Source organism: Anomaloglossus baeobatrachus, chromosome 9 (genome assembly GCF_048569485.1).
Source record: "Anomaloglossus baeobatrachus isolate aAnoBae1 chromosome 9, aAnoBae1.hap1, whole genome shotgun sequence".
Taxonomy (NCBI): domain Eukaryota; kingdom Metazoa; phylum Chordata; class Amphibia; order Anura; family Aromobatidae; genus Anomaloglossus; species Anomaloglossus baeobatrachus.
Window position 1 is genome coordinate 110,958,689 of NC_134361.1, and position 144,179 is coordinate 111,102,867.

Consider the following 144,179-nt stretch of genomic DNA (forward strand, 5'->3'; position numbering starts at 1 on the left):
TAACGAAGGTAAATATCGGGTAACCAAGGAAAGGGCTTCTTGGTTACCCAATATTTACACTGGTTACCAGCGTCCGCAGAAGCCGGCTCCTGATCACTGCACATTGTTTGTCGCTCTCTCGCTGTCACACACAGCGATCTGTGCTTCACAGCGGGAGAGCAACAACTAAAAAATGGCCCAGGACATTCAGCAACAACCAACGACCTCACAGCAGGGGCCAGGTTGTTGCTGGATGTCATACACAGCGACAGCGCTAGCAACATCGCTATTGCGTCACAAAAGTCGTGTCTCAGCAGCGATGTTGCTAGCGATGTTGCTTAGTGAGACGTGGCCTTTAGATTTCTGATTCCAGGAAATGAACATCTTGAGCGTGCTGTTCTCGTCTGTCTGCTCCAGATGAAAGTTTCCTGATTACTTGTGATGGTATTACAGGAATACCAGGAAAAGGCTTCTTACTCCTGGATTTCAGCACTGTGGTATGTAAACTACAAGAATGCACCAGTTGTGTAACACAAACATTGCATACTCCGGTGATAAAGTGTTCTAACAAGTAAAGCATCTGTTCTGATACAATATACAGTATTCTGCTTTACATTTTTTAGGTACGATATAGGTTTTTATTAAATAATAAAGGTCTTAGATTAATCCTGGTGACAGATTCTCAGTCGGGGGTCCCCAAAGGGTGGGCACACTTGGGGCCTCGAAGATTTCTTGCTTAGAATGTGACTCGCAAACATCTATTAGAGACGAATGTGGCTCTCAATGCAAGAGGTTAATGATCCCTACTCAATGTTACGCTATGTGCATATAGAGTTTTCATTTTATGGAAGGGGGTGGGTTGGAGTGTATCCTCAGAAATAAATTGCTTAAACCCCCCCCCCCCCCACAAAAAAAAAACAAAAACCATGACTATTCCTATTTATTTTATTGCTATTCATCTTTGCTATTCAGGAGTCTTTTGACCAGTCAGGAAAGCAGAAGAGAAAAATAAAAAAAAAAAAAAAAAGGACACCTTTTCCACAAGCTTCAAGAACCTTTCCTGAGCAGTTTACACTTTAAAAAACTTAAAATTTTGGACCGCTTTAATACCTGCTGTTTGCAATTAGGCCACTAGGTTCACATGTTTAATTAGATCTTCGGCAAAATACTTCTCAAAACTTCTTCCTATTCACTTCTATGTGAAATCCACATTTTTGTTCAAACTAAGATTTTTTTTTCTGTTTCCCCCTCTCCCTTCACTCAAATTTTGAAAATCATTTTTTTTATTTTTTCTTTAAAGTGCATGGCACTTCTTTGAAGCAGATGATAAAAGACATCCCTCTAATGTAGGAAAAGTGAAATCCAAAGGCTGGAAAAACGGCTTCAGTAAAAGACTTTCAAAACTCAATTTTTTTTTACATTTTTTTTTAAAAGAAAGGAGAAATTCCACCAAAAAGGGAATGTATTTTCTGGAGCAATTTCCATTTAAAAACTTTGGATTTGTGCAACTAAAGATCTGAGTGAACAATAATGAACCATGACATGATGCATGTACACACAGTAACACACCTGTATTTTCCCGAAAATACGATAAGGTCTTCCATTATTTTTTTGCGCTAAAAGATGCATTAGGGCTTATTTTCAGGGGATGTCTTATATTTTCCCATGAGCAACAATCCACATTTATTCTTGATGAAAAATCAACATTTATTCAAATAGTCATGTCATCACATTCTGGAACATCAGCATTTTGTGGTAATTCTATTACTGGTTCACATACACATTTTCTTAACTGATCTGCTATTCTCATGGTGCAGAACCAGTCCTATAGTGGAGGGTACATACTATTTTTACAAAGTTTTAAATTACTTGCTTAAATTGTATTAAATCTTTATGTACTGCCAAGTTTATAACCAAAAGAAAGCAGACACTTCCTAAAAGAATCACACTTCCTAGACTCTAAACAGAGTTGGCAAGTGAATGGTCTCTCACATAAAAATCTGCGTCGCTGTTAGGTCCCCTGCCTTCTACAGCGGTTGGCTCCCCGTGGTGATTGGAAGCATCACTAGCGTGGAGCGTTACTGGTACCCGATGTTTTTGTGAGAGTTGTAGTGCAATGCAGCTGGAACGGCAAGGGGCCTGACAGTGATACAGATCTCTGTGTGAGAGCCCATCTACCACTTGCCAATTGTGATTGTTTGGGGTTTAGTGAGTGATTTTTTGTTCTGGGGGGGGGGGGCAGAGGTGCAGGGAGGGTCTGCTTTCCTTGAGAGCTGCAGTGTTCTTTAACTTTTCCAGCTGCTTGGACACTTCCAAAAATAAGTCATAGCTGCGGTTCAATATGGAGTAGGACTTATATTTTAAGCATACTCAAAAAAGCACTAAAAATCCTACTAGGACTTAATTTCAGGGTAGGTCTTATTTTTGGAGAAACCGTGTATCAGTGTTGGTGCATATAATAATAAAAGACACAACACACTTTTGTTTTGTAACCAAAAGGTAACACTTTATTCATCCTTGCTTTAAACCATAATTTCTCGCCTGTCCTCAATGGAGGTAATAATCCTGAGACAGAATAGAATACAGGCTATACAATGAAGACACACAAAGGCAATTCTGTTATAAATTAGTTCATACAAAAAAAAAAAAAAAAAAAAAAAAAAATTGTACATATATATATCTATCAAAAAACACACAACCAATAAACATATTCAAACCTTATATATGCATTAATGACTGGCTCACGGCTGTTCTACAAGAACCATCTGAAGCTGGAAAGTGACAGCAATAAATTAACACATAATAAAAGACAACTATATTGATATGTTCAAAAAAGTACACAACCATACAAGCCTACAGATTAAAGTGGTCCCTTTTGTGGCAGTGATCAAATACAGTTCCCTCATTAGCAGAATATGGTCTGGCTGTTTTTCATGCAAAGCCATGGAAGCGGTGGCTTTCTCCAAGTGCTGCACTACAACATGGCTCGTTAAGGCTGGATCAATATGAGAAGAGGACAGTACAGAGGTTGTCCACTAATTATACATTGATGGTCTATCCTTAGACCCTGGCCAATCAGAAATTGATGCCCTATCCTGACACCCAGCACCCCCGCCAATCAGCTGTTCTCTGTGCCAGCGGCAGCAGCAGTTGGCCACAAATGACCAGTTCCGGAGCTGCGGTGTCTTCTGATAGCAGCCAGCTACTTCACATATGCCTATGGATTTGAATGAGAGGTGGATGTGCAGTATCCAGTCGTGGCCACTATCGGTTGACCATGCAGCTTAGGAACTAGGCATTTCCAGCTGCCACCGAGAACAGCTGATCGGCGGGGGTGCCAGGTGTCAGATCCCAGACAGACATTGATGACCTATCCCAAGTATAGGCCATGTAAAAGTAGTGGACAACCCCTTTCAAAAGGTAAAAGCATGAGAAATCCTATATACTCATTACTTTAGTCACCCAACTGGCAACTTCATTATAGAGGGTGTAGATGTTTTGCAGTGTGATCCTTGTAACCAGGTCCTCTCCAGTGATGACAAAATGGAAAAAGCAATTTTAACGATCACTTTTAGGACTAGTTTTTAGCGGCATGACTTAATATTGGAGCTGCTAGGGAAGGAGGGTTTATGTTTGTACATTTGTTTTTTTTACACTAGCCAATTTCGGTTACAATTCTCAGGATGCAGTATATTTGGTTATCCACCACTGTGTGATTTAGTCACCAGATGTGGCAGACACGTGGCTCTCTTACCACTACTCCTCTGAAGCAGGTTCTGCAGTCCTACTGCCACAAAGATGGTCAGACCTGCCCATAGCTTCAATATGAAATACAGCCAAAATATTCCAGCTAAGTACTGGCTATAGAAGACAGCAAAACATATGTAAATTTCACCCAAAAAACTGAAAAAAGGTATACAAAAAGTTTCTACAACCCCGTAATTTCATACAGTGACAATACAAGACTTGTGGTCATCATATACACAGCATTAAATAAGCTTCAAAATAGACTCTTCCTAATAAATAGTGTAAGATCTTAAAAAGGTCCATGTTCTGCGGCTGGCCGACAACTGTACAAAGCAATTCACCACCATTGACAATGCATTGTAAGAAAAAGTGCAAGGTACATTGAATCAAGAGTTGTCACTTTTGTCTTAGCAGAACAAGTCTAGCCGAGACCGACCCAGCCACCGACAAGAGCACGCTGGAGATTGCAGCTCTCAGATAGCCTAGCCCTGCTTACAATATATATTTTGCATGTAAACCACAAAATACAGATAAAGTTACATAGGAAACAGAGTAAAAAATAAAAAAAAAATCCAGAGAGAAATCCTAGGGAGAATTGTTGGCTTATAGCCAGCAGTGCAGCAGCCCCTAATAACCGTGGATTATCTCACTGTACAATACACGTCGAGTTTCCAGTCTATATACAGAAGAAAAGATCAACAATCAAGAGATTCAATTTTTTTCATTTTTTTTTCTGCGCAACACCCGTAGCAGTCACTCTGCACTCCTATCTTTGGGATATTTTGCTTTTTATCTAGAAATCACTCCACTTCAGATGGATTGAAGTACATGATATAAAGTAACAGAACACAAACAAGGGCGGCCCTGATATATAGAGGCGACAATGCACACATATGGGAATCTATACATCCTACAAATCATCTTCAACGAGGGATTAGGTTTTATTTCATTGCTTTGGAGCCAACAAGTAACTTATTTATAGTATTTAGGAGAACTCTATAAAACAAGCGTTTTGTTTTTATTTACTCACTTGGGGCCAAATTAAAAAATAAATCCAGTCTTGTGCAATTACCCTTTGCAACCAACATCTTGGCCAGTCTTGCTCAGAACCGTTCTCCAAATACAGCTGAAGGGGTCATTTCTATTTTAGTAGTCTGGATCACTGTGGTGTTTTGGTTTGGTTTTTTTTCTTCTTCTTTCTCCATTAAAAGTCTTCTGATGTCTTACAATTCAATACCATGTGGTGTGTTTGGAGCGGTGTCTCTATTTTGTTTTTAAAGGGAACCGGTCATGTACAAAAAAAAAAAAAAATAGGATATTAAAAAGGTGCAGATATACTTTGACATTGATGGGTGATCCTTAGGATAGGTCATCAGTATCTGGTCGGTCGGGGTCTGACATGCCGCACCCCGCCAATCAGCTGTTCTTGGTCCTGATGGCGGCAGCAGGAAATGCCAAGTTCCAGCACCACGCCATCTTCTGATAGCAGTCATGGCCGGGAAATGCCCATCCGCCTCCCATTCTAATCAAGAGAAAATGGATGTGCAATGCCCACTGAGGCCACTATCAGAAGACTGAGCAGCTCCGGAACGGAACATTTCTGGCCAACGCTGGGTCCAAGAACAACTGATCCGCAGGGGTGCGGTGTGTCGGACCCCAGCCATTAAGACATTGATGGCCTATCCTAAGGCTAGGTCATCAATGTCAAAGTAAGAGACAACCCCTTTAACTTTATTCCTCCCAGCACCCCCAGGCTGTCAGTCAGGGGTGCGCCTTCAGTCACTGCTCAGTGAATAGTGAGCGGCGGCTGTAATCGAGCCCCCAGTAATGACGGACATCCGGCTCAGTGCCGATTCACTGCCGAGACAGCTGTCATTAATTTTCTATGATGTATTCTATTAAACTTATTTTTAGGGTTTCCACTTAATGTCTAAAATCAAAAAAACGGGAACATTTATCAAAGACTACACTAATACACTACACTAAGTCAGGCAATTTTTTCTAGGAGGACTACAATATCTATGCAGAGTGAAGTAAAAGCCAGCTCACCGGTCCTGCAAATCACTCCTGATCCAGGTGCACGGTAACATGAGCTTGTGGGTCATAACCAAAAAAGAAAGGAAGATATCCAGCGCTCTGAGAATGGACTTGGAAAAAACTCGTATATTTTATTTCAGGAACATACACGTGAACATATATAATAAAGGCAGAGTCAGTTCAGCAAAAACCAACGCATTTCAACCGTAAAGGTTTTTCACGTGTATTCTCAGGGTGCTGATATATTCCTTTTTTGCTTATTATCCAAAAATGGGTCTATAAAATATGAGTTCACAATGTAAAGGTGGTGCCAGCTGCATGTCCACGTTTTGTTCTAATAAATATCCTTTCTGAGTTTATGTGCATCAGTGGTTTTTACATTTGAGTGCAACTAAAGAAAAAGAAAAATATATATAAATAAATTGCATGTTTCTTCAATTGCAACTGCACAAACATGCATAGTCATAATATCTCATAGATTCTCCCATTATCCAGTCTGTAGAAAGGTGTCTTCGTCTGGTAAGGGGGGAAAAAAAAAACAAAAAAAAACCCACCAAAAAACAGCAACTCAACCGAAAAGTCCAAATGTAACCGTGATTCCTACTTCCCTCCATACATGCGCTCAATGTCATTTAAATAATGGTTCTTTAGCTCTTTTCTTTTCAGCTTGAAGGCATCTGTAACGAGACCTGTCTCCGGAGTCCAGGGATCCGGGCTGAGCCGTACTTTGATGGGAATTTCAAATCGCTCCAATTTCACTGTGGAAACAACAAAAAAAAACTGTTGTGATACAAGAAACCAACCTGCTTCAGTTTAAAAGTTAACTGAAAAGATGGTAATAAATAGCAAGCTTTCCAGACTACTCCAGTCTCTTCATCAGGCTCAGTATAACAAACTCTGAAGAGTCACACATTTATACACAACAGGACATAGAATGGGGCAGTAAATAAAACAAGTTATGTGAAGCAGAACGATCAGTATGGGAAGGGGACAATCAGTTGTGGCAGTAAATATTGAAGCATTTCATAGATAAGCAGTGTGAAAATTTTATTGTCCTCTAATTGGGGTCTGGTCCAGAGCTGGGATGCCCCCAGATGCTCTGAGGAGCACATTTCTTAGGTGATGTAAAAAGACAAAGATCAATTAAAGACATTTTACATCACCTAAGAAATGTGCTCCTCAGAGCATCTGGGGGCTTCCCAGCTCTGGACCAGACCCTAATTAGAGGACCATAAAATTTTCACACTGCTTATCTATGAACTGCTTCAATATTTACTGCCACAACTGATTGTCCCCTTTCCATACTGATTGTTCTGCTTCACATAACTTGTTTTATTTACTGCCCCATTCTATGTCCTGTTGTGTATAAATATGTGACTCTTCAGATTATGTGTTATACCATGCCTGATTAAGAGACCTGAGTAGTCTGGAAAGCTTGCTATTATTACCATCTTTTCAGTTAGCCATTAAAAAGGCATCAACCTCTGAGGACTCAGTTCTTTTAAACAATTTTTTATCTCTACTGGCCAAGACGGTACAGAGATATATTTCACTTGTATCAGTTTACAAGGGAATAACAAATGTTTCATGTTTCTATCTTCCTCCGTTCTCCAGATAGCTGTGTTTAGCATGTGTGCGGGTGGCTCCAATCTGGGCCATCTCACACCATCTGCATTGCACTTCCAATACGGCAAAAATTAGGAAAGCGGCCTCATATTGCAACATCAGGGGAGAGTACAGTTCAGGCGGAGGCACCAGCATGCTGCTAGCCTGAACCGCTACTCAAATAGGAGTGCCTACTTACCCACTTAACAGGATCAGTAGGCTGGGGAGCGGTGTGCTCCTGCATAAGATGAGAACCACCCCAAAGAAACGAAGGGGGTCTCATTAAAATTCCATGGTAGGCAAACAAAACCAAACCAAAAAGTGGTGTACACTCCTAAAGTCACACAGTGATCTACATCGTATAATATACTAGGAGAGTAAATTTAGAGCTTTGCCTTAAAGAGGTTCTCCACTTTTGGGGACAATTTATTTTCTTACTTAAATCCATGCAATTGGGGATACATCTTAACCCCTTAACGACCCATGACGTACTATGTACGTCATGGATCGTGTGCCGGTAAGCCCCGCCCCCTGCCGCCGGCAGGCGGCGGCGAGTCGCGCACATATCAGCTGTTATCAACAGCTGATATGTGTGCCTGCTAGCCGTAGGTGGAATCGCTTCCACCCACGGCCATTAACCCCTTACATTTCGCTGCCAAAGTCTTGGCAGCGATATGTATATGGGCGCCGCCATGACAGTGACTTACCCCGCCCCCACCGGAAGTCACGTGACATGATCACGTGACTTTCGGCGGTTGCCATGGTAGCACAGGGTCATGTGATGACGCCTGTAGCTAACATGAGTCACTTCCTCTCAATGCCGGAATACAGCCGGCATTGAAAGTGAAGCAGCAAATCTGCAGTTCTCAGCTCTGTAGCTGAGATCTGCAGATAGAGCGATCGGAATGCTGATCGCAATAGCCCCCTAGGGGGACTAGTAAAATAAAAAAAAAAAAAGTAAAAAAAAAGTTTTAAAAAATTAAAAAAAAAAAATAAAAAAAACCTAAAAGTTCAAATCACCCCCCTTTCACCCCATTGAAAATTAAAGGGTTAAAAAAATAAAAAATACACACATTTGGTATCGCCACGTTCAGAAATGCCCGATCTATCAAAATATAAAAATCAATGAATCTGATCAGTAAACGGCGTAGCGGCAAAAAAATTCCAAACGCCAAAATTACGTTTTGGTCGCCGCAAATTTTGCGCAAAATGCAATAACAGGCGATCAAAACGTAGCATCTGCGCAAAAATGGTACCGTTAAGAACGTCAGGTCGAGACGCAAAAAATAAGCCATCACTGAGCCTCAGATCCTGAAAAATGAGAACGCTGCGGGTTTTGGAAAATGGCGCAAAACGTGCGCCACGTTTTTTGGACAAGCTTGTGAATTTTTTTTAACCCCTTAGATACAAGTAAACCTATACATGTTTGGTGTCTACAAACTCGCACCGACCTGAGGCATCATACCCACACATCAGTTTTACCATATAGTGAACACGGTGAATAAAATATCCCAAAAACTATTGTACAATCCCACTTTTTTTGCAATTTTTCCGCACTTGGAATTTTTTTGCCGTTTTCCAGTACACTATATGGTAAAACTTATGGTTTCATTTAAAAGTACAACTCGTCCTGCAAAAAACAAGCCCTCATATGGCAAGATTGATGGAAAAATAAAAAAGTTACGCCTCTCGGAAGAAGGGGAGCAAAAAACAAAAAACGCAAAAACGGAAAGTGCCCGGGGGCTGAAGGGGTTAAATACACATCCTAATATATACAAACTAAACAGATTTAGCAGACAGATTCTTGTATATCATACTTCAGAATCTGAAAATAACTTTAAAAGACAACTTGAAGCTTTACCACTAGATGGCAGCAGTGCCTTGGTCTGCCCTTAATATACAGCGTTAATGTGATTAAGTTGTTCACATCTTTTCTGACTAGGTCTCAAGTCTACATCAGAATTACCCCTCATGTAAACCTGTGAGGTATCTCAGTGCATAGACACATGTTGGCTATTAACCCATAATTAAACAAAACAAAAACAAACTTAGTACGCCCCTCTGCAAAGTAAAGCGTAGCAGACAGTTTCCCTATACTGTGTCAAAATTATATTTATTTATAATATATATATATATACACACACACACACACACACACACACACACACACGTATGTATATATAGTTAGTGTGTGTGTGTGTGTGTGTTTGATATTTACTTCATTTTTATAGATTTTGTTGTAGGGCACTTTATTATATATATTGCAGCACGAGATGTTTCGGTAGGACTTAATCCTACTGGTAGCAGTTGTAATGGGCTTACGGCTATAGCTACAGCAGTGAAAGCTGAATATGTTATGATGGTTCAGATACAGTATAGTTACAGAATGCTGTGGAGCCCGGGGCAGGACATAACCAGCTAAAGATATTACAAGGCAGAAAAAAACAAGATATCACTTACTTGATGATGCTACCTCCTTAATCTCCTTTAATACCTCTGCTTCCATTGTGGGATTGTTACAGATTTCCTCCCAAGTTCCTTCGATTCCGTTCTGCAGTGCTAAACTGGTCAGCTTCTTCTGATTAGGAACAACAAAGCTGATCACGTAAGACTGGAGACTGAAACAAGATACAAGGACGCTTAGAGGCGGTCACCAAGGGCACAGATGAACTTTAAGAACACAGAGGATTTGATGAAAACACAAACAAATGCGAATGGATACCGTAATTCATAAAGCCAGGTTGTTAAATTGGTTAGTTAAAAAGGGGAACCTGTCACATGCATATATGCTAATAACCTGCAGATATGGGGTTAATCTGCAAGGCAATAGCATTCTGCGCCTGTCTGGTGCCTGCACATTGAAACTCGCTGCTGGAAGTAACTGGATGCTTCCGGGTGGATTAAAGTTTGTCATGGAGGTGGTGCCAGTGCAGGTTTAGTCACCGCTCTTCATATTGAGAGCAGTGGCTGTGATTGTACCCGCCCCGCACTGACTGACAGCCACTCTGCATTAGGCCTCCTTCACACGTCCATGTCTCCGGTACGTGTTTGACACATTATCACTAACGGGCAGGTAATAGATCAATGGAGACAAATAGAGCAGCAGCACTAGAGAGGTGCAGGGATTTAACATGTGACTAACTTTATTGAATTTCCTGCATTTTGGAACCTTTGTAAATATCTTTGCCAACCCCTTAAAACTAATAGTTCAGATTTTAAAGGGAATGTCACCCCTTTGACCTTTTTAAACTGTTAATATAGGCATACAGGTTATAGAATGCTGACAATAGTCTGACCTTTATGTCTCATCAGACGCCTTGATGTGGAAATATCATTTATCACTTTATGTAAATGAGGTCTTCCAGGCTATGGGGCGGATGCTGCCTGGAATATAACTCCGCCTCTAAAGATTATTTTAAAAAGGGGCATTACCAGTGTGAGACAAGTAACTGACACAGAACAGGAGAAATGACATTTGTCTTCTTTTAACCCCTTCACCCCCGGCCACTAAAACACCCTAATGACCATGCCATTTTTTGCAATTCTGACCAGTGTCACTTTGACAGGTTATAACTCTGGAACGCTTCAACGGATCCTGGCGATTCTGAGATTGTTTTTTCGTGACATATTGTACTTCATGTCAGTGGTAAATTTAGGCCGATATTTTTTGCGTTTGTGAAAATTTAGGAAATTTGGCGAAAATTTCGCAATTTTCAAACTTTGAAAATTTATGCCCATAAATCTGAGAGATATGTCACAAAATAGTTACTAAATAACATTTCCCACTTGTCAACTTTACATCAGCGCAATTTTCGAAACAAATTTTTTTTCCGTTAGGAAGTTAGAAGGGGTCAAAGGTCATCAGCAAATTCTCATTTTTCCAACAAAATTTACAAAATAATTTTTTTTAGGGACCACATCACATTTGAGGTGACTTTGAGAGGCCTAGGTGACAGAAAATACCCAAAAGTGACCCCATTCTAAAAACTACACCCCTCACACTGCTCAAAACCACATCCAATAAGTTTATTAACCCTTTAGGTGCTTCACAGGAACCAAAGCAATGTGGAAGGAAAAAATGAAAATTTTACTTTTTAACACAAAAATGTTACTTTAGCCATAAAATTTTCATTTTTACAAGGGAGAAAAGAGAAAGTACACAATACAATTTATTGTGCATGTTCTCCTGAGTACGCTGATACCCCATATGTGGTAAAAATCAATTGTTTGGGCGCACGGCAGAGCTCGGAAGGGAAGGAGCGCCATTTGAATTTTTGAACGCAAAATTAGCTGAACTCATTAGCGGACGCCATGTCGGGTTTGAAGACCCCCTGAGGTGCCTAAACAATGGAGCTCCCCCACAAGTGACCCCATTTTGGAAACTAGAGCCCTCAAATAATTTTTCTAGATGTTTGGTGAGCACTTTGAACCCCTGGGGGCTTCACAGAAGTTTATAGCGTTGAGCCGTGAAAAGAAAAAACATTTTTTTTTACCACAAAACGGTTGCTTCAACTAGGTAGCTTTTTTTTTTCACAAGGGTAACCGGAAAAAATGCACCATAAAATGTATTGTGCATTTTCTCCTGAGTACGCAGATACCTCATATGTGGTGGAAATCAAATGTTTGGACACACAGCAGTGCTCGGAAGGCAAGGAGCGCCATTTGAATTTTTGAGTGCAAAATTAGCTGCACCTGTTAGCGGACGCCATGTCGGGTTTGAAGACCCCCTGAGGTGCCTAAACAATGTAGCTCCCCTACAAGTGACCCCATTTTGGAAACTAGAGCCCTCAAATAATTGTTCTAGATGTTTGGTGAGCACTTTGAACACCTGGGGGCTTCACAGAAGTTTATAGCGTTGAGCCGTGAAAAGAAAAAAAAAATTTTTTACCACAAAAAACGGTTGCTTCAACTAGGTAGCTTTTTTTTTCACAAGGCTATCAGGAAAAAATGCACCATAAAATGTATTGTGCATTTTCTCCTGAGTACGCAGATACCTCATATGTGGTGGAAAGTAATTGTTTGGGCGCATGGCGGGGCTCAGAAGAGAAGGAGCGCCATTTGACAGCAAAATTGGTTGGAATCATTAGCGGACGCCATGTCACGTTTGGAGACCCCTTATGGTACCTAAACAGTGGAGCTCCCCCACAAGTGACACCATTTTGGAAACTAGAGCCCTCAAATAATTGTTCTAGATGTTTGGTGAGCACTTTGAACACCTGGGGGCTTCACAGAAGTTTATAGCGTTGAGCCGTGAAAAGAAAATTTTTTTTTTTACCACAAAACGGTTGCTTCAACTAGGTAGCTTTTTTTTTTCACAAGGGTAACAGGAAAAAATGCACCATAAAACGTATTGTGCAATTTCTCCTGAGTACGCAGATACCTCACATGTAGTGGAAAGTAATTGTTTGAGCGCATGGCGGGGCTCAGAAGAGAACGAACGCCATTTGAATTTTCAAACGCACAGACGCAGTGCACTGATCGGCCGCTGCAGGACGCACGGTCGGATGCGATAAAAAAAGCGTCGGGGATACGTAAAAAAAAAAAAAAAAAAAAAAAGAGTCACGCCAAAAATTGACCATGGATGCAGATATGTTATGTGCATCCCTGATCAGCGCTTGGCGGGATGCACGGACGGATGCGATACAAAAAGCGTCGCAAATACGGAAAAAAGTCACCCCAAAAATTGAGCAGGGATGCCGATCCGTTATCTGCATCCCTAATCAGCGCTCGGCGGGACGCACGGACGGATGTGATACAAAAAGCGTTGTGAATACGGAAAAAAGTCACACCAAAAACTGACCACGGATGCAGATCAGTTATCTGCATCCCTGATCAGCGCTCGGCGGGACGCACGGACGGATGCGATACAAAAAGCGTCGTGAATACGGAAAAAAGTCACGCCAAAAATTGACCATGGATGCCGATCCGTTATGTGCATCCCTGATCAGCGCTTGGCGGGACGCACGGATGGATGCGATACAAAAAGCGTCGGGGATACGGAAAAAAAAGTCACGCCAAAAATTGAGCAGGGATACCGATCCGTTATCTGCATCCCTGATCAGCGCTTGGCGGGACGCACGGACGGATGCGATACAAAAAGCGTCGGGGATACGGAAAAAAAAGTCACGCCAAAAATTGAGCAGGGATGCCGATCCGTTATCTGCATTCCTGATCAGCGCTTGGCGGGACGCACGGACGGATGAGGTGTAAAAATGTAGAGGGGATACGGAAAAAAAAAAAAAAAAGTTATACTCACAGTACCCAGAGGACTAGCAGGAGGATCACTGACCAGAAGAGCTGCAGAGGAACAGATGGCAGAGAGATGGACAGCTTTACAGGAGCAGCAGGCAGATCAGCAGAATGCCCAGGAAGGACCCAGCGATGGACGCAGATGTGATCAGGCCGGTGAAGACAGGTAAGAGGACGTCGGGGGAGAGCAGAGGGGGAGAGGGGGGGGTGAGAGCAGAGGGGGGGTTGAGAGCAGAGGGGGGGTTGAGAGCAGAGGGGGAGGGGGGGAGAGCAGAGGGGGAGGGGGGAGAGCAGAGGGGGAGGGGGGAGAGCAGAGGGGGAGGGGGGAGAGCAGAGGGGGAGGGGGGAGAGCAGAGGGGGAGGGGGGAGAGCAGAGGGGGAGGGGGGAGAGCAGAGGGGGAGGGGGGAGAGCAGAGGGGGAGGGGGGAGAGCAGAGGGGGAGGGGGGAGAGCAGAGGGGGAGACCGGAGAGGGAGCTGCAGAAGCAGAATAGAGATAATGGGGGAGGCAGTCAGATCGCGGGGGGAGCAGATCGGGATTGGGGGGGGGGGGGGGTTGGGGGTTGGGGGGAGCAGATCGCGGGGGGGGCACGGCAGGGGCTATCACGGCAGCGCGCAGGGGCACCACGGGAGCGCGCAGGGGCACCACGGGAGCGCGCACGGCTGCAAAGTGAGCACAGTACTCACGTGCAGCAGCGGTGACCCCAGTTACGGCGGCGGCAGCAGCAGCGGTGGCGTGGTACTACAAGTACCAGCCACTGCACGCTGCAGACATGTTGGGGGAGGGCTCGCAGGCCAGCACAGGCCTGGGGAGGGTGGCCACCGGCAGATCAGACCACCCCACTGCACACGGATTGGAGCGATTGCGCGTCATAGCACGATCGCTCCAATCAGTGCTGCAGGGGCTGGGGGCGGCATGTTTGAGGTCCACCTATGATATGCTGCAGCAGCTGCGGCATCTCATAGCTGGATCTCACAGGATCGCACTAATTCGGGCATTATTTTTGCCGAAATTAGTGCGATCGATGTGGTTGGCGGTTCAGATTTGAACAGCCAATCACATCGATCGTCGATAGGGGGTGGCGATGCCGCCCCCCCCCTGGGGTCAAGCAAAGGTCCCCTGCTGTAAGAAACAGCAGGGGACATCATTTGAAAGCCGTTGCTATGGCCACGGCAATCAAATGAAGTTTAGGCAGTAAAATTACGTCCCTGGTCGTTAAGTCACGTTAAAATAGGACGTAATTTTACTGCCCGCGGTCGTGAAGGGGTTAAAACACATGTTTTGCAGCTCTCTGAGCTCTGCTGCATTGCAGCAATGTAGCAGCACTGTCTGCCTGTGAGATGGAGGCTGAAGCTGAGAGGACCCTGCTGAAGTGTCAGTTATAATCACACACAGCTCTGCAGTGACAGCAGAGAGCGGCCATCACACATCACTCTGGTAACGCCTCTTTTATTTAAAATAATCTCTGGAGGCGGAATTATATTCCAGGCAGCATCCGCCCCATAGCCTGGAAGAGCTCATTTACATAAAGTGATAAAAGATGATATTTCCACATCAAGGCATCTGATCTGAGACATACATGTATGGCTTTTTTGAGCAGTCTATAACCTGTATCCCCATATTAACAGTTTAAAAAGGTCAAAGTGGTTATAGATTCCCTTTAACAGTAAAACAACATGAAACAATGTGGTCCACAATGCAGACAGCTGTGTATTAGGCCATGAAGGGTGCATTCACAATGCCTGAGACAGTAGTCAACAGAAATCCAAGGTTCTCTATTCATAGGCTAAAAAGGGATTTATTGAGATACACTGTCACAAAACCCCATGCCTCAAGGTGCAATTTTGCCATAACTTCAATAAATGGGTCTTAAGATTACATTTAAAGTATAGTTTTGTAGAAATTTGCTTCACTATATCATCACAATGCTCGGCCATGAATACAGCAATAATTATGTAATGGATTACAAGCCAAGGGCGGCTTGTGAGGCCAGTACCTGTTGGCATAGGCACAGATGTTGTCAATGAGAGAACAGTTTTTTAAAGCAGCTTCCACTTTGCCCAATGACACATACTCTCCGGCCTGCAACTTTACCAAATCCTTCTTCCTATCTGTAAAGAAAACAAGAAAAAAAAAAAACAAAAACCACAAGTATGGGTTTAGGTTTTGACAATGAATAGATCTGTCCCAGTTGTATAGTAGCGCTAGCATCGTGACTTACCAATTATTTGCAAGCAGCCATCAGGGTGGAACTCCCCAATGTCCCCAGTGCAGAACCACCTCTGACCATTGTCATCTACATAGAAATCCTCTAAACTTTTTTCGTCATTCTTGAAGTAACCCATTGAAACATTTTGACCTCCGATAACAATCTCTCCCCTCGGGTGAGGCTGGTCCTCATTTGTATAGCCTCCTGGAAGAGAAAAAAAAAAAAAATACTATTGTTATACTTAGATTTCCAATACTTTACACTTATCATAAAACAGGTAAAAAGCTAAATTTAAAAAAGGAACCTGACATATCCAAAAACACTATGTACTATAGATATAGGATTAATCTGCAGGAATGTGGCATGTAAATCCTGCCAGACTATTACCGGAAGAGCGGCTACAGGGAGAAAAGTAAGTTCTATCCTCCCTGCAGCCGGTTGCTTCCAATCATTGAGGCAATGCAGGGAGAGACTACAGTCACTGTTCACTATTTGTGAGCGTGGTTGTAATCACTCCCCGGCACATTTTATTGACAGCCAGCTGTGCAACGTAGGCAGTCCATGCGCTGGGGAGCGATTACAGCTGTGTTCATTGAGAGTGGCTAACTGCTCCTTTCACCGCCCCGATGACTGGAAGGGAGTAGCCACAGGGAAGTATAGAAGTTTATTTTCTCTCTGTAGCTTTTCTCCCAGTAAGGCAGCCTGTCTATTAACTTGAAGATAAAATGGAACCTGTCACTTGAAAAATACGCTAAAACCTGCAGACGTGGAGTTATTTTGCAGGTTAGTAGTGTTCTGTAGCTGCCCGACACCCTCACAGAGCAACACTGCAGGGAAGAAATTAATTTTATTCCTCCCAGCAGCCTGAGGCTTTCAGTTATATGGGTGGGCTGGCGCGGGTTCACTAACCACTCTGTGCACAGTATTGGTGGCTGTAATCACGCTCCTTGCACTGCTGACAGCCGGCTCAATATTAGAACTAGTTGTCAGTCATTGCAGGCGCTGCAGTTACAGCTCACTTTGTACTGCGTGGTGACTGAAACCGCCCCGGCCCATCCCTATAACTGAAAGTCTGCAGCTGCTGATAGGAATCAAGTTAATTTTCTCCAGGCAGCGAGGCTCTATGTACAGGAGCTGGGAACTTCAGAACGCTATTAACCTGCAGTTTAAGGGTGCATGCCCACAATCCGTGTATGCTGCGTTTTGGATGCAGTGTGCTTCAGCTGCGTCCAAAATGCAGCATTGTACAGTACAAGCACAGCGGATGGGATTTCTAGAAATGCCGTGCCCACTGTGCTTGTTTTTTATGCAGCAAACACGAACCTGCGATGTGTCTTTACAAGCCGCAGCATATCAATTGTTTGCTGTGGAATCGCATGCGTCCTCCGTAGGGAGAACACAGTGAGGAGACCGCAGCGCACTGAACCCTGATCGTGGGTACAAGCAGCTGCGGTCTCCTGCCTTCCCCTGTGGAGGAGACTCACGGATCCACAGGTCAGGACCCGCTGCGTTCAGGATGCAATGAGTCCTGATCGTGGGCACATACCCTAATAGTGTTTTTTTTCATGACCGATTCCTTTCACCAAATATCTGCAGGTAAATGGCATTTTTAATCACAGCAGGTTCACTTTAAGATAGCAACCCAATACTCCTGATCTCATCACAATTTTAAAGTGTGACTACAGTTCTTCAAACATTTGCAGTCTCCGGTTAATGATTACACATCCAGATCATACTCAATAGTTCATTATATGGTCACTGATTATACAAAGTTTGGTGAAAAAAAAAACCCAGACAAAAAAGTACAGGCGAATATTAGAAGCTTTGTATATATCTCAGAGATCGGTTTCTTAACATCTGAGCCACTTTATTTTTACATTTCTTTATGCCTCCCAGACTTAAAAAAAAAAAAAAAAAAAAAATTAAAATTAAAAAAAAAAAAAATTAACAGAAAAATAAGTTGCTTAAATCAAAAGGGACTGCCAGCTTACTGATGTGGACTACAGTTGTCTACTGAAGTCTACGAATAGGCGAGGAGCAGCGTGACATAGTAAGGCACAGACTACGCTGGATTCACAGCTACACGGCTTAGTACTGCGGTTTAACACTAGAAGTCCCAGAGAGGGGTCATTTAACATTTCTACCTTTGGAACCCAGAGACAGGTCGAATGACCTGAAGGATTTTAGCTAACATCCTATAATCACAGTCTTTTGTTCTGAAATTAAGGCCATTACTGTCGCACCACAGGAGGTTGTTGTTTTCCATTGAGTTTAGCCATTTAGTTTCTAGTTAGTTCTATTCAGTTTATTGTATGTCATTTGACCCTCTTTCGGGACTTCAGGGAGGAGCTCGAAATTTCTGTGACTTCTAGTCATAATGTCCTCTACATTGCAGCATCTGAACAAGTTTCATAGTTTCATAGTTTTTAAGGTTGAAGGGAGACTCTAAGTCCATCTAGTTCAACCCGTAGCCTAACATGTTGATCCAGAGGAAGGCAAAAAAACCCCAATGTGTCAAATAAGCTCCAATGGGGAAAAAAATTCCTTCTGATACGGCAATCAGACTAGTTCCCTGGATCAACACCCTGTCATAAAATCTAATATACATAACTGGTAATATTATATTTTTCAAGAAAGGCGTCCAGGCTCTGCTTAAATGTTAGTAGTGAATCACTCATTACAACACCATGCGGCAGAGAGTTCCATAGTCTCACTGCTCGTACAGTAAAGAATCCTCGTCTGTGGTTATGATTAAACCTTCTTTCCTTGAGACGTAGCGGATGCTCCCGTGTTCCAGTCGCAGGCCTAGGTGTAAAGAGATCTTTGGAAAGGTCTCTGTACTGTCCCTTCATATGTTTATACATTGTGATTAGATCCCTCCAAGCCTTTGTTTTTCCAAACTAAATAACCCCAAATTTAATAACCTGTCTTGGTGTTGCAGCCCACCCATTCCTCTAATAATCTTGGTCGCTCTTCTATCTACCTGTAAGATTATGCTATTTATAACCTTCTATACGTTTACTATCAAGAAAAGCATCCATTCCTCTCTTAAATTCATTCAGTGAGTTGGCCATCACCACTTCCTCAGGAAGAGAGTTCCAGAGCCTCACTGCTCTTACCGTGAAGAACCCTCTTCTATGCTGATGTAGGAATTTTCTTTCCTCCAGTCGTAGAGAATGCCCCCTTGTTCTTGTCATAGTCCTTGGTACAAACAGATCATGGGAGAGATCTCTATATGGCCCTCTGATATATTTGTACATATTTATTAGGTCTCCCCTAAGTCTTCTCTTTTCTAGAGTAAATAGACCTAATTTTGATAACCTTTCCGTGTATTGTAATGCACCCACTCCATTATTTTAGTAGCCCGCCTCTGAACCCTTTCAAGTTCAGTAATGTCTTTCTTGAGCACCGGCGCCCAAAATTGCACACAATACTCCAGTGTGGTCAAGTGCAGAACAGATGTCAGAATCACTCATGTCTGCATGTGCTAAGCACGGGAGACATAGCAGCTTTTGTCACCCAACTCCGACAATTGAAAATTAAAGATTGCGTGTCCAAAAATAATAATGTAGCACACAAGTCAAAAGGTCAGAAACAAAAAAAAAAAAACTGCCTCATAAGACATAAGATGGCTTGAAATGACAAGTACACTTTAATTATACATAATCAGATGCAAGAACCGCAGAGACTGCAGATCGATGTCACCCGGTAGAAATACCGGTCCTCCTCCTCTCCCCATTACTTCTAATAAACTCTTACATCTCAGGTAAGCCAGCGAGTGAACAGAACATTTCCTTATTAGCATTTTATAAAACGCGAACCTGAAGCAACAATACAAAAATACAAATCTATTCTTCCACTGAAACGCTAAGGACTAAAATTGGCCTACAATAAAGGTCATAATACAAAAGGCCCATTCTAAGTGTGGCTCTAAACACTTCCACTGTCTGAGCTGAATGGAGCCATTACACTCACCTTGCCCGGGGACCAGTATCGGTAACATGGAGGGAGAATGAATAGAGCGTGCACACAATGGGTGTATTTTGTAACCATTACCTTGCACATAAGTGGATCATTACCTAATGCTGGAAACAGTCTGCCCTGCAGTACCCAGCACTACCAGCCGTCACAAGGAGGAACCAGACACCGACCTGACCCCCACCGCAGCCCTGTGCCAGAAAAGCACTTGGGTAAAGCAGATGTGAGAGCTGCTGATCCTGCCGTTCACCTAGTTTACATACACACAAGCGCTGTAATCCCTAAAAGCTGCATTGTCCCTTAAAACTGGCTCAGCACCTGCTCACCGGTACATGGGAGGCGTAGATCGGATTCAGAGATGCGCTAAATTGACTGCCATCAGTGCCAAGTCTCCTATACCTACATTGGATTCTGCGGACTCTAAACTATTTTCATACATTGGGGAGGGGGGGGGGAATGACAAGTTACATACTGTATCTGGGGTACAAACCCATATTGTTTAACCCTAGATCGCATACCTGGGGCCTCGCAGGCCTGCTAGGTTACTTGTTTTCTATGGCAGATTTCTATAGTTGTACGTTCTAGAATTAATGTCTTTCCTTTATGTACACCGTAAATTATTATATGGTTTTATATAGAGCACTTTGCCTTAAAATATAGCATCTTATCAGTTGCAAGGAAAGTTACAAAAGTTTGCCCATGAAGATACTGAGGACATATCCTTCAGATAGTGATGGCCTATCAAACTGGTATGTGATGCTCATCACCCATACCAACCACTATGCAGTGTGATGGAGAGGAGATTTCTGCCCCATACACTTCTTACATGGTAACAGAGTCAATAGTCAACTGGGGGTGAGCGGTGTCGGACCTCTGCCAATCAAATATTAAATCTTTGTGTATGATAGATGTGGCCAAATACTTTATACACATCAGATTTCTCTATGAATATCAGCCAGCTTTATACATATGCCATCCGTAATTATATAACAGTCAATAATACCAATAGCATTACAGTAAAATTAGCGAAGAGAGAACGAAGTCTTATCATTCAAACCCATCTTAAGCCCCCAATACACATTAGATTATCAGGAGAACCCACCAGTGTCGACATTCAGCCAACAATCTAATGTTTATAGAAGCCCCAGACAGATGATTTTCGGAGGATTAAAGGGATTTATCGGACACACTCACACACTCACACGTCAGCCGGGAACGAATGTCAAGTAGTCACGTGTGCCATATGCAGACTCCCGCCAGAATCTGACTAGCCTGTTTCCAGCACGATCAATGAATGTGTATTGTGCTAAGACGGAGACAGTCTAGTTGGATTCTACATATCTTATACTCATGGCCACCTAACCACCATTCCCAGCGCTGACACCTGAAAATCCGCATAATGCATGGATTCACAAGCCAAGCAACACACGACTTCTTGTAGTTTAAGCCCGGATAACCCCTTCTTAAGATCTGGGAAGTTCGATGTCTGCAGATCCTGTTGTGCTCTCCAAAATAAGCTGCCAGAGACGTCTGGCAGAGGCTCTTTCAGAGAATGCAGAAGCACTCGGCAGAGGAAGCACTCCTATATATGGGGGAGACGAGCTAGAAAGCTGCCGGGAAAATGATTGGAATGATCGTTCGGCTGACGGCCATGTAAGCTGTATTTAGGGATGTAAATTCCCAGGGGAAGAATTGCCAAAAGGAGCAGAGGTGCAGACAATACAGCCACTCAGGCTCTAGCTTTCACTGTTTAAGGCCATTTGGAAAATGCAAACAATGCCTGCAGTGTGAAACGTATGTAGCCAAACTAATATGCAACTAAAATGGTTTACAAATTAAACGCTTGCAGATCGTTAATCTCGATTGTGTAGTACAAGGTGAAAAAAATATATATTATATAGCTACCTTGTTTTTCCAAAAATAAGACAGACAGTCTTATATTTTTTTTGCCCACCAAAAAAGTGCTAGGGCTTATTTTTGGAGGAGGTCTTATTCTTTGAGAAACACGGTTGGGGGTAAGTTTACCCCCCAAAAAAGCAGACCCCCCACTTCCCAGGAGACTAATACTCACCAGACCAGGACGTCTGCGTGGTTCCCAGGTCCTCCTGTGATCTCCGGTCGGTGCTGCACGCCGTCCTACCCTGCTGCTAGCTTACACACAGCCGATCGCAGACACACACACAGCCGATCGCAGACACACACACAGCCGATCGCAGACACACACACAGCCGATCGCAGACACACACACAGCCGATCGCAGACACACACACAGCCGATCGCAGACACACACACAGCCGATCGCAGACACACACACAGCCGATCGCAGACACACACACAGCCGATCGCAGACACACACACAGCCGATCGCAGACACACACACAGCCGATCGCAGACACACACACAGCCGATCGCAGACACACACACAGCCGATCGCAGACACACACACAGCCGATCGCAGACACACACACACACACACACACACACACACACACACACATCACGCACTTACGGCAGCAGAGAATGAGAGCAAGTCACGTGTCCGGCCGCAGGTCCTGTTCGTCGCGCTGCACCGCACTGCCTCTTAGGATTCTCCCGGCGAGAAGAGATCGGTGTCACTGGATGAGGTGAGTGTGTATGCGATCCGATGTGTGTGCGATCCGATGTGTGCGTGATTTGTTGTTTGCGTGTGAGCCGATGTTTGTGTGTAAGATCTGGTGTGTGTGTGAGATCTGAGTGTGTGTGTGAGATCTGAGTGTGTGTGTGTGTGTGAGATCTGAGTGTGTGTGTGTGAGATCTGAGTGTGTGTGTGTGTGTGTGTGAGATCTGAGTGTGTGTGTGTGTGTGTGTGTGTGTGTGTGTGTGTGAGATCTGAGTGTGTGTGTGTGTGTGTGTGTGTGTGTGTGTGAGATCTGAGTGTGTGTGTGTGTGTGTGTGTGTGTGTGTGTGTGTGTGTGTGTGTGTGTGATCTGAGTTTGTGTGTGTGTGATCACTGCAGGGCCTCTACTCGGTGTCTGGTGAGTGTAATTGCCGGGTGCCGCTGTGTATAATGAAGTGTCCTGCAGTATCTGTATCTTTCTTTAGCTGCACGGACACTTCATTATTGATCCAGGACTAGGGCTTATATTTAAGCCTTTCTCCGAAAATGCTGAAAATCCCTGCTAGGGCTTATTTTTGGGGGAGGTCTTATTTTTGGAAAAACACGGTAACAATGAGCCAAATTTGAGCCACAGTCAATGAAGAAAGATAGGAAAGATTTAGGGTGGGCATTCACTTGGAATTTCTATAGCGGTTGAAGCATTGATGAATACTAATGAGCGTCATGGTCCCTGCACAGACAGATTTCAGAGAGGACATGGGATTAAAGGGCGTTCACGGCAGACCATAAGCCACCCTACAGTTCCATTGATAATAGATCTCTGTACTCCTCCCCACCTTGTGGCAGCCATGGTTGCATTAGGTTACAACATACAGACTAATTTTCTTACCTTCCAACCAGTCACGTAGTTTAATTTCGCAGCAGGTAAGAGGAGCGCCCACTCGACCAGTGCTGTAGTCAGACACTGAAAATCAGAAGAAAGCCATTAACTGCATAATGTGTCAAACCGGCGGTGACAAGCAGACTAGGACGCAAGAAATGTGAAAATCTCTTAACTGGATAAGTAACAATAAATGTTGAGATTACAGCTCCAAATACACGGTCCTCTTATTCAGGGTATACGGATGGGGACACACACACACACACACACACTTCCGGCCAGCAGGGAAAGATGGAACGCGTGGGTGTGCGATCTGATTGGGCGTGGGTGTGCGATCTGATTGGGCGTGGGATCCGCCGCAGGTCCTCCTGTTTAGCATCTGGTGAGTATGATTGCAGCGTCTTCTCTCTTTTCGGGGTGTCTACTTTCTATAAGTGTCCTGCTGTATTAACTGTTTTTAGCTGCATGCACACTATGGTTTATTTTCGGGGTAGGGCTTATATTTTAGCCTTGCTCCGAAAAGGCCGAAAAATTCCTGCTAGAGCTTATTTTTGGGGGAAGGGTTTATTACTGGAAAAACAGTAGTATAAAATCATAACCTCCACAACCTGAAGGAGACCTGTATAGCCCCTAATGGTGTATGTAATACAAAGGACAATTCTTGGTAAAATGATACAAGCCGACACCATCATGATGTGGCATAATTACACCCCATATAGTCACCACCGTCTGCAATGTATTTCTAGCCGCAGGAAGTGATACACTATCGTTCTATATTTTTACATAACCAAATTTAGATCTAGGAAATGGTTACTCATCATGCCAGGCATTTACTGTAAGTCTACACTTCTGCCTACCTTCAGTAATGGTACCGGCCCCGCAGGTTTCTGTTAGTCCATAACCTTGACCAACTGGACAGCAGAAACAGATATTCATAAACCTCTGGGTCTGCGGAGATAAAGGCGCCCCGCCGCACAGCATCATACGGACGTTGCCTCCTAATAAAGCTTTCACCTTTTTGAAGAGCACCCTGTAAAAGAGAAAAAGGGAACATGCAATGAATGGGGAAGTAAAGGACAGTTCACTGAGCTCCAGATGTATGCAACATTACTGGAAAACAAAAGCCGTAAGACAACCACAATTGTAAAAAATATAAAGCCAAATAGTTTATAAAACCACTTAGTACTGGGAAAGACACAAATACATCGCTGATATCGGGGAAATCCAGTCTGCAGATGGGAATCCGCAATACATTATGTAAAAGTTGACCATATCGTTGCAGAATGTGGCCCTTTCTTCTGTAGGATTTCCATCACTATAGAGCATAGTGCATTACTAGCACACCCCTCGTCTGGCCGTACTTACACGTTACATAAGGGAGCATCGTATCCCTTCTTTATCTGCTCCAGCTTGTAGTCATAGCCCAGCTTGAACAGGGTTCTCTGGATCACATTCATTTCTTGTACTTTGCTCATGACGTTTTTGTAGATGCGATCCATGATTTCCTGTAAGAATCATTGGGCTAGTTAGTATTCCTACAGAAAACGGATGCTGCAATACTAAGGAAAGCCTAAAAAATGTGATCTGTTGGGGGCCTTGAAGGACTGGAGCTTGAGAACCAGTGATCTAGAAGATATTCAGACTTGAGTGATTTCCTGTGGCACTGATCTTAAGTAAGGAGAAATATTGTGGATTGAGATAATTGGGTAGATTCAACAATTTATTTTGCAAGTTCCCTGGAAAAAATATGCAAAAAAAAAATTTAAAAATTTAAAAAAAAAGGTTATTCCCAAAATAGTATTTGTCTATAGAAAGTGTAGATATTTTCACTCCTTGGCGTACGGTAGAGTTCACACAGGCTCAAAGGATCTTTGTCTAACCCAGCAGATTTATTAAAAGGTCATAAATGATCACAAAAAACAAAAATGTTCAGCCTCCTGGCATAAAGCAGAAACAAAAAAAAAGTCCGTACAGCAATTTGGCGCCACCGTTCCAATTACAGAACATTTAGTCCGACTCTGGTCAGGACTGGCCCTCGCCACCGGTCCACCCTCCGCCTGGGGCCCCCGCCACCGGTCCCCCCCCTCCGCCTGGCAACAAAGTCCCTTCTGAGGCAGCCAAGATGACGTTTAAATAAGCTGCAGAGCCTGGATAGGAGGTATGAAGGCAACAGTCCCATCAAGTTCTTCTGGTCGTTCCTAAAACCTGGAATCAAAATCCAGGTCGATTAAAAACCCCTTAGCACTATACGTGCTTAAGCCTGCTTCTCTGAGTCCTACATCACTGAGGCTTGCCACTTAGGTGAAATCTACTCCCTCTCCAGGGCCTGTACCCCCTGCCCCCTTCCTAAAGGATAAAGGTAGATAACTTTCTAATCTAGGAGTTCCAGCGATCCTGAGAACAGTCTTGAATAAGTTGTACATGCTCGACCTCCATCCCATTCATTGTGTATGGGACTGCTGAAAATAGCCAAACAGTAGTCTGCCTTCTCAGACAGTACCAGACAATGAATGGCGCCAAGGTAGAGCATGAGCATCTCCAATTTATTGAAGAGTTTTGTTGACAGGATCACTGGGGGTCTCAGCGAATAGAATCCCAGTATTCAGCGCGTTATTCCCTTACTGGCACAATAGGAAATTTGCTATTTTGGGGAATAACCCTTTATAGAAAGGCATAATTGTAAAGTCCTTTTACCAAGCAACATTCCAAATGACTTTCTTAAAATTTCACACGCTTTTAAACAATTACCTTCTTACTTTGTTTACAGCTCATTGCCTAGGTCAGAGGTTCCCAACTCCAGTCCTCAAGGCACACCAACAGTGCATGTTTTCAGGATTTCTTTAGCATTGCATGGGTGTTGGATTCAGCACCTTTGCAGGTGATTAAATTATCACCTGTGCAATACTAAGGAAATCCTGAAAACATGCAGTGTTGGTGGGCCTTGAGGACTGGAGTTGGGAACCTCTGGCCTAGGTTACTGACCACCACAGTAGCCTAGGAGTTGTAGCCAGCCATGTGCAGTGCATACAAACTCTTCTATTGAGCTTGTAAGCAATGGACTGAAGCTAGCAGGAGTTGCACGGTTAGGCGATCGGACCTCAGCTGCGGGGGGCGGGCCGTCACTCAGGAGAGGAGGGCTGGCTCTGAGGAGGGGCGGGCCAGTGCTGAGGGGAGGGACAGATTTATCTCCCTCTCTCCTCCGTAGCCGGCTATTGCCATTCTAGCCCTGCAATCGTGGTACACCGGTGTACTGCGAGTGCAGTGCAATTTTTCTCTCGCCCCATAGACTTGAATGGGTGTGAGAAAGAAACCCGCATTACAGTCGCAGCATGCTGCGATTGTTTTCTCGGTCCAATTGGGGCTGAGAAAAAAATCTCTGATGGGTGCTGACACACAGGCTAATAATGGAATGCAATGTTTTATCGCATTCCACTCTGTCCGATTTTCATGTCGTGTGTCTTAGGCCTTAAAGACACACGGCATGAAAATCGGAGCGAGTGCAATGCGATAAAACATTGCATTCCACTCGGACCCATATTACTCTATGTGCCAGCACCCATGAGCTATTAATTTTCTCAGCCCTAATCGGACCGAGAAAACAATCGCAGCATGCTGTGACTAACGCGATCCCGTTTTCTCTCGCACCCATTCAAGTCTATGGGGCGAGAGAAAAATCGCCCTGCACTCAGTACACCGGTGTACCACGATTGCAGGGCGAGAATGGCAATAGCCGGCTACGGAGGAGAGAGGGAGATAAATCCCTTCCGCCTCTCAGCGCTGGCCCACCCCTCAGAGAGAGCCCTCCCCTCCTGAGTGCCGACCCGCACCCCGCAGCTGAGGTCCGATTGCATGATCGGACCTCAGTTGCAGTGACACTCACATGACACTCTGCTCTGCTGTGCTGCCAGCGTGAGCCGAGTGTCATGCGAGGATCACATTAGTCCCCCGTGTGGCCCCGGCCTTAGGTTCGGATTCTGGCCAGCCCCCATGCCACTGTGTTTCCAAAGCTGCAGAGAGGCAAAGTCACCTTATATAGCAGCACTTGGAATACAGGTTGGGCAAATAGTTCAGACCAGCGGCATGGTCGCACTATCATTCAGAAGCGCCCGCCCCCAGCAATTAGGTGTGTTGGCTGGGGAGCAGTGTGCTCCTGAAATAAAAGGATGACAAAATACATAAAATGAGACCTTTCCTCCCACTTGTACAGAAGCGTTTTGGTTTTCCTCTTAACAGGTAATCCCTCATCAGTGAGCATATTCCCCAATATTAACAGTAAATAATCTTACCAGAGACTCCACTATAACCATTATACACGTATAATGTATTTATAAAGTATTTCCTTGCACAAGTGCAGAATTACAGCCTATACTGCAGAGCTGAATTCACAATGATGCAGACTTCAGTGTGTTTCTTAAACTTGTAAACGATTTTAAATGACAACTGGCAGAATTGTGAATGCAGCTCTGCACATTAATACAGGCAATCCGGACAGCATTTAAACTTCCCAATTCAGACGCTCCGCACCTTGCCTATAGAAACCAATACTTACAGGCACAGCCGCCATCAGTGTGGGCCTCAATACACTGCAGTCGCCTTTACTTCCCTTTTTAATTTTACTGGACTGTAAAGACAAAAACCAAGAGATAAGCAATAGATTAGAACTCTATTTATGCAGTGCATAGCATTAAAGGGAATCAACAGGTTTTTGCTCCCCCATCTGAGAGCAGCATAATGTAGGGGCAGAGACCCTGAATCCAGTGTCGTCACTGAGCGGTTTGCTGTCATTTTGATAAAATCAGTGTTTTTTCTGCTGCAGATCTAGCAGTTATACAGAGCTCATGAATATGCTGGACTACTTAGCAGCAAGCCAAGTAGTCCTATAAAGATAATGTACTGATTTATCACTGATTTTATCAAAACTACACTAAAGCAGCCCAGTAAGTGAGACATCACTGGAATCAGGATCTCTGCCCCTATATTCTACTGCTCTCAGATTAGGTGGCAAAAACCTGGTGACAATTTCCCTTTAAAGACAATGGTATACATCTGAAAACGGCAGACCGTGCAGATCCCTAACCAATTAACGTGACTGCTTTGAAGTTGGAGCCAGACTGACCAGACTTTTCATAAAAGCCATGGCAGATTTATGTAGTGAATCTGCACAGCCCCTTTAGCATAGTGTTTACATATTCTATTACCATCTCATTTCTTGGCTGGCTGTAAAGGAGGGAAGACCGTTCTGTCAGCTATTTGCAACAATAAACTCCTGGAATTTTGATTGTGTAAGAATTCCTTAACCAGAGAATAAATTCTACAAGTCTCGGCCTATTCATGCAGAATAAGGAGGCCATGGTTGGCTCAGTCACCAGCGTAATCCGGCACGGGCTGCAGCTTATTATACACCCGCTGACATTTTCTAGTGGTCCATTAGCATTTTATCAAGTGTAAGCGCTAATGTGTAGCCGTACGATTACATGACAAGTGCCGCCATTACAGCAGAATACACGGCTCGTGTGCTGCCGCCAGTTGGATTCCTCGTTCCTGCGGCATACCGTGCTTTTTATAGGCAGAGATAGGAGACAAACAGCTCAGTGGCAGAGGTTAGCGGGCACATTGTAGCTCTACCTCCCATTTCATCTCTGTTTAGGATGCAATGCAGCTTCAAACCAAAGAGGATTTATTTAATTTTTTAACTTAGTCTCCTTGTATACCACATACCTACATTTTGCTCCAAAAACAAGAATTTTGCCCTGAATATACTAAGCATAGATAGTACACCGAGAAGACAGCCACCCCGGTTTGGTCCTCTTCTGTGCTTGATGGCACTGGTGTAGAAGAGGATATAGCCAGGGAAGCAGTCACATTATTTAAAGGGAACTGGTCAGGTCCAATATACAGCCAGAAGCACGAGCAGTGCTGGGCGCATATTTCTAATCCCTGCATCTAGTAGCATAGATAAAGGGATCTTTTATCATATGCTAATGAGCGCTGGGACTAGACGGAAGGGAATTAGTTCCTGCGCTCAATCCACCCTCTTAGCATGTTAGCTCACCCACAGAGGCGTACTAACTGCTATTGGGCGGCACAGTGGCTCAGTGGTTAGCACTACAGTCTTGCAGCGCTGGGGTCCTGGGTTCAAATCCCACCAAGGACACCATCTGCAAGGAGTTTGTAGGTTCTCCCCGTGTTTGCGTGGGTTTCCTCCGGGTTCTCCGGTTTCCTCCCACACTCCAAAGACATACAGATAGGGACTCTAGATTGTGAGCCCCAATGGGGACAGTATTGCCAATGTATGTAAAGCTCTGTGGAATTAATAGCGCTATATAAATGAATAAAATTAAATTAATTATTCAATGCAGCATCACCAGTAGTGTCACGCGTACCTGTGTCCGCTGATCAGAAGTCCCATCACTTCTGGGCATGCGCACTATGAAGACGAGTGTACACGTCCAGCTTCAGAGAGATCTACAGGGCATGACCGGAAGTGCCGGGACTTCAGATCAGCAGTAACAGTGGTCACTGCTGGTGATGCTACATTTAATAGCATGTTAGTACGTCCCTGTGGGCATACTAACATGCTAAGTTGGTGGAATGAGGGTAGGAACTAACGCCCTTCCGACTAGTCCCCACTCATTAGCATTTGATAAAAGATCTTTAGAAATACTTTTTCTAAAGATTTCTTAATCTATGCTAGTGTATACAGGGACGGTTAGGCAGGGATTAGCAATATGCACCCAGAACTGCCCGTGGCTTCCACTAATGTCTACAGGTTACGGGCTGCATCCTTGGGAAGCACGAGGCTTAGGGCAAGGTGCTGCTGTAGGAAGTGAGGGTTACAGGGACCAGGACACACCAGGTTAGGTTAAAGATTATGATCAGCAAGTGGCTATCTCCTACAAAGAGGACCTGTCACCAAGTCAAAAGCAGACAGTTTTTGCCCATATTTCATTTCTACTTCCCAAAATATTCAGGGTTGAGTTTTTTTTTTGGTTTTTTTTGTAAAGCTTCCATACAATTCTGGGGGATATGGGCCTTTTTAACTCCATCCTAATCTGAATTTTCAGAGCTCACATTGTAATAACGTAGAGCAGCCTAATGCTCTGAACCCAGAGAGTCCTGTGAGCCATGCCGCCTTGTAAGGAACATAAAAATTTACATTAAATAAAAAGGCCCAAATCTCTGGGACCATATGGTGGGTTCGTAAAAACGAAAACTCAGGGTAGCATCGGGAATAACTAGTCCGAACACCAAGCAGCATGAATCAGATCCTGGCTGCACAACCAGGTATGATTTTCTTGGAAACACCTTTACTATATACTTTAAGGCGGCTTTCCAGCACAGCTGCAGGCGATAGGTCTCTCCCTGTCAGTCACGTCTTGAAGTGCTGGGAGAAGCTGGCCGGGGCGGAAGCAGAGTAGTCTGGTCTCCGTCTGTCTTCTCCCAGCGACACTGATTGTCAGGTCTCTCCCTTTGAACACATAAGGAATAGATCTGTGAAATGTCCTAGGAAGAGACAGACAGGAGCTCTTTTGAAGGGTTTCAGAGAAATCTATATATACCTGGTCATATTCATGTATCCAGGATCTGGTTTATGTGAAACAGAGAACTGGTTCCCTTTAATTGAAAAATGCCCTTTGTAGTGGTGGTGTAGGAGAGTTGATTGCACACTAATGTTTTCCCGTGCAGATTACAGCAGGTTCCTAGAGCAGACTACCTGGTGATCAGCTCATCATTGGATTCATTTTTGTTAGGCTCAGAAAACCTGCTTAACGAGAACACACAATATACAAACTGCAATCAATACACCATGAGCAGCCGTAACGCCCACATTATACTGGAGTATCGGCGAGCCCCTCCGGAATCTCCCGCCACGTTCTGCGTGTCACTCAGATAAACACCCAAGAGCCAGATTATCGTTTTCAATAATTTATGTCCTCCTTGGCTGGCAGAGCCTGTTGTATGCTTCATGCTTAACTCTCACAGCTAATTGTAGAGCGGCCCACATTACGGGCAAGACACAAAGCCTTTTATTCCACATGCTAGTCAATGAGTAAAGACTTTATGCTGGGTAAACCTGGCACTGTGCCTCGAGTCGGAGACGGTTGGCAAAGTCTAGGTCAATGTACGACAACAATAATCCACTTCACGACAGGCAGAACACTTGGTGTTTAGTTCAGGAAACTCGTCAACTTTCTCCTACGCAACACACTAAAGCAAGCGTAAAAAGGGACACCGAGGTCACAAGAAACACAAACATTTGATGGCAAAAAAATAAAAATATCATGTAATAAAGGTATGGCTACCGCGCTAACTGGCAGGGGTTAGTTGAATGCAGTAGGTAGATGAATTTACGCAAATTGATATACTGGGGATCAAGTATAAAATAAAGGTAGAACAATGTGAAATTGTTTAAAATAAATGTTTATTTCATATACATAAAATGGAGTAAAAAGGGTTAAAAAGGGTCAGGAAATTCTGATGGGATCCTGGTATCCCGAATGATGATTATGATTGGATCAATATAGGACCTGAGGAATGAGAGAAAAAAGGGGGAGAATGTGTATATTAGAATATGGGCCCCCCTTTTTTCTCTCATGAGGAGCCGAACTGCAAGTGAAGGAAGAGTCCTCAGACTCCTCGCAGAGGCCGCAGCTAAGAGTCACCTCTACAAACAGATTTCTAAATACCAATTTAAGGGTGTAATCAGACGGCTGTATAAAATCGGTCTAAGGGGCACTTTGCACACCAAGACATCGCAGGTGTGATGTAGGTGGGGTCAAATTGAAAGTGACGCACATCCGGCGTCGCAGGCGATAACGTAGTGTGTAAAGCCTTTTTGATCTGATTAACGAGCGCAAAATCGTATCGTAATCGTACCATCGGTGTAGCGTCTGTCATTTCCATAATTTGAAAATGACCGATGTTACAATGTTGTTCCTCGTTCCAGCGGCATCACACATCGCTGTGTGTGAAGGCGCAGGAACGAGGAACATCTCCTGAGTACTGCGGCTCACGCCAGCTATGCGGAAGGAAGGTGGTGGGCGGGATGTTTACGTCCCGCTCATCTCCACCCCTCCGCTTCTATTGGCCGCCTGCCGTGTGACGTCGCTATGATGCCGCACGACCCGCCCCCTTAATAAGGAGGCAGTTTGCCGGCCAGAGCGACGTCGCAGGGCAGGTGAGTGCATGTGAAGCTGGCGTAGCGATAATGTTCGCTACAGCAGCTATCACCAAGATATCGCAGCTGCGACGGGGGCGGGGACTATCGCGCTCGGCATCGCAAGCATCAGCTTGCGATGTCTTAGTGTGCAAAGTGCCCCTTTGATTGGATCACACAGACTGGCCGATGGGACTCGCTCTTCCTATATTTCTATGACGCGGTTACGCTCTTCTCTGGAGACCGGCCAGTCTGTGCATTGTGGTTTGATCTGAGACAGCTATCTGAATGCACTCTAAGGCTTCTTATAGGACAATCACTGGAAACTAAATGGACCCCTTCAGAGATTTTTTTTTTTTCTTCAAAAAAAGAAAAAAAAATTAAAAAATTGTATGCCAATTGGCCTTTCTAGCTTATATAGCTGTCTGCAGAATGAGCTAAATGAATACTGTCCACACAAAATGACTAATCAAAGCAAGCACGTTAGGATTCCTGCAGCAAGAAGGTCCGTGCATAGAATACCATGCCAGCCCTACCAGCTTTTATATCAGAAACCTGACGTGGAGCAATGACATCTGAACTCATGAAATTCAGCACTCAGAAGGCAGGAAACCACCTGACCTTACACAATTAGAAGTTTTTCATAATCATCCATTTTTGGGATATTTGTTTACCTGGTCTGATAGTGTTAGAGGAGAAGAGTAACCAATCCTACAGCCATAGGTAATGCACGATATCTCTGCAGTCATCTCCAGTACATGTGCTAAAGGCAAGTAACCAATATAGGTATCTTTGGGTCTGAAGAAAAAAAAAATACATGTCTTTGTAATATCAAAATCACACTAACATTAACTAGTGTTGTGCTAACTCAATTCTCAGAAATATAGCAGTAGACAACTGGGTGTAAATATGTGTACGATCAATGGGCAGTCACTCTACATATTCGGGTAGGCTCTGTAGAGATCCATGGAATTAAAAAAAATAGAATACCCAGATTTCAATATATTCACACACTTCCAGGAAAAAAAAAATAAAAAAAAAAAAGCGGCACAAGCCCTTTAAAAGTTTTTTTTTTTTTTTTTTAATTTTAAAAAGACGTTGTCCATTACTTTTACACTGATAGGATAGGTCATCAATGTTTGATGGGCCGGAGTCTGACACCCGGCACACCCGCTGATCAGCTGTGCTCGGTTCCGGCAGCTGGAAGTGCCCAGTCACAGAGCTGGTCCAACTTCTGATAGCGGCCGAGCACTGTACATCCGCCTTCCATTGAGTTGTATGGGAGGTATCAATTAACAGGGCAGCTCTGGAACGGAGCATAATGGGCCGCCTGACACACACAGAACAGCTGATCGGCGGGGGCGTCGAGTCCCAACTGATCAGACACCGATGACTTATACTAAGGATAGGCCAATAATGTTAAAGTAGTGGGCAACTTCTTTACCGTTTAGTATAAGCAGTTGTAGTTTGCACCTATAAACATTAAAATTATTACCAAGACTGCCTGAACCAAATATGGGGCCAAGAAAACAGGCCAAGCACCAGAGGTTGCCACACCTCATGGTATAGACCCTGAGATGCAAGCCCAGTAGTTAATATAACAATATCAGACAATATAATTTTCTGGAATATTTTATATATAGAATACTCATTAATACGATCAGACTTATTGGGATGGTCTTTGGACGTGTTAACTGATTATGACGAAATATTTAATAATAAATTATGTAGAGCATAAAACGTACCCAAGTCCAGGTATCCGTTCACACTGTCCACACATGCCAGCTATTAAATTGCCGTGTACCATCATCACACCTTTCGGTATGCCTGTTGAGCCGCTGGTGTACATCACAACCGCTAGGTCTGTGGGTGAAGGTCGGCAGGGAGGGTTCTGCACTGTAAATATAAAGGTTACGTTCAGAAATCTAAACCTGTCAGCCACATCGGATATGCACTACCCTAAAATTGAGGTTGTGGTTTATTGTGCCCCATCACTTACAGGACCAGAAACACTAGACAATGAGAAGTAATGTGTCATGTTCACCAGTGCAGGCCCTCATACACCGGAGTCTCAATGTACCCACGTGTTACATGGCAGGTCCACGTGCCAGTCACTAATTGTAGTAGCTACTGAATACTGCTCAGCGTTAAAGGAGGTGTGAGGTTACCTAATCCCACCACACCCAATACTGAAGGGAACGATGGGAGTTCGGAAAGCATTGCATACTACAGAAGGACAAAAGACTGATCTTATTACATAATCGCTTAATTGGGTTCTCCAGTATCTAGATCTAAGAAGTCCTGATACAAGAGGCTCGGAATATGTAATACAGGTACTGTATTCATTTGGTTCCCAAATACAGAGTTTCTCACTCAATCCACATATACTCTGGGCCATGAGAGGCCAAAACCAAACATCACCCATGACCCAGAGCGTCTGAAACCAAACGTCGTCTACAGACCTGAACATCTGAAATGTTGCTTTAGTAGTAGCTAGATTTCACTTGACTGCATTAAAGCTTCATAGATTAGGTCTTTTGAGCCCACTGACAATATTCTTGGCGTTAACCACCAAATTAACACTAGAAGTCCCAGAGAGGGGTCATTTAACATTTCTACCATTAAAACCCTATGGAGCTCAAAATTCCTGGGACTTCTAGTATTAATCCACCATCACCTATAGTCAGTGGAAGGGTACAGGTCTGCAGAACACCAATGCACAGCGCAGGACATCTGTCCATGAGCATGCTGGACAAAAACGTGTTCTGTATTCACATACTGCCTGTCACTGAGAAACTTAAGAGTGTAATTCTTGGGCTGGGGCCACACGAGCGTATAGCATCCAATGCAAGCGCATCAGATGTGATCTGCTAATGACCCCCGGCTCCAGATGTGCTGCGAGCGTCAGCCGAGTGCCATAGTGTGATCCAATCCTGCGTTCGAATCACAGCGGAGGAGGGGGTGGGATTAATCCCCCCCCCCCATCTCCTCCATTATCAGCTGATGCGATTATCACACTGCACTCCGGTGTCATCCGAGTGCACTGCGAGGTTTCACTTGCACCCATAGACTTGTATGGGTGCAAGTAAATATGGATATGATTCTACCCACAGCATGCTGCGACTGTTTTCTCAGTCAGATTAGGGCTGAGAATAAAATCGCAGATTGGAACGGCCCCATAGAGTAACATGGGTCTAAGTGGAATGCAATTTTTTTTATTGCAATCCACTTGGGCCATTTTACTCTCGTTTCCTAGCCCTTCGTGTATTACCACGTAGCCACACTTACAGTTCTCAGGCTTGGCTCCCAGATCCTCTACCTCTTCTATGTTATGAACTTCTAGATTTGCAGGATATTCGGACTTGTTGATGTTCTTCTTCCCGACATGGATAATGTGCTTGATGTTGGTGACTTGTGATAACACACTCTGTGAACGCAAAAAAAATGCATAAGATCCAGACCATACAGGTATAAAAAAAAAAAAAAAAAAAAAAGTCTAGGACTGGTGAAGGCAACACATGTAGAGGATTTGTAACGCGCACCTTCAGCTTTGTTTCTAGGAGCTCAGAACTGGTGATTAGGTGAGTGGCTCCAGACTCGTTCAGCCCATAGGCAACAGCTTCTTCTCCAAGAGTAGCGTACAACGTGACCACTGCAGAAAGAGCGAGATAGTAACAACTTCGTCTAGAATTGTGGAACAATGTACAATGGTGTCTTACAAAACAAATAGGACAAAGGGAAGACGTCAGAAAACCTCTGTAAATCCACTTTATTATGACATATGGACATTAGTACTGGAAGATCCCCCACTTAGAACCCCTTTATGAATGGCCGTCTCCTCTTGTGCTGGTGGACTTCGGCCATCCCTGTATTACATGGTCGGCTATTTATCTGCTTATCACTGTATACCACCATTATAAACACTATAGACACTGCTGCAGATGAATTGCCAAGCAACCACAGCCTTCTTGGATGTTCTTTAAGTGTCAGGAGAGTCCTAGAACCGACGGTCCGATGAGCGCAGCTAAAGCCTCATTCACACCTCAGTATTTCTGCATCTGTGTTTTTATGCCAAAGCCAGGAGAGGAACTTGCAGAGAATTACTATAATTGGAAGACTGACACCTGCTCTGTGTTTTGGAGTAACTCCTGGTTTTGGCAAATACTGATGAAATCGTGATAAAAAATACTGGTGTGAATGAGGCCTAAAGAGGTTTCTCTGGTGAGAGCCCCATTAGGGCACGTTCACTTATGATCTGGAGACTGAAATCATGTCAGATGCAATAGGAAGGAGAGCGCTGCATGCTTGTATGAGCCATCACAGACCCAGAGACCGTATGATGTAAGGAGGATATGGGTGTGTTTTCATGGTACACTGTGTCTCCTGCTTTAGCCAAGAGATGAGGATTCTCTACAGAGCAACCCAAATAGTGGAGATAAAAGTTGGTTTGATAAATTAAATAACTAAAAGTTCTTTAGTTTGAGAGTCCGAGTGGTTTCATCACTGCATTACCCACAATTTTGTCCCTTATAGGGACACATTAAGGTCATTCACGTCTTGGTAAAAAGCTTGAGTATGAGGAGGGGTAAATCACAGCTAGACACCTCTGGTGGTGGCTTACCTTCCAACAGTCAAAGGGATCAGACAGCTTAAGCCACCAGGTCTGATCACCATTCCCCCTTGGCTTTCTGCAACTGGAGGCCCCCCATAAGGGGATTAAGCAGTCTGGCAGAAATAGCTAGATGTATGTATGTGTGTAAATTTATTATTATTATAGCGCCATTTATTCCATGGCGCTTTACAAGTGAAAAAGGGTACACGTACAACAATCATCAACAGTACAAAACAGACTGGTATAGGAGGAGAGAGCACCCTGCCCGCGATGGTACAATAGGTGAGGACAGAGCTGGTTGCGCAGTGGTGTAAATAATATATTATATTATATATATAATTTTTTTTTTTCTTAAAGAAGCTCTCCTATAAAGTTAGTTTCATTAAATCTGTGCATAAGTGCATGTGGTGTAGCGAGCGTTAATATACGCTCTAACCTCCGCATTCTCCGGGATCCAGCGCTGTTCTGCTCCTCTTCTCAGTGAGGTCACTGCTCTTCAGACTCTTCGTCACACTACTCTGCATGGCCGGAAGAGGCTATTACAATGTAAGTGTATGGTGCATCAGAACCAGGCTACACAGGCTTACATTGTAAGAGACTTCCAGCTCACACAAAGTATAGAATAAGCGGAGAGTCAGAGTCTAAAGAGCAGTGATGTCACCAAGAAGAGGAGCAGAACAGCGCTGGTTGGAGAGTATATTAACACTCACATTAGATTACATGAACATATGCTCTGATTTAATGATAAAAAAAATCTTCGTGGGAGGCTTCATAAGCTAGCCATACACCAACACTCCAGGAAGAATCCTGGTATTGATACCAAAGAGTATGGAGAAGTTGGGAACCATGAATCAATACAATATATAGCCTGTCTGCCAAGGTTATAAGTACGACAGCATATATTGCCATTTCATTAAACACTGCAAATGGCTACACTAACCATGTACTGTACACAAGCAGCACGGTGTCTCACTGATCAGGACTGTATAGACATCCTCCGTAAGTTATCTACAGATCTTGCTTAGTGGACTTTTTAATATTTGACAGGAAACTTTCCAGTTGGAATAACCGAACACTTAGAAAAACAATTTCTATTTCTAATTTTCCTATGATTTGTCATGTAAGACGCTCCATTTAGAAGTGAAAATCAACTTATTTAAAAAGGTGTTTCCCACTACTGCCAGGAAATGCCATCATCGCTAGACCGCTGGAGGCTTAAGGCTATGTGCCCACGCTACAGGATTTATCGCGGATTTGACGCGGATTTTGACGCGGATTTAGCGCGGATTTGCCGAAAATCTGCAGCACAGCTACTCCCCAGCCATTTCAATGGCATTTTGGAAATGCTGTGCCCATGCTGCGGATTTTTCCGCTGCGGATTTTGCCGCGGATTTTGATGCGGAACAAACTGCAGCATGTCAATTGTTTGGTGCAGTTTTGGTGCGGATTTTCTGTTTTGAATGGGGGAAAAAAAAAAAAATGAAATCCGCATCAAAATCCGCGGCAAATCCGCGGTAAATCCGCGGTAAATCCGCGGGTGCGGATTTGCCGCGAATGTTGCGGATTTTCAGGCAAAAAAATCCGCATGGACATTCTAGCGTGGGCACATAGCCTAAAGGGTTATTCACATCTCCAACATCCTATTCAAATATGTAGCAGATATATTATTATTAATAATATTATTATTAACAACAAATACCTCCAATTAGAAATGTAGCATAGTTCTGCTGATTAGCCATGTCTCTTACCTCATGTGCAGAGCATTGCAGTTTAGGTATCCATGGTTACAACCATGAGTAACTGACACTATATGAATGGACGTAACCATGGACACCTAAGCTGCAATGCCCTGCACATGAGGTAAGAGACACTGCTATATAAAGGAAAAAACTATACTACATTTCTAATTGGAGATATTATTATTATTATTATTATTAATTATCTCCAATTAGAAATGTAGCATAGTTCTGCTGATTAGCTATGTCTCTTACCTCATGTGCAGAGCATTGCAGTTTAGGTATCCATGGTTACAACCATGAGTAACTGACACTATATGAATGGACGTAACCATGGACACCTAAGCTGCAATGCCCTGCACATGAGGTAAGAGACACTGCTATATAAAGGAAAAAACTATACTACATTTCTAATTGGAGATAATTATTAATAATAATAATAATAATAATAATTAATAATAATAAGCGCCCGGCAGCCGGCATGTGAGAGCTCTCAGCTGAGCGACCAGACCCCGGGGTGATCAGCTGATCGTTCACAATACTCTGCTGCCGGTAAAACTGTAAAGAGAAAAAAAAAAAAAAAAGCTTTAGGGTATGTGCGCACGTTGCTTTTTACCTGCTTTTTACCTGCTTTTTTGCTGCTTTTTCTTCTGCGCTGTTTAATGCCAAAATGGATGTGTTCTTCTATTCAAGCAAAGTCTATGGGAATTTGGGTTTCTTGTTCACACTATGTTGTTCAAAATGCTGCCTTTTTGTGGCAGAACTTTGGTCAAAAACTCAGCTTTTCAAAGAAGCAACATGTCAATTGTTTTTGCCATTTGGGTTTTGCACTGCAAAGCTGAGTTTTTGACCAAAGTTCTGCCACAAAAAGGCAGCATTTTGAACAACATAGTGTGAACAAGAAACCCAAATTCCCATAGACTTTGCTTGAATAGAAGAACACATCCATTTTGGCATTAAACAGCGCAGAAGAAAAAGCAGCAAAAAAGCAGGTAAAAAGCAGGTAAAAAGCAACGTGCGCACATACCCTTACGTTGTTTTGTACGATCCGTTGCGCCATTATATGCAACACATCGGTTGCATCCGTCACACAACGCAATGCTACAGATGCCGTTCAACGCAAGTGTGAAACTAGCCTTACATATAGGGATAGGGACTTGGAGATTGAAACACCCCTTTAATCCTGCTCTCTCATCTACTGTGTGTAGGACCCTGGTCACCTGCACGGAGAGAAGATCCTACGGATACTGGGCATTTATAAGGTGGTCCGATATCCAGAATCAGCAAGGACCCCAGAGGTCATACCAATTAGTTGTAACCAAGACACATGCTAGAATTATAAAAGGGAATCCCCTTTAAGAGCATGGCAGATCAATATGTAGTAGTAAAAGAAAAACTCTAAAAAAGGAATTGAAAATGGAGCAAGTCATTTTCATTTGCGGAATAATGAGGAAGTTGCCAAAATGTATGGTTGTTGTAGCAGAGAGAAGTTATGTCAGCCACAGACGGGGTTCTCACAGACAGCAGCAGTGGCCCTGTACTGAGCACGTGGGAGCGGTCACAGACATGTATACAGCAGTGTGGCGATGTTAGGGTCTGGAGCGCGGATATTACATGACCTTTCATTGCTGTATTTTTAGTCTCCCTCGAAGCTTTATAGAGCTGCAGTGAGAGGATCTGTCCCCGCTCCGGTAAACTCTTGTATTCACCATTATATAACAATTGGAGAATCTTTCCTAAAAGCTCTTGGGAATAGAGTAATAAGCTGACACTGTGTAACATGCACAGTGAGACCATTTTCAATGCATTGATCCTCTGTTTTCAGGAAAAATAGGATAAAACACAAATGTCAGGACTATATAAAATGAATGTATTTTCATCTAGTAGAAGGGAGAAAGTCACTGCCAGATTACAACAGCGTCTTTCCCAGGCAAATGCAGCCCAGTGATATGGGGGAGGGGGGGGGGGGGGAGGCAAACCCCCAAACACAGATGGTCTGATGATCTCACTTCAACAAGTTTTGATAACTTCAATCTAAAGCATGTAGGCTCTAAAGAGGAAACTAGTCATGTGAAAATGGTCTGATCTGCAGGGAGTGTGTTATAGAGCAAGAGGAGCAGATTGAGAGACATTCTGGGAACAAATTCAGTAAATATTGCATTTTATTCATTAAAATCCCTGCTGTTTGTATGCAGGAGTCCAGTGGGCAGTGCTACTAGTGATTGACAGTCTTCCTTGTATGAGTGTATGCAGAGATAGCTGTCAATCACTGAGTGGGGCCGCCCATTGGACTCATTTAAAAATAGCATGGATTTTAATGGCTAGAATACAAGTTATACTGTTATTTTATTCATTGAAATCTCTGCTATTTGTAGACATGCGTCCAGTGGGCGGTCCTGCTAGTGATTGACAGCTATCTCTGCATACACTTATACAAAAAAGACTGTGGCTCACTAGTAGGACCGCCCACTGGACTCACTGTATTCATTGAAATCCCTGCTATTTGTATAAAATGAGTCCACTAGCGAACGACAGTCTTCCTTGTATGAGTGCATGCAGAGAGCTTTCAATCACTGAATAGGACCGCCCACTGGACTCATGTGTACAGATAGAGATTTTAATGAATAAAATACAAGTTATACTGAATCATTTCTGACAAATCTCTATCAGTGTTTGCCACACTCCAGTCCAGTGGCCCCTACAGATCACATTTTCAGGATTTTTTTTTAGACACTGGCCACGTTTTGTCTTTCCACAGTGTACAGAACTGGCTTTGTGCCCTTAGCCAGCCTTCATCTTTTACTACACCATGTGAGATAAAACCACAATAAAAATTAAGAGCTCAGATATTATTTCAGCAATCATTAAAGTGATATCTTATCTCTAACCTTAATGAGTGGCAACTACTTACAGGGAAAGTTGTACTTGAAGCATGCTTGTGCTGTGATCATCCACTCCGCCCTGGTCTCACAGAATATGGCAACTGTGCTCTTCGGCTTCAGGTCCAAGGCAGCCAGCCCACTTCCAAGATGGTTCACTCGGGTGTTCACTTCTTCATAATTTAACCACTTATATTCCCCTAAAATTAACTGATGGAAAAGAGTTAAAATTAAAAACGTGTGTCACAAAAATTGGTTTTACAAATAAAAAAAAACAAGCAAAAAGCCAGTATGGTTCTCTAATAAAAAGAATGTAGAATGGACCATGTAGAAGGCGCATCCACGCCGAAACACGTAGTCCGGGAGACTACTACCCCTATCCGACACTTGTTCTTTCCCTAATGTGTGGATTGATTTTTAACTATTTTCAAATAAAATTAAAAAATTTCCTTTTTGTAAAGTAAACGAACAACCATTGAGTCCTGGTATTTGTCCGCTGAAATTTGGATTATTATTATTATAGCATTGGACTTTTGTGGCTGGCTCCTGCCCTGCTTTCCTTGCGAACCCCATCTCCAGACCATACTAAAGATCCACACATCAGGGGAGTACCGGTAAGCTGGCTGGGGGAATTTTTTTGTGTTATTTATTACTTTTTTTGCTATTAAAAATACCAAAATTGTACAATACAAGTATAAGCGGAGTGTGAGGGATTTCAAAAGCTGCAAGATGGTAACGTTTCAGGCTTATCCTCCGATATAACTTATGAACATTTTCACAAAAACAATTACTGATTGTTAAAATGGCCAAAGTGGCTTACTAGAAGAGTCAGCAAATTATATGTATATATACATTGCACGTGTGGCATATACTCCTGGAGTTTCTACCCAAGAATATTATAGAAGAAAAAAAGAAAACCACTAGCTATCTTTATGGTTATGTGAGAAGAGTCAGTTTTGATTAACACAACTAAACATACTGAAAAGCAGAAGAAAAAAAAATTCAAAGTGGGGTGAAATAAGTGAAAAAATAAAAATGAAATTCTGATTTTTTTTGGTCGTGTTCTTACGGCACTCAGATTCTTCAAGTCAGTACGATTAGAGCAACACAACTTATATAGATATGTATTCTTTAAGTTGTGAAAAAAAAACAAAAAAAAAAACCAAATACTGATATTTGAAAAATAAAAATTTGCTTGGTATTGCCATTTCCAGAGACCCAAAATGATTTTTTTTTTTAAATTAAATAGGAATATTTGTGGGTACATTTAGCATTTTAATCACCTGTGGCTCAATGTTAACATTTCTGCTTTTAAACGGAATCAATCAGTTGCCTAACCCATCTATATGGGCAAAAGAAGAATAAAATAATGCCTGATATTTGTGATCCAATGTTTTATTCCACATTTTTTTTTCTAAATATGTAAAACAGCTGTTAAGATCTAAGGGCCAGACATAGATCTCTCTGAGATTCTGCTTCCACAGATTAGACATGAAAGCTGCGTAACCAGTGTGAGACATGTAATGACTGACAGCCTGCTATCCTGATACACATGTCTAGTAACACCAGATTGGGATCTCTTAACAGCTCATTTACATTTAAGAAAAAAGTGGATTTCCGTGGAATAAAGGCCCAGTCACACACAACGACTTACCAGCGATCCCGTAAACGATGCGACCTGATAGGGATCGCAGGTAGGTCGCTGGGAGGTCGCAGGTGAGATGTCACACAGTCAGATCTTACCAGTGATGCAGGAACAATACAGGTCGCAGTAGCGACCTGTATAATGATCTCAGCAGTCACTGTGACCCTGTCACACAGTGTCAAACACAGCGATGTGTCCTGCCCAGCAGGACATCACCTTTCAAGAAAATGGCCTGGACCATTCTGCAACAACTAGAGATCTCACAGCAGGGGCCTGATCGCTGGTAGATGTCACACATAACAAGATCGCTAACGGGATCACTACTGCAGAAACCGTGACTCAGCTGCGATCTCGCTAGCGATCTCATGTGTGACGACGGTACCTTAAGACATCAGATCACAGATATCAAGGTGTTATTTTATTCAGCTTCCTACGACTTACATGTCCATAGAGATGGCTTAGGAGGACTGATCCTACTGACATATTCCCTTTAACGTGAACCTGTCAGGTGCAATATGCAGTCAGAATCACAAGCAGTTCTGGGTGCATATGGCTAATTCCTGCATAACCGTCCCTGTATACACTAGCATAGGTAAAGATCTTTACAAAAAGTATTTCTAAAGATCTTTTACCGTATGCTAATGAGCGAGAGGACTAGTCCCCTGGGCGTTAGTTCCCATTGCCAGTCAGCTCCATTAGCATGTTAGTATGCCCCTGTGGGTGTGCGATCATGCTAATGAATGTGCAGCGTCACAGGATGATCTCACTCACCTCTCCACTGCCATTGCTGGATTTCGGCTCAGTGCGCATGACCCTGGAGTTTGGGTCATGCGCAATACTTCAGTTTGAAGCCAAGACGTGTATACCCGGCTTCATAGTGTGCATGACCCAAACTCCGGCGTCATGTGCACTGAGCCAAAATCCCCCCTTGGACGCGATGGCGGCAGAGAGGTGATTGAGATCATCCTGTGACTCTGCATTTTCATTAGCATGATAGCATACCCACAGGGGCATACTAACCTGGTAATGAGGGGCGATTGGCCGGGGAACTAACACCCAGGGGACTAGTGCCCTCGCTCATTAGCATACACCAAGTCATCTTAATAAACACTTTTTCTAAAGATCTCTTTATCTATGCTAGTGTATACAGGGACAATTAAGCAGGGATTACTAATATGCACCCAGAACTGCTTGAGGTTCTGACTGCATATTGGACCCGACAGGTTTACTTTAATGCCAGACGTGCCGAGGTTGAATCCCCTGTAGGGCATTGTAGAGGAAAATTAAATATTTAGAGGCCCCAGGTGCCGAGGAGGGCCCCACACGCTCATATATATGCAGATGGAAGAATTTACACAAGTAGATGATTAATACCGTAGTGTACAGTGTGGTTACACAGGATGTGTACTGCGATTGCTAAGTATCTGGCTCACGTCAGACTCGTGCTCCCACCTCCTCCAAGGGCCCCTGTGTAGCTGAAAGCAGATAGTGTTCACCCCCGGTTTTTCCACTAACTGTGAATGTTGGGAAATAATCCCCATTCATCATATTTTTGAGAAGATTTTTTTTACATGACAAAATCAGCTGTGACTCGATGCTGCGATCCTCGCTTACATATGGGCTCTACTAATGACTACAGGAGTTTAGAGATTACTAGTGAAGCGATTAGCTAATTAGTCTAAAGAGACCACGTTTAATCTCAAAATCTGCTGGTTTATCATGAATTGGAAACTCCGCTGACCCCTCTTTATTCCCAGCAGCCAAGGAGAGCACTAAACCCATTAAACACAGACACACCGGGAACCCTTACCTTCTTGAAAACTTTGCCGTTTGGTTGCTTCTCGTTTTCCTCGCTCAGGACCTCCCTTGTACCGAGACAATCCTTCTGGCTAAATTTTGCCACGGCTTGTTGAAAGAGTTTATCCAAAGTGTCAGCTCCTGGAATGTCTATGGTGGCCAGGGTGTCAAAGTGGCTCACGGCCCTGTAGGGGCTTCCGATTTTCTCCGACACAGGCTTTGCCTTTATCCTTTTAGCCATTGCCTTTCTTTTCTTCGCATTGGTGAGAAAATACCACGGTAAAAACGTAAGAGTGCTGTACACAAACATTAAAAGGTAGACAGGCAGCAATACAAAAGTGCACACTTCTGCTTTAAGCTTCATGATGCTGGTGTATTATGAGGTCCCGTCTCCAATTAATATTCTTTGGGTTCTTAAGGCAAATTTAGAAAAGCAGCGGCGGTGATTGTTTACCCAAGGCAGCAGCGCGACAGCCCAAGCATTACTTATCACCGAGCAGCAATACTACTGTTAGTCTTTGGAAGCCAACACTTGTGAGATCTGTGCAGCCAGCCAGAAAGCAGAAAAGAAGAGAGGAGACGTTAGTAACATTGTAAGAGAAACCTCTGTGCCCATTAAACATTAAAGACACCGTGAAGGATGCCAACATAACCAGGCTGTCAGTCAGGGCCAGACACCAGGAGCGGGGGTCGTCTTCTGGGTCAAAGCCTTCAAACTTGCTCCGTCTCTTGTGGAGAAGGCAAAAGGACGCGACCAGAAGTGTAGACACATCTTAGCAATAAAGGTTAATATTCAGGAAGTTAAATATTTATTCTCATTGCAAAACATGTGTCGAAATTGGAAAAAAGTGCTTATCCCATCTGGTGCTATGCGCCCGTGACTCATCTGTCCACAGAGGAATTTAGCCATTTGGTGTTAAATCCTACAGCCTTCTGACATCTCGCAGATGTCAGAATTTTATGGTTTAGTCTTTCTCCGTGATAAATGCTAAGGATATCATCTATAGCCATGGGTTTTATTCCTAGCGTACGAGCGGTGAGCCACATGCAATCTTCTCCCACCAGGGAAAGAAGGAGTTAATGGGTGTTCTGGCAATGGGACTAATCCTAAACAGGACGGCAGATGTATTTCCACCCCACGTCATATAAACACGCTCTGCCTCTGTAGATAAAGTCTCGCTATTCATGTGCACATCTGTAAGCGTAGCCACATAGATTTAGGGCGCGTGCCCACGATCAGGGTTCACAGCGTTTTGGATGCAGAGTGTTTTGCTGCGTCCAAAACGCTGCGTTGTACAGCCCAAGCACAGTGGATGGGATTTCTAGAAATCACATGCCTAGTGTGCGTGTGTGGCCAGCAGTGTAAACTGACCTGCAGTGCGGCTTTCCGAGCCACAGCATGTCAATTCTTTGCTGCAGAGGGAGAACACAAGCGAGACACTGCAGCGCCCTGAACCCTGACCGTGGGCACGAGCAGCTGTCTCCTCCTGCGGAGGGGACTTGTGGCCCAGTAGGTCAGGACGCACGTGGTCCAGATCATGGGTACGTACCCTTACTCTCTGGGAGGGTTGAATTAAGTGTTTGAGAGAGATAAAAAAAAAATAATAATTTATTGTGAGCCCTCAGTCTTACCGTATTTTGCATAAAACGGACAACATCAATAGCGCCATATTGTCAGTTTCTAAAGTGGTCTAAATATCTTGACACCTTACTTTAAGGGAGCACAACATTACAACATTTAAGTACTTAAAGGGGATGTCCAGGACACTTCTTGACCCATCCATGGAATAGGTATTCAATATCAGACTCCTGGCACCCCTATGCCCCTCCAAAAAAACCTGCCGTTTCCAGCTCCTGTGGCCGCCAAAAGTCCATACCCCAGAGCTCCATACTGCCTATAGTGGCCGCTCTCCAGTACTGCAGCTCAGCTCCTATTAAAGTGACACCAAGGATTTCTACTGTATCTTATCCCTGGACAAGATTACATTACGGACTTAAAATTTAGCCACTTTTTTGGCACAAATTGTGTTGAATTGGTTGGGCTTGTTGACGCCTTTTTTTCCACTTTTTAAAGAGAGGACATAAATCTGGTGTAAAACTGGAGGCCAAGTCATTACATTTAGTAACTGAGGCTTGTGCTACGGTCAGTCTATACAGTCCTGGTTATGTTGGTTATCCCGGTACACAAAATAGATAAGAAAATACAAGTAACACTGAAAATGAACAAAGCATGTCAAACGTTTTCAAGCACAACCGAGTGTAACGTACTTTGTGCGTAACAAAGCCCAAATCCCACCATAAGAGGAGCCGGCACGGACAGACGGCGCATTAGTGCATCAGACAGTGCAAGCTTCAACCACACGCACAACGGGATTCTGCCCAGTTTTTCCCCTTTATTTGCCGACACTGAGATCACAGCCAGTAGACAAGTATATAGATAGGAAAGATGATAGAATCTAACCAGACACCAGTGCAAAAACCAAGCGGACAGAGCCAATGTGCGAGAAAGCCCTATAGTATGTGCCTAAAAGCAAGTGATTATCAGGGGAGGCGATAGCCGCAGTCACATTTAATGCATCGTATTCGGTATCTTATTACATTCACAGGTCACAGACCACCGATATGCCAATATTGTGACATGGGAACACCGCGTTTTGCACACAGAACATTCTGGTCGTGTTCTTCATCCCCGGGTTATTTTCATTTTATAGGGAACGTGTCAATAATACGAAACTTGCCTGCAGTCACATTTTGCCATTAGGTTTCAAGTCTACGCAGTGCCCAAAAAGTAAAGAAACCTTGTTTTATCAAGTCTCTTTTTTGATACAAAAATACAGGGAACAAAGGGCTACAAAGTGGGAGACGAACACACCAACATGCCTTACTATACCTGTAATTTGGGTATATAGACCCCGCAGGTACGGGGCTTTACTTCTACTCTTATATTGAAGCCCTGGACATAGACATACTGACCGCTGCTCCCGTTCGGGTCAGCACAAGTCTGTAGACACCTTCTATTAAGCCTCCAAAATAGATTTTATGGCATATGCTTTTATAGAGAGGAGCGGGCAGCTGCCTGGCATGATATCAGGAGTGGAAGAGGCGGGCAGGGGACTCACTGCTTCTACTCCACCGATGGTGCCAGCGTAGTAAACTTACAGTGTCACCAGTTAACCCAGTAAATGTTTTATCCACACATGAAGGCGCACGTGCAGGACGGAGCCCATCCATAACAATGACAAAAACAAGAAAATCCTGCCGAGCCGCTCAGAACTACAAAGCAAGAAGATTTCACTTGCTCGACATCTTAAAAATGATTTACTCAAGAAATAACCTGCTCTGACGACAAAGTCTATCACGGCTATGTAACACGATATCTAGAACACGACGAGAAGCGCACAAACAACGGCCCGAGCATGCAGAGGAGCGTGGCGTGTGCATACTTACAGACGGGTCTGCTCGGGATAGTGTTTTCTGCAATCTGCAAAAAGAAAGAAAAAAGTTTGATTTCAGACATTTTACAGACGACGTGCAAATATTTGGTTCAATATTAACTAGGTGAGGATTGATAAAGTAATAATTACACCGTCCAGCCAAACAGTCCTGACAAAGCTATCCAAACACCGCGTATCAAAAAGGTAAACTGCGCTATCGGGTGACATTAACCCTTGGCTGCAGGGCATGAGCAGGTCAGTAGCTTCTTGCATGATGCAAGCTTACTCCCCCGATAACCAGTGTCATACACTGGGACAGAGAAACCGTGCATGATATGAGCCATGTGCTGCACAGCGCGCTTCCCAGACAGGCTGAGGCTGTGAGACCACGTTACATTTTATATGTGCAAAAAATATGCACATAAAAATGCATGTTTTGGCAGGTAAAGCAGTGGAAAAAAAAAAACACATTGCGTTTGTACGTTTTTCCACATACTTTTACCCATGCTTCTTTTTGTACGTCTTTTATTTTACTCATGGCGACCATGGGTGTTTTTGCACTGTACCCCCATGGTCGCCACCAGGTCACCAGCTGATCTTACAGCCGGGACACTGCTCTCACTGCCAGGACCGGTGCCTGCGCTGCTCCCGGCAGTTTAGCCCCCTGATTGCTGCGAGAAGTGCAATCGTAGCATTCAGGAGGCAGGGAGAGGGACTGCTTACCTCTCCCTGGTGATCGGGTCCCTGTAATGCGATCACAGGTACCCGATTGCTGCCATGGTAATCCTGGGTCGTCACCATGACGACCCTGGGTTACTGAGGTATTGATCGCCTCACAGACAGGGCACCAATGTCACCAGAGTTCCCTCCAGCAAGGTCCTGTGGTAAAGACTGTGAATCCTAGGTGCAGGGAACCCCAGTGACGTCACAAGGTGAACAGAAATCATGCCGGCGGATCTGCAAGCAACCCCGGTGATCCGCAGGCATGAACTGCATTCACCTTATGACATCACCAGGGTTCCCTGCACCTATGCCTCGCAGTCTTTACCGCGGGACCTTGCTGGAGTGAACTCCCGTGACATAGGTGCCCTGGTGGCAGAGATAGGAGAACAGAGTTCATGCTGACGGATCACCAGGAAACCACGGTGATTCACAGGCATGATCTCGATTCACCTTGCGATGTCACCGGAGTTCCCTGCAGTAGGACCCGCGGTAAAGACTGCGAGATAAGGCTACAGGGAACCCCAATGACCAAAAAAGCACATAAAAAACCGCACACAAAAACAACAAAAGAAAAACACATGGGCATTACACATGCGATTTTTTCTTGAGTTTTTCCATCAATTCCATTGAAGTAAATTGGTGAAAAAAGTAGGAAAGAAAAAACACAGAATGACAGGTTACTTTTTCAGCAACAAAAACTGAAAACTTGCTTTTATTGATTAAAAGCAGCAAGGAAAAAAAAGCATGAAAAAAGCAACATGGGCACCAGGCCTGAGGCCGGCAGGTACAATATTGTGACATCTGTTGTACGACCTGCTATCAGCAATTATGTGGCAGATGTCGCCATAAGTGGCATCACAAAAACAAAACCACATTAAAGAACAACGCTCTTCATACTCTACCACCAAAATGCATGTTTAGAGGACGACCATTGCAGAAACGTTGTGTTCTAACGGCACAAGATGGAAAGTGATCCATCAGAAAACATGACAGAACGCCACTCCTCCTCTACTCAACCCGGTGATGGCGTCCACTCCTACACCATCAGGCCATCATGTATACAGATTACGACTCTGTGGATCTATTAAAGGGCTACACTAAAGGTGGTCTCACACATAGCGATGACGACAACGACGTCGCTGCTAAGTCACCATTTTCTGCGACGTAGCAGCGACGTCCCGTCGCTGTCGCTGTGTGTGACATCCAGCAACGACCTGGCCCCTGCTGTGAGGTCGCCGGTCGTTGCTGAATGTCCTGCTTCATTTTTTGCTCGTCGCTCTCCCGCTGTGAAGCACACATAGCTGTGTGTGACAGCGAGAGCGACGAAATGAAGCGAGCAGGGAGCAGGAGCCGGCATCTGGCCGCTGCGGTAAGCTGTATCAACGGTAAACATCGGGTAACCAAGAAGCCCTTTCCTTGGTTACCCGATATTTACCTTAGTTACTAGCGTCCGCCGCTCATGCTGCCAGTGCCGGCTCCCTGCACATGTAGCTGGAGTACACATCGGGTAATTAACCCAATGTGTACTCTGGCTAGGAGTGCAGGGAACAGGGAGCCGGCACTGGCAGCGTGAGAGCGGTGGACGTTAGTAACTAAGGTAAATATCGGGGAACCAAGAGAAGTGCTTTCCTTGGTTACCCGATATTTACCTTAGTTACGCTTCCACGCGTCGCTGCTGGCTGGAGGCTGGTCACTGGTGAGATCTGCCTGTGTACAGCTCACCAGCGACCATGTAACGACGCAGCAGCGATCCTGATAAGGTCAGATCACTGGTCGTGATCGCTGCTGCGTCACTATGTGTGACACCACCTTAAATCTAAGCACAGAAATCACATCATACACGGACTGGGGACTAGAAGTGGTGCGCACACCATGAAGGACAGGCAATGACAGATGACTGGCATCAGATAAGAATCAAGGCTCGGTTCAATGCCAGGCCAACAGCAGTGATGAATAATGCGAGCCAAGAGGTCAAGTATCTCCTGAGCGGAGTCATTTGGCACCCGACCTGGAGTAGACCGTTTTTAAATGATTAACCTTGGACACATGGAACAAAGCCAAAACATCCAGACCAAACTGTTTAGATGAGAAGTTTCCATCTTAAAAAGGATGGAGCTATGAATGTGCGGTTTAAGTAAAACAAGGAAATGCTACACAGTGTGCAAGCCTGGGAGACATCAGAACCTGTATACCACCAGGACCACTATAAACCTGGAGTATATAAACTAGTAAGACTATATAATGGATCTAACTGGGAAGATTTCTCTAGGTGTTGGCTGCCAGATTGTTTTACAGGGAATCTGTCAGCAGGTTTTTGCTATGTAATCAGAAGACAGCATGCTGCAAGGGTTAAAACATTGAATTCAGGCCTGCCTGTCTTGCCCAGGACCGATCTGTTATTTGCTAGGATTGTAAAACCAGCAGGACTTATTACTGGGACTATAAAGTCACACATGGCAGTCCAGCTCACCCCTTCCACTGACTGACACCCCACTGTCTACACTCAATCTATACATAGAGCATGCTGTCGGTGGGACAGCTCTCAGCTCTGCTACATGGCCAAATCTGCATGTCATTCTTATCCCACCAAAGCCCATGAGAAATCAGAAATGCTGTGCACACGTTGCTTTTTCCTTGCACTTTTGGGTGCACAAAAAAAAATTCTGCAGAATGTAAAATTGTTGGTCTGTTTTTATCCCTTTTTGGCCCTTCCAGGCATTGGATGGTTAAAAAAAAAAAAAAAAAAAAAAAACACCAAACATGCATTTTTTGGTGCATTTTTTGTCCACAAGGTGTGGTTTTTGGTGCAGAAAATGTCTGCAGCATGCTCATACCCTAGCAGTCATTCATACCATGCTGCGATCTGTAACAATGCCAGCCCTCGCAGGCCGCTGGGCCATTTATAACGCTATATTTAGCACACAAATAACACTTCATCGGATCCCTATTCAGAAAGGGCAAGACTGTTCTGTACTAAAAATCATCATGCACCTCGCACAGGACAGCAGATCAGCACATTACAGCAGTACCGGAAATATGGGGTAGTCTGGGACTGCTGTCACATGCCCAATATCTACACACACACACACACACACACACACACACACAATACTGTCCCTTATAATTGGATAACATTGCACATTGATTTTGTGCGGTTATAGGCGGCTTTGTTAATATTTGCATTTATAATGCGATTGTTCGGCTGTCTGTTATAGTAGTATGGGCGGACCACTTTTTGCCATGCTGGACAATTTGTGAAGGTACAATGCAGAACAGAAGTAAATGGAGCCTGAACGCAACATTGATATGCCATGTGGGGTTATGCCATGCACTCATAAAAAAGGAGAAAAGGAGAATTGGAACTGCAATTTCAACAAAAAAAATAAAGGAAAGTCCCCACACCCCACCTCTGCAAATAAACCACACATGTAAGCAACATTTCACTAGCAGGCTATAACATGTAGCACCACAAATGCCGGTATATTACATGGAAGCCCCTTAGGCCCTTTTCACGCATCAGTTTTTTGCTATCAGGTCACAATCCGTCGAAATTTGAGAAAAAAAATGGATCCGGCGACTGATGCCGCTGGATCCGTTTTTTCTTATCGACTTGAATTAGCGACGGATGGCCTCACGTTTCATCCGTCGTTCGACCGATCTGTCAAAAAAATGTTTATCCCTTGGATGGAGACAACAGCCAAAGTAACTTTTTCGTGTACGTCGAAAAAACAGATAGCGACGGATCCATCACAGTCAGTCATTTGGTAGAATGGAAGCTTATGGGCGCAGCATCCGTCGTAATCTGTCAAAATGACTGAATCTGGAGGCAGATTCCATTTTTTTTTTAACCGAGCATGCTCCAATTTGTTAGCCCCCAGGTAGTCGGATTCGTCGAAAAAACGGATCAGTCGCATCAGTTTAACCATAATCTGCAATGGATCGATCAACAAAACGGATTGTGTCTGATGGAAAAAAACTTGTGTAAAAAGGGGCCTTAGAGCGAACCTGCCACCAAATAAAAGTGGACAGTTCTTTTATGCCCGCTGCTCCCATTAGTATTCATTTTATGTATTAATCCGCCATACGGTTCCACAGACATGGGCCTTTTTCGTAGTAATTTTTATGGCCTTTACAAGGGGGTGGTGCTCACAGCATAACTAAACAACTGAAAAGGCTGTTATCTCTAAAGCCATATGGTGGATTTGCAAAAAATAAAATAAATAAATAAAAATACTCAGGAGACCAGCAGGAATAATATAAAAGCAGGGGCAGACATAACATTAGTGCAACCTGTGCAGCTGCACCAGGTCCAAGAGGTAAGGGGACCACATATACCTCCAAAGAACGTGAAATTTTGCATTTTATGGGGTGCAAAGGGTGCATATATTGTTGTCGCACAGGGGCCCTTTTGTCTGTGTCCGACAGTGTATGAAAGAAAAATGATCGTGATTAACCCTGGTGACAGCGGTCTCAATACTTCCTGCATAATTTTACATATTCAGACGTCACCAAATTGCACAGAAAAGCAGAAGCTCTAAAACGACTACTTCGTCCACACTAGAGTCCGATAACTAAACCTGACATCTGGACCACCAGACGGATTTCACTGGGTCCAACTTTCATGCAGAAAAGTTGGATAATTATTCTCCGCAGATGTTCCCCTCCTGCTGGAGAGCAGATGAGAGGGGGCCACGTTGGATCCCAGCCGACAGCGTGACAAGCCAGAGGTGCGTTCTGGAGTACCCCACTGATCAGGCCATAGGGGAGAGGATACAGATCTGGTCAGGGTCGGTCTGGCCCGCCGGGGTACGGGAGAATCCCACGGTAGGCATGGGGCCCTCAGTAGGCCCCTGTGCCTTAATTAGTGCGGAGCTGTGTAGAGCGCCGCGGGGCCGCCGGTTTTTCAGGGCCGGCGTTATGTGCGGCAGACTGGGCAGGGCCCCCACGCTCTGATGCCCCCCTCCTATGCTCTGAGGGCCCCCAGACTTTCAATCACAAACTGCAGCGATAGCACAAGTTCTGTACTCTAGCTGCAGTTTTTGCAGGTGCAGAAGGACCTGCGGTGACATCACAGACAGTCATGTGACTCACCGTAGGTCCTGCACTGCAGAAGTCTCAGGCCAGTACATATCCGGTGTACAGGCCTGGAGACCGCGCACTATTCAAGTGTACGTGCATCCTTCAGACACGCGTACATGTGAACAGTGCGGCCAGTGTCAGGGCTGAGGTAGAGGAGCTGCTCAGCCCCGCACCGACACAGCGGCCATCATCACACTGCCGCCGGAGCAGCAGAGGAGAGGACGCGCAGGGATGCAGGTAAGCACTCAGAAGGAGCCGAAGAAAGGAAAAAAAAAAAAAATCATTCTCACCTGTTCTCCTCTGTTCCCGCAGTGCTCCAGACCGCAAGACACAGACCCCCTCAGTGACCTGTCCGATGCACGGAGCCGCCGCTGCAGGCTAACTTCATTGCTTTACTGCAGTTAAATGCTTTACGGCGCCGCAAAGCATTTAACTGCAGTAAAGCCATAATGGCATCCTGCGGCAGCAGCTCCGTGCACCGGCGAGATCATGGAGGGGTCCATGAGCCTGCGGACTGGTAAGGTAAGGACAGCGCAGGAATGGAGGACAGGTGAGAATAACGTACGTGTGTGCAAACAACAACAAAGTAGGGGACAAGGGGGGCCCCATTGCTACAGTACACAAGGCTGGGGGGCCCATTGCTACAGTACACAAGGCTGGGGGGGCCCATTGCTACAGTACACAAGGCTGGGGGGCCCATTGCTACAGTACACAAGGCTGGGGGGGCCCATTGCTACAGTACACAAGGCTGGGGGGGCCCATTGCTACAGTACACAAGGCTGGAGGGCCCATTGCTACAGTACACAAGGCTGGAGGGCCCATTGCTACAGTACACAAGGCTGGAGGGCCCATTGCTACAGTACACAAGGCTGGAGGGCCCATTGCTACAGTACACAAGGCTGGAGGGCCCATTGCTACAGTACACAAGGCTGGGGGGGCCCATTGCTACAGTACACAAGGCTGGAGGGCCCATTGCTACAGTACACAAGGCTGGAGGGCCCATTGCTACAGTACACAAGGCTGGAGGGCCCATTGCTACAGTACACAAGGCTGGAGGGCCCATTGCTACAGTACACAAGGCTGGAGGGCCCATTGCTACAGTACACAAGGCTGGAGGGCCCATTGCTACAGTACACAAGGCTGGGGGGCCCATTGCTACAGTACACAAGGCTGGGGGGCCCATTGCTACAGTACACAAGGCTGGGGGGCCCATTGCTACCCCCAGTGTCAGTGTCATTATCCTGTACCCCCCCCCAGTGTCATTATCCTGTACCCCCCCCCCCCCCAGTGTCATTATCCTGTACCCCCCAAGTGTCATTATCCTGTACCCCCCCCCCCTAGTGTCGTTATTATCCTGTACCCCCAGTATCAGTGTTATTATCTTAGGATATATGCAATTACTCTTCAGGGGGTCTCTATATGTGATGATCGTACAGGAGGAGCTTCAGTATAAATACTGTATATGTAAAAAAAGAAAAAATAAGCCTGATCTGCCTATAGAGCAGTGTTGTCAGAATACACAGGACTAGTGAAGGGTTTATCCAACATGTAAAACTAGTTTAGAAACTATAGAGAAGACAAATATTCACCAGTCTCCAAATGGAAAAGTGTATTAGGTGGTAATGCTTCACACCAACACATACTGACTTCTTAGGGTATGTGCCCACGATCAGGACTCCCTGCAGCGGTTCCTGACCTGCGGGGCCGCATGTCTCCTCTGCAGGAGACCGCAGCTGTCAGTACCCACAATCAGGCTTCAGTGCGCTGCGGTCTTTCACTTGTGTTCTCCCTACAGAGGAGCATGCGATTACGCAACAAACACTTGACATGCTGCGGTCTGGAAAGACGCTCCGCAGGTCAGTGTTTGCTGCAGAAAAAAGAAATCACATTGGGCACAGGATTTCTGGAAATCCATCCACTGCTTGCAGCTGAACCATGCTACAGCCAACATGCTGCAAACACTGATCGTGGACGGCAGGGCACGCAGTCTAATAGGGGATTTCCCTGTATGGTGGATAGATGGCGGCATCGGTGAATTAACCTTAGTAAATGTTTCCATATGAAGATGCTGGATAACATTTTGCTTCTCTTTGAATATTGTTTTCCTGATGGACTCAGTGGCTTTCCTAGGACAAGGAATGTCCGTGTGTAAGAAAAACTGCGACTGATTGTAAATAACAGATTCCATTATTAACTACAATAAATAAGATAACAAGAAGATTGGAAGGGCACCACCCGTCGGGATCTCCTGGTATATGGAAGATCAGAAGAAAAAAGAGAGAAAAGATATACCAAAAAATGGGATCACCGAATCCAATGTTGTGATTATGAAAAAATATATTTTATTATACAAACAAAGTGGGAGGAGCAAGGTAACAAGGGCACATACACAATTGATTAAAAACAATTAAAAAGCCAAAATTGGCATGATTCCCCACCACGCCAGCCTCCAATATATAAATATATAAATATAATAGAGGGTACCCCTTACAAATACAGTAAATTTCCAAACAATGAATGGTAACTGCCCGGTACAAGTATAGAGCCACCGATGTATAGAACAATGGTTTCACACATACATGAGTATAATAATGGAGAAAATCTCTAGCATATATATATAAACACAGATAGTAGAAGGTGATGACTTAGCATGGGTAAAAACCACTGATATACGAATGACCGACTTCAACATATGGGGTAGTGAGGGGTATACATAAGTTCAGGTCAAAATGCAAAGATACAAAAATAGTGAGTAGACCTTACACAATACCCCTGTCAAATACCCAGATAGTTAAATCACAGTGAAATAGGCATCCACAGTCTATATACCACACATACAGTACCCTGCGGGCACCGGTCAAAGGAAATCAGATTGGCAACATATGCCTGTGTTCACCAGAATAGGTGTAAGGATAAATAGTGTGTACCTATGTTATTTAGGGTAAGTATAGATTATACAGGACATGGTCATCCAGTCCAGAGCATCGGCCTACCCATGGTCATGCCCTGGAAAAACGTAAGGCTGGAATAATCAACCCCAGGCACAAGAAGCAGGATAATTCCAACACCAAGCCAGTGGGTATATACCTAGACTAGAATTTGCTGAGTCTGCAAGATAGCATACTCACACCTGATGGCACAGTGGGTACCAGGGGGGGAGGAGAAGGGGTACAACAGGGGGAGGCAGGAGGCGTGTGACCCCACGCGTATCGCCACCCGTCGTGTGGCTTCCTCAGGGGAAGCCACACGACGGGTGGCGATACGCGTGGGGTCACACGCCTCCTGCCTCCCCCTGTTGTACCCCTTCTCCTCCCCCCCTGGTACCCACTGTGCCATCAGGTGTGAGTATGCTATCTTGCAGACTCAGCAAATTCTAGTCTAGGTATATACCCACTGGCTTGGTGTTGGAATTATCCTGCTTCTTGTGCCTGGGGTTGATTATTCCAGCCTTACGTTTTTCCAGGGCATGACCATGGGTAGGCCGATGCTCTGGACTGGATGACCATGTCCTGTATAATCTATACTTACCCTAAATAACATAGGTACACACTATTTATCCTTACACCTATTCTGGTGAACACAGGCATATGTTGCCAATCTGATTTCCTTTGACCGGTGCCCGCAGGGTACTGTATGTGTGGTATATAGACTGTGGATGCCTATTTCACTGTGATTTAACTATCTGGGTATTTGACAGGGGTATTGTGTAAGGTCTACTCACTATTTTTGTATCTTTGCATTTTGACCTGAACTTATGTATACCCCTCACTACCCCATATGTTGAAGTCGGTCATTCGTATATCAGTGGTTTTTACCCATGCTAAGTCATCACCTTCTACTATCTGTGTTTATATATATATGCTAGAGATTTTCTCCATTATTATACTCATGTATGTGTGAAACCATTGTTCTATACATCGGTGGCTCTATACTTGTACCGGGCAGTTACCATTCATTGTTTGGAAATTTACTGTATTTGTAAGGGGTACCCTCTATTATATTTATATATTTATATATTGGAGGCTGGCGTGGTGGGGAATCATGCCAATTTTGGCTTTTTAATTGTTTTTAATCAATTGTGTATGTGCCCTTGTTACCTTGCTCCTCCCACTTTGTTTGTATAATAAAATATATTTTTTCATAATCACAACATTGGATTCGGTGATCCCATTTTTTGGTATATCTTTTCTCTCTTTTTTCTTACAATAAATAAGATGCTACAAGAAATCCTGTGATATCTGCAGGGACAGGGCTCTACTGCGCTATCTGCAGGCACAGGACAGGGCTCTTCTGTGCACTGTAGAGTTTGCTAATAGGCGCACGTTATACTTCGAGAAGCCGGAAATGATCAAGTAATAAAACCGTTTATGGTAGCCACAGTGCGGGCCCCTAGAGGCAATTTCCCTGGTAGGCCCCTCACACCCCAGTCCGCCCTGGTGACCCCTTACAGGAGGTGCAGGGATGGAGGGATCCACTTTGGGATGATCCGTCAGGGTAAAACTTTGTAGCAAAGCATGAAGTTACTAAAAGATACACCGTGAAATCCTTATTGTATCCATGAACATCCAGGACACATCTCTGCCCCAGAGGAAAAGGAAAGCGACAAACACTAAAGAGTCCAACACAAATCCCAAAAAGCTGTAAAGTAGAGAACAAGGTACTCACACTGCCTTGTATGTGACGGCTCAGCCCGAAAGTGCTCAGACTCGGCCATGAACAGACTTATAAGGAATGGAGGGCCGCCCACAACACAGTGACTTCAGGGAAAATCTTTAAAGAAACACAACCCCAACTAGGTGAAAGGCCAAGAACGGGAAAGTGCGATGAAGTAAAGCGCTGTCTGTCAGTGAGTCACTTCCTTCACTGTGACGTCAAACAGTTCAGAAGAACAAGGATGACCGGTTACAAAATGTGTACGACCCTTCTGAGAAGCCCGGGCTACGCCTCCACTAACACTGTCTATATGGCACAACTTCACGAGACAACACAACACCGCTTCCTTTCTGTATATTAGGAACTGCTAACAATAGAGGAAAGGTGATGAAGGAAAGCCATGGGATGTCACCTCACACCCCGGAGGGCTCTACGTAATGCCGAGGCACCGGGGACCACCAAGATAAATATACAAGTCGCTTTCGTTCCTAAGGAACATGGGAGCTGCTTATAAATAAAAGAAAAAAAAAAGGGTTATATCCTGAAATCTGGCGAATCACAAAAAATATTAATGAGATGGCAGATACTGACTTCAGCTAATCAAAGTTTAATCTGTACATATTGAGGTGGTCACTGACCAGCGCCTGGACAGGTATGTGTGGGTGTATCATTGGGACGGCTCACCTCCATATACAATAGAGTGGCGCGGGTCATCCATGCTAAATACAGCTTTATTTGTCCATTTAGTCTGTATGATAGCATGGTAATGTATGATCATACTGACGATCAGCCGTGCTCTGGCTGACTGGATATCTTAACAAAATTTTATATTTAGAAAACGAATATAAGGATGTGATGGGGCTAAAGCAGTGGTTCCTAACCTTTAAGAGCCACTTTCAGCTCAAAGAAAGTCGTAAGCCACATCGATCATAATGACCCCCAGTACCCACTCCACCATTAATGGTATAACAGCAGTCACAGGATCAGCCAGAAATCACAGAGGGCCTGGACCTTGTGCCACCCCCCTCTTACAGGTAGTATATACCCAGGGGCTCCCACTCCGCCCAGCATCATGCACCCCTATAACTGGCAGTATCCTCTCTCTCCACCCAAATGGAAGACGCCAGGGTCTTAAATTTTTTTCCTCCAAAAAAATGCGCTAGGGCTTATTCTCCAGGGATGTGGATTGTTCATGGGGAAATAGACATTTATTCTTAAAAATATCAACATTTATTCAAATATAGTCATATCACATTCTGGAACATCAACATAACTCTCCAAACTGTGTGTAACACGTGGGTGCATCTAGCTATCTCTTATCCATCCACACACCAGCCTGTCTCCTCTTCAGCTTTGGATTCCTGCAATGACCTTTGGTCACATCAGGTCCTTAAGCAGTATTATCAGGATATAAACCCCAGAGGCCCATACAAGAATAGGGGGTCCTCTGAAATGTCCCAGTTTGCTCTCCCTCTTCCCCCTAACGCCCGTCCTGCTTACCAGCCTGTCTCCTGTTCAGTTCTTTTAGGCTCCCGCAATTAAGAGACCTTTGGTCACATGACTGAAGTCATCACAGGTCCTTAATCTAAACCTCAGAATACAACTGCTGGGGTCCTTGAGAGTGGGGTACTGAGAAATTGCAACGTTAGACTCCCCTAACACCAACTGTAACTAAGGCTTATATTTCAAGCATTCTCCAAAAATCCTATGAAATCATGCTAGGGCTTATTTTCGGGGAGACACTGTATATGCAGATCTCATGTGGTGCAATTAAGAAAAGTCACCATCTTGAGACCACATCTGCTAGATCAGGTGCTAATGCACCAAGTAGCCAGACAGCCATGAGCCACGGTTCAGGGGCCCGTGCACTATGGTACTGAGAAGTAGACACGTAATCTGCAGTACTGTGAACACTTCTACAGTCATACATGGGAAGCTACTGGTATAAAAAGGATTCACAGTAGGAATCTCTAAACATGCATTCAGTGCAGCCCACTCAGTACATAATATTAATTAAAATGGGAGAGGGGGTAAGAGAAGGATACCAGTTGGACATACTTGTACCCCGAAGGATCTTCAGTGGAGTCCATGTGGGTACCTATTGCACGAACATAAAAGTTACAGGATCCTGTAGGACAAATGGAGAAAAAAAAAAAAAAAAAGTTTGCATCACCTCAAGGGGCTGTACGGCAAAAAATACCTTACAAATTGGGCCTTAAATTCTTTTTGAGCATTGACACTAAGTGTACACTCACACGAGCGTATGAATCGGACGAGTGCAATGTGAGAAAACCTGTGCTGCACTCAGACCAATGTTATTCAATGAGGGAGAGCAGTTGGTCAGCTTTCTCATTCAGATTCTGGATGAGAGAAAAGTCGCAACAAGCTGCGATTGTCTGCAAAAGCAGTGTCACTTGCCCCCCATACAAGTCTATGGGTGCGAGTGAAACTTCAGACTGCACTTGGATATCAGAGTGCAGTGTGATAATCGCACCAGCTGACAATGGAGATGGGGAGATTAATCCCACCCTCTCCTCCGCAGCTGTGATCTGATCGCCGGATAGGATCACAGTATAAAGACACTGGTCTGAAGCTATGTGCGCACGTGTGCGTATTACATGCAGTTACGCTGCGTTCTGCACCGCAGCGTAACTGCATGCGTCCCCTGCACAATCTATGGAGATTGTGCAGGGGCCGTGCGCACGTGGCATGTTAGACCGCAGCGATTCGGCTGCTTGCCGAATCGCTGCGTTCTAAGAAGTGACATGTCACTTCTTTCGTGCGTTCTGCATGCTGTCTATAGGGAGAGGCAGCATGCAGAGCGCACGAATCTGCCGGCACCATGCGCTTCAGAATGCAGATTTTCAGCTGCGCTCTGAAGCGCACATTTTCGGTGCGGTGCAGAGCGCACACGTGCGCACATAGCCTTACTCTGGCAACACAAAGAGCTGAGGTCCATTAGCATATCACATCTGATGCGCTCACATTCAATGCCATACAATCCTGTGAATCCAGCCTAAACTTAATATGCAGCCCTGGGTTGAAATCAACCAAGAACTTTGGAAAAAACCATCTACAATTCGTATGCTCTCCCCATGTTCGTGTAGGTTTCCTCCGGGTACTCTGGTTTACTCCCAAGCGGAACTGATGGGGATTTGATGGGGACAGTGCTGAAAATATCTGTAAAGTTCTGCAGAATAGGTGATCGCTATATAAGTAAGAGTAATAATAAATAGCAGTGGGAGTCAAGTGTCGGACTGGGGACACCAGCTCTCTGGACCCTGCACTCCAGAGATAGAGATGCAGGAGGGCACCTAAAGTACAGCAATTCAGAAGAGAGGGAAGAAGAGTGTAGAAGGATTGGGGAGAAAGCGGTGAGACACATTGTGCCCCAACAAGAGGAGAGGAACTGGGGAAGAGACAATGAGCAGGCAGCAAGAAGTGCGCCACTCGGGAAATGCACATCCTTGACATTTAGCGGCAGCCATACACCAGAACCGAGCCACCCCTCGTTGTAGCTCACTTAGCTGCAAATCAAATAAGGCTGTACCCATCATGTGTTACCCTATACACCAAACCCATCCATAGGGCTCAGTTCACCCTAGAGGGGCATAGAGAGCATACTTTTGACCACCATCAGGCTGGTATGCGTCAGCACAAACTTTCTATGCCAAAGCACAAAAAAAAAAAATAAATAAAAATTCCTCATGTGAATTAGAATATCTACATTACAACTTGTTCTGTTCCGTACAGTCACAGACCGTCTGCCATAGAACATCTTGTCCAGTCCAGTAATCAACCATGTACTTGTGAAATGATCCGTCGTAGTGTGATGCCCGTGTGTGCTGACAATACTCTTGGGTGGTCTTTAAATACATGGTTGGTAGAGGGGTGTGTCGGCAACTAACAAAGCATTTCTCATAACCACAGATAAGGGCCACACAAGTCAGATTCAGAATTCTTTTGCAGGTTAGTGATCTGGAAATTACATTTGAGATCAATTAAGCCATTAATGAGCATTTAACGTATTTTTCGGATAATAAAAAGACGCACTTTTCCTCCCAAAAATTTGGTAGGAAAAATGGAGGGGGGGGTGGGTGTACGTCTTAAAATCCAAATATAGCGGTACCTGGGGGTCCTGTCTGTGCGGCGATTGGGCAGCCGGGTGCCTGTGGCTGCGTGCAAGCGGCCGGGTGCCTGCGGCTGCGTGCAGGTGGCAGCCGGGTACCTGTGCTTGCGGGCGACAGCCGGGTGCTGTGTGCAGGCGGCAGCCGGCACACACAGGCACCTGGCTGCCGCCCGCACACAGGCACAGGTACCCGGCTGCCGCACGCAAGCACAGGTAACCGGCCGCTTGCACGCAAGGTGGGCGGGCAGCCTACTGGCTGCCATTCTGTGCGTGCAGGGCGGGCAGCTGTGCAACAAGTTACCCAGTTTGTTCGCGGTCCCAGCTTTTCCAGGTGTCAGCGCATGCGCAGATTGAGCCCTTGGATGAGCGCTCAATCTGCGCATGCACCGCTCCAGGCGCCATCATTTGAACCGGGACCACGGACACTGGGACACTCACTGCACCGGCCTGCTGCACGACTCACCCGCCACCGCTACCACGGACCCCGCGGCTCCTGCCACCCCGGATGCCACCGCGCCTGCCACCATGGACGCCACCGCACCTGCCACCACGGACCCCGCTACCACTGACCCGCCGCGCCTGACAGCACAACCTCTGCCTCCTGTGACCCCGCTTCACCACCACCACTGCTGCTGCCCCCCCTCCGGTAAGAGAACACTGGAGTATAAGACAAACCCCATTTTGCTTTTATCTTTTTTTTTATGTCTAAATTTGGGCTGCGTCTTATAAAGCAAAAAATACGGTAATTAAAATATATCTATATCTATCTATATATATATAGCTGGCCGTGCATTAGCGTTTGTGTAGTTTATGGAAAAGTGAACTACTTTTGGTATGCTTTTTTTTTTTTTTTTTTTAAAAAAAGTACCTAAATGACACCAATTTACAATCATGCAGATTGTGTACAAAAGGAGGAAATAAAAGATTGCGCAAAGAGCAAGGCGCATTATAGTTTGCAAAGTTACAATGGAACCCATGGTCATCTCTAAGCAACTAAAGGTCCGTCATATTAGTGATTCCCTCTCCTAGGGAGAAGCATGGCTCAAAATGCAGAATGTTTGGGAACTGTGCCTCAGGTTAGTCACCAAATCTTCGCAAGAAGTTTTCCAAGCCCTAAAATAGCATCTTCTTTTTACCCTTTCCCTTTTTCAGCATCCTTCTCCTTTATTAATATTTGTTACTCACAGTGTGATTGCATTTGGAAGGCAGTTTCACAATAAGTGCATTAAAAATATACGTATGGAGAAAAAAAACAAAACAAAAAACTAGCTAGTTACCTACCGTATTAGCCAGAACACAAGCATTTAAGGAATGGAAACAAATTCCTGTTTGTTAAACTCTAGAAAAAATGAATATTTTTTTTCAAAACTCTATTTCAATCATTTTTTCCCCCTTATGCATAGCATGATAGCGTGTGCGCATTGGCAGAGCTCCAGATGTACAGGACAGATGCAAGTCTTCGGGTACTTTCACATTGCATTCTTCCCCACGTTCATAGGTCCATATACTATAATGATGCAGACGGGGCCACCCTGTGCTCTGTCGTGCACCATTTTCGGCCATGTACGCCTACTAGAGGCAGACACCAAGACATAGTAGATACATCTGGGTGTCCGCCTCTAGTAGCTGTATAAGCCGGAAAGGTGCACGACAGATCAGCAAAATTGTGGCCCTGTCTGCATCATTATAGTCAACTGACCAGTAGGCACATATGGTCCAAACCATTTTAGGGGGGAAAGGGGGGTTGGGACACAAGCTGCAGTGGGACCACTGAACATGGAGAATGGCGCGGTGAGACAGCACCCCTTACAAAGAATGTCATTTTGGTAGCCATCTGGTCAGTATACAAAAAAAAAATATGAAGCATGCAATAGCACAATAAACTACACCAATTCCACTGACACTAGCCTAGGAAAGGATACATAGGAACCTATGGGTGATAGGTGCGAAAAGTGTTTGCCCAACATCAGCATCCATCAGAAATAGGATATATGGACATCCATTTATAGGATGGAAAAGCTGACAGCGTATCATTACTGTACAGCAGGGGTTTCAAACACACAGCCCATGGGCCGCATGCAGGCCCTGAGGCTGCTTCTTGTGGCCCACAGCCCCCTTGATGATCGCTGCCGATGCAGAGGGCCGCCGCACTCAGTGCTTTATTTCAGATGACTGATGATTTCCAGGTGCAGCGCAGAAGTAAGCTCTGTACACAGCTAGTCAAATAGCAGCCGCCGGCCAATCAGTGGCCAGCAGCCGACGTCATACGCATCTAAAAATGTCACTCGGTCCTGCAAAGAATGCGCCCCCCCCCCCCCCCCAAATTATTTTTTTTCTGGGTGCAGCCCATATACCAAGCCAAGGTTGATACCCCTGCTGTACAGCATCTATCAGCTGCTATCCAATGTACAGATTAGGGGTTTCGCCTGGCACATACCTTAGTGCAATGTGAACATAGCCTTAACTCATGGGCTTAATCAGTTTAATTTAGCAATTATAAAAATCATATAAAAGAATTTCTTCAAAGTAGAAAACTGATGAATGTGTTCCTTCATAACTAGGATGCATATATGTAGTTTGTATTGATGAAATGACCGCTGCCTACATCCATGCTCATTAGGAGCCAAAGAGATGAGGTTGGAGTCAGTCTCCTCTTTATAGTTAGAAAGTCTTCTGAAATAGAGAGAAAAAAAAAAAAAATCTGCCGAGACTTCCCTTCAGCCACATCCTATGAGCCATGCAACCACAAGCCGGGTCTACCAATAAAGTTTGGCTAGTTATCAATAAGGAAAACCAAAAAGTCTCCAATCATGTCTCTCCATTTTTTAAGGTGGATTGCCAGGTCATTGGAACTCTTCCAAGGCAGAGTTCCCCAACATTCTGGACTTTATGAACCACATTTCTCTGTCACTAATATGACAGTCCTTTAGTTGCTTAGAGGTGACCATGGGTTTCATTGTGACTGCAGACTATTATGTGCCTTGCTCTTGGCGTGATCTTTGTTAATCAATCCCTGGGAAGAGTAATAACTGTTTTGGATTTCCTCCTTTGGGATTTAACTACTCCTAGCTTACAGTAAAGCTTTTCTTCCAGAAACTGCTCTGTACTGGTATGTGTTTCGGTGTTGTATAGTCCATGTATACACCGCCTATTCGTTTACTTACATTGTGGTAGAAATTGTTTCCTAAATTTTGGCACTGTTGGTGCAGTATTGCACCCCCATTACCAGTAAACCACACAGCTTTCTCAAGAAATCCTCTTGGGGGGCAAACTATTACAATATTAACAAGTGCCAATTACTGTTTGGTGGACCTGGTTATTACCAAGTCAACAGAACCTAATAATAAAATTAGAGAAGCTCTCGGTTATGAAAGGTTTGTCACGTCAAGAAGAACAGGAAATGTTTCAATGCACAAAACCACTGGAAAATAAAAGAACGGATATGATTTTGTCCACGATTTGTGAAATATAAAAGCAGTCTGAGAACATTTGTGGGCCGGGCCCAGGAGGCAATAAATGAAGGCACAATGCCCGGTCACTATATGCACCGTACCCCACAGACACTGTTCCTTGCCAATTAAACTAGAGAGGGGTAACAGTTACATTACAGGCTCCACATAAAATTGCTAATTTAGTAGAAAATGTAAAGATGAGCCTCAGAGCTGTACCCCAACCTCCAAGGATTGCCAAACTAGGAGAAGCGACTGATGAGGGCAGCATTTTCTTTGCTGTGGTGGCGGCACCGTGTATTTGTCAGAGCTGGTTGTTTCACAATCAGCTTGACGTGTCAAAGGGCAGTAGGAGAAAAATTAGGCAATGGGTCACAGCTAGATACATCAACAAACTACAATAACCCTTTGTATTGTCCTCTGTGACATGAGGACATTGATTAATATGCTGATGCTACAAAATGTGAAAACTAATGGTTTGGGATACAAAAAAAAAAAAAAAAAAAAAAAAAAAAAAAAAAGGGAGTATCCTAGTTTCATGCGCCAAGTTTTGTTGTGGTCAAGTATCTGCACTAGAGCAGAGCAATGATTCACAGGCGCCTGGTCCAGCGGACATGTTGGTAGTCTGTGGCCACAAGACCACGGCACTGAGTTTCCAGCCAGCGATGGCTTCCCAGGCACCCCTTCTGAATAGAAGGCCTTTGTGACATACTGTGGAGGGCCAACATACCGAAAGAGGTGCCGGGATGCCAAAGGCAGTGGGAGGCTCAGTACTCAATGACCACCAAAGTGGCTGTTCGATCAGAATCCTAAAAATCTGATTGCATATTAGGTTGGCCAAGCAGGGAAACTTAAACTGGAGACGTGCCCTTTGGTTCTGGGTTATGCCTTCAGCAAAGCCGCTGGCATAGATGACAGAAGAGGTACTGGGTGAGACTCAGCAGTCAGTGTGTAGATGGCCATCTGGAGCCATGGGCAAGGACTTGTGCCACTGCTTTTCATGTGCCCAATTAAGCAACAAGCAGTGCAAGTTTCCAGACTTTTCTAGAGCACAGGCGGGCACTACTCTATGAAAGGCATACAGGGGCACTGGGCATCTTATTTGAAGACTCAATATACAGTATGTGTGTTATACAAAGTGTTACTCTTTACATTTCTTACGATTATCTCCCATTAGTAAACCAAATATATAGTGTTGGGTAAACCCTTTAAGCGTAACCCCTTTACACACTGAGACTTTCTAGCGATCCCACCAACGATCCCAACCTGGCCGGGATCGCTACAAAGTCTCTGGTGAGTTGCTGGTGAGCTGTCAAACAGGCCGACCTGGAAAACGACGCAGCAGCGATCCGGACCTGCAGAACGACCTAGCTAGTCATTGGGGACGTGTCAAAGCAACTTTTTGAAAGGGAAGTCGCTAACAGTCGTTGTAACGGTGTCAAACACACCGATGCATGCTGCACAGCGGGAAACAAAGGACCAAAAAATGGTCCTGAAAGATGTGTAGCGATCAGCAACTTCACAGCGGGGGCCAGGTCGCTGATGTGTTTCACACACTGCAATGTCGCTGGGGAGGTCACTATAACGTCACAAAACCGGTGACGTTACAGCGATATCGATAGCGATGTTGCAGTGTGTAAAGGGGCCTTAAGTATTCAGGAGGCAGTGTCAACTGACCACAGGGTATACAAACATATACTATTTGGGATGGCAAAGACATTGGCTGTAGCGCAGCATTCAGCGGTCTTACAAAAATCTTGGCTTTTTTGTTACACAAAATAGATATTTCAAGTAGAATTAGTCATGAATTTTCACACTGAATGACTCGCAGTAACCTTTCCAGAGCTGGCAGACCGGATACATGGGATCCTCCCCGCAGCCGCTCACTATACACACTATGAGGCCTGCAGCAAGCAAACGTCAGCGCAGCGCAGGGATGTCTCCGATCAGCCAGCAGGAGCACCACATCTCCCAGCAAGGAGGCAGAAATACAGGAAAGCCCTAAGCAGTGAACATATAGGTTATATAACTAAATCAGCATATCGCATCTATCAGAGGTAAAAGTTTCTATAAAAGCAGAAACCTACCATATGGTAGATTATCACTGAGCTTATTCAGGCCATCACTGATTCACTTATCACATTCAGCAAACAATCCACAAAGAAAATCAAAGTAAGAAGAGATTAGCAGACGTCATTAATGATTACCCTGCAGTGTACAGTGCAGTGCTTTATAGCCGTGATCTTCACTGTCCCCATTGGAGCTCACAGTGTAAATTCCCTATCTGTAGGTCTTTGGAGTGTGGGAGGAAACTGAAGGGGAAAAACACACGCAAACACAGGGAGAACCTACAAACTACTTGTAGATAGTCCTTCGTGGGATGTGAACCCAGGACCTCAACGCTGCAAAGCAACAGTGCTAACCACTGAGCCACCGTGCTGCACATAGTTTAGTATCCACTGCCCAGTTACTGCAGATCAATGTCATGGTCAATTTATAGTTCTTAAAATGTTTTCTCATTTTTTCAGGAATGTTCCTTTTTTTGAGGGGTGTGGGCTGTTGAACATCTGTCCCTTCAGTCAGGGTGGAGTCACATATTGCACTGTCTGTAGAGTATAATTGTAGTAATGAGGTGTGAACCCCATTCACTCACAGATTTTATTGTGGATCTGGTGCAGATTTTTTTTTAGGATAGTGTCAGTAGTTTTTACTTTGTGCACATACTGTACATACTGCATACCTACAAAGTGGGGTTGTCTCACAAAGATCACAATTTGGTAATGAGCATGTTTATTGGCCATGCCTGTGAGAATGTGAATGGTGTATTTTCATTCTTGTCAGCTCCCGTACGCCCCGGTCCTCTTCTGGGACACATGACTTCTTACAACTTTTTGGATCTCACTGGAAGCCGATTGTTATTTTAGACCACATACTGTATGTCAAACTCTGGCCCGTGACTGATTTTATTTGGTCTGTGATGTCAGGTGCCAATTATTACGTACGGAGGGCGACGTGGGGCCCGCTACTCCCCACGGAGGGCGACGTGGGGCCTGCTACTCCCCACGGAGGGCGACGTGGGGCCCGTTGTGTATGAAGGGCAACATGGGGCCCGTTATTCTGTATAAAGGGCTATGTGGGGCTCGCGACTAGATTGACAAAGCCAGGGGCCAAAGTTTTTAACTTTGTCCCTCTGTGTATTTGAGTTTCACATCCCTGCTTTAGATAGAGCTCGGCCCCCGGGCGCCCCACGCCACCTCTCGATGCATTGTCCGCTGCCTATCTATTTTAGACCTGGGCTGCACATTAGTAGAGAATTCCAGCGACAGCTGCTTTTTCTCTGGGAAGACGGCCAGAGCGTACTATAAAATGTGCTGCCAGCTGCGATGGGAAGGTTTAGAAACCGATCAGAATGAGAATGTATTCACTGCACCTCAGTATACAGATGTCCTCCTGGATCAGTTTAATTACACTGGTATTAGTCATCCTTCTTAGGCTTTATCATATAAGTTCTCCAGCATGTGAAGACGAGTCATGGAGGAATGTGGGATATGCCGGCTGCGCTTACCAAACGCAGGAATTCTAACCTTTAGTACTTGGAGATGGTTTGCAAGATAGGTCTCCTGATTGTAACTAGATCCATCCAAGATTTACAAAATTGCAGTCTCATCATCAACTAGGCGGTCACAACAGCCTGAGCAGAGTGATGTGAAATGTATCAACCTACACGGGCCCCATATCATCATCTACCAGTTAAATATGAGAACCAACATTTCCTAACTTTCAAGGTTACATACCCTTGTATAATCATCTGCCAATGGTTCCTATTGTTTAAATTATTTAGAGGGCTATCCCCATACTGGACAACCCTTAAATGCCAATCATGTGACCAGAGCAGCCAATCGGCAGAATCGAATGCAGCTTTTCTGTAATCCAGAGAGGACATTTGCTCCTGGAGGAGAGTTTGCATTTTTGTTTTAAGTGCAAGTGGAGAATGTGTCCAATTCATCTTGGCCTCTTTCCATTCCTATCTGCCAGCAGTCTGCGGCACTATACTTTACATCACAATATTGGCACAATGCTGACTGATGGGATTTTTTGGGATTCTGAAAATTAAAATGAGTCATAAGCCAAGGCTCCTTTAAAAGAATGATAACCCCCAAAAAAGTTTTGCAAAGATCCAACCGGACCCACAGATTTTGGTTGATGTTCAATCTTTCATTCCCACAGGAGATCGGCTCTGTGGCCACGTAGCGTATTTTCATGCAGGTACGCTGCGATCTGCACCGCAGCGTAACTGCATGCGTCCTGCGTCCCCAGCAATCTATGAAGATTGTGCCTAATCCATGCCCACGTGGCCTATTAGAGCGCAGCGCTTCAGCTACTGCCAAATCGCTGCGTTCTAAAAAGCAACATGTCACTTGTTTCATGCGCTTTGAATGCAGCCCCCGCTCTGTCTATGGGAGGGGCTGCATCCAGAGCGCATGGAATCAGCTTTTCATTACGGACTGTTTCTGCAGCGATTTGAAGCGCACGTTTACTTTTCAAATTGTTGCAGAAATTTCTGCAGGGACAGAACGCAAAATGGGCACAGCCATAACCCACCACCAAAAGGCGTCTGTCAGCGTCCCATTGACATCTATAGTGTATATTGACTCTTTACAAAGCAGATCAATTTATCTGTGGATTGCAAGCAAGATCGCTGCTGAGACACGTTTTTTGTGACGCACCAGTGACCTCATTAGCTATCTCGCTGTGTGTGACACTGAGCAGCGATCTGGCCCCTGCACTGCTCTGGTTCATTTTTTGGACGTTGCTCTCCAGCTATGAAGCACACATCGCTGTGTTTCACAGCGAGAGAGCAACGATCTGAATGTGCAGGGAGCCGGCTTCTGGCAGCCTGCGGTAAGCTGTAACCAAGGTAAAGATCGGGTAACCAAGCAAAGTACTTTGCTTGGTTACCCGATATTTACCCTGGTTACTAGCGTCCGCCGATCTCAGGCTGTCAGTGCCGGCTCCCTGCACACATAGCCAGAGTACACATCGGGTAAATAAGCGAAGCAGTTTGCTTATTAACCCGATGTGTACCCTGGCTAGGAGTGCAGGGAGCCAGCGCTAAGTGGTGTGCGCTGGTAACCAAGGTAAATATCAGGTAACCAAGTGCTTGGTTACCCAATATTTACCTTAGTTACCAAGCGCAGCATCACTTCTACGCGTCGCTGGCGGTTGGTCACTGGTGAGATCTGCCTTATTGACAGCTCACCAGCGACCATGTAGCGACGCACCAGCGATCCTGACCAGGTCAGATCGCTGGTGGGTTCACTGGAGCGTTGCTAAAGTGTGACGATACCCTTAACCTTTGTCAGCAAATACTGAAGGCTTTTGGCAGCCATCTGTTCAGGAATGTGACCCCACAGCACCAATCATCAGATTTACATGACCACTAACTAGACTGTTTCCTAACTTACCAACCCTTCGGTCTAGAGTCAGAGGTCACAGTGACAAAAAGGGAAGTAGAGCAGACATTTGTCTGCCACATAGCCCGAGATGACTGGTGGTAGCTCCTGGCATGATCCCCTACAAGAGCGCAGAGAAAGGGCCTGAACTGGAGAATTTGTCAAACTGGAATATATGTAATTAAAAAAGGGGTATTCCCATCTCCAAGATCCTATCGCATTATGGAGTAGGTTTAATAAGAATATTAGCAAACACCTCCAATTAGAAATGTAGTATAGTTCTCCTGATCTAGCCATGTCTCTTACCTCATGTGCAGGGCATTGCAGCTTAGGTATCCATAGTTACAACCACGAGCAACTAACAGTCACTAGATGAGTGGACGTAACCATGGATACCTAAGCTGCAATGCCCTGCACATGAGGTAAGAGACATGGCTATATCAGGAAAACTATACTACGTTGCTAATTGATGGTATAGGATAATGATTACTACTACCACTACACCTACTACATATTGGGATATGATTTTGGAGATAGGAATACCCCTTTAAGTTCGGTCGCGGCTGACGAATAATGCGGGGAAGGTGAATGGATTAGCACATAGAATCAGCAAAAATATTTGTCTATTCTAAACAGTAAGGCTATGTTCACACAGGACGTTTTTTTACAGCTTTTTTTTACCTGACCAAAACTTGATCATGTGGCAGGATGTTTCCAGGGAGTCATCTGCGTTGTTTTGTGGTATTTACACAGCGTTTTTTTCTGTGACATCAAGACCAGCAGGGCTTCAAAAGCACCTGGGTGCTGAGCCGGGCTTGAGCTGGATATGGCACTCTGGTAGTTTATACACACACACACACACACAGCGGTTCCCCCAACTTTGATACCCAGCCAAGATAAAGCCCAGAGCTGGGGCTGGTATTATCAGGTTGGGGAGACCCAGCCTACAAATATCAGCCTGAAGCCGCCCAGGGTTGTCGCATCCATTAGATGCGACAATCACAGCACTTTACCTGGCTCTTCCCGAATTGCCTTGGTGCGGTGGCAAATCGGGGTAATATCAGGGGTTAAATCGCAGCACACAGCTCTGACTAAGCCCTAGATTGGTCTCAGACACCTGCCATTACCAATCTGTAATAAGAAAAGAAAAAAACCTGTAAACATCCTTTTAAATAAAATACAAAAAAACACCCTCTTTCACCACTTTATTAACACCTGCAGGTCAGACTAAGGGGTGCTTCACACACAGCGAGCTCACTGCCGAGATCGCTGCCGAGTCACGCTTTTTGTGACGCAGCAGTGACCTCATTAGCGATCTCGCTGTGTGTGACAATGAGCAGCGATCTGGCCCCTGCTGCGAGATCGCTGCTCGTTACACACAGCCCTGGTTCGTTTTCTTCAAAGGCGCTCTCCCACTGTGACACACAGATCGCTGTGTGTGACAGCGAGAGAGCGACGAATGAAGCGAGCAGGGAGCAGGAGCCGGCGTCTGACAGCTGAGGTAAGCTTGTAACCAAGATAAACATCGGGTAACCAAGGTGGTTACCCGATATTTACCTTAGTTACCAGCCTCTGCAGCTCTCACGCTGCCTGTGCTGCCGGCTCCGGCTCTCTGCACATGTAGCTGCTGTACACATCGGGTTAATTAACCCGATGTGTACAGCAGCTAGGAGAGCAAGGAGCCAGCGCTAAGCAGTGTGCGCGGCTCCCTGCTCTCTGCACATGCAGCTGCATTACACATCGGGTTAATTAACCCGATGTGTACAGCAGCTAGGAGAGCAAGGAGCCAGCGCTCAGTGTGCGCGGCTCCCTGCTGCCTGCACACACAGCTAAGCGGTGTGCGCTGGTAACTAATGTAAACATCGGGTAACCATACCCGATGTTTACCTTAGTTACCAGTCTCCGCAGCTTCCAGACGGCGGCTCCGTGCAAGCGCAGCGTCGCTTGCACGTCGCTGCTGGCTGGGGGCTGTTCACTGGTCGCTGGTGAGATCTGCCTGTTTGACAGCTCACCAGCGACCATGTAGCGATGCAGCAGCGATCCTGACCAGGTCAGATCGCTGCTGCATCGCTAAGTGTGAAGGTACCCTTAATCCACACAAGGTACCACAACGATTCAGCTCTGATACATCTGAAGATGGCAGCGAGCGGCCATAGAACAGGACTGCCCGCTGTGAGCTCCAGAGAATCAATGAGTCGCACGATCAGCGGTCACTTTACTCAGGTGATTCCCGGTCACAGCTGGCGATACCTGAGACCGGGAATAGTCTGAGTAACGTCACCGCTGAATGCACTGTTCACTCATTCTCTACACTAGACCCGCAGATTGGGCCTGCGATTGGTTGCAGTCAGATGCCGACACTCAGGGTGGGGGCGCGTCTGACTATAACCAATCACAGATTCAGGGTATCTGCGAGTCCACCTGTCAGTAGGGTGAAAAATCGTGGCAAATGCGCTGAAAAGAACTGACATGTTCATTCATTTCATAACACCAAAACCGGAGGTGGTTCACAAAACAGTCAGGAAAATCCTGAAGGAAGGTGTGTGTGTGTGTGTGTGTGTGTGTGTGTGTGTGTGTGTGTGTGTGTGTGTGTGTGTGTGTGTGTGTGTGTGTGGGTGTGTGTGTGTGTGGGTGTGTGTGTGTGATTTCAGAAATCTCAGACATTGCTGGGACTGTAAAAAGCAGCGTTTTATTAGCATGGATTTGCATAAAACTAAAGCAAATCTGCAGCTAAAACACGCTGCAAAAACACCCAGTGTGAACATAGCCTAAAGGAGGTTCCAAAATTAAGACACTGATGGCATAATGCTAAGGTACGCTAATCAATGTGCGATAAGTGGAAGCAGAACGATAAGACCTCTGCTGATTACTAGAACAAACAAGCCGGGAGCCTGGAAATAAGGGTACCGTCACACTTTAGTGCCGCTTAAGCGATCCCACCAGCGATCTGACCTGCTCAGGATCGCTGGTGTGTCACTACATGGTCGCTGGTGAGCTGTCAATCAGGCAGATCTCACCAGCGACCAGTGACCAGCCCCCAGCGACGCGTGAAAGCGATGCTGCGCTTGGTAACTAAGGTAAATATCGGGTAACCAAGCGCTTGGTTACCCGATATTTACCTTGGTTACCAGCGCACACCGCTTAGCGCTGGCTCCCTGAACTCCTAGCCAGAGTACATATCGGGTTAATAAGCAAACCGCTTTGCTTATTTACCCGATGTGTACTCCGGCTACTAGTGCAGGGAGCCGGCATTGGCAGCCTGAGAGCGGCGAACGCTAGTAACCAAGGTAAATATCAGGTAACCAAGCAAAGTACTTTGCTTGGTTACCCGATATTTACCTTGGTTACAGCTTACCGCAGGCTGCCAGACGCCGGCTCCCTGCACATTCAGATCATTGCTCTCTTGCTGTCACACACAGCGATGTGTGCTTCACAGCGGGAGAGCAACGTCCAAAAAATGAACCAGTACTGTGTGTAATGAGCAGCGATTTCACAGCAGGGGCCAGATCGCTGCTCAGTGTCACACACAGTGAGATCACTAATGAGGTCACTGGTGCGTCACAAAAACCGTGACTCAGCAGCAATCTCGCTATGTGAGAAGTACATATATATATATATATATATATATATATATATATATATATATATATATATATATATATATATATATATATATATATATATATATATATATATATATATATATATATATATATATATATATATATATATATATATATATATATATATATATATATATATATATATATATATATATAAAACTTTGTAAGAGTTCTGCAGTGTAAAAATGGGAAAAAAAAGCCAAATTAAGCGAGCTCAGAAATTTTTACCAAGTATTTAATGTAATATTTATTTTGTATACTAAGTGACAGGTCCTCTTTAAACAACCTCCAATGATTGAGAATATCTTAGCCGTTTATTTATTTTCAAAGCTTTCTGGTGAAATTTTAAAAATTCTCCCTTCATTGCTGCAAAACAAACTTTTGCCAAAGGGAAGAAAATAATAAATAAACAGAATATGGTGCTTTAAGTGTGGACACAAACGAGCACTTAGGGGTGCTTCACACACAGCGAGCTCGCTGCCGAGATCGCTGCTGAGTCACGCTTTTTGTGACGCAGCAGTGACCTCATTAGCGATCTCGCTGTGTGTGACACTGAGCAGCGATCTGGCCCCTGCTGCGAGATCGCTGCTCGTTACACACAGCCCTGGTTCGTTTTCTTCAAAGGCGCTCTCCTGCTGTGACACACAGATCGCTGTGTGTGACAGCGAGAGAGCGACAAATGAAGCGAGCAGGGAGCAGGAGCCGGCGTCTGACAGCTGAGGTAAGCTTGTAACCAAGATAAACATCGGGTAACCAAGGTGGTTACCCGATATTTACCTTAGTTACCAGCCTCCGCTGCTCTCACGCTGCCTGTGCTGCCGGCTCCGGCTCTCTGCACATGTAGCTGCTGTACACATCGGGTTAATTAACCCGATGTGTACAGCAGCTAGGAGAGCAAGGAGCCAGCGCTAAGCAGTGTGCGCGGCTCCCTGCTCCCTGCACATGTAGCTGCATTACACATCGGGTTAATTAACCCGATGTGTACAGCAGCTAGGAGAGCAAGGAGCCAGCGCTAAGCAGTGTGCGCGGCTCCCTGCACACACAGCTAAGCGGTGTGCGCTGGTAACTAATGTAAACATCGGGTAACCATACCCGATGTTTACCTTAGTTACCAGTCTCCGCAGCTTCCAGACGGCGGCTCCGTGCAAGCGCAGCGTCGCTTGCGCGTCGCTGCTGGCTGGGGGCTGTTCACTGGTCGCTGGTGAGATCTGCCTGTTTGACAGCTCACCAGCGACCATGTAGCGATGCAGCAGCGATCCTGACCAGGTCAGATCGCTGGTCGGATCGCTGCTGCATCGCTAAGTGTGAAGGTACCCTTACTTGAAAATTGAAAATCAATGCATCGCTAACATCTTATTCACAGAGCGTCCAGTGATGCACAGATCTTGGAGGGTCTCCAGACCTGCTTTCATCTGACTTTTATTGATATCTCTTATTGCTTTTACCCAAACTCTGACATTAATCTGTGTAAACCAGAAAGTGCTTCTAATGTGCAGCACAAAACCCCAAAAAGGTGTTTTGTTTTTTCCTGGAGAGTTGTATAGTATATACGGTAATCTACACCACTCACAAAAAGTTCAGGATATTTGGCTTTCGGGTGAAATCTCAGGATGATCCTAAAATGCCCTCTGACCTTTACAGGTGAATGGTGACCTCTAAACTTTTGGATGCACATGTCCAACTGTTCAATGTTTCAGTATTTTTTTGTACAATTTGCTGTTCTCTAATCATGAGCTTAATGGCAAAATTCACAAGTGTTTGATCCACGAGTCACCCAATAAATTTTGGGGAGAAATTAAACTTTGTATTTATCAGTCGTCCTCATCATGCTGCTCACATTTAAGGTGGTGTCACACATAGCGACGAAGACAACGACGTCACTGCTAAGTCACCATTTTCTGTGACGTAGCAGCGACGTCCCGTCGTTGTGTGTGACATCCAGCAATGACCTGGCCCCTGTTGTGAGGTCGCCAGTCGATGCTAAATGTCCTGCTTCATTTTTTGGACGTTGCTCTCCCGCTGTGAAGCACACATCACTGTGTGTGACAGTGAGAGCGCGACGAACTGAAGTGAGCAAGGAGCCGGCGTCTGGCAGCCTGCGGTAAGCTGTAACCACGGTAAACATCGGGTAACCAAGAAGCCCTTTCCTTGGTTACCCAATATTTACCTTAGTTACTAGCGTCCGCCGCTCTCACGCTGCCAGTACCAGCTCCCTGCTCCCTGCACACGTAGCTGGAGTACACATCGGGTAATTAACCCGATGTGTACTCTGGCTAGGAGTGCAGGGAACAGGGAGCCGGCACTGGCAGCGTGAGAGTGGCGGACGCTAGTAACTAAGGTAAAAATCGGGTAACCAAGAGAAGTGCTTTCCTTGGTTACCCGATATTTACCTTAGTTACGCTTCCACGCGTCGCTGCTGGCTGGGGGCTGGTCGCTGGTGAGATCTGCTTGTTTTACAGCTCACCAGCGACCATGTAACGACGCAGCAGCGATCCTGATAAGGTCAGATCGCTGGTCGTGATCGCTGCTGCGTCGCTATGTGTGACACTACCTTTAGACATCATGAGACCAAGACAACACTTAACAATAGATCATCATTACCTCGCCATTGTGTGGCTTCAAGTAGGATGTTCTCAGACAAAAGTGACCACTGAGCTTAGAGTGTTACCAGCAGGTTGTATAGAGACACAGAGACAAAGAAGAGTCACAGAAAGGCATAGCAGTGGATGTCTTTTGGCCACTTCCCACACTGAAGAGTGCTTCATTGTGAACAATGCCTGTGAACAATGCCCTTCGGAACCAGGATATAAGATCTCAGCACAGGAACATTGTTATTAAAACACATCAAATTGCAAAAAAAAATATTCCAAGACCTATTGATTAAAAAAAAAAAAAAAAAAACCCTTTAATGAATCTGAAGTGTCTGACACAAGGTGGAGATAAGTCTTACTCTAGGTGAAAATGGGGGCGAGGAAAGGGGGGGGGGGGGGATTCTTGATAAACTGTAATACTGTATTCACTTGTACTATTGATTTATGCAAAGTTTGATGACAACACTATGGGGACCATTTAGGACACGACACTTCTGGATGAAAAATTCCTATGCTACAGGGCTCCCAATGTATTGTTACCCCTCTATAAGTCACTTGTAAGGCCACATCTGGAATATGGGGTCCAGTATTGGGCTCCACATTTAAAAAAAAAAAAAAAAAAACAAACATTCTCAGAAGTTAGTGAGTTGAAAAGCAACTAGACTATTGCAAGGAATGGAGGCCTCACATATGATGAGAGGTTGAGAAAGTTGGATTTGTTTAGCTTAGAAAAAAGACATCTCAGAGGAAACCTCATTTACTTTATAAATACTTGTGTGGTCAATATAAAGGCCTGCCACATAATTTTATTCATTTATATAGCGCTATTAATTCCACAGCGCTTTACATACATTGGCAACACTGTCCCCATTGGGGCTCACAATCTAGAGTCCCTATCTGTATGTCTTTGGAGTGTGGGAGGAAACCAGAGTACCTGGAGAAAACCCACGCAAACACGGGGAGAACATACAAACTCCTCGCAGATTGTGTCAATAGTGGGATTTGAACCCAGGACCTCAGCGCTGCAAGGCTGCAGTGCTAACCACTGACACCCGTGACTTATTCCTTCGAAAGACAATACTAAGGACCAGGGGGCACTCACTGCGAATGGAAGAAAAGCGATTCCGACACCTAAATAGGAAAGGGTTCTTTACAGTTAGAGCAGTCAGACTGTGGAATGCCCTACCACAAGAGGTAGTAATGGCAGATACTATAACAGCTTTTAAAAAAGGGCTGGATGATTTCCTCACTACACACAACATTGTCTGCTATAACTGACTTAGTGACCAAATGTAGAATTGGTGGAGGAAGGTTAGAGTAGATTGACCTAGTTCTTTTTTCAACCTATGTAACCATGTATGTACAGTGAATGAAAGTTAAAAAAAACAAAAAAAAAAAAAAAACTAGTGGTAGTCAGGATTGAGATTCTTTTTCCCTGGCACCTCTTTGGAGAAATGAAAAATAACGGCTTTAGTAAAAATTCCTAATATATCTATCTCCATCCTAGTTTCCTTTCTAAATGTAACGAGTAAAAGCTGTGTCTTGTGATGTCTTAATGTCACAGCAATTATACAAGACCAAGCATGGTGAACTGGAAAAGCTTCAGAGCTGTGTACACCACACGCACAAGCACATCAGGAGGCGTTCCTCCACCACAAACCAGAGCCACTACTAACCACTTACCTCCTGGGCTGCATAGAGCAGGGACAATTTACATATTAATGTGCATTGCTCAATTTTCTGAAGCCGTTTTATCATGCCCTCCACTAGCAGGAAGGCTCCTGTGTGCAAAACACAGTGACAGGAAGTATTCACGCCCCGGTGTAATGGAAAACTAGGTATAAAAACAGATTTTAATGGAGAATTATGCAATTACAAGACCCGATTAGCATTCCTAGGAACAGCGACGGCTGGAGTCCGAATGCTGCAGAGGTTATGAAGGTCCGGCCGGAAATATATTCTGTAAATATTTTCCGGGTGCTAAAGGGAAGCCAGAATAATAATGATCTCATTATACGCAACGATCCATCATATAGAGCCTTCCAGGAGGAATAACCACATTGTTCACTAAACAGTGGCTTGAACAGGTCACCGAGCGACAGCAAAGGGGCAGTGTGACCGAACGTGAGAAATCTGGCGGTGGCAGGTCCATTAGTGCAAGGCATTCATGTGCGCCACATGTATAGCTAGTTATTGGCCGTCCAGCAGGCCACACACCGGGGCAGGACATTCAGTTGCGTAATGTTGAATGGTGTGGTTGGGAGATGAATATTTCGCCTATCAATTATTTACAAAATTTAAAAATAAGTCTTCTAATCAATTGGCTAAAAAGGCAAAACACTTGAAAAAACAAGCAACTTTGCAAGATGCATCTGGTCACAAACCTTCTACAGGGATTTATCATTCTGTAGTTTACAGCTTATTATCTAGGAACCCAGCTTGTTTCAAATGCCTCAAATTGCTCCTTTCTCGAGAAGTATTAAAAAGCTATAGTACTTCTAGCACAAACTTTCTCTATTGCTTCTATAACAACCATAAAAGTGAAGATGGATATTCTCATCCAGCCACCTCGCCAACCATTGCCCACCTGCAGGGGGCAGACTATGAATAGCCAGAGCCCGGGCGGTGTAGAAAACGAGGCCCTTTCTGTATTGCCGGCAGTGTAGCTCCAGGAATACTGCATGCCTGTAGACCTGCGCCAGGGAACCGGAGGGAGGAAAGTACATGTTGCCCCACAAAACAGTGTTGGGTCCCCTGGAGTCTCGGGCCATAGGCAGTAGCCCACGTTGCGCTCATTATAATCCGCCTATGCCCATCTAAGTGCAGATGCCGCCTCACCATGTGGGTTGGGAAACCCTAAGCCTCCACAACAGCGCAGGTCCCAGAGGTGAGACTCGGATTTGTCTGACATTTATGACATGCTATGAATCTATACTGCACAGATTTATTACCCAAGACCATCTACCACCACTGGAGGAACAGAAAACTCAGGGGACTTTACAGCCCTATCATACATGGCTAACAAAAGGGAATTTCCTAGAGCTGCTGGATCCAAGATACTAGTTAAGACGTGTTTGTTTAGAGGCTGCTGTAAAAATCAAATTTCTCCATATTTCTTTAAGGTGGATAATTTAATACAGGACTGGGTTACCGGATAACTTGATTTCTGGCTGTATGTAGAAAGTAACAAAAAGGAGACCGTTGCACTCTGCAGTGCCAAGATATGTGGAACAATGAATATGGGAATATAGACATGCATTACTGCTATGAAAAACATGTAAAACTGAGATACTTAGCACAAAAATGGCCAGCTTTATGTGAGCCCAACAGCCAACGGTATGGCAACCTTTCTTTGTTGGGTCCCTGCATACTCTAATGTTTCATGTTCAGTTTGTACCTGTTCACATTAGAAAGTTAGGATGTGCCATCAGTCATTCTTAGATTATAGTCCCACCTTCCGATTGAGTACTCCTGCTCTTCAGCCTCAGGTGATTTTAATTCTGCATTCACAGGTTCCTGTCCGCCCAGAAATTGGAGGGGGGGTTATATTTAACCCAAAAAGAGACTTTAGAGTAGGCAGGGACCCAACAAAAAGGTTTCCTTGCCGTAGGGTTCACATAAAACTGGCCATTTTTTGTGTGCTAAGTATATCAATTTTTCCATGTTTTTCATAGCAGTAATGCATGTCTATATTCGCATATTCATTGTTCCACATATCTTAGCACTACAGGGTGCAACGGTCTCCTTTTTGTTACTATGCTCCATGTTCAGTTTGTACCTGTTCACATTAGAAAGGTAGAATGTGCCGTCAGTCTTAGATTCTTGTATGTAGAAAGGAGATCTGTAATTCAGGAAATATGGTAAAAAGAGGCAAAATACCATTTGTATCAAGACTGTAGAAATAAAATACACTGATCAGATGACTCAGGTACAGGCCATGTGAAGAATTCCTGCACCCTACAGGCCGAAGATGAAATTACTTGTGTGACATTGTACAATGCTGGAAAAACAACAATTACAAGGGGATTTCTGGGATCCTGTACATGGCGACAGCACTATAGAACATTAAATGTAGTAGGCAAAGGGTGGACACATTTTACTGTGCACATGCTGCAGATAAAGGCCTGAATGTAAAGAGCTAAAGGCAATCACCCAACAGGCACTCGACCCTTACAGGGGTACAAGCCGGCCCCCCACGGTTGCCTACCTGACTTTTTACTTAATGAATAGCTTATCAAAAAAAGACAATATTTTATACTGACACACTGGAAAAATCTCATTATGATTATATGATATTTGTCTACAGCGCACAGTTCTGAAAGGAAGAAAATCAGTTGCATTCATTGTAAAGTGATGAGTTACAGTCAGAATCTGTAGATGTTTTTTCCAACTTCAAAAAGAAAAAAAAAAAAAAATCACGGACGCCTCATTTTTTATATGCATGTGGCACAATAAAACAAAAACAAGACATAAGTGTCTTATTTTTTTCAGACTGTCCTGGAATTTCCGGCTGGTTGGCATCCCAGCTGCGTTCTGCACATGGTTCCAACTAGGGACTGGACGGTGCAGGGAGGGCCGACACATGGACCTGTGCAGCCCCCACAGGGCAGACATCACCGCTCAGCTGGAGGACACTCAGCTGGTGACCGGTTCAGTCTCCTGTACCCACTGACTGTTTTCCACCCCCATTGTAACCGAAGTCTATATTGCAATAGCCAAGCTCTGACTGGTAGTAATGGAGATCAGTTCTGATACACGAGGCTCACGGTTACATCCGCAGACGATGACAAGGAGGCACACACAGGACTGGAACCTCACATTCCTATCAGTTTTAAGCACCGTTCACTGATCTAGACACGGACAGTTTGTGACAAAACATTGTAACTTTTTAGAAGTACAAATTGTGGTTACACTCACGCAATCCACTTACCCCAGTATACCACGACCTTCCCCTTTAGAAGAGTGACGGGCCAGAGAGCAATGGCAGCTGCAGGCTATTCATCAACAGCCGCGTGCTACGCTCAGAAACGTGGAGCCCCCACTACGATTACACTCTGGAGAGGTTCTCTGCAGCATGTGCTATACACTACATCACTACATAAATCTAAGCATCACATAATGGATAACAGCTGGGGTCAAGAAGCCATTAATACTACAGACTGGACAGCAATGACATTCAGGGCCCACTGGACCCACTGCAGAAATGGGCAATGTTAGGAGCATACATTTCATCATGTGAGCAAAAAAAAAAAAAAAAAAAACACTTTTCCCCAGAAATTCGCTACCAGAGAATGGGTCAGCACCTGTACGTCTCTACTACTAATATTTCTAAAGTGGTAGACCCCACTAATGGCCAGATTGATGAGGACAATCTCCACCCTCCAGGGCAGGATGTGAAGACTGCAGGCTGTGCGTGTGACGACGCCATGCCTGACATTATACGCACACGCTGCAGTTTTAACTGCAACTAAAATTGCACCTTGTCATAGAGAGCCTGGAAATGTTAAAAAAAAAAAAAAAAAAAAAAAAAAAAAAGAACACACTCTTGTAATAATGATGCGTTTTTTGGTGCATTTGTTAATTCTGAACTTGATGTGTTTTTTTGTGAAAAAATAGAGATGGGTGGACCCTCGCAGGTTCAAAGTCACCCAAGGTCGGACACTCTGAAAATAAAATACAACTAAAGAACTGAGTGATGTCTGTGGTACCAGCCCGGTCCCACTTGTCAGCGTTTCCCAGAGCCTAGAGAGATCGGACATGTTTTCGGGTCTCTCCAGCCTCGGATGTAGTAGAGCTGAATCGTCGTGGGACCTCGTGTTATTACGTCGGACCTGCAGGGAAGTTTTTGGGGTTAATAAAAAGGGGTGAAAGAGGGTCATTGTATTTTATTTTATTTCAAATAAAGGATTTTTGAGATGTTTGTGTTTATTTCTTTTCACTTCACTTACAGATTAGTGATGGGGGTGTCTCAGACTCCTGCCATTACTGATCTAGGGCTTAGTGTCTGCTGTGATCTGAAACTAACCCCTCATTACCCAGATTGCCACCGCACCAGGGCAATCAGAAAAAGCCGGGTAAATTGCTGGGTTTTTCGCACTAATAGAAGCAACAATCCTGGGCAGCTGCAGGCTGATATTTTTAGGCTGCAGGGCTCCCAATAATGTGGGTCTCCCGAGCCTGAGAATACCAGTCCCCAGCTGTCTGACTTTATCTTGCAACATTTGAGTGAGTGGGGGGGGGGGGGGCACACCGCACACAGTTATTTTTTTTATTTATTTTTACTGTACACCATACACCCACAGACCGGGTCTGTAACCGAAAGCGGCAGACAGGCTGTCATACATTTCTGGGGAGCCATCTGCATCCAATCATATGCCGGTGGGCAGGGGAAGTAGTGAATATGCATGAACCTAATGAGCGGCCCCGGAAGAAGAATGAGCGGCTGCGGGAGAAGTGTACAGGTGACTCAGTAAGTAAATAACGCTAGCTTTATTATTTTTTTTTCTTTAGTTTCACCTTATTTCCCGAGTGTCCAAACTTGGGTGCCTTTGAACCCGCGGTGTTGTCACAAAAAAAACAAAAAAAAAAAAAACTACATCATCAAAAGCGTTTTTTTTTTTGGGGGGGGGGGGGGGGTTCACATTTCCAGACACTCTGGGACAAGGTGCAGTTTTGGTTGCAGTTGAAACTGCAGGGTGCGCATATACCTGTAATGTCAGTCATGGCGTCGTCACACGCACAGCCCACAGTGCTCACATCCTGCCCTGGAGGGTAGAGATCCGCTCTATCAGCCCATGCCAAGGAATCACAATAAATTTGTTATATCATATAAGTGATAATGGCTTTGTGGATTACAGATGATATTATCAGATGTACCAGTGAGTATTTGGTAACACAGGCGCTCAAGGAAAACGGAATTGACACAACATGGCTGAACAAGTGTTCAATCCTCACCGCACTCGTGTACATCAGAAACTCTTCATTACTTACATCCCATCATCGCCAGCTCCTTCCAGAAGGTGGATCCGACGTGTAAGCCATCCGGGAGCAAGGTACCTGATAAACGCGCCATCTGAGATATCAATGACAACCCGCGCTACATCAAATAGTAATGAGCTTTGTAGGGGGATGTGGTTACAGCTCATTCATTTGTAGTCCGCGTTCGTCACCCAGCTGCATGAGCAGAATAAGTCACTCGCTTTCTGTCTTGCCCATCGCTGGTAAGTGCGGCATAATGGCCATCCAGAATAGCAGCTTCTAACGCTAGATGCCCCCCACAGCTGAACTATGAGCGGTCCATGGTCAGCCATACTAATAAGGAGCCATCAGACAGCTAGCTTATACCTACGATGGCGGCCTCTCCTCCAGGCACTGCTGACATTAGCGACTCCTCCCAATACTCTATGATCCCTATAGGCAACAGTGCAAAGCCGACAGGAGAACACATCGGTGCGCCAGAACTTATTATATCATAATTAAAATGGAAACGGTCAGATTTTTGCCATGTAATCGGAGAGCAGCATAATGAAGGGGCAGAGCCTGATACCAGTGATGTGTCACTTACTAGGCTGCATGACGTACTTTTGATACAATCAGTGCTGTCAATAACCCCGCCCACATCAATGATTAGCAGCTGTGTACGCTATGAATTATTAAAAAGCTACCAATCAGTGGTGGGGGATAGGGTTACTCAGATTAGATGGACTGGATTGCATGCACCACCTAGTCCAGCAATGATAATCTCCTACTGATAAAGCACTGATTGTATGGAAACTACAGCATACAAACTAGTAAGTGAAACCACTGCGATCAGCATCTCTGCCCCAGCATTATTCTGGTCTCAGATTAAAAAGCAAAAACCTGCAGACAGATTTCCTTTAAAGGGAACATGTCAGGTCCCTTATGCATTCTAAACCTACAAGCAGGGTGATGTGTGGCCTAGAAACCCCTTCCTACCCATCCCTGTGTTGTAATATGAATCTATAAAAAAAAACAAAAAAAACAAAAAAAAAAAACACGTTTTATAACTTACATGTTCCCTATGTAAATAAGCAGAGGGTCTAATCCCCTGGGCACCGCTTTGCCCCGTGGGCGTTTGCATGCTTTCCGTGGTATCAGGCCCTCTGTGGGAGTGATACCATGGATTTTTATGAGCGACATCACCGTCAGCTCCTGGAGATTCCGCATTTGAGCAGCCTTCTTACCTGGGTGTTTGCTTGTCGATTTCACAAGTTCACTGCGCATGATCTCAAGACTCCTGCGGTTCCGACCATGCGCAGAGCGCGTCTAAAGCCGGCAAGTAAACATCCAGATAAGAAGGCTGTGGGAATGATAAGCGCGCAGGATCTAAAGGAGCTGACAGTGACGTTGCTCATGTAAATCCATGGTATCACACCCACAGGGCGATGTGACACCCAGGGAACTAAACCCTCTGATCATTTACATAGGGAACATGTGAGTAATAAAACTATTTTTTTTATAAATTCATATTACACAATATTACAACACAGTGATGGGTAGGAAGGGGTTTCTGGGCCACACATCACCCTGCTTCTAGGTTAGAGCACATATGGGACCTGACAGGTTCCCTTTAATAATATCTATTGCTGGTACTTGTTCTGCTGTATATATTAACACAACCGAGGGGCACAGATAGGATGATAGGTACTCCTGCTTTGAGAGAAGCAGGTGCAGCGCCCCATGACCACCCTGTGCAGTCAGATAGGATTGCTAGAAGAAAAATAATCATGTCTGCTGAGCACATGTAACATGTCCTAAAACTACAGTATATATCCATGAGCAAATAAGTAGGCAAAATCCTCTGACAAGCTGGGTTTCTGGGGGGTGGTAACTGAAGCAGGGAGCACTTTTTATTGCTTTTGGTAAGTTTATTTTAGGCCAGTGAGCGGATTGATATTGTGGAGAAACCCATAAACCCAGAAACACATACACTGTATATATACACACACACACTGTATATACACACATACACTGTATATACACACACACACACACACTTTCTTCCCCTGGCTGTGTAGAGCTGCTGCTGTCTCTGTATGATTGATCTCAGTGCATCCACAGGGAAGAGGCAGGGAGGAGGGTTTGGGTGGGAGCAGAGTGGGTGTATTAGACACAATGGGTGTGTTAGATAAGCCAGACACCGCCCTAGAGCCACAAAGAATTCTGGGACTTTTAGGAACTGAACACAGGAAGTCAGAGGAGAGATTAACCCCATCAGAGCTGGAGCCAGCAATGACCGTGTGCTGCTAGTGCACAATAAAAGCTAATTTTGCTGAAAAAAACATAATAGATGTGTTGAGGGGCACATATTAGCAAGATTTATCAGGAAAAAATAAAAAAAAAAAAAAAAAAAAAATCGGTTTTGGTAACTGGACAACTTCTTTAAGCCCCTGCTGGTGGACTGTGTCATGTGGATGGCTGACTTTCCTACCTTGACCATGGTGGTGCACCAATAGGACAGGAATAACTTAAGAACAGAAGGGAACTTCAGACAGTATTACTATTGTCTTATAGATCTGCTGATATCCTAACAGAAGACTACAGTCCGCAAGAAAACAGCGAATAACAGGGTGTCTGATGACTAAGGCAAAGGCCAGGTCCGTGCTCAATGCTGAATACACTCATCTCCCTAATTTTGGGTTATGAATCCTAGTTGCTCGTTAGAAGCATTTTCATAAGAGTAGAAAAACAAAATGTGAATTTTGCTCCCTGAAATTATTCAGAAATCTAACCATGGCACATTACTGGGGATTGTGCTCCATGAAAATGCTATTACTTCAATTGGCTATTAGCACACAGATCTCCAGCAACGGGACCGCACCACTAAGGATTATGTATTTGTAGATCATTAATATGTAAAGTAAAGGATACTCACTGGGGGGGACAAAGGGACAGCATCGTAAGGAGGAGGGGGGAGGGGGAAGAGAAAGGGACAGCATCGTAAGGAGGGGGGGGGGGGAAGGGACAGCATCGTAAGGAGGGGGGGGGGAGAAAGGGACAGCATCGTAAGGAGGGGGGGGAAGAGAAAGGGACAGCATCGTAAGGAGGGGGGGGGGGAAGAGAAAGGGACAGCATCGTAAGGAGGGGGGGGGGAAGAGAAAGGGACAGCATCGTAAGGAGGGGGGGGAAGAGAAAGGGACAGCATCGTAAGGAGGGGGGGAAGAGAAAGGGACAGCATCGTAAGGAGGGGGGGGGGAAGAGAAAGGGACAGCATCGTAAGGAGGGGGGGGGGAAGAGAAAGGGACAGCATCGTAAGGAGGGGGGGGAAGAGAAGAAGAGAAAGGGACAGCATCGTAAGGAGGGGGGGGGAAGAGAAAGGGACAGCATCGTAAGGAGGGGGGGGGGAGAGAAAGGGACAGCATCGTAAGGAGGGGGGGGGGGGAAGAGAAAGGGACAGCATCGTAAGGAGGGGGGGGAAGAGAAAGGGACAGCATCGTAAGGAGGAGGGGGGGAGAGAAAGGGACAGCATCGTAAGGAGGAGGGGGGGAAAGGGACAGCATCGTAACGAGGAGGGGGGAAAGGGACAGCATCGTAACGAGGAGGGGGGGGGGGAAGGGACAGCATCGTAACGAGGAGGGGGGGGGGAAGGGACAGCATCGTAACGAGGAGTGGGGGGGGAAGGGACAGCATCGTAAGGAGGAGGGGGGGGAAGGGACAGCATCGTAAGGAGGAGGGGGGGGAAGGGACAGCATCGTAAGGAGGAGGGGGGGGAAGGGACAGCATCGTAAGGAGGAGGGGGGGGGAAAGGGACAGCATCGTAAGGAGGAGGGGGGGAAAGGGACAGCATCGTAAGGAGGAGGGGGGGGAAAGGGACAGCATCGTAAGGAGGAGGGGGGGGAAAGGGACAGCATCGTAAGGAGGAGGGGGGGGAAAGGGACAGCATCGTAAGGAGGAGGGGAGGGGAAAGGGACAGCATCGTAAGGAGGAGGGGGGGGGAGAAAGGGACAGCATCGTAAGGAGGAGGGGGGGGAAAGGGACAGCATCGTAAGGAGGAGGGGGGGGAAAGGGACAGCATCGTAAGGAGGAGGGGGGGAAAGGGACAGCATCGTAAGGAGGGGGGGGGAGAAAGGGACAGCATCGTAAGGAGGGGGGGGGGGAGAAAGGGACAGCATCGTAAGGAGGGGGGGGGGGAGAAAGGGACAGCATCGTAAGGAGGGGGGGGAGAAAGGGACAGCATCGTAAGGAGGGGGGGGAGAAAGGGACAGCATCGTAAGGAGGGGGGGAGAAAGGGACAGCATCGTAAGGAGGGGGGGGGAGAAAGGGACAGCATCGTAAGGAGGGGGGGGGAGAAAGGGACAGCATCGTAAGGAGGGGGGGGAGAAAGGGACAGCATCGTAAGGAGGGGGGGGAGAAAGGGACAGCATCGTAAGGAGGGGGGGGAGAAAGGGACAGCATCGTAAGGAGGGGGGGGAGAAAGGGGACAGCATCGTAAGGAGGGGGGGGAGAAAGGGACAGCATCGTAAGTAGGGGGGGGGAGAAAGGGACAGCATCGTAAGGAGGGGGGGGGAGAAAGGGACAGCATCGTAAGGAGGGGGGGGGGAGAGGGACAGCATCGTAAGGAGAGGGGGGAGAGGGACAGCATCGTAAGGAGGGGGGGGGGGGAGAGGGACAGCATCGTAAGGAGGGGGGGGGGGGAGAGGGACAGCATCGTAAGGAGGGGGGGAGAAAGGGACAGCATCGTAAGTAGGGGGGGAGAAAGGGACAGCATCGTAAGTAGGGGGGGAGAAAGGGACAGCATCGTAAGTAGGGGGGGAGAAAGGGACAGCATCGTAAGTAGGGGGGGAGAAAGGGACAGCATCGTAAGTAGGGGGGGAGAAAGGGACAGCATCGTAAGTAGGGGGGGAGAAAGGGACAGCATCGTAAGTAGGGGGGGAGAAAGGGACAGCATCGTAAGTAGGGGGGGGGAGAAAGGGACAGCATCGTAAGGAGGGGGGGGGGAAAGGGACAGCATCGTAAGGAGGGGGGGAGAAAGGGACAGCATCGTAAGGAGGGGGGGGGGAGAAAGGGACAGCATCGTAAGGAGGGGGGGAGAAAGGGACAGCATCGTAAGGAGGGGGGGAGAAAGGGACAGCATCGTAAGGAGGGGGGGGAGAAAGGGACAGCATCGTAAGGAGGGGGGGAGAAAGGGACAGCATCGTAAGGAGGGGGGGGGAGAGGGACAGCATCGTAAGGAGAGGGGGGGGAGAGGGACAGCATCGTAAGGAGGGGGGGGGAGAGGGACAGCATCGTAAGGAGGGGGGGAGGGGAGAGGGACAGCATCGTAAGGAGGGGGGGAGGGGAGAGGGACAGCATCGTAAGGAGGGGGGGAGGGGAGAGGGACAGCATCGTAAGGAGGGGGGGAGGGGAGAGGGACAGCATCGTAAGGAGGGGGGGAGGGGAGAGGGACAGCATCGTAAGGAGGGGGGGAGGGGAGAGGGACAGCATTGTGAGGAGGAGGGGGGGGGGGAAGAGGGACAGCATCGTAAGGAGGGAGGGGGGAGAGGGACAGCATCGTAAGGAGGGGGGGAGGGGAGAGGGACAGCATTGTGAGGAGGAGGGGGGGGGGAGAGGGACAGCATCGTAAGGAGGGGGGGGGGGAGAGGGACAGCATCGTAAGGAGGGGGGGGGGGGGAGAGGGACAGCATCGTAAGGAGGGGGGGGGGGAAGAGAGGGACAGCATCGTAAGGAGGGGGGGGGGGAAGAGAGGGACAGCATCGTAAGGAGGGGGGGTGGAAGAGAGGGACAGCATCGTAAGGAGGGGGGGGGGAAGAGAGGGACAGCATCGTAAGGAGGGGGGGGGGGGGAAGAGAGGGACAGCATCGTAAGGAGGGGGGGGGGGGAAGAGAGGGACAGCATCGTAAGGAGGGGGGGGGGGGAAGAGAGGGACAGCATCGTAAGGAGGGGGGGGGGGGGGGGGGAAGAGAGGGACAGCATCGTAAGGAGGGGGGGAGAGAGGGACAGCATCGTAAGGAGGGAGGGGGGGGGGGGGGAAGAGGGACAGCATCGTGAGGGGGGGGGGGTGTTGGAGAGCATCATAAGGGATAGGGGTGAGGGGACACCCTCATAACCGCCCTCCATGCTCTCCTCTTAGTGCCCGTCCGCCCCGCAGCGTATCGCTTCGCTCGGAGCACACCCGGGAGCGCCGTGTACTAGAGTGGGGCTCGGAGCATCCTGACTGCAGCCGGAAGCACCCACGTGCCGGGTGAGTCTGGCTGGAGCGCGCACATCACTCACCGGTGCGGACCTGCCGGTGATGGGGAGATAACGGCTCCGGAGCAGCAGGACACTTGTTCTAGGCGGTCACTCGGAATCTCTCCAGTATCTCTGTAGCCGCCGCCTCCTCCTCCTCAGGTAAATGACCGACAATAACCTCAATCTCCGGAAACCCGCGGTCACGTCATCTGATTCGATAGGGGGCAGCCAATCAGCGCCTCCCCTCGATCACCCGCCCTTTTCCTTTTCCATCGTTCATCGACTGAGGGGGAATCCAGTTGGCGCAGGCGCAGTGTCGCCTGACGTGTTGCGCAGTGAGGTGGTGTGAGGAGCCGTGTGCCGCCCCATGCCTCCCGAAAATAAGAGCCATTTCCTCTACGTGTTATTTCTGCTATATATAGAGCAGCAGCATCATATTAAAAGCATGTCACCTCATCATGAGTGAGCTGGTCACATTAGTGGTAATTGGGGGGAAAATGAGTCCTGATGTGGATGTGGGTGATGCTCAGAATAGTGTGAGGGAAAAGAAAATGGCTCCACAGGAGAACAGAATTCTCCTTACTAAGCGCTATACAACAACATGAAGACATGGCTGTAAACCGATTCTGGGTCACCAAGTGTCTACGTGATACATGAAAGTGGAACAGAAGTTCAGGGGCGGACATATTGGTGCAAACTGCGGCCAGCGGCCACACGGGCCCAAGAAGTAAGGGGGGCACTACTACCTCAAAAGCAGGAGTGGAATTGTGCATTTTGATGAGATTTTGAGCTGCAAAGGGCCAATATCTTGTTTTTGCCCAAGGGCCCTTTTCTGTCTGTGTCCACCAATGATTATTATGTATCGGGGATATGGACGGAACAGAGGGGGACCCCCTGTATAAGCTAAAGCAGACAGCCCCCCACTCATCCCCCTCTATAAGATGGAGCAGACAGCCCCCCGCTCAGCCCCCTCTATAAGATGGAGCAGACTGCCCCCCGCTCAGCCCCCTCTATAAGATGGAGCAGACAGCCCCCCGCTCAGCCCCCTCTATAAGATGGAGCAGACAGCCCCCCGCTCAGCCCCCTTTATAAGATGGAGCAGACAGCCCCCCGCTCAGCCCCCTCTATAAGATGGAGCAGACAGCCCCCCGCTCAGCCCCCTCTATAAGATGGAGCAGACAGCCCCCCGCTCAGCCCCCTTTATAAGATGGAGCAGACAGCCGCCCGCTCAGCCCCCTCTATAAGATGGAGCAGACAGACGCCCGCTCAGCCCTCTCTATAAGATGGAGCAGATAGCCCCCCACTCAGCCCCACTATAAGATGGAGCAGACAGCCCCCCGCTCAGCCCCCTTTATAAGATGGAGCAGACAGCCCCCCGCTCAGCCCCCTTTATAAGATGGAGCAGACAGCCCCCCACTCAGCCCCCTCTATAAGATGGAGCAGACAGCCCCCCGCTCAGCCCCCTCTATAAGATGGAGCAGACAGCCCCCCGCTCAGCCCCCTTTATAAGATGGAGCAGACAGCCCCCCGCTCAGCCCCCTCTATAAGATGGAGCAGACAGCCCCCCGCTCAGCCCCCTCTATAAGATGGAGCAGACAGCCCCCCGCTCAGCCCCCTTTATAAGATGGAGCAGACAGCCGCCCGCTCAGCCCCCTCTATAAGATGGAGCAGACAGCCGCCCGCTCAGCCCTCTCTATAAGATGGAGCAGATAGCCCCCCACTCAGCCCCACTATAAGATGGCGCAGACAGCCGCCCGCTCAGCCCCCTCTATAAGATGGAGCAGACAGCCCCCCGCTCAGCCCCCTATATAAGATGGAGCAGACAGCCCCCTGCTCATCCCCTCTATAAGATGAAGCGGAAAGCCCCCCGCTCATCACCCTCTATAAGATGGAGCAGATAGCCCCCCGCTCAGCCCCCTCTATAAGATGGAGCAGCTAGCCCCCCGCTCAGCCCCCTCTATAAGATGGAGTAGACAGCCCCCTGCTCATCCCCTCTATAAGATGCAGCAGACAGCCCCCTGCTCATCCCCCTCTATAAGATGGAGCAGATAGCCCCCCGCTCAGCCCCCTCTATAAGATGGAGCAGACAGCCCCCTGCTCATCCCCTCTATAAGATGGAGCAGACAGCCCCCCGCTCAGCCCCCTCTATAGGATAGAGGAGAGAGCGCCATGCTCATCCCCTCTATAAGATGGAGCAGACAGCCCCCCGCTCAGCCCCCTCTATAAGATGGAGGAGAGAGCTCCATGCTCATCCCCTCTATGAGATGGAGCAGACAGCCCCCCGCTCATCACCCTCTATGAGATGGAGCAGACAGCCCCCCGCTCATCCCCTCTATATGATGGAGCAGACAGCCCCCCACTCATCACCCTCTATAACAGGGGTGGGCAATTAATTTTCCCATGGGGCCGCATGAGAAATTGGGATGGTTTTAAAGGGCCGGACTAATATAATTACCTCGGTTCTACACATACATACATACATATATATATATACACACGCATATATATATATATATATATACACACACACAAACACGCATATATACTGTGCGTGTATAATATATATACACATACACACAATGTATACATACACACACAATCCCCATATACTACATCACTACACCCGCCACATACTACACCTGTAATATACATCAGTATACACTACACCTGTAATAAACTACACCTCTATATACTATACCACTATATATTACATCACTACACCCCTATATACACCTGTAATATGTGTGAGACTGTGACCGGGGTTATCTATGACGGCCGGTATGTCTCGCCCCGGTTGTGCTCACTCCATGATAGAAAGTAACTCCACTCCAGGGTTAATGCTGTTTCCCTACAGGCTGAAGGAAGGGTTAAAAGGAAACAGGAACAAGGGCGGGTGTGAAGGAGTGAACACAACTCCCTGAGTTCTCTGCCGGAGAGGCACATGTGTACTGTTGTGGACTTTTGTTTGGATATTAAACCGTGTGCTGTGACCCTTGGTGCCTGGATCCCGTGTCTTCTGCTGCGCAGCCGACCACGCTACCTCACATATGGTGGAGAATGCGGGCATGCCAGCCCGGTGAGGTGTAGCTTCCATTTCTGGTGACCCGGTAGCACATGTCCTGGATTCAAGCGGCTATACTACAGCCCAAACCCGGCGACGCCATGGAGGAAATACTAAAGCAGCAGCAACAGATCAATGCACACCTGCTCCGGTCGTTGGATCATCAGCAGCACTCTATGAAATTGCAGGAACAAAGGCACCAAGAACAGATGGTTCTCCTGGCCAAGTCGATCCGTGCCGGACCGGCAGAAACAACCCCGGGACCGGGTGACGACGGCAGCGTCCGGAAAGCGGTGAGACAAGCATTGCAAAAGATGACCCCGGGGGATGATGTGGAAGCGTTCCTGGCGGTGTTTGAGCGGGTGGCCGAGCGGGAAAAGCTGCCGACCCCCCCAGTGGGCTGAGGTATTGTCGCCCTATCTGACGGGGGAGCCCCAAAAAGCGTACCTGGACCTCTGTACCGAGGACGCCTTAGAATATGCGACCCTGAAAGCCGAAATACTTGCTCGGATGGGGGTGAATACCTATGTACGGGCTCAGCGGGTAAATCAGTGGTTCTATGAAGAAGCCAAACCCGTACGCTCCCAGGCCTATGACTTGTTGCATCTCGTAAAGAAGTGGTTGCAGCCTGACACTCTGAGCCCGGCGCAAATGGTGGAAAGGGTAGTAGTTGATCGTTTTGTGCGCACTTTACCCGTCACCATTCAACGGTGGGTAGGACAAGGCGACCCAAGTACCCTGGACCAATTAGTGGGCCTGGTAGAGCGGCATGTGGCTACGCAGGACTTGATACGGGACACTGAGACTTTGCGTACCGCTCATCGGTCCGGCCCCTCCAAGCCTAGGGCCAAGGACCCACCGCTGACATCGGTGCAGGAGTCCGCTACCGTCCCGTCTGAGGCCGCGCGCTCCGTCCCTGAGGTCCGGAAGGCTATGTACCCTAAACGACAACTCGTCAAGGGGGTTTCCTTCCCTATTAGATGTTGGCGGTGCCAGCGGGTGGGACATATGGAAGCCCAGTGTCCACTCACCACGGAGCCCATGGATTGTGGGGTTACCCGGCGGGGTTCAATGTATGCTCAGGTGGTGTGTACCGCTGACCTGGTCTCCCCAGAGACTGAGCCCCACTTGTGCCAAATACAGGTGAATGGATGTCCGGTTACAGGCTTGTTGGATTCCGGAAGCTTAGTGACCCTTGTGCGATCAACCTTGAGGGCTAAAGTAAAGACCACAGGACGTACCGTGGGGGTGGTTTGCATACATGGGGACCGCCGAGACTATCCCACAGGGATTGTCACCATCACAGCACCTTGCGGTCAGGTGCAACATGAGGTGGGACTTATTAACACTCTTCCCTATGACGTGATCCTAGGAAGGGATCTGCCTTATTTTTGGACTTTATGGAAGGGACCTCCTAAGTCCCCTCAGATATTGGTCAGTCCGGGTCCTGAGCCCTACAATCCTAAATCCGGGACGCCTGCCGTAGGGGTCCCCATGATAGGGACAGAATGTGAACCCGATAGGTCGCCCCTAGAGGTATTGGCAGGAGAGGCTGAGACGGTCGAGCCCATCCCGGAGTTGGAGGCGTCCCCGGATACGTTTGGGACAGCCCAACTCCAGGACCCTACATTAATACATGCCCGGAGTCGGGTGACAGTAGTTGATGGGGTGGCACAGCTGCCCGGTGCCCAGGTAAGGTACCCCCATTTCGCTCTGAAGCAGGATTTATTCTACCGGGTAGATGAAATACGGGGCGTGGGGGTAGAGCAGTTGGTGGTGCCCCAGCCGTATCGCCGGCGGGTCCTCGACTTGGCTCATAAACACCTGATGAGTGGCCACCTAGGGGTCAAGAAAACGCAGGAGCGAATATTGCAAAGGTTCTATTGGCCCGGGGTCTTTGGGGAGGTAAAACGGTTCTGCGAAACCTGCCCGGAGTGTCAGCTTACCGCACCCCTGACCCACTTTCGCAGTCCGTTGGTACCGTTACCCATTATAGAAGTCCCTTTTGAACGGATAGGGATGGATCTGGTGGGGCCCCTCGTAAAGTCCGCTCGAGGGCACCAACACATCCTAGTGATCGTTGACTATGCCACCCGGTATCCAGAGGCGATACCTCTCAGACATACTGCGGCGAAGCTTATAGCTCGGGAGTTGTTTGCTGTGTTCTGCCGGGTGGGGTTGCCCAAGGAGATCCTTACGGATCAGGGGACCCCATTCATGTCTAAAGTGACCAAAGAGCTATGCCGGCTACTCCAGATCAAGCAGTTGCGTACGTCTGTGTATCATCCTCAGACGGATGGGTTAGTAGAACGATTCAATAAAACCCTGAAAACCATGCTCAAAAGGGTGATCTCCAAAGACGGGAAAGACTGGGATATGATGCTTCCCTATTTGATGTTTGCCATACGAGAGGTGCCACAGGCATCCACAGGGTTTTCGCCTTTTGAATTGTTATACGGGCGACATCCCCGGGGATTGTTGGACCTGGCAAAGGAAACATGGGAGCAAGAGCCCACCCCCCATAAAAGTGTGATTGAACACATTTTAGGAATGCAGAACCGCATAAGCGCGGTCATGCCAATTGTGAAGGAGCATTTACAGGAGGCTCAGGCCGCGCAAAGCGGCCGCTACAATAGACAAACCACCGTGCGGACCTTTAAACCCGGGGATCGGGTGTTGGTTTTAATCCCCACGGCGGAGAGTAAATTCCTGGCTCAGTGGCAAGGCCCCTACGAGATAAAGGAAAGAGTCGGGGTGGTCAACTATAAAGTATTGCAGCGCGGGAGGCGGAAACCTGAACAAATATACCATATCAACCTATTAAAACCTTGGCAGGAACGGGAAAGCCTGATGGTTGTTTTTTCCCCATCTCCCTCCTCTTCGGGTCGTTCACATCCGGCTCCAGCGACCTCCGGAGAGGACGAACCGGAAGTAAAGATTGGAGAAGCCCTCACCAAGACACAGAGGCGAGAGGCCAGATGGCTGGTTCAGCAGAACCCCGATGTCTTCTCCGAGCTGCCTGGTAGGACCAGTCTGATACGACATGACATTGTCACCGAGCCTCACCTGAAGGTACGCCTGAAGTCATACCGGGTGCCGGAGGCTCGAAGACAAGCCATATCAGAGGAAGTGAAGACAATGCTACGCCTGGGGGTCATCGAAAAATCCCGGAGTGAATGGGCTAGTCCCATTGTCCTAATACCAAAACCCGATGGCTCCTTAAGGTTCTGCAATGACTTTAGGAGATTGAACGAAATATCCAAGTTCGATCTCTACCCCATGCCCCGGGTGGATGAGCTGATTGATAGGCTGGGACAGGCGCGATATTTCACCACGCTCGACCTGACCAAGGGGTACTGGCAGGTGCCACTGACGGAGTCCGCCAAGGAGAAAACCGCTTTTGTTACGCCGGAGGGTCTCTTCCACTATGTTGTCTTGCCTTTTGGGTTACATGGCGCTCCGGCCACGTTCCAGAGGTTGATGGACTTGGTGCTGGAACCCCACCAGGCGTATGCATCAGCGTACCTTGATGACATCATTATTTACAGCTCTGAGTGGCAGACCCACTTGGAACAGGTACAAGCGGTGGTGAACGCGCTCCGAACAGCCGGATTGACAGCCAATCCCAAGAAATGTGCGTTGGGGCTCACGGAAGCCCGCTACTTGGGCTACGTAATAGGCCAAGGAGTGATTAAGCCCCAAATTAACAAAGTTGAGGCGATCCAGAAGTGGCCTAGACCCCTGACCACGAAGCAGGTTAGGGCCTTCCTGGGTATCGTGGGGTATTACAGGAGGTTTGTAAAAGATTTTGCGGGTCTATCAGCCCCCTTGACGGACCTTCTCAAAGGCAAGAAGTCCGTCATGGTGCGCTGGACTCCGCAGGCCGAGAACTCCTTCCGGGCCCTGAAGGGGGTCCTGTGCGGACAGCCCGTTCTTGTCAACCCTGATTTCCGGAAGGAGTTCATAGTACAGACTGACGCCTCGGAGGTCGGCCTGGGTGCAGTGCTGTCTCAGGTAGTTCAGGGGGAGGAACACCCCGTCACCTTCTTGAGTAGGAAGCTCACCCCTCCTGAGCGGAATTATAGCGTAGTGGAAAAGGAGTGCCTGGCGATCAAGTGGGCCTTGGAGTCCCTACGCTATTACCTGCTGGGACGACAGTTTCGCTTGGTGACTGATCACTCTCCGCTGGTCTGGATGAGGTCCGCCAAGGAACGGAATGCCCGGGTTACCCGGTGGTTCCTTTCTCTGCAGAACTTCCGGTTTACGGTTGAACACCGGGCCGGTAGGTTGCAGGGCAACGCCGATGCCTTGTCCCGCGGCCTGTGTTTGATGGCGGGAGTTCAACCCCGCACGCTTGAACTGAGGGGGGGGGTATGTGAGACTGTGACCGGGGTTATCTATGACGGCCGGTATGTCTCGCCCCGGTTGTGCTCACTCCATGATAGAAAGTAACTCCACTCCAGGGTTAATGCTGTTTCCCTACAGGCTGAAGGAAGGGTTAAAAGGAAACAGGAACAAGGGCGGGGGTGCCGGGTGTGAGGGAGTGAACACAACTCCCTGAGTTCTCTGCCGGAGAGGCACATGTGTACTGTTGTGGACTTTTGTTTGGATATTAAACCGTGTGCTGTGACCCTTGGTGCCTGGATCCCGTGTCTTCTGCTGCGCAGCCGACCACGCTACCTCACATATGCTACATCACTATATACTACACCTGTAATAAACTGCAGCACATCACTATATACTACACCTGTGATAACCTACATCACTACACCCCTATATACTACACTTGTATTATACTACATCACTACACCCCTATATACTACACTTGTATTATACTACATCACTACACCCCTATATACTACACTTGTATTATACTATTTTATTATTTTTATTATTGTTTATTTATAGAGCACCATTGATTCCATGGTGCTGTACATGAGGGGGTTACATACAGAATACATATACACGTTACGATAGACAGACTATCACAGAGGGAAGAGGGCCCTGCCCTTGCGGGCTTACATCCTAAAGGATTTTGGGGAGGAGACAGTAGGTGGGGTGTAGGTGGGGCGGCAGCTCCGCACGGTGGTGGGGCGGCAGCTCCGCACGGTGGTGGGGCGGCAGCTCCGCACGGTGGTGGGGCGGCAGCTCCGCACGGTGGTGGGGCGGCAGCTCCGCACGGTGGTGGGGCGGCAGCTCCGCACGGTGGTGGGGCGGCAGCTCCGTACGGTGGTGGGGCGGCAGCTCCGCACGGTGGTGGGGCGGCAGCTCCGCATGGTGGTGGGGCAGTGAGGTCATTGTAGATTATAGGCATTTCTGAACAGATGAGTTTTCAGGGTCCGTTTGAAGTTTGCAAGTGTAGTAGATAGTCTGACGTGTTGAGGCAGCGAGTTCCAGGAGACTGGGGATGCTCGGGAGAAGTCTTGGAGTCGGTTGCATGAGGAGCGAATGAGAGAGGAGGAGAGAAGGAGATCTTGGGAGGACCGGAGGTTACGTTTTGGAGTGTAGCGAGAGATTAGTTCAGAGATATATGGAGGAGACAGATTATGGATAGCTTTGTAGGTCAGGGTTAGTAGTTTGAATTGGATACGATAGAAGATTGGGAGCCAATGGAGGGACTTGCAGAGAGGAGAAGCGGGGTGGTATTGAGGAGAGAGGTGGATCATTCGGGCAGCAGAATTAAGGATGGACTGGAGAGGGGCGAGTGTGTTAGCAGGGAGACCACAGAGGAGGATGTTGCAGTAGTCGATGTGGGAGATTATGATGGCGTGCACTAGCATTTTTGTAGATTGGGGATTGAGGAAAGGGCGGATTCTGGAAATATTTTTGAGTTGAAAACGGCAGGAGGTGGAGAGGGATTGGATGTGTGGTATGAAGGACAGGGCAGAGTCAAAGGTCACTCCGAGGCACCGAACTTTGGGTGCTGGGGAGAGCGTGATGTTATTAATTGTAATGGATAGGTCAGGTGGAAAGTGCAGGTGAGATGGAGGAAAGATGATCAGTTCAGTTTTGGCCACATTAAGCTTTAGGAAGCGAGAGGAAAAGAAGGAAGATATAGTCGATAGGCACTCCGGGATTCTGGACAGCAGAGATGTGATATCTGGACCAGAGAGGTAGATCTGAGTGTCATCGGCGTATAGGTGGTACTGAAAGCCATGGGACTTTATGAGTTGTCCCAGGCCAAATGTATAGATAGAAAAAAGTAAGGGTCCCAGGACAGAGCCTTGAGGGACACCAACAGAGAGAGAACGGGATGAAGAGGTTGTGTAGGAGTGGGAGACACTAAAAGTGCGGTTGGAGAGGTATGAAGAGATCCAAGAGAGGGCGAGGTCTCTGACGCCAAGGGAAGACAGGATCTGTAGTAGCAGGGAGTGGTCATCAGTGTCGAAGGCTGAGGATAGGTCTAGAAGTAGGAGTACAGAGAAGTGGTTGTTAGCTTTGGCAGTAAGTAAGTCATTTGTGAGCTTACTACACTCCTATATACTACACCTGTATTATACTACACCACTACACCCCTATAAACACCTGTATTATACTACACCACTACACCTGTAATATACTACACCACTACACCCTTATATACACCTGTAATATACTACACCACTACACCCCTATATACACCTGTATTATACTACACCCCTATATACACCTGTATAATACAGGTGTATATAGGTGTGTAGTGGTGTAGTATAATACAGGTGTATATAGGGGTGTAGTATAATACAGGTGTATATAGGGGTGTAGTGGTGTAGTATAATACAGGTGTATATAGGGGTGTAGTATAATACAGGTGTATATAGGGGTGTAGTATATTACAGGTGTATATAGGGGTGTAGTGGTGTAGTATAATACAGGTGTATATAGGGGTGTAGTATTATACTACACTCCTATATACACCTGTATTATACTACACCACTACACACCTATAAAACTACACCACTACACCCCCCATATACCACACCTGTAAAACTACATTCCCATATACTAAAGCACTACACCCCAAATATTTGTCAAAAGTTACCCCTCTCCCCCAGCCCCCCGCCTGCCCGCCCCCATTGTCCCCGCAGGTTACTAGTAACCACTCACCTCTCTTCTTATCGTTTCCGTCCGCTGAGCTGCTTCTCCTTCACATGGCCAGGCTGCGCCGACACTGTATTCCTAGGAGCCCCCGCCGCTGCCTCTCTCCATACGGCCCCCGCCTCTGCAGCTTCTCCTGCCGGGCGGGAACTTTTCAAATGACACACGCGCGCCGTACTGACGATATCAGGGCGCGCGTGTGTCACAGAGAAAAGTGTCGGGCAAGGAACAGAGGAGAGATTCCTGCGTTCCGCTGCCTACACTGTGCGGAGCTTCAGGATCTGTCCTCTGTTTACTACCCGACACGCAGCGTGTGATGAGGGTCAGGGCCGGCTCCAGGTTTTTGTGGGCCCCGGGCGGAAGAGTCCCAGTGGGCCCCATCAACACGCAGACACACATACGTACACATACATATTTAAAGACAAACTCACAAAAATACATATAGAACGGACACATCTATACAGCCATATACACTGACATACATAGATACACATTATACATGCCTACAGACACACAGCTCTGCTGCATACATACAGACACACATAGCTCTGCTACATACACACATAGCTCTGCTACATACAGACACACATAGCTCTGCTACAGACACACATAGCTCTGCTACAGACACACATAGCTCTGCTACATACATACATAGCTCTGCTACATACATACACACATAGCTCTGCTACATACATACACACATAGCTCTGCTACATACATACACACATAGCTCTGCTACATACATACACACATAGCACTGCTACATACACACATAGCACTGCTACATACATACACACATAGCTCTGCTACATATATACATACATACACACATAGCTCTGCTACATACAGACACACATAGCTCTGCTACATATATACATACATACACATAGCACTGCTACATACATACACACATAGCTCTGCTACATACATACACACATAGCTCTGCTACATATATACATACATACACACATAGCTCTGCTACATATATACATACAGACAGACACACACGCGGCTCTGGTGCCCAGCACATACGGCACCGGGGGGGGGGGGTTTGCAGGGAATACACCTAGGGGGGAGAAGAGCCCATACAGCTCACCAGGGCCCATAAATCGGGGGGTGGGGAGGGCACATACCGCTCAGGTCACGGTGGAGAGGGGGCCCACACAGAGCCGGAAAGAAGCACTGTGCTGGGGGTCGCTGGCTGGCACTGCAACTCTCATCTGTGGGATGAGCAGGACGCCGGCCGGTAGCTCCGCCCACAGATTAAGTTCAACCAGGAAGTCTTGGCTCCTTAAAGGGACGGCGCTGCAGATTCCTGCCGAGGACTGCGGTCCCCGGAACTCGGCCCGGGGCAGCAGAACTAAGGCGAGGGGGCCCTGGCCAAGGGTCACCAGAACTGACGAGGCCGAGTGGGCCCCCCCGGCTCTCCAGGGCTCCGGCATTTGCCCGGGCACTGATGAGGGCAATCTGACCACGCGCCTCCCGGAGCCTGGAGCTCCGGACAACAGGTCAGATTGCTCTCATCAGTGACCGGCCAGCAAGGACGCCCTGAGCCAGGCGGGCCGGTCACAGAGAGTAGGCGGGCCGGATGTGGCCCGCGGGCCGCCCCTTGCCCAGGTCTGCTTTATAAGATGGAGCAGACAGCCCCCCGCTCAGCCCCCTCTATAGGATGGAGGAGAGAGCGCCATGCTCATCCCCTCTATAAGATGGAGCAGACAGCCCCCCGCTCAGCCCCCTCTATAAGATGGAGCAGACAGCCCCCCGCTCAGCCCCCTCTATAAGATGGAGGAGAGAGCTCCATGCTCATCCCCTCTATAAGATGGAATGGGCAGCCCCCCGCTCATCAGCCTCTATGAGATGGAGCAGGCAGCCCCCCGCTCATCACCCTCTATGAGATGGAGCAGACAGCCCCCCGCTCATCCCCACTATAAGATGGAGCAGACAGCCCCCCGCTCATCCCCACTATAAGATGGAGCAGACAGCCCCCCGCTCAGTCCCCTCTATAAGATGGAGCAGACAGGCCTTTGTTCAGCCCCCTGTATTGAATAGAACAGAGAGCCCCTCTCTCAGCCCCCTCTATAAGATAGAGGAAAGAAATAGCCCCCCTCTCAGCCCCCTCTATAAGGCCCCCTTCACCCGTCCGTGATTCTGGTACATATGACATCCGTTTTCATACGTGGCCCCGTCGGCTACATGTAAAGGACAAACAAACGGGTGTCCGGTGTAAAGGGGGATGGAAGTAGGGTCCCTGGGAAGCGTTTCACTGGTTGCAGTGGTGACAGGGGTCCTGGCCTTCTCCGCCGCGGACCCTTCCTGCGAATTTTCCTCTCCCAGGGCAGTGTTGGATGGGAATGGGGGATGCTTTGCAGCGCCACCCGTGGTGCGCAGCCAGGAATCGGCCACCGCTGCGAGGTGTTGCTCTCCTCCGGGGATGATGTTAACATAGCCCAGATAGTCCAGCTTCCCACAGGTGGAGCGAGCCTTAGGGAGGATAAGGGCGTTGGGGACGGCTGACGGCGCCAAAGTGCTGGGTGGCGGCGCCGGCAATGACAAGGACAACACCGGGGCTGCAGTTCAAAGCTCTTTTTACTCAGAGTTCTTAAAGATCCCCGGAGGTGCCACTTTCTGCCGCCATGGATGGACTCCAGCCGGTCCCGGGTGAATCGGAGGCAATCACCAGTGTCTGTGAAAATGTGTGAGATCTTCATCCTTGCCCTGACTCGTGGCTCCCCGTGGCCTGAAGCAACTTGGGGACTCCGGTGTCCGTGTTAAGTGTCCTGTTCCGTATGCAGGTGATGCAGGTCCTCGTAGTGTAAACCCAACCCCGGCTCCTATATGTCACTGTGTTCCAGGAAAGTGGGTGGTGGGCGAAGGGACATAAAATCCCCAACCCCTGCTGATTTGTTAGAGTCCATGAAGATGTCCCAAACCGAGAGTTCTGCACCCCGACTGCGCTGGCACTGTAGTCATACGTTAGAACAGATTCTGCAGAGATCCATTGAGAAACACAACTTTTTTGTCCGTTTTGTTAAATAACTGATGTTGGCCAGACCCATTTTTTTTTTAACATTGGAGTTTATGGAGAATAGATCTGTTAATGGATTGCTGTTTAGCCATCCATTTTTCTTGCATTTGTAACGCATGCGGTTTTTTCTTACAGCCTGTAAGTTACAGGATCCGCTTCAAATGGAAGATAAATAGCAATCTGTTAATAGATCTGTTCTCCTTAGACTCCCATGTTAAAAAAAAAAATGGATCCGGCAGAAATCATTTTGCAAACGGATCTCTGCAGGATCTGTTCTAATGGATGATTACAGGACATGTGAACTCAGACCTCTTTCACACATCTATGTCTCCGGTACGTGCGACGTCCATTTTCACATGTAATGGAGACACGGACTCACGTAGACCCATTAAAATCAATGTGCTTGGTCACACATCCATATTTAGACACGCATCGTGTGTTTGTGTGGAGCACACGCGTGTCCATGTGCTGCACACAGCGACATGTCCGTTTTCTGCAGGCAGCATGGGTGTCACAGAACGCCCACTGATGTGATCCGTGACACATCACTGTGATACGTACCAGAGAAAACATAGGTCACATAAAAATAAAGAATTTTTATACTTACCTGTCTCTACCTCTGCTGTTACTTCCGGGCCCACTCATTATGCTCATGAATATTCACTGCACTCATCGTGGACCCGGAAGTAACAGCATCCCCGGAGACAGGTAAGTATACCAGCTCATGCTGTCCGTGTGCTATCCGTATGTCACACGGGTAGCACACGGAACACACACATGTTCACACATACGCAAATTAACCATGGACCGTGTAAAACGTTTGCGTTTTGCACGGTTGTGTAAAGGAGGCCTAAGATAGAGCAGACACTGTCACTGCTTAGATAAAAAAAGAATAAAAGTGTGATTATATTGTGGATCATTATATATTATTGTGATTATTATGTAGGATCATTATATATTTCATACAATGTAAATTGTGTTTAGTCTGCAATGTCTTGATGAAAGCAAATGCAATAACAGCCTCAACATGAGAGACCATTATGTGCTATTAGGTGGTGACACGGTGTTTACTACAAGCTTTAGTCATCCAATATGTCATTCTTTTTTTGTCCTATACTCCTTTGTTCTGGTCACAAAAAGAAAAAAAACACATGACTTGGCTTAATACCATCTGTAACTTGGAAGGGACGGCTTCTAGTATTTTCTGGTTATCCCATCCCCCTACAATTCATTAACGCTTACCAGATCTCACATGGTGCTTTCAATGCAGACTGTGTGAGGCTGCTCTTATCCAAAAAAAAAAAAAAAAAAAAAGGTGTCTTGTACCCTTCAACATTTTTTGTCCTATTCTTTGGCTCTCTTTAGATATAACACTGTTTGTTGCAAGCAAATAGGAAGATGTTGATTCTTATTTACGCAAAATACTAATAATATATATATATATATATACAGGGCCGTATTTGGGGTTTTTGCTGCCCTAGGCACTGTCAGTGGTGGCGCCCCCTTCTGATCAGTCAGATTACGGTTATATGCACACAGCTTTTTTTTTTTTTTTTCAGACAGATCCGCCCTATAACCCGCCCAAAAAACCCAAACTCTAAATATTAAAGAAATGAACTCATACACTGCAATGTAAAACGACTTGCTGTCCATATGTTCAGTCTTTGGAGTTTTTTTAAGCGCGTCAGGTTTCCTCAGACATGAACCGGCTGACAGTGACCGGTCCATTATATGGCGCCTGCTGCTTGGATGCCGCTTACTAGTTGTGACCGGCCATTATATGGCGCCTGCTGCTTGGATGCCGCTTACTAGTTGTGACCGGCCATTATATGGCGCCTGCTGCTTGGATGCCGCTTACTAGTTGTGACCGGCCATTATATGGCGCCTGCTGCTTGGATGCCGCTTACTAGTTGTGACCGGCCATTATATGGCGCCTGCTGCTTGGATGCCGCTTACTAGTTGTGACCGGCCATTATATGGCGCCTGCTGCTTGGATGCCGCTTACTAGTTGTGACCGGCCATTATATGGCGCCTGCTGCTTGGATGCCGCTTACTAGTTGTGACCGGCCATTATATGGCGCCTGCTGCTTGGATGCCGCTTACTAGTTGTGACCGGTCCATTATATGGCGCCTGCTGCTTGGATGCCGCTTACTACTTCATTTAAAAAAATAAGTAAAATCCAGTAGCTAAAAGATGTTGGAAAAAACAACCAAAAAGCCACAGCAAAAAAAATAAATATTTGCTTCAGGATAAAATGATGACTGTCCTGAAGTGTTTTCTGTCTCAATAATTCCGGGGGTTCACAGACATCTACAAGACGTGTGCACATGCCCTGATAGAGCCCAGAGCCTTCAGATAGTAGTTAAGACCTCCATACACATTAACCTAAAGTTGTCTAAACCCGCCAATATCGACAGGTTCTGCTGATAGCCCAATGTGAACAGGGGCTCTCAATTCTGATTGTCAGGGGAATAAGGATCCAGCATGTCCAATTACGGAGTGTAGATCCTATTATCCTCTAAATGATAAGCTGCTGTCGGAGATGTCCAGCAGCGGCTCTAATAAAGAACACAGAAACAATTGGCAGAATGAGTGCTCCTGTATATGGGAGAGCCGAGCAAGATAGCTGCCGGCCTAAAAATCAGACTATAGTGTATGGGGGCTTTAGTCTATTACTTATTCGGCTGACAGACATGCAGATAGCTGTATTTTAGTCCAGCACGCTGACCCTATGTTTTAGGATCAAGACTGATAAGGTAAAGATTACAAGAGCCACATGACTATCACCAGAACCACCATCAGTACAGTAATACATAACTAAAACCACACTACATACTATAATACGTAACCAAAACCACAGTTAGTACAGTAATACATCAACAGAACTACTGTCAATACAGTAATATCATCAAAACCACCCTAAATACAATAACACATCACCAAACCCACCCTGAAGACAATACATCGCCAAAACCACCATCAGTACATGAATACAATGCCAAATTCACACAGCAATCAAGTGCCGTGTCAGGTTAGACCCATATACATCTATGTATTGCATTAACGTACAACTCTCAGTATGTCCTTAACAATGGTAAGGAGATGCTGGTAGTTGTTACCAGCCATCATTAGACTGTGGACCATATAAGAACCACAATACTGATTAGTCCCAGGCAGTAGACTTAACTTTTGGACGAGATCTTATAGGTTTAGGTCCATTAATTCTGAGGAGATTAGTAGGGCAGAGGTGGGCTCAGTAGGGAGAAGGGGCATCATGGGGTGGGACTTGAGACCCCCACCAATTGCTCAAAAGACCTCTTAAGTGCACAGCTCAGGAGACAGGACTATGAAATTTTACTCCCGGAATCCATTCTGTCTGCATGTTCTGGTTCTGGGAAACACTCGGGGCCACGGTAGTCGGACCCCCAGCGATTGGAAAGTTATTCCCCATCCCAAGGATAGGGGGCAAGTTCCCAATGTGAGAAAACCCCTTTAAAAGCAGCATTCACACTGCAGCCAAAGATGGGAACCTGATTTATCTAAACAGTGTCCATCACCCGATGCACGAGCAAAACTTTCATTCGTCAGGTGAGATGATTTTTAAGCTGACTTAAAGGGAACCTGTCACCCCAAAATGACACCTAGACTGCGGAAATATTTATATGGGGGACATGATCTGTGGAGAAATAAACCCACCCATATAGGTCAGCTTAAAAGGAACTGGTCACGACCTTTAACCCCTTCAGCCCCCAGCCTGTTTTCACCTTAAAGACCCGGCCATTTTTTGCAATTTTGACCAGTGTCACTTTGACAGGTTATAACTCTGGAACACTTCAACGGATCCTGGCGATTCTGAGATTGTTTTTTCGTGACATATTGTACTTCATGTCAGTGGTAAATTTAGGCCGATATGTTTTGCGTTTATTTGTGAAAATTTCGGAAATTTGGCGAAAATTTTGAAAATTTTGCAATTTTCAAAATTTGAAATTTTATGCCCATAAATCTGAGAGATATGTCACACAAAAAAGTTACTAAATAACATTTCCCACATGTCTACTTTACACCAGCGCAATTTTTGAAAAAAAAAAAAATTCCGTTAGGAAGTTAGAAGGGTTCAAAGTTCATCACCAATTTCTCATTTTTCCAACAAAATTTACAAAAAAAAATTTTTTAGGTACCACATCACATTTGGAGTGATTTGAGAAACCTAGGCGACAGAAAATACCCAAAAGTGACCCAATTCTAAAATCTGCACCCCTCACTCTGCTCAAAACCACATCCAAGAAGTTTATTAACCCTTTAGGAGCTTCACAGCAACCAAAGCAATGTAGACAAAAAAATGAAAATTTTACTTTTTTAACACAAAAATGTTACTTTAGCCATAAAAATTAGTATTTTCACAAGGGTATCAGGAAAAATGCATCATAAAATGTATCGTGCATTTTCTCCTGAGTACGCAGATACCCCATATGTGGTGGAAATCAAATGTTTGGGCACACAGCAGGACTCGGAAGGCAAGGAGCGCCATTTGAATTTTTGAGTGCAAAATTAGCTGCACTCATTAGCGGACGCCATGTCGGGTTTGAAGACTCCCCGAGGTGCCTAAACAATGGAGCTCCCCCATAAGTGACCCCATTTTGGAAACTAGAGCCCTCAAATATTTTTTCTAGATGTTTGATGTGCACTTTGAACCCCTGGTGGCTTCACAGAAATTTATAACGTTGAGCCGTGAAAAGAAAAAAATTTTTTTTTACCACAAAACTGTTGCTTCAACCAGGTAGCTTTTTTTATCACAAGGGTATCAGGAAAAAATGCACCATAAAATGTATTGTGCATTTTCTCCTGAGTACGCAGATACCCCATATGTGGTGGAAATCAAATGTTTGGGCACACGGCAGGACTCGGAAGGCAAGGAGCGCCATTTGAATTTTTGAGTGCAAAATTAGCTGCACTCATTAGCGGACGCCATGTCGGGTTTGAAGACTCCCCGAGGTGCCTAAACAATGGAGCTCCCCCATAAGTTACCCCATTTTGGAAACTAGAGCCCTCAAATATTTTTTCTAGATGTTTTATGTGCACTTTGAACCCCTGGGGGCTTCACAGAAGTTTATAACGTTGAGCCGTGAAAAGAAAAAATTTTTTTTTTACCACAAAACTGTTGCTTCAACCAGGTAGCTTTTTTTATCACAAGGGTATCAGGAAAAAATGCACCATAAAATGTATTGTGCATTTTCTCCTGAGTACGCAGATACCCCATATGTGGTGGAAATCAAATGTTTGGGCGCACGGCAGGACTCGGAAGGCAAGGAGCGCCATTTCACAGCAAAATTGGTTGGAATTATTAGCGGACGCTATGTTGCGTTTGGAGACCCCCTGAAGTGCCTAAACAATGGAGCTCCCCCACAATTGACCCCATTTTGGAAACTAGACCCCTCATGGAATTTATCTAGCTGTTTAGGGAGCACTTTGAACCCCTGGAGGCTTCACAAACGTTTGTAATGTTGAGCCGTGAAAATATTTTATTTTTTTTACCACAAAATTGTTTTTTCAAACAGGTAGCTTTTTTTCCACAAGGGTATCAGGAAAAAATGCACCATAAAATGTATTGTGCAATTTCTCCTGAGTACGACGATACCTCATATGTGGTGGAAATCAATTGTTTGGGCGTACGGCGGGGCTCAGAAGAGAAGGAGCGCCATTTCACAGTAAAATTGATTGGAATTATTAGCAGACGCCATGTTTCATTTGGAGACCCCCTGAGGTGCCTAAACAATGGAGCTCCCCCACATGTGATCCCATTTTGGAAACTAGACCCCCCCCCCATACAAAAAAAATTAGTTTGGCGAAATAAAAAATACAGACATCAGTAGAAAAAAAAAAAAAAAAATGAGCGCCTGCCAAGACCAGTGCCAAACGTGAGAGCAATGCACGAGTCTCGCATCGCATCATCCACTGCAGTCTGGAAGCGAGCAACTGCGCTGGATAATGCGATGCGAGAGGGCGGGGCGGCAGATGAGAAAGGGCGCAGCGGATGAGGAGCGGCAGAGGATGGGAAAGGGCGCAGCGGATGGATGATGGGAAATGGCGCAGCGGATGGATGGGAAATGGCGCAGCGGATGGAGGAGCGGCAGAGGATGGGGGGGGGGTGAGATGGGGATACCTACCTTACAGGATGGATCTAGGCAGCAGGATCACAGCAGACAGAAGAGGCAGCAGACAGAAGAGGCAGCAGATGAAGGAGGCAACAGATCGAGGAGGGTGAGAGGGGGCAGTAGATGGAAAATGGGAGAGAGCAGGCAGCAGATCGGGGAGGGGGGCAGAGTCTGATGGGAGAGAGAGATGGCACATGTAGGGGAAGGGAGGGGGGCTTGCAGCACATGTAGGGGGAGGGAGGGGGGCTTGCAGCACATGTAGGGGGAGGGAGGGGGGCTTGCAGCACATGTAGGGGGAGGGAGGGGGGCTTGCAGCACATGTAGGGGGAGGGAGGGGGGCTTGCAGCACATGTAGGGGGAGGGTGGCTGGCTTGCAGCACATGTAGGGGGAGGGTGGCTTGCAGCACATGTGCTGCAAGCCAGCCACCCTCCCCCCACATGTGCTGCAAGCCAGCCACCCTCCCCCCACATGTGCTGCAAGCCCCCCTCCCTCCCCCTACATGTGCTGCAAGCCCCCCTCCCTCCCCCTACATGTGCTGCAAGCCCCCCTCCCTCCCCCCACATGTGCTGCAAGCCAGCCACCCTCCCCCCCACATGTGCTGCAAGCCAGCCACCCTCCCCCCACATGTGCTGCAAGCAGCCACCCTCCCCCTACATGTGCTGCAAGCCCCCCTCCCTCCCCCTACATGTGCTGCAAGCCCCCCTCCCTCCCCCTACATGTGCTGCAAGCCCCCCTCCCTCCCCCCACATGTGCTGCAAGCCAGCCACCCTCCCCCCACATGTGCTGCAAGCCAGCCACCCTCCCCCCACATGTGCTGCAAGCCCCCCTCCCTCCCCCTACATGTGCTGCAAGCCCCCCTCCCTCCCCCTACATGTGCTGCAAGCCCCCCTCCCCCTACATGTGCTGCAAGCCCCCCTCCCTCCCCCCACATGTGCTGCAAGCCAGCCACCCTCCCCCCACATGTGCTGCAAGCCAGCCACCCTCCCCCCACGTGGGGGGAGGGTGGCTTGCAGCACATGGAGGGATAGGTGGTGTGGCGATGGAGAAGGGGCAGCCGATGAAGGAGGCGGCGGCCGCCGCCGATCGGGGCAGCAGCGGCTGAGGCTGAAAAGGTGGGTGCGACGGCGGCGGGGACAGTGGCGAGCATGGCGGCGGGGACGGCGGTGGATCGGGAGCGGCGGCGGGGACGGCGGTGGATCGGGAGCATGGCGGCGGGGACGGCGGTGGATCGGGAGCATGGCGGCGGTGGATCGGGAGCATGGCGGCGGGGACGGCGGTGGATCGGGAGCGGCGGCGGGGACGGCGGTGGATCGGGAGCATGGCGGCGGTGGATCGGGAGCATGGCGGCGGGGACGGCGGTGGATCGGGAGCGGCGGCGGAGACAGCGGTGCAGCGGGAGCATGGCGGCGGGGACGGCGGTGGATCGGGAGCGGCGGCGGAGACAGCGGTGCAGCGGGAGCATGGCGGCGGGGACGTCGGTGGATCGGGAGCGGCGGCGGAGACAGCGGTGCAGCGGGAGCATGGCGGCGGGGACGTCGGTGGATCGGGAGCGGCGGCGGAGACAGCGGTGCAGCGGGAGCATGGCGGCGGGGACGGCGGTGGATCGGGAGCGGCGGCGGAGACAGCGGTGCAGCGGGAGCATGGCGGCGGGGACGGCGGTGCAGCGGGAGCATGGCGGCGGGGACGGCGGTGCAGCGGGAGCATGGCGGCGGGGACGGCGGTGGATCGGGAGCGGCGGCGGAGACAGCGGTGCAGCGGGAGCATGGCGGCGGGGACGGCGGTGGATCGGGAGCGGCGGCGGAGACAGCGGTGCAGCGGGAGCATGGCGGCGGGGACGGCGGTGGAGCGGGAGCATGGCGGCGGAGACAGCGGTGCATCGGGAGCATGGCGGCGGGGACAGCGGTGAAGCGGCAGCAGCGGCGGGGCGATCGGAGACAGCGGCGGGGACAGCGGTGAAGCGGGAGCAGCGGCGGGGCGATCGGAGACAGCGGCGGTGAAGCGGGAGCAGCGGCGGGGCGATCGGAGACAGCGGCGGTGAAGCGGGAGCAGCGGCGGGGACAGGGGCGGGCGGCGGGGCGATCGGGGACAGGGGCGGGCGGCGGGGACAACAACTTACCGCTCTCCTCGGCTTCCAGGGACGGTCACAGGCCGCAGATCCACATTGATTGGAGAGAGCGGTCACAAGACCGGTCTCTCCAATCAGAGCTGGGGGCGGGTGAAGCATCGATCACCCAGCTCCAGCCAATGGCCAGTGCTACAGCAGCACTGATCAGGGCTGGATTTCAATGTTCCAGCCATTTTCAATGGCTGGAACATTACAGTGGCTGTAATTGGCTGAGCGGCGTTCGTCAGCCAATCACAGCCTCTGTAGGTTCGGGGAGGAGGCACCACCCCTCCTGACGTCAGGCAGAGGTCCCCTCCTTCCCGAATCCACCGTTTAAGTAAATAAATTTCACTCCCCGGGGCTCCGGGACCGCGATTTCGCCAGGACGTACTGAGTACGTCATGGGTCCTTTAGCACCATGTCACCATGACGTACTCAGTACGTCCAAGGTCGTTAAGGGGTTAATATTAAACTGCTCCATTGTCCTTATAGTCAGAAAATGTGCATCACTTACATTGCGTCACTAACAAGACATTGGGGGCAGTTTAGAATTGAAAAAGGGTGTAACAGGTTCCCTTTAATGTTCACTGAAAAAGCCACATTTGATATGAAAATGAGGACATTTCTGCGCGGCCTAAGCCTGGGTGCACCGATACCACCTAATATAGGAAAATACTAGCCAGGCCTTTGTCTTGATTAATAGTGATCCATTGGTGAGAGTGAGCACCGTAACACCAGATCTCCTGTCTGCACCGCACCCAACACTGCGGCACCCTCCAAGCGTCAGTGCGGGTGTGCACACAACACAGGAGGAGCACAGCGGCACACACCAAGCGTCAGTGCATGTGTGCATCCAACACAGGAGGAGCACAGCGGCACACGCCAAGCGTCAGTGCATGTGTGCATCCAACACAGGAGGAGCACAGCGGCACACGCCAAGCGTCAGTGCATGTGTGCATCCAACACAGGAGGAGCACAGCGGCACACTCCAAGCGTCAGTGCATGTGTGCATCCAACACAGGAGGAGCACAGCGGCACACGCCAAGCGTCAGTGCATGTGTGCATCCAACACAGGAGGAGCACAGCGGCACACGCCAAGCGTCAGTGCATGTGTGCATCCAACACAGGAGGAGCACAGCGGCACACTCCAAGCGTCAGTGCATGTGTGCATCCAACACAGGAGGAGCACAGCGGCACACTCCAAGGGTCAGTGCATGTGTGCATCCAACACAGGAGGAGCACAGTGAGGAGGGGCACACGGCGCTGTGATGTGCTGTCTGCTCACTTCAACAACCTTCCTCATTGAATCGGCAGTCAAATACAGGCAGCAACCAGGTGTCAGAACGTACCTGCATCACATTGCATGCGCACACACGCGGACACTGCAGTCACATTGCAGGCGCACCCACGCAGACACTGCAGTCACATTGCAGGCGCACCCACGCAGACACTGCAGTCACATTGCAGGCGCACCCACGCAGACACTGCAGTCACATTGCAGGCGCACCCACGCGGACACTGGAGTCACATTGCAGGCGCACCCACGCGGACACTGCAGTCACATTGCAGGCGCACCCACGCAGACACTGCAGTCACATTGCAGGCGCACCCACGCAGACACTGGAGTCACATTGCAGGCGCACCCACGCAGACACTGCAGTCACATTGCAGGCGCACCCACTGCAGTCACATTGCAGGCGCACCCACGCGGACACTGGAGTCACATTGCAGGCGCACCCACGCGGACACTGGAGTCACATTGCAGGCGCACCCACGCGGACACTGGAGTCACATTGCAGGCGCACCCACGCGGACACTGCAGTCACATTGCAGGCGCACCCACGCAGACACTGGAGTCACATTGCAGGCGCACCCACGCAGACACTGCAGTCACATTGCAGGCGCACCCACTGCAGTCACATTGCAGGCGCACCCACGCGGACACTGGAGTCACATTGCAGGCGCACCCACGCGGACACTGGAGTCACATTGCAGGCGCACCCACGCAGACACTGCAGTCACATTGCAGGCGCACCCACGCAGACACTGCAGTCACATTGCAGGCGCACCCACGCAGACACTGGAGTCACATTGCAGGCGCACCCACGCAGACACTGCAGTCACATTGCAGGCGCACCCACTGCAGTCACATTGCAGGCGCACCCACGCGGACACTGGAGTCACATTGCAGGCGCACCCACGCGGACACTGGAGTCACATTGCAGGCGCACCCACGCGGACACTGCAGTCACATTGCAGGCGCACCCACGCGGACACTGCAGTCACATTGCAGGCGCACCCACGCGGACACTGCAGTCACATTGCAGGCGCACCCACGCGGACACTGCAGTCACATTGCAGGCGCACCCACGCGGGACACTGCAGTCACATTGCAGGCGCACCCACGCGGACACTGCAGTCACATTGCAGGCGCACCCACGCGGACACTGCAGTCACATTGCAGGCGCACCCACGCGGACACTGCAGTCACATTGCAGGCGCACCCATGCGGACACTGCAGTCACATTGCAGGCGCACCCACGCGGACACTGCAGTCACATTGCAGGCGCACCCACGCGGACACTGCAGTCACATTGCAGGCGCACCCACGCGGACACTGCAGTCACATTGCGTGCGCACACACACTGACACTTGGAGTGCTACTCTGCTCCTCCAGTGTCAGGACACGTGCAGAAATGCTAAGTGATTTTAAACAGCACTGACTCACCTAAGGGCGAGGGACTGTCTTTAATATGCAAATAGGACGGTGCACATCTGCACCAAGACATCGGCCGCACCAGGGGGGACAGAACAGTTTGCATATATATAATATTAAGGTAAAACTGTACATGCCAGAGTGACGTCCCCTGTATAAATGTGTCTGCAGATTAATTGCCATTTTGGGAGTAAAAGTAAAATGTCATCGCTCTTAGCAACACTTTGTCCAGCGTCTCCCAAGACTCCCCTCTTGTTTGGTTTGCTGCAGCACATACTGCAATGGTGCCCGTATAGGGAATCTGTCACCAGGTTTTGCTCCCCCATCTGAGAGCAGCATAATGTAGAGACAGAGCCCCTGATTCCAGCAATGTGTCACTTACTGAGCTGTTTGCTGTCGTTTTCTCTGCTGCAGATCTCGCAGTTATACAGAGCTCATGAATATGCTGGACTACCTGCAGCACACCAAGTAGTCCTGTAATGATAACTACTGCTGATTAAACAGTGATGTTATCAAAACTACACTAAGCAGCCCAGTAAGTGACAACACTGGAATCAGGATCTCTGCCCCTACATTATGCTGCTCTCAAATTAGGTGGCAAAAACCTGGTGACAGACTCATAATTCTCACTAAAGAGTAACCACCCTAAGTAAGCCCAAGGCTGTGCCCAAGAATAAATAACTGCCCATCACTGAGCTCACAGCACAAAGAATGACCCCACACCGCGTCACTTACAGCATACAGCCTCCACATTCTCTCCTATAACATTCCCACTACACTGCCCCCTCACATGAAAACCCCACTGTCCTCCCCACTGAATTATACCCTCCAGACCTTCCTCACTTATGAACTATGACCTCCACTGTCCCCACCTCTCCATGCATCCCCCACTTCACTGCCCCCCTCATGCTGTCCCCACTCTATAATGAGCCTTATGCTTCGCATTCTGTATACCCAGCCCTCCCAGGCTCCTAACTGAGCGCTCCCCATGCTGCCCCTTCTCCATATCAAGACCCCCCATACCAAGCCCACCATGGTTCCCCTTCCATACCGAGCCCCCCATGCTTTCCCATTCTCCATACCATGCCTCCCCCCGTGCTACCCCATTCTCCATACCATGCCCCCCCCCGTGCTACCCCATTCTCCATACCATGCCCCCCCCATGCTACCCCATTCTCCATACCATGCCCCCCCCATGCTACCCCATTCTCCATACCATGCCCCCCCCCATGCTACCCCATTCTCCATACCATGCCCCCCCCATGCTACCCCATTCTCCATACCATGCCCCCCCATGCTACCCCATTCTCCATACCATGCCCCCCCCATGCTACCCCATTCTCCATACCATGCCTCTCATTCTCCATACTGTAACTCCCATTTGCTATACTGTCCACCACCCTCCCTCATTTTCCCATTCTGCTCCATCCCCCATGCTGCGCCCCCACATCATGCTCCATCCCCATGTTGCGCCCCCCCATCCTCCATGTTGCGCCCCCACATCATGCTTCATCCCCCCCATCCTCCATGCTGCGCCCCCACATCATGCTTCATCGCCCCCATCCTCCATGCTGCGCCCCCACATCATGCTTCATCCCCCCCATCCTCCATGCTGCGCCCCCACATCATGCTTCATCCCCCCCATCCTCCATGTTGCGCCCCACATCATGCTTCATCCCCCCCATCCTCCATGTTGCGCCCCCACATCCTCCATGTTGCGCCCCCACATCATGTTCCATCCCCCATGTTGCGCCCCCATATCATGCGGCATCCCCCCCCAGCCTCCATGTTGCACCCCCACATCATGCTGCATCCCCCCCATCCTCCATGTTGCGCCCCCACATCATGTTCCATCCCCACATCCTCCATGTTGCGCCCCCACATCATGCTGCTTCCCCCCCATCCTCCATGTTGCACCCCCACATCATGCTGCATCCCCCCCCCATCCTCCATGTTGCGCCCCCACATCATGCTGCATCCCCCCCCATCCTCCATGTTGCGCCCCCACATCATGTTCCATCCCCCCATCCTCCATGTTGCGCCCCCATATCATGTTCCATCCCCCCATCCTCCATGTTGCGCCCCCATATCATGTTCCATTCCCCCATCCTCCATGTTGCGCCCCCATATCATGTTCCATCCCCCATCCTCCATGTTGCGCCCCCATATCATGCGGCATCCCCCCCCAGCCTCCGTGTTGCACCCCCACATCATGCTGCATCCCCTCCATCCTCCATGTTGCGCCCCCACATCATGCTGCATCCCCCCCATCCTCCATGTTGCGCCCCCATATCATGTTCCATCCCCCCATCCTCCATGTTGCGCCCCCATATGTTCCATCCCCCCATCCTCCATGTTGCGCCCCCATATCATGTTCCATCCCCCCATCCTCCATGTTGCGCCCCCATATCATGTTCCATCCCCCCATCCTCCATGTTGCGCCCCCATATCATGTTCCATCCCCCCATCCTTCATGTTGCGCCCCCATATCATGTTCCATCCCCCCATCCTCCATGTTGCGCCCCCATATCATGTTCCATCCCCCCATCCTCCATGTTGCGCCCCCATATCATGTTCCATCCCCCATCCTCCATGTTGCGCCCCCATATCATGTGGCATCCCCCCCCAGCCTCCATGTTGCACCCCCACATCATGCTGCACCCCCCCCATCCTCCATGTTGCGCCCCCACATCATGTTCCATCCCCACATCCTCCATGTTGCACCCCCACATCATGCTGCATCCCCCCCCATCCTCCATGTTGCACCCCCACATCATGCTGCATCCCATCCTCCATGTTGCGCCCCCATATCATGTTCCATCCCCTCATCCTCCATGTTGCGCCCCCATATCATGTTCCATCCCCCCATCCTCCATGTTGCGCCCCCATATCATGTTCCATCCCCCCCATCCTCCATGTTGCGCCCCCATATCATGTTCCATCCCCCCATCCTCCATGTTGCGCCCCCATATCATGTTCCATCCCCCCCATCCTCCATGTTGCGCCCCCATATCATGTTCCATCCCCCCCATCCTCCATGTTGCGCCCCCATATCATGTTCCATCCCCCCCATCCTCCATGTTGCGCCCCCACATCATGTTCCATCCCCACATCCTCCATGTTGCACCCCCACATCATGCTGCATCCCCCCCATCCTCCATGTTGCACCCCCACATCATGCTGCATCCCATCCTCCATGTTGCGCCCCCATATCATGTTCCATCCCCTCATCCTCCATGTTGCGCCCCCATATCATGTTCCATCCCCCCATCCTCCATGTTGCGCCCCCATATCATGTTCCATCCCCCCCATCCTCCATGTTGCGCCCCCATATCATGTTCCATCCCCCCCATCCTCCATGTTGCGCCCCCATATCATGTTCCATCCCCCCCATCCTCCATGTTGCGCCCTCATATCATGTTCCATCCCCCCCATCCTCCATGTTGCGCCCCCATATCATGTTCCATCCCCCCCATCCTCAAGGTTGCGCACCCATATCATGTTCCATCCCCCCATCCTCCATGTTGCGCCCCCATATCATGTTCCATCCCCCCCATCCTCCATGTTGCGCCCCCATATCATGTTCCATCCCCCCCATCCTCCATGTTGCGCCCCCATATCATGTTCCATCCCCTCATCCTCCATGTTGCGCCCCCATATCATGTTCCATCCCCCCATCCTCCATGTTGCGCCCCCATATCATGTTCCATCCCCCCCATCCTCCATGTTGCGCCCCCATATCATGTTCCATCCCCCCCATCCTCCATGTTGCGCCCCCATATCATGTTCCATCCCCCCCATCCTCCATGTTGCGCCCCCATATCATGTTCCATCCCCCCATCCTCCATGTTGCGCCCCCATATCATGTTCCATCCCCCCCATCCTCCATGTTGCGCCCCCATATCATGTTCCATCCCCCCCATCCTCCATGTTGCGCCCCCATATCATGTTCCATCCCCCCCATCCTCCATGTTGCGCCCCCATATCATGTTCCATCCCCCCCATCCTCCATGTTGCGCCCCCATATCATGTTCCATCTCCCCCATCCTCCATGTTGCGCCCCCATATCATGTTCCATCCCCCCATCCTCCATGTTGCGCCCCCATATCATGTTCCATCCCCCCATCCTCCATGTTGCGCCCCCATATCATGTTCCATCCCCCCATCCTCCATGTTGCGCCCCCCCCCGGGTTGCTTGTTCGGCGCTGTCTTCGGCTGTAAAGCGTTTACCTGCTCCAGGCTGCATCTCCCGTTCTCCACGGTGGCGGTGGTGGCGGCGGCGGCGGCGGCGGCATCTGACATCTTGCTCGGCGGCGGTTCCATCTCCGGCGGCGGCTCCATCTCCGGCGGCGGCTCCATCTCCGGCGGCGGCTCCATCTCCGGCGGCGGCTCCATCTTCGGCGGCGGCTCCCGTCCTCCTCTGCGCGGCCTCACGCTCCTGTGACCTCTGCACAGTGAGCGCACGGCAGCACGTCGGGGCGGGGAGCTGATTACAGCTCCTCTGACCCCGGAAGTAAGTGCCGGCACGCTCACAGTGTCATTTATATTCGCGTGTTATAGACGCGACTATAAATGACTGTGCGCTCCCTCCCTCCTCCAAAAAGGCGCCGGATTTAATAAAGAGTTTGGAGGAGGGAGGGAGGAAGATTTAAAAAAAAATTTTTTTTTTTTTTTTTTTTTTAAATTTTGGTTTGGGCGCCGCCCCCCTGGAAGGCGCCGCCCTAGGCACGTGCCCTCAAGTGCCTAATGGCAAATACGGCCCTGTATATATATATATATATATATAGCACCAACATATTCTGCAGCGCTTTACAATTAAGAGGGGACATGTACAGACAATACAAAATAACAAAATTCAGATACCAAGAGGAGTGAGGGCCGTGCTCGTAAGCTTACAGTTTATGAGGAAATAGGGTAGGCTCAAAAGGTGAATGGGGGGAGAAAAGCTTTAATAGGGGGTTCAAAACCCGCTGCCTGGACAAGTCGCCAGCCAGAATTTATACATACAGAGTGTAAAAATGTACAAGAAGAGGAATGCAACCAGAAGAAACAGGGGACAAGTATTGTAAGTAAATTTTATGAAGAGCAGAATGGGAATAGTTAGATGAGCGAGGGGAGGTGATAGGCTACTCTAAAGAAATGTGTTTTTAGTGCCCGCTTAAAGGTGATGATGTTGGGAATTAATCTAATTGTTCTTAGTAGTGTTTTCTAGAGCATAGGCGCAGCTCGCAAGAAATCTTGAAGACTGGAGTGGGAGGTTCGAATTATTGAGGATGTCAGTCTAAAGGCCCAATCACACTAAACAACTTACCAGCGATCCCAACAACGATACAACCTAATAGGGATCGCTGGTAAGTTGCTAGGAGGTCGCTGGTGAGATGTCACACTAAGCGACGCTCCAGCGATCCCACCAGCAACCTGACCTGGCAGGGATCGCTGGAGCGTCGCTACACGTGAAAGCATGCTGCCCATAGTAAAATAAAAAAAGCTTTACTTACCTCCAGCGCTGATCTCCCGGTCTCCTGCTGCTGCTGTCTGTGATAAGGCACGCAGTGATGATATCACTCTGCCGTGCTGATCACATTACCTCACATGACTGTCAGCAAGAACCAGGAAGTGGAGGAGGCCGGAGCTCAACCCCACGGAGGGAGACACAGGGATTACAGTGCTGAGAAGGTAAGGAAAGACAGGGGAGATGTGCCATCTATAGTGGCCATGGGCAGCAGTATGGGGGCCATATCAAACACAGGGGAGGTGTGCCATCTATAGGGGCCATGGGCAGCACAGGGGGACGTGTCCCAGCACAAGGGGGCTATATTCAATATAAGGGGGCTATATCCAGATTAAGGGGGGATAATTTTATGATGGGGGGCTATGATTAACATATACCCTATATGATTTGTTAGACGGACACTGGCATTATAAGATGGACACAATTTAACATTAAAAAAAAAATTCTCTTTTCCTTCACCAAATTTGGGGGTGCGTCTTATAAAGCGAAAAATACGGTAATCAAAAAGAAGGATGAGCCTCCTGTATAGATAAATTAAAATATCCAAAATCTCCCGCATAGAATATATGGTTTATAATTGCTACAATAGAAGGTGAAGCAAGGGTAAATCCAAACATACCTATCAATACAAGGAATATTGTACAAGAAGCACCACAAAAGAGATGATTCTCAGAGAAATCATGGGATTTCTGAAGTAAAAAGTAAATTTATATCAGTCAATGTACATCTGATGAAAACAATTCTGCATAAAGCAGAAACAGTTCAGAATCTAAGAGTCAAAGGCATTATGGAGCTATAGAATCTGAATAGACAGACATATACCAGGAAAGTGGAACAATCTGACGCCTGAGAACAAGTATGCAATTATTAGTACTATGCATGCCGGTGCACAATTGACATGTATTTATATAATGAACAATAAGGTGTGTTCTATCCCCTTGATAAAGTTTAGGTATACCCTGGACACATCAGTGCTAAACCTTGGACAACAGAATCATCCACAGAGGAGGTACTGATCATAGTTATTGACTACAGCATGATAGGGATAGTAATCAATGATGGATACTAACAAGTTATCTGTATCCATGCAGGTCATGTCCTCATGTTGATATCCTTTGGGGAATACCACAAGGGAGTCAATATTCCCATATATCACAATCTTTCTAAAAGTAACAAAAAGGAGCCTACTAGTACGGGTTAGTATGAGTGGCTTAATATACACTCACATGATTGATGTTACCCCTGGATTGTAATGAGGGTTTTTTACCCTGTGTTGTTTCAGAATTGCCAAAAGAAAGTTTTCAAGATACAGTCACAAAGCCCCTGATGAGCCCTCAACTGGTTAAAGGGCGAAACGCGTCGGGCAGTCTTTGATACGGCTAGCAACAATTTGTCGGGCATTTCTTACATAGCTAATTATTAATATCTAACTCTCTACATCTAATACTGAGCACACAGACCTACTTGACAGCTCCTGACCCCAAAACTCCCAATCCCCAGAGGTCATATTGGTGATACAGACAAATTAGCCATTATTGACTGAGCACCCCTTTTTTCCTCACTGTGGTGTTACTACTGTTGGGGTATTTCATCCTTAAGGGGATTTCACTCAAACATCATAGGGAGGGAACTTTCAGGGTCAGCCGTCGTGGAACCGGGGCGTCTCTCTAATTAGGACGCCGACCCCTGTTGTGAGGTAGGAAAAGAATAGGGTCAATTACCCTTCCTTTCCTCCCTGATTTTAAACAATTTATGTATGTATGTGCATTTGTTATAATAAAGTACATGGTTTTATATAAAAAGTAGCAAAAAATATATTTGGTTGAAATCGTAGTTGGCTAGCCTGGCCACCCACCGCTGTTCTAACGCGCCCAACTTGGCCGTGTCCAGGTGGGTCAACGGATTGTTATCCGTGAAAGCGGTGAATTTTGCTGCAGCCAGGTAATGGCGGAACCGCTCGGTGATAGCCCACACCAGCGCCAGGAGCTCAAGCTTGAAAGAGCTGTATTTCTCAGGATTCCTTTCAGTCGGTCGGAGCTTTCGGCTAGCATAAGCAATCACTTTTTCCTTCCCATCTTGGACCTGGGATAAGACTGTCCCCAAGCCCACATTGCTGGCATCGGTGTAGAGGATGAACGGGTAGCTGTAATCAGGATACGCTAGGATCTCCTCTCCGGTCAAGGCCGCTTTCAGCTGGCAGAAGGATTCCTCATGCCTCTCTTCCCACATCAATGGGACTCCGAGGGGTCTACCACCTTTGGTCTGTCCCACAAGGAGGTCTTGCATGGGGGCAGCCATCTTCGTGTATCCCTTGATGAAGCGACGGTAGTACCCCACCAGAACCCAGAAACTGCCTTACTTCCCTCACTGTGGTTGGTCTCGGCCAGTCTTGGATGGCAGTGATCTTCTCGGGGTCGGGGGCGACACCTTCTGCACCCACCACATGCCCCAGGTACTGCACTCTGGGTTTCAGCAGATGACACTTGGAGGGCTTCAACTTCATCCCGTATTTGGCAAGGGACGCGAATACCTCAGCCAGGTGCTCCAGGTGGGCTTCATATGTCTGGGAGTACACAATCACATCATCCAGGTATAACAGGACGGTCTCGAAATTTAGATGCCCCAGACAGCATTCCATCAGCTGTTGGAAGGTTCCAGGGGCGTTGCACAGCCCGAACGGCATACTATTGAATTCACAGAGCCCCATTGGGGTGGTGAAGGCAGTTTTCTCCCGGTCCTCGGGTCCCACGGCCACTTGCCAGTACCCGCTGGTGAGGTCAAGGGTAGAGAAGTAGTTCGCGGTTCTCAGTGCGGCCAAGGACTCTTCAATACGGGGCAGTGGGTAAGCATCTTTATGCGTTATCTGGTTAATCTTCCGGTAATCCACACACATCCGCATGGTGCCGTCCTTCTTCTTAACCAGTACCAACGGGGCGGCCCAGGGACTACAGCTGTCCCTGATAACCCCTGCCTCCCTCATGTTCCTCAACATGTCCTTGGCACATTGGTAGTGTGCAGGGGGAATAGGCCTGTACCTCTCTTTGATAGGGGGGTGTTCACCGGTGGGGATATGGTGTTGGACCCCTTTAACCTGCCCAAAGTCTAGGGGGTGTTTGCTAAAAACTTGCTCATACTCCCGTACCACCCGGTATACCCCTTCTTTGTGATGTGTAGGAGTATCGTCAGTGCCTACATGTAGCTGTCGGTGCCACTCATCTAACTCCCCTTGGGGCGGGTGAGTGCTGGCAGTCGGTGGTGAGGTTGGGGGGACTGCCACGGTGTGGGGATCCGGAGTGAGCAACTTAGCAAGTGTAGCATACCGGGGAAGCCTGACTTCTTTCTCCCCACAGTTCAGCACCCTCACAGGCACTCTCCCCTTCTTTACATCTACCACCCCTCGGGCGGCCATTACTGTGGGCCAGTGCTCGGAGGGCATGGGCTCTATCATGGCAGGGTAGTCACGCCCCTGAGGCCCTACTGCTGCCCTACACCAAATCATCATCTCACTCCTAGGGGGCACAATCAACGGGGCAACATCCATCACTCTCACCCCACCAATCTCTCCTCCCGTCGAGTTCACATGCTGGTGGTACATCAAGGCTCGGATCTCACGCTGCACAGCTCTCTGTCGGCTCCCCGCCGCCGTGGCGGCCAGCTGCTGCAGTAAGGTCAACACATCACTCATACAGTGCTCCATCACATTGGTTCCTAGCACTATCTTCGGGTTATGATCACTGGGTTCATTCATTATCACAATCATACCCTGATGTTGCAGTTCAGCTCGCCCCACAGTCATGGCCACTTGTTTGTATCCCACTTGGGTCAATGGGAGTCCATCAGCAGCAATCAGTGTTATACTAGCATCTGGGGGAGCCAGCTCGTCGGTCCCCCAATACCGTTGATACAATGTGTATGGTATGGTGGTTACCTGTGATCCAGTGTCCAGGAGAGCCATCACCGGTATGCCGTCCACAGCCATGGGGATGATGGGTCGGGCCCCGATGTATCGGTCCCGCCAGTCTGGGGGGCCATGGGGTTCTACTCCTGAGGATTGGCCCGTGGCCCCAGGGGTTGCTCGTTTAACGGACGCCGTCGGGAGTAGTGGCCGGGTTTGCTGCACCTGTAACAAATCGGGGGTCCATACCGTGAGTCATTGGTTCTTCTCCGCTGCATCCAGGGGACGTCCTCAGGATGGTCGGCGAGCTGTTTCTTTGCCGGAGGCTGGGATCTGGTCTGAGGCTGGAGTGCGGCGAGGATCTTGGCGAGGTCTCCATCCATGCGGCGGACCTGGGCAGCCAGTTCTTCCATCATGCTGCTTGGAGCTGTAGGTACTGGAGATGCTGGTAGGGCAGGGGCCACCACGACGGGGGCCGTCTCAACTGGCCACGGGGCTGGTTCCAAGATTTCCGAAGCTGGGGGTTGCAGAGCTTTAATGGCCCGTTCCTTTAACACAGCAAAGTCCACATCAGGGTGTTCTAGGGCCCACAGCCGGAGTTGTTTGCGATCCTCGGAGAACCTCATCCCCTGCACAAATTGCTCTACTAACATTTTGTTGCTGTCCGCCTCATTGATGGTTTCCACCCGCTTCAGTGTGCGGAGGGCGGTTTGCAGACGTAAAGCGTAGTCCCGAATACTGTCCACAGGCCGTTGCCGACATTGGTAAAACTGCATCCTCAGCTCGGCTTCGGTACGGGTCTCAAAGGCAGTCTGTAGTTTCTCAAAGATGGTGGCTACAGAGAACCGGTCCCCCTCGGCCCAGGTCTCCGCCTCTTGCTCAGCCACGCCGGTTAGCTGCCCCAGCACTACCACTGCACGTTGCTTATCAGTCAGGGGGTACAATTCTAGGAGCGGGCTAAGCTTCTTCCGGAAGACCTGTAACACATCAGATTTCCCGTCGTACTGCGGCAGCCAGGTAGCTCCGGGCACATAGGGCAAGGAGAACGGCATCACCTGAGCGAGAGCTGGAACCGCGGCACCCCCCGCCAGCGCGGCCGGGACCTGGGCAGGCCCATCCCCATCCACGGGTGCCACTGCGGCTGCGACCGCCGCTCCTCCAGCAGCTCCGTCGGGCGTAGACATCTTGTTTCCGTCCCCCTTAGCCTCTTTCTGGCTCCTCCTCTACAGGGGCAGGGTTTTGGCCTTCGCGCCTCCACTACTCGAGGAGACACTCGAGCGGGAACTTTTCGCGCCAAAGATGGCGGCTTCTGAAATTTTTCGGCCGGACACCTCCGGCGGTAACAAGGCGCACCTCTACCAGACGGCAGAGCAGTAAGATCCTGTTCGTGACGCCAAGTTGTCGCGGGCGGAGGGGGGGACGCTGCGCTCTCCCACTGCTCGGGTCTGGCTGCCGCTGCTCTGCGGCTGCTGCTGCTCGGTGGCTCGAGCGATGGGCCGGATCCCGGGGACTCGAGCGGCGCTCCTCGCCCGTGAGTGAAAAGGGGTGGTTTGGTTTTGGGGATATTGTCCGTGACGCCACCCACGGTTGTGGTGATTGTGTGGACACCACCGCTGCTCTGGACGGGGATCCCGGGAGCGGTGACAGGGAGCAGCTTTGTTGTTATTTCTCCCCTCGGTGGGTAGGGGGTTGGTTGTCCCGGGGCCCGGTGATGGGGTAGGAGTGGATGGCAGGTGGGTTGCGGGGCCTGGTGAGGTGCAGGGTCGCAGGGGCAGCGCTGTGCCGCACGGCACGGAGGTACTCACTCAGCCCAATGATGATGACACAGTTCACGGTAAAACAAGCGGCTGGATGGACGGGTCCCTCGGACGGCTGCGGTGTTCTTGTTCCCTGCAGGTTAGTGATGACTGTCTCTCCCTGCACCTATGTTCTATGTTGATTCCGATGGGTTTCCACCGGTAACCCACTCCCCGACGTGGATGTGGGTCGGAGGAGCCCCTTTTGCCCGCAGGCGCTGGCCCTGGGAAACGGTTGCCCTTGGCAGTGGCAGTGTCTCCCCTTCACGGTTGGACGGTTGCCTTCTGTCGGGACTTGACTGTTTGGAAACCCGGAGGTCCCCTTCACTAACGGATTCGGCAACTTCACGGCGACTCCTAGCCTTGCCGGGGTCCGAAAAGCCCCTGCCAATGGTGCTGGCTTCTCCTTGTGTACCGGTCCGGTACCGCCGGGCCACCGCCCGTCCACGGTCCTTACGGCAAACTCCGATAGGCCACTCCTGCAGATGGTCACCACCGTCTGCCAACCTTGCTGCTCCGTCCGGGCCACACACCCGGACTCACTTCAGTCTGCTCTCTTGCCACTTCACTACTGCTCACTTTTCCTCCTTCCACTTTCACTGTCAAAACTAGACTCCTCTCTCCTTCACTTCCTAGCTTAACTCCACTGCTCCTTTTCCCTCCTCCAGGACTGTGAACTCCTCGGTGGGCGGAGACCAACCGCCTGGCTCCACCCCCTGGTGTGGACATCAGCCCCTGGAGGAAGGCAACAAGGGTTTTGTGTCTGACCTTGATGTGCCTGCAGGGAGTGTAGGGTGTGTAGGTGTTGTGCTCTGTGACCCCTGGCGTGTCCAGGGCGACACACCAGCAGTTTAAACATTAATGGCTGTTAAGTGATTTAAAGGGGGCACCAAATTTACACGGTTATGCAAGCTGTACACTGACTACATGGTCATATTTTCATTGTTGTCCCACGAAAAGATATAATAAAATATTTGCAAAATGTGAGGGGTGTATTCACTTTTGTGACAATGTATATATAGATATATAGTGAAGGATGCTGTAAACAAAATTCAGATTTGTCAGGTGCCTTTATCAATTTTGAACCAGTTTGTGTTTCCATATGCATTGGGATACAGGATACAGGAATTTTCACTGTAGGCACCAGATTATCGTGTCAGTGCACAGTGTAAACGTTGTGCGAATTCAGAATTTTGCAGTCTCATAGATTGACTGCAGACTTTTATCACAAACTTGAACAACCACTTTAAATGGTTCTAACATTTAAAAAAAAAAAAATTCGTAACCCTTAACTTGTCAGATGGTGGAACACGTTATTAACATAGCCATGTATCAAGAAAAACTTACAAATTACAGATTGTTACATGTGTTCAGGATCAGAACAAATATAAGCCCAGGAATACATCGTTAGTACCCTCATCAGTACAGAAATACATCACCAGAAGTACATAAAAACATCATGACAAGTATCAACATTAGTACATGAATAAATTCCCAGAATCACCATCAGTACATTAATAAAACATCAGAACCACCATGCAGTGCAGTGCATGAACACAAAAATAAAACAATAAACATATTAATATAGCATCTAATTCAACATCAGTACATAAGTACATCACCATTACATACTGTATACACAGCATGTGAACCATTATCAGTACATAAATATATTCAGTTGAGAAAAAAAGTATTTAGTCAGCCACCAATTTTGCAAGTTATCCGACTTAAAAAGGTGAGAGGCCTGTAATTGACATCATAGGTAGACCACAACTATGAGAGACAAAAGGAGAAAACAAATAAAGAAATTCACCTAGCCTGATTTGGCAAGATTGTTTTTGCAAATTATGGTAGAAAATAAGTATTTAGTCATCTAAAAATATGCAAGATTTCTGGCTCTCACAGACCTAAGAGGCTTTTCTGTCCTCCACTCATGACCTGTAGTAATGGCACCTGTTTAAACTGGTTATCAGTATAAAAGACTAGAGATGAGCGATGTTCGAGGTTCGCCAATTTCATGTTCGAGTGATTTTGGGGGGTGCTCGAGATCGAACTGGAACGCGAGCTTTTTGCTAAAAGCTCAATAGCTCGAGTTACGTTCGAGAACGGCTTGATCAGCAAAAAGCCTAGCTAGTTACTAGCTGGCTTTTCACTGTAATAGTGTGAGTCACTGTGATTCACACTATTATCAAATTTCAGCGTATAGTGTGCGGGGGTGGGACGCAGTTTAGATCTGTGATGCTGATAGAATGCCGATCGCCATTTTTTTTTTTTTCCCTAAACGCGCGTGCAGTGGGGCGGGCCGGGATGTCAGCCAATCCCAGACACACACACAGCTAAGTGGACTTTTTGCCAGACAAGCAAGGGCATGTGTCATAGGTAGAGTTGAGCGCGGTTCGTGGTTCTCCAGTTCGCGGTTCGATTGATTTTGGGGGGTGTTCTAGATCGAACTAGAACTCGAGCTTTTTTGCTAAAAGTTTGTTAGGTCGAGTTACGTTCGAGAACGGTTATATCAGCAAAAAGCCAAGCTAATTACTAGCTGGCTTTTCGCTGTAATAGTGTAAGTCACTCTGTGACTCACACTATTATGAAATTTCAGCGTATAGTGTGCAGGGACTGCACGTTCAGATCACTGCTGCTGGGATAATGGCGATCGCCATTTTTTTTTTCTTTTCTTCTTTCCCTAAGCGCACGTGTAGTGGGGCGGGCCAGCATGTCAGCCAATCCCAGATACATACACAGCTAAGTGGACTTTTGCCAGACAAGCAAGGGCATGTGTCATAGGCTGTCCATGTCACATGCCCTTGCATTATAAAAACGGCCAATTTTCCGTCTGGGTGACAGTCACCGCTGACGCAGCTCCTGCCGCCAATACTGCTGTGTACGCTCTACACACAGCGCTATACAGAATAGGGATAGAAGTTTATTTCAGCCCTTGTAAGGGCTAATTACAGCAGGCTCAGAGCCATAGGTGACAGTCAGGTCCGTGGAAACAGTTTTTAACAGCTACAGATAAGAGCGTCTGTGTAGCTAAGCTCAGGGACTTCCTTGCTGCATTTCCCCATTAGGAGGGATAGAAAGTGAGGCTTCCTTTCCTCTACACTGACCCACAACCTGGCCACTGTACCATCCTGCCCTTTTTAGCAAAGCCATTTTAATTGCAGAGTGCTGCCAGTTAGTGTCATCCAAAGAGTGGCTGCTGTCCTCCATTATTGTGGCAATTGTGCCAAGCAAGTACCACCACCTCTGCATTCTCCCCTCCTGCACATTTTTGCAAAGCCATTTTAATTGAAAAGAGTGCTGCCAGTTAGTGGCATCCAAAAAGTGGCTGTTGGATTTCATTAGTGTCCCACTGGTGCCAAGCTATTTCCAGCACCTCTGCATTGGACCCTCAAACTCATTTTTAGTAAACCATTATAATAGCAAACACTGAGGAAGCTTAGTGGCATCCAAAAAGTGGTTGTTGGACTTCATTAGTGTCCCACTGGTGCCAAGCTATTTGCAGCACCTCTGCATTGCACACTCAAACTCATTTTTACTAAGCCATTATAATAGCAAACACTGAGGAAACTTAGTGGCATCCAAAAAGTGGCTGTTGGACTTCATTAGTGTCCCACTGCTGCCAAGCTATTTCCAGCACCTCTGCATTGCACCCTCAAACTCATTTTTACTAAGCTATTAGAATAGCAAACTGTGCTGCCAGTTTAAGGGCCATAGTTGCATTGTCAGGGATAGTTATTGTTGTTTATTCTGCTGTCAATAAAGCTAGATTACCGCTGCAATCTACACCACCTCTCAATTTTTACTACCACATTTTAAGTGCACAATCTTGTATCAATCAAAATGAGTGGCAAAATGACAGATGCTGGTGGAAAGGGGAACAGGCGTGTTGGAAACGGAAAAAAAGTTTGTGTCCGTGGGGAAGGTGGCAAAGCTCCATTAACATCTGCTGAAGATGGGCCATCTACCAGCAAAAGTAAGATGTCTACTACTTTCCGTGGACAATCCGATGTGCTCCCTTTTTTATGGATACGAAGAACTGGAACAAAGGTAGATGATGCCCAAAAAAAGAAAATGCTTGAATGGATCTCGAGTGGTCCAACAAGTGCCCTCTCCTCCACCTCAACTACCGCATCCAAAAAACACCAGTCCTCTGAGTTGTCATCCCAATCACACTTGCTTTCTCCCAGCTCTCAAGTCTCCATCTGCCCTGCACAGCATGGTGGAACAGAGATGGCTGAGCCTGCAGAGCTGTTCAGTTACACTATAGCCTGGGAATCAAAGGTCTGCTCCCAAGCTACAGTGAGTACAGACCAGGAAATGGTCTGCAGTGATGCCCAGAACCTTTGTGACTCAGATTCAGGCCCTGATGACCAAGTTTCTGAGCATAATGTAGACCAGGGGTCTCAAACTCGGCTGGGTGTATGTGTGGTATAGTACTGTCCCCATTCTATAGTAATGTGCCAACCTTGTCCCCACCCTATAGTAATGTCCCCACCCTATAGTAATGTCCCCAGCATTATCCCTATTGTATAGTAATGTTTCCCATCCTTGTCCCCTTGTAGTAATGTCCCTATCCTGTAGTACTGTGCCCAATCTAGTTCCCATCCTACAGTAATGTGCCCACCTTTTCCCCATCCTGTAGTAATGTCCCCATCCTATAGTACTGTGCCCATCCTAGTCCCCATCCTATAGTACTGTGCCCACCTTGTCCCCATCCTATAGTAATGTCCCCAGCCTTGTCCCCATCCTATAGTAATGTGCCCATCCTAGTCCCTATCCTATAGTAATGTCCCCATACTATAGTAATAATGTCCCCATCCAATAATATTGTTCCCATCCTTGTAATGTCCCAATCCTATAGTAATTTCCCCAGCCTTATCCCCATCCCATAGTAATGTGCGCACTTTGTCCCAATCCTGTAGTAATGGGTCAGCAGCTCCCCTCACCTTCCACAAACGCTGGAGTAAAGCTGAGGGGAGTGGTCTGCGGCCCCAGATCCACAGTGATTGGAGAGATCGGTCACAAGGCCGGTCTCTCCAATCAGAGCTGGGGGCGGGTGAAACACAGATCACCCAGCTCCAGCCAATGATCAGGGCTACAGCTGCACTGATCTTGGCTGGATTTCAATGTTTCAGCGATTTTCAATGGCTGAAACATTAGTGGCTGTGATTGGCTGACGAACGCCGCTCAGCCAATCACAGCCTCCGTAGGTCCGGGGAGGAGACACCACCCCTCCTGAGGTCCTCTCCTCCCCGAATCTAAGGTATTTGCAGCGATCGTAGCCACCGGGGCTGCGATTTTGCCATGACGTACTGGCTACGTCATGGGTCCTTATGTACCATGTAGCCATATCATACCCAGTACGTCATAGGTCGCTAAGGGGTTAACGTCCTACACACACACACACACACACACACACACGTCTTCTCACCTGTCCCGCGCTCCCTCCGCTGCCTCATCGCTGCTTCGTGCGGCCCCCAGGCCCGTGCCCTCGTTCACTATCGCGGCAGGGGCCACAGCCACTGTCAGTGATTTATGTGTGATGATTGTATTGCCGGAGCGAGAGCGCAGCGACGGCAACACATTCATCTGACATAAAGTGCAGACAGTGGCTGCGGCCCCTGCACCTGCCGCGATAGTAAACGAGGGCACGGGCCTGGGGGCCGCACAAACTACCCTGAGGGGCCACATGCGGCCCGCGGGCCGCGTGTTTGAGACCCCTGATGTAGACCCTTATTCACAAACTGTAACACCTGTTATAGACAATGAGGAACATACTGATGACGATGAGACGCAGATACCAGATCGGGATGACAACTTAAATATTCGGTCAGTGCAGGAAGAGGCTCGGTCTGAGGGTGAGGGGAGTGCAAACACAACAATTGATGAGGAAGTTCTAGATCCCACCTACTGTCAACCCACAGTCAGGCACTCGAGGAGGTCAACAGAGGCGGTGGAGGAGGATGCAACTGACGACGAAGTTACCTTGCGCCTTCCTGGACAGAGGAGGAGTACTGGTAGCACGTCTACAACTGCATCCTCAGCCACCACTCTGCCTCTGAGCACTAGTCGGGGTGGCTCAGCAGGTGGTATGCCCTCTAAGCCTTGCCTAGCCTGGTCCTCTTTTGACCTTGCAAGGGATCGCCCAAATCATGTGATCTGTAAAATTTGTCGGGAATCTGTTAGTAGAGGCCAAAAGCTCAGCAGTTTGACAACTTCTTCCATGAATCGTCACATGAATAAATATCATATGTCCCAGTGGGAAGCTCACCGTGCTGCAATGTGGCTTAGCGGAGCGGACCATCCACCGCCTGCCCCTTCCAGTGCATCCGCGCGCTCTTCATCTTCTAGGACTGTGGGGACAGCTGTCACACCTGGTTTCCCACGCACAAATTCCACCACTGAAACCGCAACAGGCAGTTTGCTTGGTAGGTCGTCAGTTGGTTTGGAAGGGGAAACAAGTGCGTGTGTACAGCTCTCTCAGACATCGATAGCACCAACGTTGGATGAAGGCAACATCATGTCTACGCCTGCACTTTCCCCACAAACCTGCATTTTTCCAGGGACACCCTACTCACCACCGTCTACACACAGCAGCCAGATCTCTGTCCCTCAGATGTGGACAAATAAAAGGCCATTTCCTGCGACCCATGACAAAACTAAGAGGTTGACTTTATCCCTCTGTAAGCTCTTGGCTACCGAAATGCTGCCTTTCTGCCTGGTGGACACACAGGATTTTAGAGACCTTATGTCTGTCACTGTGCCCCAGTACCAGATGCCCAGTCGCCACTACTTCTCTAAGAAAGGTGTGCCTGCGCTACACCAGCATATCGCACACAACATCACCGCTTCCTTGAGAAACTCTGTGTGTCAACGGGTGCATTTCACCACCGATACTTGGACCAGTAAGCATGGACAGGGACGTTACATGTCGCTGACTGGGCACTGGGTAACTATGGTGATAGATGGTGAAGGGTCTGCTGCACAAGTCTTGCCGTCCCCACGACTTGTGTGTCAATCCTCTGTCTGTCCAAGTTCCTCCACTTCTTCTGCCTCCTCAACCTCGTCTGGGTCCTCCACCTCCGCCACAAGCCTGCCTGGTCAGGCCACCAGCGTTGTAACTGCACAGAAGGAATCACGCACCCCTCATTACTATGCTGGCAGCAGAGCGCAACGGCATCAGGCGGTCTTTATCTTGAATTGTCTTGGAAATAAGAGTCACACAGCGGCTGAGTTGTGGGCAGCTCTGGAGACTGAGTTTGGTAAATGGTTGTCTCCACTCAACCTGCAGCCTGGTAAGACCGTGTGCAACTATGCTGCAAACCTGGGTGCGGCCCTTCGCCTGGTCAAGGTGACACACGTGCCTTGTATGGCTCATGTGTTGAACCTTGTTGTCCAGCAATTTTTAACACACTATCCAGGCCTAGATGGCCTTCTGCACAGGGCACGAAAACTGTCTGCTCACTTCCGCCGTTCAACCGCCGCAGCTGAGCGACTTACATCGCTCCAGAAGTCTTTCGGCCTGCCGGTTCATCGCCTGAAATGCGATGTGCTGACACGCTGGAATTCGACTCTACACATGTTACAGCGACTGTGGCAGCACCGCCGAGCCCTGGTGCAATACGTCATGACGTACAGCCTGGGCCAACGAGATGCAGAGGTGGGGCAGATCACCCTGATGGAGTGGTCTCAGATCAAGGACCTATGCACCCTTCTGCACGGTTTCGACATGGCGATGAATATGTTTAGCGCTGACAATGCCATTATCAGCATGACAATTCCAGTCATTTACATGCTGGAGCACACGCTAAACACTATTCGGACTCAGGGGGTGGGACAACAGGAAGGGGAGGAACTACAGGAGGATTCATATGCGCAAGAGACAACAACATCACCAAGGTCCAGACGTTCATCATCACCAAGGCGGCAGGCATGGGAACCATGGGGGACAGGGATCAACAAGGATGCATGGTAGCAGGCGAAATGTTGAGGAAGGTGCAGGAGAACATGAAGAAATGGAGGACAAACTGTCCATGGACATGGAAGACTCAGCGGATGAGGCAGACCTTGGTCAAATTTCAGTTGAAAGAAGTTGGGGGGAGATGTCAAAGGAAGAAAGAACGGTTAGCACCTCTATGCCACAAACACAGCGTGGACTTGGTCAGCATGGCTGCGCAAGACACATAAGCGCCTTCATGCTGCACTACCTCCAACATGACCCTCGTATTGTCAAAGTTAGAAGTGATGATGACTACTGGGTTGCCACACTATTAGATCCCCGGTACTAGTCCAAATTTTGTGACATAATTCCAGCCATAGAAAGGGACGCACGTATGCAGGAGTATCAGCAAAAGCTGTTACTCGATCTTAACTCGGCTTTTCCACCAAACACCTGTGGTGCACGGAGTGAATCTCCCAGTTGTAACTTGACAAACATGGGACGGTCTCGTCATCTTCAACAGTCTACCCGTACCAGCAGCACCATATCTGGTGCTGGTAACAGCAATTTTATTGAATCTTTTCATAATTTTTTTTGACCATCCTTTGCAAGGCCACCAGAGACAACAAGTCTGACACATAGTCAACGGCTGGAGAGGATGATACAGGAGTATCTCCAAATGAACATCGATGCCATGACTTTGCAAATGGAGCCTTGCTCATTTTGGGCTTCAAATCCTGAAAAATGGCCAGAGCTCTCCAGTTACGCCTTGGAGATCTTGTCGTGTCCAGCTGCCAGCGTTGTCTCTGAACGTGTCTTCAGTGCTGCTGGTTGTGTGCTGACAGATAAGCGCACGCGTCTGTCCAGTGACAATGTGGACAGACTAACGTTCATCAAAATGAACAAGTCATGGATCCACAAGGAATTTACTACCCCTGTGTCATCATGGGGAGAGTAAATGCTTGTGGATTTTGAATGTGCTTGATGCAAATCTACCTGTGAAGTGTACAACTGGGGCACAAGTGCTGCCACTGAAGGGGTGGGTGTGTGTGGGGCCCAATTTTTGGAAAAAAGGGAGACTCCGCTTGGAGTAACCCTTGCTTACAGTGTTTTTAAAAATGATCCAAGATGAACAGAGCTGGGATCAGGAAAGACTTAGCTACCTACCCCGGTTTCATTCTGGGGACGGTTAAGGATGGCGTATTTTTGAATGTGCTTGATGCAAATCTAGCTGTGAAGTGTACAACTGGGGCACAAGTGCTGCCACTGAAGGGGTGGGTGTGTGTGTGGCCCAATTTTTGGAAAAAAGGGAGACTCTGCTTGGAGTAACTCTTGCTTGCTGAGTTTTTTAAAAGGAGCCAAGATGAACAAGTCATGGTTCAGCAAAGACTTTGTTACCTACCCCGGTGTCATCCTGGGGACAGTTAAGGATGGCTTAATTTTGAATATTCTTGATGCAAATCTACCTGTGAAGTGTACAACTGGGGCACAAGTGCTGTCACTGAAGGGGTGTCTGTGTGGCCCAATTTTTGGAAAAAAAAGGGAGACTCCGCTTGGAGTAACCTTGCGGTGTTTTACATGATTTTAGAAGGGCATGCCATGCCTATATCTGTGTCTCATCCTCTTTTCCTTGTCCAGCTCTTTTGTTTTCGCATGAGTATATGTCCTCGTCACTTTCCCATGTGTTTGTGTTGTGTTGTGAGTTGTTTGTCACCTTTTGGACACCTTTGAGGGTGTTTTCTAGGTGTTTTTATGTGTTTGTGATTGCTTCCCATTGTTTCCTATGCGGTTCGAGTGGTTCGCCGAACCGAACTCGAACGAGACCTCCTTTCATTTATGAGGTACCACTCCGTATGTCTGAAGGGTGCCACTAAATGGCTTATGTCCTCCTGTTTGTAATGAACTTCTATAAAAGTTTTCCACCTCCTAAAAAACTTGGTTGTCAAATTATCCTCGTCCCTTTCTGCTTCTAATTTCTCCAGCCTCAAAAGGTTGTGCAGTTCACTGATGACTTCCCCTATGGCTGGGGCCTCCTCCTGTATCCAGTGCCTTAGGATGCATCTTTTAGCTATCATGGCTATGTCATGTATTATTACAAATGTTTTTTTGTCCTGAGCGTTCAATCCCCCTCTAACTCCACCCTCCAAAAAGTGGCAGATCCACACCATTAGTTCTAGTTTGCAGGAAATTTTCCATGTTGTTTGAACTAACGCTCTGACTTGGTTCCAAAACCTCTTTATTGGACTGCATTCCCACAAACCGTGCAGCATGTCTGTTTTTTCTTTGTGGCACTTAGGACACCGTGCCACTCTGCCCGGTATGTTGAAGCCCAAAACCGCCCTGTGTAATATCCTAAATTGGGTGTCCCTCCAGCTCTCGTTAGTGACTTGTTTCCTCATCTGAACCCATCCTTTCAATATGACCTCCACTACTTCCTGTCCTTTCAGTTGTTTTTCCCATGCTAGAAGTGTTCGACTATCTTCCCTGGATATTAGCACACCTCTAAATGTTTGGTATATTCGGGAAACATTTACATTTGTTACGCTACATCCCATGAGCTCATCAATCATGCTCTTGTTCAATTCCCTTCCAATCTCACCAAGCTCTTTCAGTACTCCATGTTTCAATTGTTCGTACTGCATAATGTGGAGGCCGTTGAGATTGTACTTATCAAGCACCTCCCGACCTGTCATCCATCTTCTCTCTTCCACATTCATGACATCTATCAGACTCCTAATGCCTCTCTCTTTCCATTTGAGGAATAATTTATTCTCTCTCCCCTGGGGAAAGTTTGGTGACGCCCAAGGATTTAGGTATTTTGATACCTTCCAGGAGAGTCCCAATTTCCGTCTAACCAATCTCCAGGCCAACATGGTGTCTCGAAATATAACCGAGTTTCTTATATGACCTTCAACCTTAGACATTGGGGAGTGTAGAATGGACGTCAGGTCCCATGGTTCTGCATACTTGAGTTCCATTCCATAATCTGAGTGCCTGCTCGTTCCTCTCAGCCAGTCAATCACATGTCTCATAATGCATACAATGTTATACCCTCTGACATCCGGGAAATTTATCCCACCCTCCTCCACTGACTTCATCAGCGTGCGCAGCTTTATTCTGGGTTTCCTTCCCCTCCAAACAAAGTCTGCATACGCTGAATTAAGTCTGTTGACGTCTTTCAGTGTTATCAATAGCGGGATCGTCTGAAAGGGGTACAACAGCCTAGGGAAGCTCATCATTTTTATGAGGTGACATCGTGCCAATAGTGGCAGGGGCAGCCCCTTCCAGCCCCTCAACTGGTTAATGATTTTTCTAATCAATGGACCATAATTCAATTTATAAATTAATTCCGTCGTCCTCCCTATATGTACTCCCAGGTACTTTACTGATGAGTGCGCTATAGGGATCCCATTCACATGACCCTCACTTGGGTTTCCCACAGTTGGTCCTTTGCCTCCGCTCAGGAATAAGAGCTCGCATTTTTTTTTGTTTAACTTAAAGCCTGAAAAGGCACCAAATTTTCCAATCATATCAAGTGTCCAGGGTAGGTCCGCAACAGGGTCCCCCATATACAAAATCACGTCATCGGCGAACAGCGCTAACTTCATCTCTTTTCCCCTTATTTTGATCCCTTTAAAACTATTGTGACCCTGCAGCACTCTTGATAGGGGATCTATTGCAAGGTTAAAAAGTAGGGGGGATAGCGGGCATCCCTGTCTCGTCCCTTTCATCAGGGGGAACACGTCAGACAAAAATCCCGGTGTGTGGAGCCTTGCTCCCGAGTTGGCATACAAATTGTTAATGTAAAGTCTCATCCTACCCACTATCCCTGCGGCCTCCATCACCTTGTCCAACCAGTTCCAGTTAACATTGTCGAACGCTTTCTCAGCATCAAGCGTGACTAAAGCAGGGCTTGCCTTTCCCTCTGTACGCCCCAGTCTAACCGCATCAACCACTAAAATCGTCTTTCTAATATTGGTCACTGCATTTCTTCCTTTTATAAACCCTACCTGGTGTTCTGAAATTAATCTAGGTAAGACTGCTGCCAATCTGTCAGCCATGATTTTAGACATTATTTTTAAGTCCTGGTTGATGAGCGAAATGGGTCTATAACTCGAGGGGTCGTCCAGGTCCTTGGCTCCCTTAGGAATTAATTTAATGTACGCTATATTTGCATTTTTAGGGATTTCTGCTCCTCCCAGTATCGCATTAAAGACTGAGGTTAAATCCGGCGAAATCTGGTCCTTGAGGGCTTTATAAAATTCACTATTAAAACCATCGGGCCCTGGCGCCTTGTTAGTGCTAAGTTCCCCAATTGTTCTTGAGACCTCCTCCTCCGTGATGTTTGTATTTAGGGCCTCCCTTTCCTCCTCCGTTAAGCTAGGTAGTTGGGCTTGTCGTAGCCACTCCGATTCGTCAGTCATGTCATTCTGTCCTGGCCCGTACAACTTTCTATAATATTCTCCCAGCACCTTGTTAATTTCTTTAGGATCCGAAGTCATCCCCCCATCCTTCGTTTTCAATGAAGAGATTACTGTCATTTTTCTGTTGCCTCTTGCTAGATTTGCCAACATCCTCCCCGCCTTGTTACCAAATCTATGAAGATCTGCCTCTTTATGTGACCAAAATAGTTGCTCCTTTTTTTTTGCCCACTCGTCAAAATCTCTCTTGGTTGCCAGCCACCTCTCCCTTGCCCTGCTAGACCTGTCTGACAGATAATTAGTATACGCTAGACGTACTGCCTCACTGTGTAAGTTGTAATTCGCATTCGTCTTCCGTTTGACCATGGCAGCATACCCCATCAAGCGTCCTCTCAAGACCGCCTTTGCAGTTTCCCAGAACAGAATCGGGGTCACCCTGTGATCCTTGTTATCCTCTGAGAACTCCTCCCACCATTCTTTTATTATCCTGCGAAAATTGTCCTGTCTAAGGAGAAACGTCGGGAATCTCCAAATAATATCTGATCCCCTTTTGAATTTTTCTCTAAGGTCCACTCTCACCGGGCTGTGGTCTGAGATTACCATATTCTCAATCATACAGTTTTGCACACCATTCGCAAGTTCCATAGATAACCAGATCTGGTCTATGCGAGACCAACTGTTGTGCGGGTGAGAGAAGTGCGTATACTCTCTATCGTGCGGGTGAGTTAGTCTCCAGATGTCTTTTAGGCCTAAATCCTCCAGTGATACATCTCTGTGATTTGTTCCCTTATCCCCGGATCCTGGCTCCCCCTCTCCCTTGCTTCTATCCTCCACCGAGTCTGGCACTACATTGAAGTCCCCCGCCACTATGATGTTAGGCTCCTTGTCCAAGAGAATTATGGCTTTTATGGTGTCGTGAAACTGATTCTGCTTCGAGTTTGGGCCATAAATATTATATATGCTGAGTGTCCCCGCTGGGCTATTAATTATTATGTGCTGCCATCTTCCCTGGTCATCCTCTTCCTGAGCCACTATTTCATGTCTAAGTTGCTTGTTTATCAAAATCATTGTGCCCGCCTTCCTTCCTTGCGCCGCTGCCCCATATACTGAACCCACCCAGTATTTTTTCATGCGAAAGAAATCTTCCTTCCCCAAGTGAGTTTCTTGTAATAGAGCAATGTCTGTTTTTAATCTTTTCAAGTGTCTTAGTACCATTGCTCGTTTGTTAGGTGATCTTAGGCCCTTAACATTCCATGTCGTTAGTTGCACCATGTTTGTCTGGGTAATTTGCTCTTATCAATACCACCCCCCAGGTCCCCAGCTGTAGGAGAGACACGACTATCATTATATCCTTCACACGTGGTTTCCCCAGAATGGCATTTCTTTTCCCCAACTTGTGTGTAAACTCTTAAACAACATATGCAAAGTATAAATCCTACAACAGTATAACAAGTTGTCCCTTTGGTGGGACTTTCGGCACTTTTTGCCATGCTAGTGGCTTCCCTTTTTCCTGGCCAAAATATGAGTCTCCCTAGTCCCCCCCCAATAGACAGATTCAGAGCTCTATCCCCCGCGTAAAACATAACGATCTGAAGTAATATACAGAGATTAAAACATTATGTTATAAGTGGTAGGACCTTAAAGAGAGTTCATCTACTGGGTTAGTCCTAGTTTCGTGGGACCTTCCTGCCGACCCATTCGTGCCCACTGTATTTGGACCTGCAAAGCAATCCACAAAGAGAGAAGAACAACGGAGCAGAGACAAAGAGATAAAAGAGCCCAGCATAGAAATAGATAAAGGATATCATAGCCAAGAAGCACGAGAGGGGAAGAAACAGCGCAGAGGAGAAGAGAAGAAAGAAGCGAGGAGTAGTATTGGAAAAAAGGCAAGAGAGGTAGAACCGGGGAGGGCATAGAGAGAGAGAGGGGGGAAGCACCGAGGGGGGAAAAGAGGGGAAGGGAGAAAGAGAAAAGAAGGGAGAACACACCAGAGACAAATTAGGGGAGAGAAGGGAGGAGGTAGGGAAGAAGAGAGAGAGGGAGAGGAAGAAGAGAGGGGGAGAGGAGAAAAAGGAAAGAGAAAAGAAAAAAAAAAAAAAAAAAAAAGGGGGAGGAGGGGGGGGAGAGTAGGTGACTTGTTCAGTCTCCCCTCCGTCCCCTTCACGCTGGCTCGTCCCCCTCGGCTCGGCCACCTTCCTCACTCAGGGGGGTAGATCGATAAGGGCCAGTAGAGATCAGTTCAAGAGTCATCTTGTGTCTTGGTGTCTTTCAAGAACGCTGCTCCCTGGGTCCCATCCCTGGGCTAAACTGCTGGGCTGGACTGCGTCTCCCCTCTCCACTGGCCTCGGGTTGTGTTTGCCTTCCGCGTTGTCCACCCTCTCCTCTCGAACCCGTTGGGGAACCTTTTCTGAAGTTTTCTCCTCCACTGGATCTCCTCTCCTGCCCCTCCGTCCGGTTCCCTTTATGTTCTGACATGAGAATATTTTCCGCCTCCTTGTGGTCTTTATAGTATGAGAACGAACCATTGGAGTTCCTGACCTTCAGCACTGCCGGGTAGAGTAGTTGGCATTTTATTCTTTTATTGTACAGAAATGTGCACAGTTTACTGAAGTCCTTCCTCCGTTTGGACACATCAACGGAATAATCCCCAAAGATCAGCAGTCTATTTCCTTGGTATTGTAAAGGTCGCTTTCGTTCTCTAAAGGCTTTCAGAATTTCCTCTTTGTGCTTGTAGTCAAGGTATTTGACTATCACCTGTCTGGCTCTTGTGGGCGGTTTATTGCTTGAATTTTGCCCTTCTCCCTCCTTCGCCTCTTGCTGCCTCAATGGTCCCACTCTGTGGGCTCTCTCCACTCTAAATTTCGCCTTTATGCCCAGCGCCTGTGGTAGTTCCGCCTCACAAATATTGTCCAGCTGTCCCAGTGTTACCGATTCTGGCAGCCCCACAATGCGAAGATTGTTTCGTCTCGATCTGTTTTCTAGGTCCTCTGCCTTGTCTCTCAGGTAATCATTAGATTTTACAAGAGTTGCTATCTGTGCTTGCATGGTCAAGATTGTCTCCTCAGAGTTAGAGATTCTTTGCTCTGCTTCTGTGAGTCTCTTTGAATGATCAGCCAATTGCTTCTGCATGGCAGCTAGTGAAGTTTGTACGGCTACCTCAATAGCTATTTTTATGTCTTTGGACAAGTGAGATGCTACTTCTACTGCCAGTTTTTTGTAATCCATATGGAACTCTTGCACTTGCTTGTTTTGGTCAGCAGATGGAGCTGCTTTCTTAGATCTTCTTATTTGCATTGAGTCTCTGCCTCCCTCAGATGTCTTGTAAAATTGAGATGTCATTGGATCCTGCTGTTGTTTTTTTTTTCCTCCTTTACAGGGGGTGCCTGAGGTTGATCTCCTCCTGTATTGCGGCTGTCTCCCTCTGGGCCCTCTACTTTGCTGGGTTTCGTTTTCCTCCAGCCCTCCTGTTCCTCCATAGCTCCCCTCCATAACGCCAGCGTCCTCCTCTCCAGTCTCTCCCCCCACCTCCCCCTCATCCTCCCACTGCGAGCTGCCCTCCTCCGACCCCTGCAGCCACCTGTCTCCAGCTCCACAGTCCTCTGCCTCTGCAGCCGTGTCCTCTGCTAATCCCTCGCTCCTACCCGGCTCCATCGCGTCTCTTCCCCGCACCTCTGGCTCCGCCCCCGGCCCGCTCATCGGCGCCATGTTCCTCTCCTCCATTCCCCTCATGTCCGCAGCGTCGCCGCCTCTCCCGGGCCCTTCACCGCCGCTGGCGCTCCTCAGCAGGTATCTGTCCATAGCTGCAGATCTCCGCTTTCAGGCTGGGTCCCTCCCGTCCCGGACTCCGATGCGGGGGGGCTGCTGTCTGACTGCTTTTCTCGGGGGGGGCAGGAGCTTCTCCTTTATGCCTCCACCGCGGCCAGGACCGGAAATTTTTGTTTTTTTAAATAACAAAAAAAACCCCACATCCTCTTTCACCAATTTATTAACACAACAAACACCTTTGCAGGTCCGACATAATCCACATGACGTCCCATGAAGATCCCAACCATGCTTCATCCAGAAGCTGCAGTGATGGAAAACACAACTGATCATTGTAGCTTGTGGGACACACTGAGGGCAACGGGGGACCCGGTTGTGAGAAGTGATGACATCAGTACCAAGTGGGACCATAGGTGATTCTGCTGCTGGATTGCGATAAACTGTGGCACAGCAGTCCAGCAATCTGTCAGTTAAGTCACCAGAGTTCACTGCCTCAGTGAACTTAGTTGAACCTGCTGCCAGATTGCCAGACTGCTGTGTTGACGTGTCCCGCAATCCGGCAGTCCAGCAGCAATTTCAACTGAGTTCACTGAGAGCAGCTCAGAAGCTCTGGTGACCTGACTACAGGATTGCCAGACTGTCAGACTGCGAGCCACAGCAGCATAGCAATCCAACAGTCCAGTGGCTTAGAGGCACGGAAACCTTAAAGGAGACTTTAAGGAAGCTTTTAAGGTTACATAGTTACATACAGTTAGGTCCAGAAATATTTGGACAGTGACACAAGTTTTGTTATTTTAGCTGTTTACAAAAACATGTTCAGAAATACAATTATATATATAATATGGGCTGAAAGTGCACACTCCCAGCTGCAATATGAGAATTTTCACATCGAAATCGGAGAAAGGGTTTAGGAATCATAGCTCTGTAATGCATAGCCTCCTCTTTTTTAAGGGACCAAAAGTAATTGGACAAGGGACTCTAAGGGCTGCAATTAACTCTGAAGGCGTCTCCCTCGTTAACCTGTAATCAATGAAGTAGTTAAAAGGTCTGGGGTTGATTACAGGTGTGTGGTTTTGCATTTGGAAGCTGTTGCTGTGACCAGACAACATGCAGTCTAAGGAACTCTCAATTGAGGTGAAGCAGAACATCCTGAGGCTGAAAAAAAAGAAAAAATCCATCAGAGAGATAGCAGACATGCTTGGAGTAGCAAAATCAACAGTCGGGTACATTCTGAGAAAAAAGGAATTGACTGGTGAGCTTGGGAACTCAAAAAGGCCTGGGCGT

At 47.6% G+C, this 144,179-nt stretch overlaps 1 protein-coding gene across 5 annotated transcripts; it reads right to left on the bottom strand.

Moving 5' to 3' along the window:
- Positions 1 to 2,616: 2,616 nt before the first annotated feature.
- Positions 2,617 to 91,636, bottom strand: ACSL4 (acyl-CoA synthetase long chain family member 4). Of its 5 annotated transcripts, none has more exons than XM_075323934.1 (16): positions 91,473 to 91,636; positions 48,553 to 48,586; positions 45,119 to 45,646; positions 41,696 to 41,873; positions 35,979 to 36,088; positions 35,725 to 35,863; positions 34,182 to 34,332; positions 33,111 to 33,234; positions 27,829 to 27,900; positions 24,645 to 24,784; positions 24,137 to 24,309; positions 23,289 to 23,363; positions 15,838 to 16,029; positions 15,613 to 15,727; positions 9,829 to 9,986; positions 2,617 to 6,521 (listed from the first exon to the last, which is right to left on the bottom strand). In XM_075323934.1, exons 3-16 carry the CDS (start codon positions 45,467 to 45,469, stop codon positions 6,364 to 6,366), a joined length of 2,136 nt encoding a protein of 711 aa, XP_075180049.1. In that variant the 5' UTR covers positions 45,470 to 45,646; positions 48,553 to 48,586; positions 91,473 to 91,636; the 3' UTR covers positions 2,617 to 6,363. The 5 variants fall into 5 exon arrangements, with proteins under 5 accessions (XP_075180049.1, XP_075180051.1, XP_075180052.1 ...); XM_075323936.1 differs by having other exon boundaries at positions 45,119 to 45,358; positions 91,473 to 91,634; XM_075323937.1 differs by lacking the exon at positions 91,473 to 91,636 and adding an exon at positions 59,007 to 59,071 and having other exon boundaries at positions 45,119 to 45,358.
- Between the last annotated feature and the right edge of the window lie 52,543 nt (positions 91,637 to 144,179).

Coding starts and splice junctions, on each gene's coding strand:
- ACSL4 (XM_075323934.1), bottom strand. CDS start 45,469: ATGAAGCTTAAAGCAGAAGTGTGCACTTTTGTATTGCTGCCTGTCTAC. Junction 33,235..34,181: donor GAACGGATACCTGGACTTGG/GTACGTTTTATG, acceptor TTTTTTCTTCAG/ACCCAAAGATACCTATATTG. Junction 6,522..9,828: donor TAAGGAGGTAGCATCATCAA/GTAAGTGATATC, acceptor TTGTTTCCACAG/TGAAATTGGAGCGATTTGAA.